Source organism: Pelophylax lessonae, assembly GCF_965119305.1.
Source record: "Pelophylax lessonae genome assembly, chromosome: 4".
Taxonomy (NCBI): domain Eukaryota; kingdom Metazoa; phylum Chordata; class Amphibia; order Anura; family Ranidae; genus Pelophylax; species Pelophylax lessonae.
Genome location: NC_138771.1, coordinates 478,023,183 through 478,167,361, shown reverse-complemented (window position 1 = coordinate 478,167,361; position 144,179 = coordinate 478,023,183). Strand labels below are relative to the sequence as shown.

The window sequence follows — 144,179 nt, the reverse complement described above, 5'->3', positions numbered from 1 at the left end:
AATAACAAAAAGCTGAACTGATGGTCATTGAAGGCAGCAGAAAGAAACATCCAACCAGAGCCTGTGCAGCTAAATGACCTGTGGGAGGGTGGGAAGCTCTTTGGACACTGGTGCACCTGAGAATGCCCCTGTCCTGCTCCTTCCTCAGATCCCATTCACCAATCAGGCAAGAGGACCTTTTTTTTCCAATTCTGTTATTCCTCTAGTTTCCGAATACCCTTTCACTCTGTCATGTGAGCCTTATGCCTATGGCCTTTGTCTTTTGCTTGCTTGGTGGACCTTTGATGAAGTGTCCAGCAAAGTTCATGTTACATAAGTTAAATGGCAATGCTTGTAAAACGCACAAATAACTTACTAAACTTGATGATCTTCTACTAAGTTCTCTTTTACAGGGTAAAATATAAAACTCCCTAGGATTTCATCATGTCTTTAAATGTAGGGAGTGCCTTTCTAATATGGGCAGTACAGCCATGCCAAGTCACTTTTATGAAAACATTCACCTTATGGGTAATCAGTGTGAGACATACAGATGAAGGTGACATAGTACAGGAAGGAATCTGTGGTCTTCTATCCACGCCTGTGTGCCAGGGACCAGCGAGGACCGTGTTCTAATGGACAAGTATGGAGCACCAACAGAACTCCTTCTCCAACATGTGTTTTTTATTAAACCATATCCTGTCTGCTATGTGCACGCTGATGCAATGTACCTAGACCGATCATCTTTCTGTTAACCTTTTACTTACACAGAGGGCAAGAAATTATTAACACAAGCATGTTAAACTCATGTAAAACAGTGAGGGGAATTAGGTGACATTAAAAAGATTTTTTCAGTTACTTTACAAGTCTGTATGATTAAATTACTGTTGTGTCACAATATACTGTAAGTAAATTTATTTCAGTAATTCAATTCAAAAAGTTAAACTCATATATTTTATATAGATGCGTTACACACAGAGTGATACATTTCAAAGCATTTCATTCTTTTAATTTTGATGAATATGACTTACAGCTAGTGAAAATCCAAAATTCAGTATCTCAGAAAGTTTGAATATTACATAAGACCAATAAAAAAATGTATTTCAGTAATTCAATTCAAAAAGTTAAACTCATATATTTTATATAGATGCGTTACACACCGAGTGATACATTTCAAAGCATTTCATTCTTTTAATTTTGATGAATATGACTTACAGCTAGTGAAAATTCAGTATCTCAGAAAGTTTGAATATTACATAAGACCAATAAAAAAACAAGGATTTTTAATACAGAAATGTTGGCTTACTGAAAAGTATGTCCACGTACAGTATAGTATGCACTCAATACAATGGCACTGCTGAGGTGTTATGGAAGCCCAGGTTGCTTTGATAGCGGCCTTAAGCTCATCTGCATTGTTGGGTCTGGTATCTCTCTGTCTTCCTCTTGACAATACCCCACAGATTCTCTATGGAGTTTAGGTCAGACGAGTTTGCTGGGCAATCAAGCACAGTGATACTATGATCATTAAACCAGGTATTGGTATATTTGACAGTGTGGGCAGGTGCCAAGTCCTGCTGGAAAATGAAATCAACATCTCCATAAAGCTGGTCAGCATGAAGTGCTCTAGAATTTCTTGGTAAAGGGCTATGCTGACTTTGGACTTGATAAAACACAGTGGACCAACACCAACAGATGACATGGCTCCCCAAATCATCACTGACTGAGGAAACTTCACACTGGACCTCATGCAACTTGGATTCTGTGCCTCTCCAATTTTCCTCCAGACTCTAGGGCCTTGATTTCCAAATGAAATGCAGGATTTTCCACAGTCCATGATGATTTGGGGAGCCATATCATCTGCTGGTGTTGGTCCACTGTGTATCTATGTAATAATCTCATTTTCTGAGATACTGAATTTTGTGGGTTTTCACTAGCTGTAAGCCATAATCATCAAAATGAAAAGAAATGCTTAAAATATATCACTCTGTGTGTAACGCGTCTATATAAAATATATGAGTTATTGAATTACTGAAATGAACTTTTTGATGATATTCTAATTTTACGAGATGCACCTGTACTTATATAATATTTTTATTACTAAAGTGTATGTAAAGCCTAAAAGTGAACTTATTTTATTTGGTCTCTTTTGGTCTGTTAAATATACCACTGAAAGGATTTGTAATAGCCTAAATAAAGGTCACACAAAATACCAGTTGATCCTGCCAGCAATTCATAACTGTCCTGTTTTGTATGCACTCTGTTGTGTGCCTGTGTTATCACATGTCTTACCCACTGAATACTAAACATAACCTTTAAAAATTATATCTCTGTATACAAGACTCATTCTTTATTTCCCATACTCTGCAACCCAAAATCAGTGTTACCGATAATGAGGGCTGAACACCCTAAATGAATTTTATAATCAACTGGTAGCAGTAATACTTTTACCCTTCCTACCACTTGCTGACTAGGCCTTTACAAGTTTAAATTAGTATTTTTTGCTAGAAAATTACTTAGAATCCCCAAACATTATACATATTTTTTTTTTTTTTTTGCAGAGACCCAAGAGAATCAAATGGTGATCATTGCAATACTTTATGTCACACTGTATTTGAGCAGCGGTCTTTCAAACACAATTTTTGGGGAAAAAATACACTTTAAGGAATTAAAAAAACAATACACAATAGTTACCTCAATTTTTTGTATAGTGTAAAAGATGATGTAACACAGAGTAAATAGATACCTAACATGTCATGCTTTAAAATTTTACAGGTTACCGGTTTACTGTTACAGAGGAGGTCTTGCACTAGAATTATTGCTCTAGCTCTAACAATCATGGCAATACCTCCCCTGTTTGGTTTGAACACCATTTACATATGCAGGTGGGACTACAAATGCTTTCACTTCTGTGCGTGAGCACGGGTGGGGGGGAGGGATGTTGTGCTTTAAAAAAAAAAGAAGAAGAAATTTGTTTATGCACGAGAATCGGAAGTGACGTTAGAGGTCGCTCCAGTCCTCTAAGGGCATAGAGACGAGTGGGGGCCATCTTGCCCCCGCTCGACTTACTGCCTATTGAACGGCCGCATCGGACTGCTCCTGAGTTTACCGATGCCTCCGGTAAGCTCAGAAACGACCGGGGGGGGGGGGGGGGGGGTCACCTCTCGAGCTGCCAATAATTGTGATCCGGCAGCGAATCCGCCTGCGGGACCATTTTTATCTGATGCAGAATCGCCCACATTAAAAAAAGAAGGCCAATCAAGTTCCTCAATCTTAAACTCACTCATCTTTGACTTTATGGACCTTGCTTTGTGCATTAATCCAAATCATTTGGTGGAGGGGGATTATGGTGCGTGGTTGTTTTTCAGGGGTTGGGCTTTGGCCCCTTAGTTCCAGTAACAGGGAACTCTTAAGGCATCAGGATACCAAGATATTTTGGACAATTTCATGCTCCCAACTTTGTTGGAACAGTTTGGGGATGGTCCCTTTCTTTTCTAGCATGGCTGTGCACCAGTGCACACAGCAAGGTGCATAAAGATATGGAAGAGCAAGTTTGAGGTGAAGGAACTTGACTGTCCTGACTTCAACCTGTTAGAACACCTTTGGGGTGAATTACAGCAGAGACTGTGAGCCAAGCCCTCTCGTCCGACATCAGTGCCTGACCTCATCCCAAATGCACTTCTGGAAGAATGGTCAAACATTCCCATATACACACTCCTAAACCTTGTGGACAGCCTTCCTAGAAGAGTTGAAGCTTTTATAGCTGCAAAGGGTGGGCCAACTCAATATTGAACCCTACGGGCTAGAACTGGAATGCCATCAAAGTTCATATGTGTGTAAAGGCAGGTGTCCCAATACTTTTGGTAATATAGTGTATGTGTTTGTGGTGGTCATATTCACATTTATATTTGGTGAGTAGAGTGTATAACTATCATATTCACTATGGATTTAAATACTACAATATGGTCCCCTTTTATTGTTCTGGTATATAAGCTTTGTCTATACAGTGATCTAATGCAACTGTGGCAGAGCCAAAGAGTTGGAGGAGGTGGACAGAAGATGGAATGGGCATTCCAATACACTTGGTAATATAGTGTATTTTGCAATATATACTGAATTTGTGTTAGAGATAGTAACTTTTATTTTGCATCACAATTACTTCTTGTTCAGTTTATTTTTGGGTTGCTGGAAAAACACTATAATAGTTATTGAAAACTGAAGAATCTACATTCCATGTAATATCATGGGCCAGATTTAAAGATAATGTATTCATCTGATGGAACACATCTGTAAAGGTTTGAGATAGTCATTATTCAGATTTCCTGAAAGGAGATACCAACAGGGCAAGTCATGAAAGCAAAATAAAACTGCCCAACAATTGATGAATTCAAGAACGAAAGTAATCATTTGGCAGACAAGTTTTTGGAGAGAGGTTATCCAAACAAAAGTTTGGGGATTCTCATTTAATAAGGAAAGAACAAAACGAGACAATCTCTTTTGAGATTGAAAAGAATCTAAAAGAGAGGAGGAAGAAAAAAAAAAGAGATATTAGGCACATATTCATGACAATCTGGCAAGGATTTTGATATCTTCAGAAAATACTGGTCCATGTTGCTGGAAGAAAACAATTTGAAATATCATGTACTTCAAAAAATGTATTATGTATCAGGGAACAAGGAATAACAAAGATGTTCTCACTCTAAGTCATCAAGGAGTGATTATTTTTTATTACCCTAAAAGGAATTCTAAAGACAGGAAGGTTTTTTTTATCTTAATGCATTCTATGCATTACGTTAAAAAGCCGTCTGTGTGTAGCAGCTAAAGGGTTAATGGTGTTTTCATGCTGTATATTCTTCTCTATTTCACATGTAGCTGTCCTTGATTCATAGTCATAACATCTTGTTTGTTCAGATATGTCTGATTCTGCACAAATAGTTTTAAATGAGAATATAAGTCTGTTATGGGAATGCTCTAATTTGGGTAGTATGCCAAAAAGTATCATGTAATCATGAGTCATACTGAAGCCAAGCCCTTAATGCAAAATTCATTTTTCTGTTGTTCTAAATGTATATATGCTTGGGACATTTCCTGAAATAAATAAACATTCTCTGACTCTACCCTCATGTATGTCTCTGTGTGTTCCCGAATATTCGTAGGGAGTCCATCTAGCCATCCCGTTCAAAAGTCCCTACAGCAGCCTCCTCAGCATCCCTAATACTTACCTGTGCCCCATCTCTGTCCAGCGATGTCCACAAGTACCTCGGCCATCCGGGACTCTTCCTCCTGATTGGCTGAGATACATCTGTGGCGCCATTGGCTCCTGCAGCTGTCAATCAAAGTCAGTGAGCCAATCAGGAGAGAGAGGGGGCGGGGACGAACTGCAGCTCTCTGTCTGAATGGACACATGGAGCTGCCATTCGGCTTGGGTGCCCCCATTGCAAGCTGCTTGTTGTGGGGGCAGTCAATAGGAGGGAGGGGTCAGGAGCAGGAACGAGGGACACAAGAAGACCACAAAAATCAAACCACAGAGGAGATAAGTATAACATGTTTAACAGACATTACAATCACTTTAAGACTTATTGGATAGACGTAATGGGTCTTTATTGGATAGACTCCCACCTAGCGGCAGCCGGTCGCTAGGTGGGAGTCTCGGTAGTTTCCGTGGATTTCCGGATGCTGACGAGCACAAGTGAAGTCCGGTAGGCTCCTTTATAGGTCTGGCGCTGCCACATGAGATATCTGGATTTTATGCTGTTTTTACCTGTTTGTTTTTGTAAGTGCAATTGTGGAGGGGAGTGGGGTTGCAATAAAAAGTGTGCAATAGCAGTACTGCTCTATGTGCTCCTTTGTCTTTCCTCCCATGCACACTGTTGGAGTGCCTCACTTCCAGGTGAACAGCTTTATGCTTTTTTATAAGTGAACTTCTGAGTAGTGTTGAGCGAACACGGACTGTATTATTCGTGTTCGTACCGAATAATTGGATTTTTTTTACCCGAACACGGACACGGACACTTTACTGTATGTTCGGGTAAAAATCCGTGTTCGGTCGTTTTATTTCCGGGTTTTGCATGCTTTGGCGCTCTTTTCATGGCGGGCTTTCAACAGCCAATCAACAATCGTTTAACTGGTGTGCCTTAAGCCATCCCAGCCATGCCTGCAAATGTCTTAGTAGCTGTGATTGGCCGTCTGAAGCATGTGACCAAGTCTTTATAAGTTCGAGGCAGCCGCCGCAGCAGCGTCATTCTGCTGCTTAGCTAAGGGACAGAGCACACATCAATGTGCTGGCTGCTGATTAGGGAAAGATAGGCAGGAAAAAACCATTTGTGTCCGGATAGAATTGAGGGACAGGTCGGAGTGTTTAGGCAGGGCGAGTTGTAGGCATTTTAGGGATAGAGTCTGCTGAATTATAGGGTCAGTGTCTTCTACAAACTACAATCGATATTGCTGTGTGGGGGGTGGGGTGAATCTGCACTCAATCCTGATCTACGATCTCTTCTCAATCCTGTTAGGGACAGAGTCTGCTGAATTTTAGGGAAACTGTGTTCTACAAACTACAATCGATATTGCTGTGTGGTGTGGGATTGGAGATAGGCAGGTGTCAGTGATCCACATCCATTTTTCTGTGTGTGAGCTGCAGTGAACACAATCTTTTTGGGCTGTAGTGAACACAATCTTTTTGGGCTGCAGTGAACACAATCTTTTTGGGCTGCAGTGAACACAATCTTTTTGGGCTGCAGTGAACACAATCTTTTTGGGGTGCAGTGAACAAAATCTTTTTGGGGTGCAGTGAACACAATCCTTTTTGGTGTGCAGTGAACACAATCTTTGTGGGGTGCAGTGAACAAAATCCTTTGTGGGGTGCAGTGAACACAATCTTTTTGGGGTGCAGTGAACAAAATCCTTTTTGGGGTGCAGTGAACAACATCCTTTTTGGGGTGCAGTGAACACAATCTTTTTGGGGTGCAGTGAACAAAATCCTTTGTGGGGTGCAGTGAACACAATCTTTTTGGGGTGCAGTGAACACAATCTTTTTGGGGTGGAGTGAACAACATCCTTTTTGGGGTGCAGTGAACAAAATCCTTTTTGGGGTGCAGTGAACAAAATCATTTTTGGGGTGCAGTGAACACAATCTTTTGGGGTGCAGTGAACACAATCTTTGTGGGGTGCAGTGAACACAATCTTTTTGGGGTGGAGTGAACAACATCCTTTTTGGGGTGCAGTGAACAACATCCTTTTTGGGGTGCAGTGAACACAATCTTTTTGGGGTGCAGTGAACACAATCTTTGTGGGGTACAGTGAACAGAATCTTTGTGGGGTGCAGTGAACACAATCTTTGGGGGGTACAGTGAACACAATCTTTTTGGGGTGCAGTGAACACAATCTTTGTGGGGTGCAGTGAACACAATCTTTTTGGGGTGGAGTGAACAAAATCATTTTTGGGGTGCAGTGAACAACATCCTTTTTGGGGTGCAGTGATCAAAATCCTTTTTGGGGTGCAGTGAACACAATCTTTTTGGGGTGCAGTGAACAAAATCCTTTGTGGGGTGCAGTGAACAGAATCTTTGTGGGGTGCAGTGAACACAATCTTTGGGGGGGTACAGTGAACACAATCTTTTTGGGGTGCAGTGAACACAATCTTTGTGGGGTACAGTGAACAGAATCTTTGTGGGGTGCAGTGAACGCAATCTTTGGGGGGTACAGTGAACACAATCTTTTTGGGGTGCAGTGAACACAATCTTTGGGGGGTACAGTGAACACAATCTTTTTGGGGTGCAGTGAACACAATCTTTGTGGGGTGCAGTGAACACAATCTTTGGGGGGGTACAGTGAACACAATCTTTTTGGGGTGCAGTGAACAACATCCTTTTAGGGTGCAGTGAACACAATCTTTGTGGGGTGCAGTGAACAACATCCTTTTAGGGTGCAGTGAACACAATCTTTGTGGGGTACAGTGAACAGAATCTTTGTGGGGTGCAGTGAACACAATCTTTGGGGGGTACAGTGAACACAATCTTTGTGAGGTGCAGTGAACACAATCTTTGTGGGGTGCAGTGAACACAATCATTGTGGGGTGCAGTGAACTCAATCTTTGTGGGGTACAGTGAACACAATCTCATACTTCTGAAGATTTGAGGGTGCTGCCTGTTCCATACTCCCCCTACTCCTCATCTAGCCTTTTAGGGGTACAAACAATAGTAATTGGGGCCTAGTGTGGTTGTGTACGTGTGATATACATACACTTTTTTTGGATCATATTTTCTATTCCGCTATTTAATCAAAAACCTTTGGGGATCAGTTAAATTGGGGGATAGTCTGTGTTGGTACGTGTGAGAGAGATCCACCTTTCCAAGTTGTTGGGGTTCATCTCATACTTTTGAAGGTTTGAGGGTGCTGCCTGTTCCATACCCCCCCTACTCCTCATCTAGCCTTTTAGGGGTACAAACAATAGTAATTGGGGCCTAGTGTGGTTGTGTACGTGTGATATACATACACTTTTTTTGGATCATATTTTCTATTCCGCTATTTAATCAAAAACCTTTGGGGATCAGTTAAATTGGGGGATAGTCTGTGTTGGTACGTGTGAGAGAGATCCAGCTTTCCAAGTTGTTGGGGTTCATCTCATACTTCTGAAGGTTTGAGGGTGCTGCCTGTTCCATACCCCCCCTACTCCTCATCTAGCCTTTTAGGGGTACAAACAATAGTAATTGGGGCCCAGTGTGGTTGTGTACGTGTGATATACATACACTTTTTTTGGATCATATTTTCTATTCCGCTATTTAATCAAAAACCTTTGGGGATCAGTTAAATTGGGGGATAGTCTGTGTTGGTACGTGTGAGAGAGATCCACCTTTCCAAGTTGTTGGGGTTCATCTCATACTTCTGAAGGTTTGAGGGTGCTGCCTGTTCCATACCCCCCCTACTCCTCATCTAGTCTTTTAGGGGTACAAACAATAGTAATTGGGGCCTAGTGTGGTTGTGTACGTGTGATATACATACACTTTTTTTGGATCATATTTTCTATTCCGCTATTTAATCAAAAACCTTTGGGGATCAGTTAAATTGGGGGATAGTCTGTGTTGGTACGTGTGAGAGAGATCCACCTTTCCAAGTTGTTGGGGTTCATCTCATACTTCTGAAGGTTTGAGGGTGCTGCCTGTTCCATACTCCCCCTACTCCTCATCTAGCCTTTTAGGGGTACAAACAATAGTAATTGGGGCCCAGTGTGGTTGTGTACGTGTGATATACATACACTTTTTTTGGATCATATTTTCTATTCCGCTATTTAATTTAACTGGGCCTCCATGCGAGACCTGTGTGCCTTGTTGCGCTGTTTTGAGTACTCCACCAACATGGCCAGTGGCAATGACGCCGTTCTCAGCTTAACTATCCCACTTCTATGCCTCCTTGAAAAAACAATTCGGGCGATGATGGAAGAGGATGTGGCACAGGATGAGGAGGAGGAGGAGGATGAAGAGGTAACATTTCCAAGGCTTTCAGGGCAGTCATTCGCAAGGGGCTCCGAGGGTGGGTTCCTGCACACGCAAACGCCAGGGACGCAATTGTCCAGCAGGGGCACAGTTCTGGAGGATGAGGAGGATGAGGAGGAGGAGGAGCTGGAGGAGGAGATGGAACCATGTTCACAGCAGGGTGGCACCCAGGCCAGCTCATGGCCATCACTGGTGCGTGGCTGGGGGGATACAGAGGACACGGACGATACACCTCCCACAGAGGACAGCCTTTCGTTGCCTCTGGGCAGCCTGGCACACATGAGCGATTACATGCTGCAGTGTCTCCACAACGACCGCCGAGTTGCCCACATTCTAACTTGTGCTGATTACTGGGTGGCCACGCTGCTGGATCCCCGTTACAAGGACAACGTACCGTCCTTAATTCACTCACTGGAGCGCGATCGCAAGATGCGCGAGTACAAGCGCACGCTGGTAGACGCCATGCTGCTGGCATTCCCATCTGACAGCGGGGCCACAGTGGAAGCACAAGGCAGAGGAGGAGGAGGAGGAGGTCGCCAACGCAACCAGGGCACCGCCAGCACCTCAGAAGGCAGGGTTAGCATGGCCGAAATGTGGAAAAGCTTTGTCAGCACGCCACAACAAACAGCAGCACCAGCAGCTCAGATGGAACGTCTTAGCAGGAGGCAGCATTTTACCAACATGGTGGAGCAGTATGTGTGCACACGCCTACATGTAGTGAATGACGGGTCTGCCCCCTTCAACTTCTGGGTCTCCAAATTGGGCACATGGCCTGAGCTTGCCCTTTACGCCTTGGAGGTGCTGGCGTGCCCTGCAGCCAGTGTATTATCTGAACGGGTATTTAGCACGGCTGGGGGCGTTATAACAGACAAGCGCAGCCGCCTGTCCAGAGACAATGTGGACAAGCTCACGTTCATTAAAATGAACCAGGCATGGATCCCACGGGACTTTTCCGTACCTTATGCAGAATAGCAATGGATACCGACCTTACCCACCCATTGTTCCATTTTTGCTCTTTCTCACTCTTTTGGGGTGTACCCTCATTTAAAATTTTTGAAAAGAAGCAGTGTTGGCTACCTCGTCCTCCTCCTCAGGGCCAGATTAATGTAGGGGCTATTGGAGCTGCAGCTCCAGGCCCCTACCTTTTATATAGGCCCCGGGTTGGCCATATTCACTGTTACCGCTCTTCTGTCACTTGTAAACACAGAAGTCTGGCTTCTATGCTCGCTTCCCCAGGCAGCACCCTCAGAACCTCCCCACACAGCGTGAAGGCCGGACAAGGAGGGACAGTTGGCGATGCATGGATGTGTTTATGGGCTTCAGAGACAGCATCCCATGTTGAATTAGGCATGCATGGCTGCACCCTTCCTCCTCTGGGTGCATGGCAAGGCACGGCCCTTAAGGCCCTTCAAAATCCTCAGCACCAAGCCCATGATGCTGTTAATCCGGCCCTGGTCCTCCTCCACCGCCGCTTCCACCTACACCGCCCATAGGTGTGCGCAGCCTATTGCATTAAGGTGTGCACCCCAAAGTTGAAATACACATGCATGTGTTTGCCAGCAGGGAGAGTAATGTATCGGGGCCATGTACCTGTAGGCAAGGAGAAATAGAGCAGAGCAGGTCCCAGGGAGATCTTTCCCATCTCCTCACTGGCAATGCTATGTGCCCTAGGTGATTAGGGTGTGCCCAGGCACACCCAGCACACCCTGTGCGCACGCCTATGTCACCGCCACATCCACCACCACCTCAACCTCCCTCCTACTCCATATGGGCCTCGTCCTTCAGAGATGAAGAAGAACATTGTTTTATTTTTCTGTTTTTTTTTGTTGTTTTAAGTTATTTCCCTATCCACATTTGTTTGCAGAGCACTTGCCATGCTCTTAATTACGTTTTGCTGCCATTTGCAGCACTCTAGCCCTTTCCTTTGGTGTTTTAGAGCCATTTTAGTGCCTTAAAGTTCGGGTCCCCATTGACTTCAATGGGGTTCGGTGTCCGGGAAAAGTTCGGTAAAAGTCCGGGACACGGACCCGGACTTTTTTTTAAAGTTCGGCCGAACCCGTCGAACACGGACATCTAGGTGTCCGCTCAACCCTACTTCTGAGAGATCATGGTCCGCATTCACTAGAGATTGGGAATTTGCTGTTTGGGTTTACTTATGCCAGATTCTGGTAAGTGCTTTTCCCTGGGGAGAGGATCACACGGTGAGGTGAAGGGACTGATTATTTTCTGAAATTTATTTGATATTTCAAGCTTTTTTAACAAATAAAAAACTAAAAAATTGGGCGTGCAAAATTATTTAGCCCCCTTAAGTTAATACTTTGTAGCACCACCTTTTGCTGCGATTACAGCTGTAAGTCGCTTGGGGTATGTCTCTATCAGTTTTGCACATCGAGAGACTGAAATGTTGCCCATTCCTCCTTGCAAAACAGCTCGAGCTCAGTGAGGTTGGATGGAGAGCGTTTGTGAACAGCAGTTTTCAGTTCTTTCCACAGATTCTCGATTGGATTCAGTTCTGGACTTTGACTTGGCCATTCTAACACCTGGATATGTTTATTTGTGAACCATTCCATTGTAGATTTTGCTTTAAATTTTGGATCTTTGTCTTGTTGGAAGACAAATCTCCGTCCCAGTCTCAGATCTTTTGCAGACTCAGGTTTTCTTCCAGAATGGTCCTATATTTGGCTCCATCCATCTTCCCATCAATTTTAACCATCTTCCCTGTCCATGTTGAAGAAAAGCAGGCCCAAACCATGATGCTACCACCACCATGTTTGACAGTGGGGATGGTGTGTTCAGGGTGATGAGCTGTGTTGCTTTTACGCCAAACATAACGTTTTGCATTGTTGCCAAAAAGTTTGATTTTGGTTTCATCTGACCAGAGCACCTTCTTCCACATGTTTGGTGTGTCTCCCAGGTGGCTTGTGGCAAACTTTAAACAACACTTTTTATGGATATCTTTAAGAAATGTCTTTCTTCTTGCCACTCTTCCATAAAGGCCAGATTTGTGCAGTATACGACTGATTGTTGTCCTATGGACAGAGTCTCCCACCTCAGCTGTAGATCTCTGCAGTTCATCCAGAGTGATCATGGGCCTATTGGCTGCATCTCTGATCAGTCTTCTACTTGTATGAGCTGAAAGTTTAGAGGAGAGGGACGGCCAGGTCTTCGTAGATTTGCAGTGGTCTGATAATCCTTCCATTTCAATATTATCGCTTGCCCAGTGCTCCTTGGGATGTTTAAAGCTTGGGAAATCTTTTTGTATCCAAATCCGTCTTTAAACTTCTCCACAACAGTATCTCGGACCTGCCTGGTGTGTTCCTTGTTCTTCATGATGCTCTCTGCGCTTTAAACGGACCTCTGAGACTATCACAGTGCAGGTGCATTTATACGGAGACTTGATTACAAGCAGGTGGATTCTATTTATCATCATTAGTCATTTAGGTCAACATTGGATCATTCAGAGATCCTCACTGAACTTCTGGAGAGAGTTTGCTGCACTGAAAGTAAAGGGGCTGAATCATTTTGCACGCCCAATTTTTCAGTTTTTTATTTGTTAACAAAGTTTGAAATATCCAATAAATTTCGTTCCACTTCATGATTGTGTCCCACTTGTTGTTGATTCTTCACAAAAAATTACAGTTTTATATCTTTATGTTTGAAGCCTGAAATGTGGCAAAAGGTCGAAAAGTTCAAGGGGGCTGAATACTTTCGCAAGGCACTGTATGTGTATCATGTGATGATGTCTGTAATGTGATTATGTCATCAAGTGGAATATGTGTAGGGAAGCCTACAAATAAAAGGGATCTCCCAGGAAGAGAGACATTTAGCTGTAGTCTGCACCTAAACCCTTTCCCAAATAATAATCTCCTGGCAAAGCCAAATATATGGTGAAACATATTGGCCACATTTATGCAATTTAAATTTGGGTGGAGCACTTCATAATGTTTGTGAAGAGGGCTGTGCAATATGGGAATACATTTTGATAGGAATTAGCAGTGGGGCTGAGAAATAGGCTAGTTATACTAAATAGAATTTTGGAGAGGAGGAATTTATTGATAGAAATAGTAGAAGAGATCTGTGAGCAAGGAGTCGTTTAAGGATAACAGAAAGTATTTTGGGGAGGAAAAATTTTGTGATAAAAAGTGCAGGGTGGATGAGAGAGTAAGAAGAAATAAAGTGGTAGAAAATATAAAGAAAGATACCCAAGTGGTCTTCAGAAGAGAGAAAAAGTAGGACCAGCAATGAAAATTAATGAGAAGCAAATAGTGAATTGATTGTTAATGACTAGCTAAATTAAGAAGAATAAAGGTGCGACCACCAGTTGCTATTCAAACTCATGTAGAATGCACAGCCCTCATTATCGGTAACACTGTTTCTGGGTTGCAGATTGTGGGAAATACTGAATAGATTGAGTCTTGTATATACAGATATAATTTTAATGGTGAAAAAAAGGTTACGTTTTAAAACCTGGATTTCGCTAAGGCGTTTCATACAGTTCCCCACAAGCGCTTATTTTATAACATAAGGTCTGCAGGCATCGACCACAAGGTTTGCTCTTGGATACAGAACTGGCTAAAAGGGCATGTCCAAAGGGTGGTAATAAATAGCGCATACTCAGACTGGTCTGGGGTGGTAAGTGGGGACCCCCAAGGCTCAGTCCTGGGACCAACCTTGTTGAATTTATTCATAAACAGCATTGAGGACGGGATCATTAGTTCTATATCAGTTTTTGCAGATGACACAAAATTGGGAAGGGCAATAACTGCACAGCGTGAAGCAGATATCTTACAAAATGACCTGAACAAAATAACAGAGTGGGCAACGACATGGCAAATGAGGTTTAATGTGGAGAAGTGTAAGGTTTTGCACTTGGAGACTAAAAACATAAAAGCACAATACACTTTAGGGGGGGGAACCTTTGGGGGAATAAAAAATGATGAAAGACCTGGGAGTCTTGGTAGAGGATAGACTAGGCAATAGCATGCAATGTCAAGCGGCAGCTGCCAAAGCCGGCATAATATTAGCATGCATAAAGAAAGGGATGTATTCCAGAGATAAAACTGTAATTCTACCACTTTATAAAACTCTGGTCCGACCGCATCTGGAGTATTCTGTCCAGTTCTGGTCGCCAGTCCTCAGGAGGGATGTGTTGGAGCTGGAGAGAGTCCAGAGAAGGGCAACTAAACTAATTAGGGGATTGGAGGACCTAAATTATGAAGAGCGTCTACAATTGCTTAATTTATTCTCCCTGGAGAAGAGACGACTGAGAGGGGACATGATAGCAATTTAATAATACGTCAATGGTGATCTCAGCATAGAAAAAAAGCTATTCAGTCGCAAGGATTGCATGAGGATGCGAGGACATACAATGCGATTAGAGGAGAAGCGTTTTAACCTCAGGCAACGCAGGGGGTTCTTTACTGTTGGGGCAACAAGATTGCGGATTTCTCTACCACAAGAGGTAGTTTCTGGGGGAAGTATGGCTACTTTCAAAAGACTCTTGGACATACATCTCAGGGATCAGAACATTAAGGGGTATGAGAGATGATTATGGCCACACACACCTACACAGGTTGAAATGGATGGACTATTGTCTTTATTCAACCTCAACTACTATGTAACTATGTAACTATTTCAAATGCAAAGTATATTAAACAGTGCAGTGCAGTGAATAAAGAATAAAAATGACCATGATAAAATTAATCTCAATAATGAGTGTGCAATAAAGAAAAATTATATCATAAAATGTCTATTATGTTTTCACAAATGTTCTGTCCCTCGGTTATCAAAGTGCAACTTTTCAAATCACTGAGTCTGAACATGTCATTAAAAACTAAATAGAGTAAAATAGCTAACAAAGTTGACCCCTTCCTGTTTCTTGATGCTTATCTAAGTAGAATACAATGTCATGAGACATGAAAATTACTGAAACTGTGGCAAAATGGAAACTGCAATTTTAAAGAGTCAAGAAGGTTACAGGAAAGCTTATGAAGAATTTTTGTACATAAAAATGCACAAATAAGACATTAGCCAGTGCTAAGGCACATTTCATGATATAAAATGTAGAAGCTTATGTAAGCTGCATATAGACTCTACTGCAAGTCCACCTAATGATATACTGGAAGGTGACTACTACACACTATAGGACAGATAAGTCTGTCGCAAAGATTTAAATATATATATACAGTGTAAATATGTATGTATATATATATATATATATATATATATATATATATATATGTATATATATATATATATATATACTGTAGATAGACAGATAGATAGATAGATAGATAGATAGATAGATAGATAGATAGATAGATAGATATACAGTAAATATATACACACTGTATCTATTAAACATAGGAGCACTTGCTTATTAATCCATTTTGGCCTGAATTTTGTAGCATGGACAGGACATATGACTGAGACTTTCTCTCTCTCTTTCTGCTTATTTCTTCTGGGGTTTCAAAGTCAGCCTCCCAGAGACAGGAAGTGTTAATACATAATACATAATCTAACACTGTGATACTAGTGGCTAACAGTAGAGGGCAGCCAATCATTTTGTGTAATAATTCTCCATGTAATGGGGTATGGCCTGGGTGTGTCTTTTGCCTACATATTTTTCTTAACAGTTGTCCCTCTTATCCATCTCAGAAACTTGGAAGGTATGGTAATACAGAACTTTATATTTATATCTGACTGGAGTTCAGCTTTAATAGATCTCTCCATAGAAGGAGAACACTCACTAACATTCGTTATTTGCCAGCCAATGTCCTAAAAGGTGATGGTTGCCTGTATATTAGAAAGCATATACTGTACTTCTCCAGATATTTCAGTTGATCGTCCTATACATATACCGATGAGACATAACTTTATGATCACCCACCTAATATTTAGTAGGAGTACGTCCCCTTTTGCCACAAAAACAGCCCTGACCTGTCGAGGCATGGACACCACTAGAAGCAGGGGCATAACTACAGGGGTCACATTGCGACCCGGCTCCATGCTCCAGGGAGACTGTGCAGCTCCCCTCTACACCTGGAAAGGAGGGGCGGCATATAGAAGACCTGATACCCTCCATGTTCCTCCTGCAGCCACTGAATGCCTGCTTCTCCTCCCCTCCCTCCCACAGGCATCCAGCAGCTTCAGAAGGAACATGGAGGGCATTGGATCCTCTATATGCCACCCCCCCTATCCAGCTTCTTCCTGCTGCCTACAGCCCCTCTGCTCTCTTTTGGCCCCCCTGTGATCTTCCCTAGCAACCTCTGTGCTCTCTAGGCCCCCCCTTCTCTGATCCCCATGCTCTTCTTTGGTCCCCCCTTCCCTGTTCTCTGGTCCCCTCTGTTGTCCAGTTCTCCCTAATACCCCCCCCCCCAACTTTTCCCCAGTCCCCATACTCTCTCCAACAACCCCCCCCCCCCCCCAGTCCCGCTGGGTTCCTCTCTCCTGTTAGCTGCTGCAAGAGATGTGTCCAGATGGAAAATGGAAAGGGGCCCTTCCTTGTCTGAAATGAGAGAGTCAGTGATCCATTCCAATCATTCACAACTGAAGCGTAGTAAACTTTGTTTCTGTGCAGTAAACTGTGCTTCAGCTTATGAATGGACAGGAAGCTCTGTACAGAGCTATTCCTGTTTATTCATTCTGTGCAGCTGAGGCTACAGAGATGGAGATTGAGGGCTGTGTCCTCAATCTCCTGTCTCAGCAAGGTCCATAAAGACATGGATGAGTGAGTTTGTGGTGGAGGAACTTGACTGACCTGCAGTGCATAGACTTCTGACCTCAACCCAAAAGAACACAGTTGGGATGAATTAGAGCAGAGACTGCGAGCTCTGCCTTCTTGTCCAACATCAGTGCCTTACCTCATGAATGCGCTTCTGGAAGATTGGTGAAACATTCCCATAGACACACTCCTAAACCTTGTGGAAAGCCTTTCCAGAAGAGTTGAAACTGTTATAGCTGCAAAGGGTGGGCCAACTCAATAGGGGGCTCCCGTGCACGCACGGGAGTGACGTCATTGTGACTCCGGCAACTCACAGCGCCGGAGCCCGCTAACCCAAAAGAAATACGGGGGGAATGTGTCAGCCCCCTCATCGGTGACTGGGGGCTTCATTCTAAGGTAAGTATTTCATAATGTGCTAGCATGCAGTGCATACTACAGGGGAGCCGCACAGGCCCCCTGGAGCATGGGGCCCAGTTGCAATTGCAACCCCTGCAACCCCTGTAGTTACGCCCCTGTGTTATGGTGTTACTGGAGCAATTAAAAGATGATATCTCAGAAGATGTACTAAAGAATGGTGTGATCTATCTGGGAGTGTACATGGCCAATCCCATAGCGCTTATTGATCTTTATTAATTTAGAGGTCTCGGGACTGGCGGTAAGTGCGCATTTTTTGTGGTGGTGGTGGTGGGGCGAGTTAGTGCACTACTGGAAGAACATCTGCCAAATATAAAAAATGTCTTCTCTTGCTGTGGGAATTATTACGCACAATTTATGGACATTAGGTTTTGTATTCTTATAGATATGTGGTTGTGTTAGCGCCATTTTTCTTTTCTTTTTATTTTTATTAAGCCTCGGTTCACACTTATGCGAGTGCGGGAAGGCTGCGAATCCGCAGCCTGTTCCCGCATCGCACACGCACCCCCGGCAGTTCACACTGCCATATGCGATACGCTGGGGGTGTCAATGTAATCTTAAAGACACCCCCAGTTTGATCGCATATCGCAGTGCGATCGTGCAGTTCGCACAGGATCGGATCGCACAAGTGATCCGATCCTGATGCGGCTTCCAAAAAGGGTCCCTGTGCGTGTTTGCTGCGGCTGCGGTGCGAATTTAGCCATACAAAGTGTATGGCTAAACTCGCACCGCACAGCCGATCGCATGTAATGAAGGAGCAGTGCGCTCCGACATTACATGCGAACCCGGCACTCGCACAAGTGTGAACCGGGGCTGAAGGTGGAAATTTTTCACTTTAAAGAGGGTAGCTTTAAATTCACATTAGTCACAATATAAAGACAGGAGCTTTTAATTACATTATTTATTTCTTCATACAGAGTTGTCCTTAACAAGTGTGCTTTGAGCGTTGCCTGTTTAAAGCAGTAGGAAACCCAAAAGTGGATATTTAATAAATTGCAGCTACCTAATTCTGAGATGCGATGGCTGCATTAGTTTTCCTTTTTAGTCTTTTTTCTTTTAATTTTACCTGGTGATCTGGCCAGTAAGTCTGTTGTTTTTCAAATAAACAAGCTCTTTTGCAGATGCAGCAGTTACAGGGTTGAGACAAACCATTTTCCACTGAAAGGATTGCTTATAATGGTCAGCTTTTATTTATTTATTTATGTAAACTTTTTATCCCAAAAGGGAAACTGTTGTTGTAACCACTTAGTGTTAGCTGGAGATTGGCTTCGATTTGTTAGTGTATCTAAATCTGCTAGTGCATCTAACATAATCATCCCCCCAGGCTGCACAATGCTGCTCTCCAAAGGTGTCTCTGTTGCTGCTTCTTTCAGAGGGGAGGCACTCAAATACAGGAGGTGTGGTAATGACCACATCACCAGGTGATAACAGAGGGAAAAAGCCCCCCCAAAAAAAAGAAAACTAAAGCAGCCACAACATCTAATGACTGTAAAGCAAGCAATATATTACATTTTCTGTTTTAGGTTTAATACTGCTTTAAGGACTCTAAAATTGTAATTCTGTGATGATGTACTGTCATAGCAATGGCATGATTAAGAGCCATGCCGATTGGTTTTCTGCTCATTGAAAGCATGGTCTCAATGCCAGGAATGTATGCACAGGTGTGCACTCCAAGTTCTACAAAAACATGTACATTAGCATTCTCTGAGTACAGGACACCATGAACGTTAATGTTGATGGTGCAATGGTTTTAGTATGTAATAGGTCAATATGAGCTGATCAGATCAATAGGAGCAACTCTGTTTTTATTGATATATTTTTAATACACCATGTGTGATTAGGATAATGCATGATCTGCTGAAATACAAATGGAGCAAGTATTGGACAGAAAGAGGACTATACTTTGTGCCAGGTTTCAGACTGATTTACATTTTACATTGTTTGTGCTGTCCCATCTGGAATAGGCACACTTGTTTTAGCTAAAGAGAAAAAAAAATAGGTAAAGTATGGCATGACGTTGAATCGTGCAGTTAAAAGCATCAAAAGAGCTTTATTGCAATGTTTAAAAAATTTAACCAACATAATATATGAATAAAACCCTTATGGGTCCATGGATTGTAACAATCCATCAGACAAAATTGTATTGCATAACAGTGAGTCAATGCTAATGGGTTGTTGCGTTTCCCGGGATTGCCCACTTCCTCAGGGCCAGTTGACCCCTGATGACATCATGAGTAAAATAGGAACTGAAAATATACAAAGACATAATTTAAACACATATAAATGTAAGCAAATAAATAAATAACATGATTACAAAACACTATGCTCCCTAAAAAAAGGCAAGAATGAACACAAAAAAAACCTACATCTAAAAAAATTAAAATCTAGTCACCTCCTGCCTTCTGAAAAAAATCCCCAGACTGTGATCTCACAAGTCCAGAAAGGGCCCAACACCATCAAAGTCCCCATCAGCCCGTGAGGAGGAGAAAGCCCAGACACCAGGGACCAAGCTAGGGAGACATCTTGACAGCAGAATTGTATATCCACTTCCATACCGAGTCATGTAAAATGACGTCGGCAAAGTGGTTGTCTAGATCCGGGCCGCCGTCATATGACGTCGGCCCGTTCTAGCTGCTACTGCGCGCCCCCGGCGGCGCGCAGCGGCGCGATCAGGGATGAGGCTCGTCCCTCGGACATAGCCCATCACTGATCAAGGTAAACAGCCAATAGAAATTGGCTGTTTACCACGTGATCGGCTGTGTCAATCACAGCCGATCACATGAGCGGCTCCTGCACGAGCCGCTCGTTCTCTCTGCAATGCGCGCCCCCGGGGGCGCGCAGAGCAGCGATCGGGGACGAGGCTCGTCCCTCGGACAGAGTCGATCCCCGATCTAGGTAAAGAGCCAATGAAATTACTCTGATGACAGGTACTCGGGTACTCTGACGGGTACTCGGGTACTCTGATGACAGGTACTCGGGTACTCTGATGACGGGTACTCGGGTACTCTGATGACGGGTACTCGGGTACTCTGATGACAGGTACTCGGATACTCTGATGACAGGTACTCGGATACTCTGATGACGGGTACTCGGGTACTCTGACAGGTACTCGGGTACTCTGATGACAGGTACTCGGGTACTCTGATGTCGGGTACTCTGATGACAGGTACTCGGGTACTCTGACAGGTACTCGGGTACTCTGATGACAGGTACTCGGGTACTCTGATGACAGGTACTCGGGTACTCTGATGACAGGTACTCGGGTACTTTGAGTACCTGTCAACGGAGTACCCGTCATCAGAGTACCTGAGTACCTGTCACCTACCCATCAGAGTACCCGAGTACCTTCCACCTGCTCATCGGAGTACCTGACGCCTGAAGTACCCAAGTACTTGCCGCCTGCTCATCAGTACCCATCACTACTCATCAGTACCTATCACGTATCAGTACTGATCATCAGTACCCATCAGTACAGTATCACCTATCACCTATCAGTCAGTGAGTACTACTCATCAGTACCTATCACCTGCCTGTCACCTGCCCATCAGAGTACCCGAGTACCTGTCACCTGCCTATCGGAGTACCCGAGTACCTGCCACCTGCTCATCAGTACCAGAGTACCTGTCACCTGCCCAACAAAGTACCCGAGTACCTGTCACCCTTCATACAGCCACCATGTCCAAGTCCAAAAAGGTTTATATACGTCGTCCGTTTAAACCTAAATACCGGTGTTATGGCAGCAGATAGCTGCCATAACCCTGGTATTTTTTTAAACGGTGGACAGTTGGCTTTCCGATAAGGGTGGTCCCAGCGGCGGATTCGCCGTGGGATCACCCTTCCGGGATGGCGGAAGAGGCGCCCCCCCCCTCCCGACGCGTTCCGGTCCTTTTCCCCGCTTACTGGACCCGCCGGCAGCGGGGAAAACGATCCGGTCCCGAATCCTCACAGACAGGATGTCGAGTGAGGGCAAGCTTGCCCTCACTTGACTCTATGGTCTTGGAGGACCGGAGCTACGGAAAATGTTGTTGCCTAGCAAACGGTTTAAAGGTCCTTTTTTTTTTTTTTTTTCATTTTATATTATAATTATTTTTTTTTTTTTTTTTTTTTCTATCTTTTAGTGTACTTGTGAGATCTGAGGACTTTTTGACCCCAGATCTCACAAAAAAGAGGTCCTGTCGTGCCTATTTCTATTACGAGGAATATTTACATTTCTTTTAATAGAAATAAAAATGATCAATTTTTTTTTTTTTTTTAAACGGTGTAAAAATAAAAAATAATAAATAAAATAAATAGTAAAAAAAAAAAAAAAAAAATTAAAGCGCCCTGTCCCCGTTAGCTCGCGCGCAGAAGCGAATGCATACAGAAACCCCGCCCACATATGTAAACGGTGTTCAAACCACACATGTGAGGTATCGCCGCGATCGTTAGAGCAAGGGGAATAATTTGAGCCCTAGACCTCCTCTGTAACTCAAAGATGGCAATCTGTAGAAATTTTTAAATTGTCGCCTATGGGGATTTTTAAGTACCAAAGTTTGTCACCATTCCGTGAGCGTGCGCAATTTTGAAACATGACATGTTGGATATCTATTTACTCGGCGTAACATTATCTTTCACATTATGGAAAAAAATTGGGCTAACTTTACTGGTTTCTTATTTTTTAATTAAAAAAAGTGAATTTTTTCCAAAAAAATTGCGTTTGGAAGACCGCTACGCAAATACGGTGTGATAAAAAATATTGCAATAATCTCCATTTTATTCTCTAGGGTCTCTGCTAAAAAAAAATATATAATGTTTGGGGGTTCTAAGCAGTTTTCTAGCAAAACAACTGATTTTAGCTTGTAAACACCAAATGTCAAAAATAGGCCTAGGCAAGTGGCTAGGATGCATGATGATGCTCCTTGGATGTTAGGCCCCTCTATATGGCTAGGCTGTGAAAAAGTCTCACACATGCGGTATTGCCATACTCAGGAGGAGTGGCAGAATGTATTTTGGGGTGTCATTTTTGCTGTGTACATGCTATGTGTTAGGAATATCCTATAAATTGACAACTTTGTGTAAAAAAAACCTGTGGAAAAAAATGATATGTTCAAACGACCCATAATGCCTCATAGAATATACGTTGGAGTGTTTGCTTTCCAAAATGGGGTCATTTTGTGGACTTTTCCATTGTATTGGTGCTCTAGGGCCTTGAAAAGTGTGATAGGTAGTAAGAAAGTTTTATGTGTATTTATGCTCCTAGAACACCTGAATGTGCTTCTTGGACGTGGAGTCTCTTTTTGTGGCCAGGCTGTGTAAAAGTCTCACACATGTGGTATCGCCATACTCGGAAGGAGTAGCAGAATGTATTTTTGGGTGTAATTTTTGCTGTGTACATGCTATGTGTTAGAAATAGCTTATAAATTGACAACTTTGTGGGAAAAAAAAGAAAAAAAAAATTTTTCTTCATTTTCCCAAGAATTGTGGGAAAAAATTACAACTTCAAAAAACTCACCATGCCTCTTACTAAATACCTTGGACTGTCTACTTTACAAAAAGGGGTCATTTGGTCGGTATTTGTACTGTCCTGACATTTCAGGGCCTCAAGAAAGGAGATAGGCAGTCAGTACATCTGGTGTGATCAATTTTCAGTAATTGGTACCATAGCTTCTAGACTCAATAACTTTCACACAGACTAAATAATATACACTAATTTGGGTTAATTTTACCAGAGACATGTAGCAGTATACATTTTGGCCCAAATGTATGAAGAAAATTTTATTTTTTGCAAAATTTCATAATTGAAACTAAAAAAAAGTGTTTTTTTTTCAAAATTTTTGCTCTTTTTTTGCATATATCACGAAAAAAAAAAACCCCAGTTGTGATCAAATACCACCAAAAGAAAGCTCTATTTGTGTGAAAAAAATGATAAAAATTTTGTTTGGTTATAGTGTAGCATGACTGAGCAATTGTCATTCAAAGTGTGAGAGTGCTGAAAGCTGAAAATTGGTCTGGGCAGGAAGGGTGTCAAACTGCTCTGTATGGAAGCGGATATTCTGTATATGTATTGAAAAACTATGTTTAAATGATATTAAAGCCAAAAAAGATCTGGTAACTTATACAGGGTTTTTTTTTTAAGAGGTCAATAATGGCAATAGCCAATTGTATGTAAGTACACATATTTTTTTCTGAAACAGCCTGTCAGAAGACAGGATTGAAAATCTTACCCAAAGCTCTTGGAGCCGGTTCACACTGAGGCGACACGACTCCTTATTACTTCGGGGGCGACTTGTGCATTAGCATGCACCACGACTTCGGAGCGACTTGCAGGGACTTCACATAATGGAAGTCTATGCAAGTCGCTCCGAGGTCGCCCCAAAGTAGTACAGGACCCTTTTTCTAAGACGGAGCGACTTGTGTCGCTCCTATTAGAACGAGTCCTGTAGCGGTCAATGGACCGCGAGGGAGCGCGACTTGTCAGGCTGACAAGTCGCGCTAGTGTGAACCGACTCTGAGAGTGTCTGCGCCTGAAGATAATATAAATAATGAAGGGAATCTAAAGTTTTTTTACTTTTAACCAATCCTGCGAAACTCGTTGGCCTATTTTTCATCAACTCGCTGTTATGAGCTACAATTTTGTCTGATGTGTCGAACGTTGGCCCTATAAAGTATGTGAACATGAGATTTTTATTCATATACAGTACTGTACTATGTTGGTTACATTTTTAAACATTGTAATAAAGCTCTTTTGAAGTTTTTAACTGTGTGATGCATCATCTTGAGGCACAACTTAAAGTCCCATTTGTATGTGGTTTGTCTTGCAATATACAGTCCCTTGCGAAAGTATTCGGCCCCCATGAACTTTGCGACCTTTTGACACATTTCAGGCTTCAAACATAAAGATATAAAACTGTAATTTTTTGTGAAGAATCAACAACAAGTGGGACACAATCATGAAGTGGAACGAAATTTATTGGATATTTCAAACTTTGTTAACAAATAAAAAACTGAAAAATTGGGCGTGCAAAATTATTCAGCCCCTTTACTTTCAGTGCAGCAAACTCTCTCCAGAAGTTCAGTGAGGATCTCTGAATGATCCAATGTTGACCTAAATGACTAATGATGATAAATAGAATCCACCTGTGTGTAATCAAGTCTCTGTATAAATGTACCTGCACTGTGATAGTCTCAGAGGTCCATTTAACCACCTCCCACCCGGGCCATAGCACATATACGGCCGGGTGGGAGTCTCGTCCTTCTGAATGGACGTTCCGGAACGTCCTTCAGAAGGAGAGAGATCGCGCCGCCGCGGGCACACGCAGCTGCGCGATCTCGATGTGCCTGTGTCCCTAGGACACAGAGCAACAAGCCTCGGCAGGAGGGCCCTGTGATTGGCCCTCCTGATCACATGACGGCTGTGACCAATCACAGCCGTCATGTAATGTCAATACAGCCGTTGTAACGGCTTCGATCTCTTCTCCTCCTGACAGATCCTGTCAGTGAGGAGAAGATCAGAGGATCGATTCTGCAGCCGGGGTGATCAGTGAGTATTTCTAATTACTCACTGATCACAGGGGGGGTCTGTGCTGGTAATCAGATGATTGATTACCAGTGCAGCCCTGGGGGGAGGGGATGCCACTAGAGCCACTAGGGATGCCCACCCATGACAACCAGGGATGCCCACCATGGCCACCAGGGATGGCAAACAGGGCTCAGAGAGCCTGCCAGTGGTGCCCCCCTATCAGTGCTGCCCACCAATGCCATCTATCAGTGCTGCCCACCAGTGCCCGTTATTGCCATCTATCAGTGCCGCCCACCAGTGCCCATTATTGCCCACCAGTGCTGCCTATCAGTGCCCATCAGTGCCCCCCATCAGTGCCGATCAGTGCTGCCCATCAGTGCCACCCATTAGTGCCTATCAGTGCCGCCTATCAGTGCCCATCAGTGCCCATCAGTGCCGCCGATCAGTGCCCATCAGTGCTGCCTATCAGTGCCCATCAGCGCTGCCTATCAGTGCCCACCAATGCTGCATATCAGTGCTATCTCTCAGTGCCACATATCAGTGCCCATCAGTGCTGCATATCAGTGCTACCTATCAGTGCCCATCAGTGCTGCATATCAGTGCCACCCCTTTAGTGCCACCCCATCAGTGCCACCCCATCAGTGTCTCCTCATCAGTGCCTGTCAGTGCGGCGTCATCAGTGCTCATCAGTGCAGGAAAAAAATTATCTATTTACAAAATTTTATAACCTAAACAAAAAAACTTTTTTTTTTTTTCAAACTTTTCGGTCTTTTTTTATTTGTGCACCAAAAAAGAAAAAACCTGGGGGTGATCAAATACCACCAAAAGAAAGCTCTATTTGTGGGGAAAAAATGACACAAATTTGGTTTAGGTACAGTGTTGCATGACCGCGCAATTGTCATTCAAAATGCAACAGTGCTAAAAGCTGAAAATTGGTCTGGGAAGGAAGGGGGTTTAAGTGCCCAGTATTGAGGTAGTTAAAGTGCAGAGAGCATCATGAAGAACAAGGAACACACCAGGCAGGTCCGAGATACTGTTGTGGAGAAGTTTAAAGCAGGATTTGGATACAAAAAGATTTCCCAAGCTTTAAACATCCCAAGGAGCACTGTGCAAGTGATAATATTGAAATGGAAGGAGTATCAGACCACTGAAAATCTACGAGGACCTGGCCGTCCCTCTAAATGTTCAGCTCATACAAGGAGAAGACTGATCAGAGATGCAGCCAAGAGGCCTATGAGCATTCTGGATGAACTGCAGAGATCTACAGCTGAGGTGGGAGACTCTGTCCATAGGACAACAATCAGTCGTATACTGCACAAATCTGGCCTTTATGGAAGAGTGGCAAGAAGAAAGACATTTCTTAAAGATATCCATAAAAAGTGTAGTTTAAAGTTTGCCACAAGCCACCTGGGAGACACACCAAACATGTGGAAGAAGGTGCTCTGGTCAGATGAAACCAAAATCGAACTTTTTGGCAACAATGCAAAACGTTATGTTTAGCGTAAAAGCAACACAGCTCATCACCCTGAACACACCATCCCAACTGTCAAACATGGTGGTGGCAGCATCATGGTTTGGGCCTGCTTTTCTTCAGCAGGGACAGGGAAGATGGTTAAAATTTATGGGAAAGATGGATGGAGCCAAATACAGGACTATTCTGGAAGAAAACCTGATGGAGTCTGCAAAAGACCTGAGACTGGGACGGAGATTTGTCTTCCCACAAGACAATGATCCAAAACATAAAGCAAAATCTACATTGGAATGGTTCACAAATAAACATATCCAGGTGTTAGAATGGCCAAGTCAAAGTCCAGACCTGAATCCAATCGAGAATCTGCGGAAAGAACTGAAAACTGCTGTTCACAAACGCTCTCCATCCAACCTCACTGAGCTCGAGCTGTTTTGCAAGGAGGAATGGGCAAAAATTTCAGTCTCTCAATGTGCAAAACTGATAGAGACATACCCCAAGCGACTTACAGCTGTAATCGCAGCAAAAGGTGGCGCTACAAAGTATTAACTTAAGGGTGCTGAATAATTTTGCACGCCCAATTTTTCAGTGTTTTTATTTGTTAACAAAGTTTGAAATATCCAATAAATTTCGTTCCACTTCATGATTGTGTCCAACTTGTTGTTGATTCTTCACAAAAAATTACAGTTTTATATCTTTATGTTTGAAGCCTGAAATGTAGCAAAAGGTCGCAAAGTTCAAGGGGGCCGAATACTTTCGCAAGGCACTGTATAATTAAGGGATGGTGCCCTGATGGAGAAAATTATTATTAATCTCACTCCACCTGAACTTTGTAACTTTGAAGTATGGGTATTGCAATTTTTACTTAGTTACATTTTTTCAGCTAGCATCCGTACTCCAGTGATCTCCACTAACTTCTGGGTCCCGTGGTGAGTGGCACCCCAGCTACATTGGTAACACAGAAGAATGCTCGCTTAGTACAGGCATCACTTTGCATTTTCTCCATTAATTTAAAACACTCTTTAATTGGACAAAGTGATGTCACAATCTCCATCCTGTCCAATCAGAGAACACATCTTATTCTATGAGGAAATGTAAAGTGTTCCCTGAATGGTGCTCGTACTCAGTGAGCATCCTTCTGTGTTCACAATGCTGGAAGCTATTTTACAAATGGTGTCCCAACGTGGAGCTTCAGGTGTTCGTCTGCCGAAAAGCCGCGTAGGAGGTTTGGCGACTGGATGAGACAGACCAAGAGGGACTTGCGCACCCCTGAGAGTACGGTAGGTACTTTTACCTTACCACTGTACGACTTGTTTCTGTCTTATCTTAATTGCAGATCTCAGGTGCTTTTCGAAAGATGTTTCAAAAGGTGGGTAATCCTCACCTGGGGCTGTTTTTATTACCCCGCCGTAAGATTTCTGCTGCCTGTATATTGTTTGTTCAGTGTCTGCCATCCTGAGTGAAGTGTGTCTCTGCAGGCTGGAAGGTTGCATTTGTGTGTTACCAAGTGAGCTGTTTTGCCCTTGGATTCAAGTGAGCTGTTTTGCCCTTGAATAAGACGGATATTTGCAACGGGATACTCAGAGGGTTGACTGATACGAAGGATCCTCTGAGGGGAAAGCCCAGCTGCAGGTGGATGCCCGACACTAGGGGAGGCAGGAGTAATGTCTTCAGTGTCTGTCGTTTTGCTTGAAGTTGTAAGCGTGCCTTGGATTCAAGTGAGCTGTCTGCCCTTGAAAAGATGGACCTTACAACATACGTCCTACAGGACGGGTAGGAGGTTGACTGATTCGAAGGATCTCCTAAGGGTTAAGCTCAGTTGTTGAGGTCACATGACAAGAGAGAGACGACAGGAGTTATGTTTTGTTCTGTGTGTGTTGTGAAATGAAAGTACATTGTTACACAGATTAATCCAGTCAGGTTTGAGGTTGCTACGGGCAACAGAGAGAGAGAGAGACAGAGAGAGGAAGGGGTTACGTTTTGAGTTTGCCTTTTTTTTCAGTTTAACCCCCCTCCTTCTCTTCTGTGCGTCCCTGAAAGTTTTTTTTCCTCTTCTCTCTGAGACTAGCACTGTTGGTACACCCCCACGCACGCAGCTGGCATACTTTTGTTTCCCTCGTGAGAAAGAGGGAGGGGGTCACTCCTTGCGCGGAGTTTGGTGGACAATAAGCCTCAGCATTACTACATATATGCAATTATTACTTTTTTGTATGGAATTTTTGGAGTTTTGCCATTTAAACATTTGTGTATAAAGTGTAGACACCGTTGAGAACTTACATTTTGCAAATAGGTCCTCTATGTAAAAGGCAGCTCTGGGACAAAATTTTGAAAATTGGCTACTTACCAAGGGGGGGTTCAACTGTGAATATTTTTTGTTCCTGAAATAGTTATAGAATTTATTTTTGGACAGAAAGGGTTACTGCAATTAGTGTGACCATTGAACCCTATTGGCACTGAGCCAAAAGTTTCAAATTAGATTAACTCTATATCTGCTTATAATATTTGAGAGATATTTAGGGGGCATCCTTTATTCCAGGAGGGGAACCTCTGATCAGCTCTGGTCATCCCTGGTCTGAGTTTTGAAAATTGGCACACAGCCAAAAGTTTTAAATCACGTTAAGCGATTGGTTACCAGTACTGACCCCTCCGGCCGTCAGCTGAGACAGCGGCAGGAGAACAGAAAAGAGTAAGAGACCTTGCATTTGAGCTGGGTGGCCCAGAGAGAGGGGGGAGAGGAATATGGGTCAGCATATTAGCAAGCCGGAGAAGGGAATGTTTGCATATGATATTGTGAAGCGTAGGGAAGGGAGTGAGGCTGTTAAACATTTATCCAAGATTGCAAAAGTCTGCAAATTAGAAGATCCCGTGGAAAGGCTTCAACCAGAATTCTGGCATGTACTAATCAAGGATTAAAAAGGAATTTTGTGTGATAAGGGCTTGTTGACTGTGGCAACAGCCTGGTATAAAACCGCGAAAGCTTTGCATTCTGAAGGATTGCTTGAAGAGACAATCAAGGTTGGAAACTCTATGATGTATGTATATCATAAAGTAGATCGTAAAGACAATAAGCCCCTGCCCTATAATGGCGTCTGGAGACCTAAAGGGGAGGGTTCTTACTCTGCGCCTGCCGCCCATTATCTTCACACCACTCCTACTCAAATGCAACCCACAGGGACAGTTCCTGCGGACGGCCATCTTGGTGCAGCCAAGTCTTCACTTCCTGCCACGCCCAGTACAGTTCCTGCAGACGGCCATCTTGGTATACCCGGAAGGCCTAACAAAGGTCTATATCCAATTCTCCCTGTTCTAACACTCCCATCCTCCCTGGATTACAGGTCCAATATACTAGTGATGAAGACACATCCGACTGGGACGACCAAACGCAGGTGACAAGCGCACCCGATGATCTAACCCCATCACAAACAGCGAACTTAATGACAAGTCTGCCTGACCCAGAAACACAGCCAATGCCCCTATACCATAGGATAGTACAGCTACAAGAAATGTACTTAGTCCTCTTACTGAGCCAATCCAAGTGGGGACATTTCCTGATTTGCTTGCCAGATTTGTGGTGTCTTCTACGTGCCCCTTGCATCTGCTAGGAGCTGATTCGCTGTCCGGACTACAGGCCTCAATCATTTTCACACCAGAAGGAGGAGTGAAGCTACATACTCCCCTATCCTTAGAAAACTCATCTGCCTTATGTTCTCTACCGCTCATGTTGACACTCCATGAAGCGACAACACCAAGTTCAATCCCACAGGAAGTACTTGAAAGGATCCCTGCATGCCTATGGTCCACTGAACCGGAAGACATCGATCACTTTAAAGTACCGCCAGTCATGGTGCAACTAAAACCTGGGGCACTCCTACCTAGAAAACCACGCCTCCAGAGAGACTGGACCCGTTGAAGCTAGCTCAATCCGAAGCTATCTCAAAACAGGTTAAGACCCTTGTGTTTAATGGCGCTTTGATACCCTGTACTTCTGAATGCAACACACCTTTGTTCTCAGTGAAGAAACAGATCCCAAAAGGTGAACCAGAGAAATACAGAATGGTCCAAGATTTCCAAGCCAATTTGCCAAAGCCATAACCTCTGTTCCTGATACCTGGCAACAGGAACAACCTACAGTGACTCTTCTCCTCTATGCAGATGACTACCCTGCTGCTGAAGAAAATTCAGAAAGTCTACTATGCTATCTTGCAGAACAAGGCTGTAAGGCCTCCAAAGAGAAAATACAGTGGTGTTCCAAGACTGTCACCTTTTTAGGACACTGTATTTCTAAAGGCACAAGACATATCACATTAGACCGAGTGGCTGCAATCCAGGATATTCTTCCACCAAAAGCAGCTAAACAACTGCATGCCTTTCTTGGACTCATATCTTACTGCAGGGCATGGATCCCTGATGCATCCATCCTCATGCAACCACTCTATGATGCTCTCAAGTCCGTGCCATTTACCCTGTCAAACGAGGCCCTGGACAATTTTATTCTGCTGAAGCAAGCAATATCCACAGCTCCTGCTTTGGGCCTTCCAGATTATGAGAAACTCTTCAAACTGTTTGTGTCGGAGAAGAATGGCCACGCCACAGGGGTCCTGGCTCAGGAACATGGAGGATGGACTAGACCCATTGGTTACTACTCTTGCCGTCTAGACCCCGTGGCTAGAGGTGGTCCTTCCTGTCTAAGGGCTGTCTTTGCTGCCCAAGCACTCCTAGACAAAACTTCAGATCTTGTCTTAGCACACCCCCTGCTTCTTCTGGCACCACATGACATTGCTGCCATCTTAAATCAGGTGCAACTCCGACACCTGTCCACGGCCAGACATCTACGGCTGCAAATCTCCCTCCTACTTCCGGACAACGTAACCCTCCAAAGGTGTCTCACTCTCAACCCGGCCACCCTTCTGCCGTTTTTCGAGGGGGGGAGAAGGTGAAGAAGGAGACTCCTATGACACTCCACATGACTGCCTTGAAATGATGCGCTTGGGAACCTCATATCTCCCTACAGTGAGTGAAATTCCTCTGGAAAACCCTGACTACATGCTTTTTGTGGATGGCTCTAGATATGCAGATGAAGGAGGCAAGTACCACACAGGTTATGTTGTGACTTCTGAATTTGAAATCCTACAAGCAGAAGCATTATCACCAACTGTATCTGCCCAGGAAGCAGAGCTTCAAGCCCTCACTGCAGCGTGCAAGATAGCAGAAGGCAAAAGAGCCAACATTTACACAGACTCAAGATACGCCCTTGGAGTAGCTCATGATTTTGGTATCATCTGGAGAGCTAGAGGGTTCCTGACTGCGGCCGGAACACCGGTGAAACATGGTCCTGCCATCAAGGATTTAATGGATGCACTACTTCTACCGGAACAAGTGGCTGTCTTGAAGGTTAAAGCACAAGGTGGCAAGCTGAATTCTCAAGAGGCCAGGGGAAACCACTTGGCGGACAAAGCGGCTAAACAAGCAGCAACAAACCAACGAAAAACGGCCGAAGCGGCTAAAGAGCAGAGTGAATCCCCAGTGCAGATGCCTTTGGCAGTGCATGTGCCATCTGACAGACTATACCTAGCTTCTATGCAAGGGCGTCTCACACAGATGAAAAGCTGGAATGGATCGACAAAGGAGAAGAATACGAAAGACAAGGAGGACAGAAAAGACACAGCAGAAACATTTGGAAAAACCCTTACACAGTCACAAACATGACAACTAAAACCACGGCTAAAAAGAAAAAACTACTTAGTGAGATAGTACGTAGATTTGGGGTTCAAGAGGTGATAGAGAGCGATCAGGGCCTAGCTTTCACAGCAACCCTAACAAAAGAGATTTGGGCAGCACTGGGAGTTCAGTTGGCTTTACGCACCCCATACCACCCTCAAAGTAGTGGGAAGGTAGAAAGGATGAATGGGATTCTAAAGAACAGGATGTTAAAGATGGCCCAAGAGACTAACATGAGTTGACCAGACAGTTTGCCTATTGCCCTGTTTAGTGTCAGACACACCCATTTTGGTTGGTTCAGGCCCCAGACTTGGCTGTTACTCCCCACAGCAGTCGCAATTACAATCTGATATGTTAACTTGTTATGTTACATATTTGTCTAAAGCCTTAATAATATCCATTCTCGAGTATTTTCCTCCATTCCAGATCCAGAAACAGACTCGGGAACCCACAGTCTTCAGCCAGGAGATTGGGTGTTAGTGAAGAAATTCACAAGGAAAAATTCACTTGATCCCCGATACGAAGCACCTGGATACACGCCTTTCACTGCAAGAAAGCCCAATCTCCTGAAGACAAGATCCTGCTGGCAGCACAATGATTGTGCTGTATATCCTTTTTTTCTTACAAGTTTGATAAAAGCTCAGCAGGTGATTATCACCAAAACAGGTACTCAACAGGCGGCCATCACTAAGACAAATGGTGTCGCTACATGCAAAAAATAAAAAAGGCACAGATAAGAGATAAGAGATTTATCAAATACGAAAGGTTTGCTCCAGCAACCTTTCGTATTTGATAATTTTGTACAAATCTGTCTACTCTATTGATTTTTGTAGATGTATTGATGTGTATCTTTTTTACATTATATGTTTAAATAAAATTTATATCATTTTTTACAATTTCTGTGTGTGATACCTACAGGTATATGCATATATACTAGTTAGTTTCTAGAGGCACACTCAAATCCCCCTTTGAAGGGCACAGCTCTGCTGACTTTGGTGGGCTTATCTGTGCCTTTTTTATTTTTTGCACACTTTCTACATATGGGGGAAGGTGCCACTATATCCTTTGTATCAATAGGCCCATAACTCCCCTTCCACAATCTTTGGTGTCGCTACATTTTGGTACAATTCATCCAGCACATAAGTGGTTACGTTTATTTATTTATTTATTTTTTATTTTTTGATCTTTGTAGTATAATACCCCTGATAAATACACTGACTCAGCACCCAACCACAGGAGGAAGCGAGCAGCTCCCTCTGGAAGCTTTGATCCTCATGTGTAGATGCCATAGGGGTCCCAAGGGGGGTCCCAGATGAATTCCAAGCTAGGGATCAGATTAAAGCTGGTTTTGAGTCTTTGCTCCCCATAATAACCTTCCTGACAACACTGGTCCAAATGGTAAGGTTACTCTAGCTATAAAGAAATTGGAAGATCTGTCATTTGAGTTGAAGAAGAACTCCGGTATTACAGACCCTTGGGATCAATATTTTAGCTGGATGAGTGGGTGGCAGAAGGCGCTCGCCCAGATAGGAGTAACAGTACTGATAATCCTAGTTCTTTTAGCCCTGATTGTATGCTGTATTCTACCATTTGTAAAGAAGCTAATGAGCAAAGCTGTAGACAATAGCACACCTACATTTCTCCACCAAGAAGAAGAAGACCGCCTTATGATGGAAGAGGACAAACCCTTCACCCCTCTACAGTCACTCCCTGTTCATAATTTCACAGTTCTATAGGGTTGTAGGGATAGATAGCACCTGACTGCCCTCTCCAGGCTGTATCGAGGGGGGTAGTGAACTAGTTACTGCTCTTCTCTATTTACAGCCCTAAAAAAGTTCCGGAGGAGTTTGGGTCAGGTGAGTAGACACTTTAGTATGAGGGACAGAAGAAAAATAGCCATTTTAGGGGGGCTTGTGAAGGAATGTGATGAACACTTGTGAATTAAGCAAAATGTCTATTTTTCTATGTGTATTCTTCTCTACATGTATATATATTTTTCCTCTGTCGTCCTTACTCAAAATGGCCGTTACTAGATACCTACTCGCCCCCCCGCCCACCGAGATGGAACGTGAAAAGAAAGATGGAGCCTTGGCACAGTGCCTTCAAAAGAAGATAACATTCATGAACTCGAAAGGGACCACCTTATAACGGACCTGACTAATCAGAAAGCTGCAAATAATCAGTATTATGCTAATATTATGCTTATGACGTACTAACATATGACACCGCCTACTAACTATATAATATACTGTCCATTAGAAATAAAAGTAGTATCATTTACCTGAACAATGTGTGTCAGTCTATGATATCCCCGTGCATGGACTATAATTACCTATTTAATCAGATCCAAGAAATCTATTTTGAACCTGATTGAGGTTCCGTAACCATTACAAGACCACTGAAGAGATGGTGCATACTGCAGTGATTTGTAGCTTCCTCAAAGATCGGCCAGGTATAGCACATACATACTTACAAGCTGGACCAATGTAGCTATATAGAAACTGCCATACCTAAACTTTAGCTTTAATCATAAGGTCATAAATAGAATTTTCCATAAATACATATGATTCCATCTCCCATTTTTCGGCCACAAGATTACAAGCCTATCCTCCTTGGCGAGGTAGACTCTTCTAGGACAGGACCTACTCCAAACTACTCTGAGATAACCTCTTATTTTAACCTTCTATTGACAGTTGGATGTATGTTGGTAGGAACATCATTCCCCCCCCCTCTCTCTCTCTCATCCCCCTCTCTCCACCCAATCTCTCTCATCCCCCCTCTCTCTTTCATCCCCTCTCTCTCTCACTCTTTGATTTTCCCCTCTCTCTCTCTCACCCCCTATCTCTCTCTCCCCCCTCTCTTTCATCCTCCCTCACCCCCTCTCTCTCTCTCTCTCTCATCCCCCCTCTCTCTCCCTCCCTCACCCACCCCCTCTCTCTCTCACTCACCCTTCTCTCTCTCCCACCCCCTCTTGTGAGATCTCAGGGGTTCATGCTGGGACTTGTAGTCCTTCAATTTTGGAGGAGCCACATCCGTTAAAAAAGGACTGGGGCAAATTTACATAGGAGGGGGGGGGGCACCCAATTTTAGTCTTGCCTAGGGCAGCACAAAACCAAAATACACCACTGGGTAGGAGACCTCATCTCATACCACTGTGTGTGTGATAACCCTACGTTAATTGGGTTGTCTGGCTATGTGCTTCCTGCTAGTGTTTATGTCTGTCTGTTGTGGTATGTCTGGACATCCATCTGTCTTTTTGGAAGTCAATGAATGCCAATCAGAGTACGCAAACCAATGTTTGTCAATTCATATACATTATGTGTAAGACAGGGGTCCCATGCTAACCTGTGATTTCAGGCATGGAGGAGATTTTGCTGATTAGCGATGTCAGGGGTGGGGCTACTCATTGACCAGCGATATTAGGGGAAGAGGCCCCTTGCTGACCTGCAAGAGAGGGAAATTTCACATCACTCCCCTCACTATGCAGAGAATCTGTCACCCTTGCAGGTAACATACTCCCGCTGTCTGGCTGCCATATCATTCCCTTGTGTTGGTTACTCTTAGAAACTATATGTCCATGTGTGCAAAACAGGCCCTGTTCTTCTGATATGCCATGTACCACCATGCACCCCTTTGCAGTAACTTCAGATCAGGCATGAAATGGTTATTCGAACTTTACAGAGCATTCTCGACAGTACGGTCTAACAGTGCACCTAACTAACTAAATATAGGCTGCCAAATGCATACCTTCCAAGGTAAGAGTCCATAGTGTGGAAGAGTCCTGGTTCCAGGGGGATCTTCCCAAAAGGTGCTTAGAATGTTGCTGATGGTTACATCTTTCTGCTGTGCCTCTCCTCTCCTTTCCATGCAGGCTAAGGCTTAGAGCTCAGGAGGGCAGAGCCCAGAAAGCCTGGGACAACCTGACTTACCCCTTTCCACCTGGTCAGCCTAACTGCTTAGTGCAATCACTGTATGGACATTAACACAGGAGCTTTGCAGTGCAAGCAGGGCTTAAAATACACATAGGCACCATAAAAGCACCTGCTTACAAGCTGACCAGTAATATCAGAGGCAGGAGCCCCTTGCAGATCACAGATGTCAGTGGTGGGGAGACTCACTGACCAGTGATTTAAGTAGTAGGGGCTCCTTGCAGGGCCGGTGCAAGGATTTCTGCCTACACAAGCGAAGCTCCATTTTGGCGCCCCCCCCCCCCCCAACGGCCACCCACCTCCCTTGCAAAAATGGTTCTTTCAATAATTTTTTTATATAAAAAAACACACTAATTTGTGCTTTTAAGTGCATTTTTATTAACGGTTTAACAAAAAAAGTTATACAGCTATAATACAAATTTTTTACCAATAAGTGCAAACAGACTTGTAAAAGTGCAGGAAATAGTAGTGCACACAAACAGTACAACACTAAAACGGCCTATTCAAGGCAAAATATTACCATTAAATTAACATGACCATTTACCAAAGAGTAAAAATGCAGGAAATAGTGCAAACAGACTTGTAGAAGTGCAGGAAATAGTAGTGCACACAAACAGTACAACACTAAAACGGCCTATTCAAGGCAAAACATTACCATTATTGGTTAAAAGAAGAGCAATAAGTGCATATAAACATATTTTCAAACTATAATATCAGAACATCAGTTTTTTGAGAACATGAGATTTTTAGGACCTTCAGTCCTATTCAACACCAAAGATAACACACACTGATAACGTACAGATAATGTACTACGAGGCCATACTAGTCGGCAGCCAAGCCATGCCAAGAACATAAGTTTCCAGAGAGTTAACTGAATGCAATTTAACTAAAGTGCTAGATAATGTAAACATTCAAAGTGAGCACTATAAAAATCTAACCTTTCTTGCTTTTTACCCCCCTGCTTCCATTATCCATCCCCCCTGTTCCTTCTTCCATTATCCCCCCTGCTTCCATTATCCATCCCCCCCTGCTCCTTCTTCCATTATCCTCCATTGCTTCCATTAACCCCCCCCCCACTCCTTCTTCCTTCAGGGCCCTGCTCTGCTTCCGCTATCCATCCCCCGTGCTTCCCCCACTCCTTCTTCCATTATGCCCTCCTGCTTTCATTATCCACCCCGTCTCCATTAACCCCCCTTGCTCCTTCTTCCATTATCCATCCCCCTGCTTCCATTATCCATCCCCCTGCTTCCTTTATCCATCCCCCTGCTTCTATTATCCATCCCCCTGCTTCTATTATCCATCCCCCCTGCTTCCATTATCCATCCACCCTGCTTCTATTATCCATCCCCCCTGCTTCCATTATCCATCCCCCCTGCTTCCATTATCCATCCCCCTGCTTCTATTATCCATCCCCCCTGCTTCTATTATCCATCCCCCTGCTTCCATTATCCATCCCCCTGCTTCTATTATCCATCCCCCCTGCTTCTATTATCCACCCCCCCTGCTTCCATTATCCATCCCCCTGCTTCCATTATCCATCCCCCCTGTTTCTATTATCTATCCCCCTGCTTCCATTATCCATCCCCCTGCTTCCATTATCCATCCCCCTGCTTCTATTATCCATCCCCCCTGCTTCTATTATCCACCCCCCCTGCTTCCATTATCCATCCCCCCTGCTTCCATTATCCATCCCCCTGCTTCTATTATCCATCCCCCGCTTCCATTATCCATCCCCCTGCTTCCATTATCCATCCCCCTGCTTCTATTATCCATCCCCCCTGCTTCTATTATCCATCCCCCCTGCTTCCATTATCCATCCCCCCTGCTTCCATTATCCATCCCCCTGCTTCTATTATCCATCCCCCGCTTCCATTATCCATCCCCCCTGCTTCTATTATCCATCCCCCCTGCTTCCATTATCCATCCCCCCTGCTTCCATTATCCATCCCCCTGCTTCTATTATCCATCCCCCGCTTCCATTATCCATCCCCCTGCTTCCATTATCCATCCCCCTGCTTCTATTATCCATCCCCCCTGCTTCTATTATCCATCCCCCCTGCTTCCATTATCCATCCCCCCTACTTCCATTATCCATCCCCCTGCTTCTATTATCCATCCCCCGCTTCCATTATCCATCCCCCCTGCTTCCATTATCCACCCCCGTTTCAATTACCCCCCTGCTTCCATTATCCATCCCCCCTGCCCCCCCCACTCCTTCTTCCATTATGCCCTCCTGCTTTCATTATCCACCCCGTCTCCATGAACCCCCCTTGCTCCTTCTTCCATCATCCATCCCCCCTGGGTCCTGCTCTGCTTCCGCTATCCATCCCCCGTGCTTCCATTAACCCCCCCCACTCCTTCTTCCATTATGCCCTCCTGCTTTCATTAATTATTCACCCCGTCTCCATTAACCCCCCTTGCTCCTTCTTTCATCATCCATCCCCCCTGGGCCCTGCTTCCGCCATTCCTCCCCCCCCCCACTCCTTCTTCCAGTTCCATTATGCCATCCTGCTTTATTAATTATCCACCCGACCCTGTCTCCATTAAACCCCCTTGCTCCTTCTTCCATCATCCATTCTTCTTCCCCACGCTCACCTGTGCCTGTGCGATGTTCTCCAATCTTCCGGCGCCGCGGCGTGAGACTGGGTACTGTACTACTGCTGCAGCCTCTGTGGCGCCAGCAGCGAAGGGCCGCCCCTTCAGTGTCGTCAGACGTCCTCCTGCGCGGAGGAGGACGTCATCACTGAAGTGCCGTACAGGCCCGGACCCGGCGTCATCCATCACTGTATAACAGGGGTACTCAAATGTAAACTTGAAAGGTCCACTTACAAATTTTCCATTCAGTCCGAGGTCCGGAAAAGTGACCGTCAAATTCGAAATACAGAACGCCAACAACAAAAAAAGGCATTCCCCAAAACTTGCCCCCATGCAATGCAGAGCGACCATTGTGCGTGCCCCCATTAATGCAGAGTGACCATGTGCGTGCCCCCATTAATGCAGAGCGACCAGTGTGCGTGCCCCCATTATTGCAGAGCGACCATGTGCGTGCCCCTATTAATGCAGAGCATGTCCCCATTAATGCAGAGCGACCATGTGCGTGCCCCCATTAATGCAGATTGACCAGTGTGCGTGCCCCCATTAATGCAGATTGACCAGTGTGCGTGCCCACATTAATGCAGATTGACCAGTGTGCGTGCCCCCATTAATGCAGAGCGACCATTGTGCGTGCCCCCATTTAATGCAGAGCGACCATTGTGCGTGCCCCCATTAATGCAGAGCGACCATGTGCGTGCCCCCATTAATGCAGATTGACCAGTGTGCGTGCCCCCATTAATGCAGAGCGACCATGTGCGTGCCCCCATTAATGCAGAGCGACCATGTGCGTGCCCCCATTTATGCAGATTGACCAGTGTGTGTGCCCCCAATAATGCAGAGTGACCAATGTGCATGCCCCCATTAATGCAGAGCGACCATGTGCCTGCCCCTATTAATGCAGAGCGACCATGTGCGTGCCCCCATTAATGCAGAGCGACCATGTGCGTGCCCCCATTAATGCAGATTGACCAGTGTGCGTGCCCCCATTAATGCAGAGTGACCAGTGTGCGTGCCCCCATTAATGTAGAGTGACCAGTGTGTGCCCCCATTAATGCAGAGCGACCATGTGCGTGCCCCCATTAATGCAGAGTGACCAGTGTGTGTGCCCCCATTAATGCAGAGCTACCATGTGCGTGCCCCCATTAATGCAGAGCGACCATGTGCGTGCCCCCATTAATACAGATTGATCAGTGTGCGTGCCCCCATTAATGCAGAGTGACCAGTGTGCGTGCCCCCATTAATGCAGAGTGACCAGTGTGTGTGCCCCCATTAATGCAGAGTGACCAGTGTGCGTGCCCCCATTAATGCAGAGTGACCAGTGTGCGTGCCCCCATTAATGCAGAGTGACCAGTGTGGGTGCCCCCATTAATGCAGAGTGACCAGTGTGCGTGCCCCCATTAATGCAGAGTGACCAGTGTGCGTGCCCCCATTAATGCAGAGTGGCCAGTGTGCGTGCCCCCATTAATGCAGAGTGACCAGTGTGTGTGCCCCCAATAATGCAGAGTGACCAGTGTGTGTGCCCCCAATAATCCAGAGTGACCAGTGTGTGTGCCCCCAATAATGCAGAGTGACCAGTGTGTGTGCCCCCATTAATCTGGACCCCCGAAGCGGTCTGCTTCCTTCTGTCATCAGCGGGGGGGGGGTTAGAATTGAGAGGATCGGGAGGATTGGAGTGGCTGTGTCTTACACTTACAGCGCTGCATGATTTCAAAAAGTTCTGCGGCGGAGAGGATGTCCTACAAAGTCCCACCTCCTGGACACTGGCTCCTATGATAGACGTCACCAGTGTTCTGTCTATCATAGGTAAGAGCCGGCCCAGGTGGCGGGACTTTGTAGGACATCCTCTCCGCCGCAGAAGAACTCGGCTTTTTGAAATCATGCAGCGCTGTAAGTGTAAGACACAGCCACTCCGATCCTCCCGATCCTATCAATTCTGCCCCCCGCTGAGACAGAAGGAAGCAGACCGCTTCGGCGGTCCAGATTTAAGTCCGGATAATAAAGTATTTAAAAAAAAAAAAAAAAGGTTCATTTTTCCGCCCCATTCCCGGCTGCGGACCTGCCCGCCCCAAGCGGCCGCTTGGTCCGCCTCGTGGTTGCGCCGGCCCTGGCTCCTTGCTGACCCCCAATGTCAGTAATAAGGGCCCTTGGCTGACCAGCAATGTTAGGGGTGGAAGTAGGAACTCAAGGGCAGAAGTGGTCCTCTGGGGTGGTGGTTGCAGGGAGACTGAAGTTGGCTTTATGAAATCAGCCCACCAGGCTCCATATCTAACTAGAAAAAAACTTTCAGTGGACTGAACCTTTAAACTAGGGTGACCAGTCCCTGGTTTCCGGGGACAGTCCCCGGATTGAGGACACTGACCCAAACCAAGTCTGTCCCCGTTTTGTCCCTGGATTCAGGGCTGGATTAATGTAGACAAGGCATCCCATCAGTGGCGGCCCGTGCATAGGGGGCGCCAGGGCGCCGCCCCCCTACCCCTAAAAAAAAGAAAAAAAATACAAAACGAACAAATAAAGTTGTGAAAAAAAAATTGGGTTCGCCGACCTCTGTGATGGCACTGGTGGCTAGGGGGGGGGGGGGGTGGGGTTTACGTCCCAGAAGAGGCGCCGATTGGCTGCCTTCTGGGGGCGTAACCTGGGCGCAAGTCATTGCGCTTGGACACCCCCACTTTCCTGATATCCTGGCTGTGATTGGTCCAGTCTACAGCCTGGACCAATCATCATCCAGGACATCCCATGGCCCCATACTGACCCCGCTGACGTCACGTCGCATGCGGCAGTCACGCTGCCGCACCGAGTCCGACTGGAGTGGACAGACGGTAGCGGCGGGAGACGGGAGTGACGGCGGCACCAGCAGAGAGCGGAGAGGAGACCGGAGTCACCGGACCGGAATCGGATCCATCCGTCCAGACCACCACCGGTAAGTGACTGCTGATACACTCTCCCTGAGTATAGAAGGATAAGGAGGGGCACAGATGCCTGTGGTAGTGAAGGTCCTGGTCAGATGCCAGTCTGGGTAATGATGAGATGCTGTAGATGCAGGACTGAAACTCGTGTGGAATGCTTTGACACAGGTGGGGCACAAGAACTCGCAGATGCAGGAGTCGGAACCTTAGTTATCGTGTTAAACATTGCAAATAAGTGACCAAGGCGCTGGACCATGAATTCTAAAAGTTCATTTATTAAACATTAGCTAAAACTTACATGGATGTCCTGCACCACAGTGGAGGAGGTGAGTGGGAATCCACAGACTTTCATAACACAGATCAGGGGGAGACAGCAAGCTGGGTGGTGGTGAGATGGAGCAAGATGCATGCAAGCAAGCAAGCCGCCTGACGGCCAGTGTGGGATGTGATTAATCACACACGAAAAGCCTGATTTATGACAAAGATGTAATGTGGAAGCCTGCAGATGATGGCCAAAAAAGCACTGGACAGCAGAGGTGGCCAAGATCTCGATGACCAACACAGATGGGAGGGTGAAAGCCAGGGGTATGAACCAATAGAGAACTTGTTCCTCAAGCCGCGGCTGCGGTGTATCCACTGTGCGTTCCTGTGTAGACCTTGTGCAAGGAATATCAGTGGGTAGGTGTACGTGTTTCAGGCTCCTGCCCCTTTTTAAACGTCACACCATTGCAAGTGCAGATCAGTCTTATAAGCAATAAGGGAACAGGAAAAAAAAAGGTCTAATGGCACTTTTGTGTCATGTTAATCATGCATTGTTGTTTTCTTGCCTTTAAATCATTTTGTCGCTTCCTCACTCTAAAGCTAGGAGATGCTCTGTACAGCTAGTTACACCCTCTCGTCAGTGTGTTTTTTGTTTGTGTTCAGTAGTAATGGCTTTTCCTATAAGGGACTGGAAGAGGAACTTAAAGGGGTAACTATGAATGCTTTTTCAAGGCACTCTTCCTTGATTACTCATGGCCCCTTTAACACTTGTGTGGCATCAAAGTCAGGCAATTTTTTTACCGCGTTTTTTGCCGCAAATTTTTCTTTTTGCGCCCCCCCCAAAAATTTGGAGCACCAGCCGCCACTGCATCCCATGCTGGCTGAGAAACTGCCTGGTGGCTCAGATGCAGACGCACCCTGCTGGACGATAATACCTTCCTGTATATTATGTAGTCGTGTGCCAAGCACTCTGTGTATTATGCAGTCCTGTGCCCAGGCTCTGTGTATTATGTAGTTCTGTGCCCATCGTTCTGTGTATTATGCAGTCCTGTGGCCAGCGCTCTGTGTATTATACAGTCCTGTGCTCTGCTTATTATGCAGTCCTGTGCCCAGCGCTCTGTGTATTATGCAGTCCTGTGCTCTGTGTATTATGCAGTCCTGTGCCCAGCGCTCTGTGTATTATGCAGTCCTGTGCTCTGTGTATTATGCAGTCCTGTGCCCAGCACTCTGTGTATTATGCAGTCCTGTGCTGTGTATTATGCAGTCCTGTGCCCAGCGCTCTGTGTATTATGCAGTTCTGTTGCCAGGCTCTGTGTATTATGTAGTCCTGTGCCCAGCGCTCTGTGTATTATGCAGTCCTGTGCCCAGTGCTCTGTGTATTATGCATTTCTGTTGCCAGGCTCTGTGTATTATGTAGTCCTGTACCCAGCGCTCTGTGTATTATACAGTCCTGTGCCCAGCGCTCTGTGTATTATGTAGTTCTGTGCCCATCGTTCTGTGTATTATGCAGTCCTGTGCCCACCGCTCTGTGTATTTTGCAGTCCTGTGCTCTGTGTATTATGCAGTCCTGTGCCCAGCGCTCTGTCTATTATGCAGTCCTGTGCTGTGTATTATGCAGTCCTGTGCCCAGCGCTCTGTGTATTATGCAGTTCTGTTGCCAGGCTCTGTGTATTATGTAGTCCTGTGCCCAGCGCTCTGTGTATTATGCAGTCCTGTGCCCAGCGCTCTGTGTATTATACAGTCCTGTGCCCAGCGCTCTGTGTATTATTCAGTCCTGTGCCCAGCGCTCTGTGTATTATGCAGTCCTGTGCCCAGCTCTCTGTGTATTATGCAGTCCTGTGCCCAGCTCTCTGTGTATTATGCAGTCCTGTGCCATTTGGCAATAAAACAAAAAATGTCCCCGGATTTCATTTTAAAAATCTGTTCACCTTACTTTAAACATGGTGCTTTTTTTTAGACTGCGGTTTACAAGTTTATGTTTAAAAATGCCTTTGTTTACTTGAAATATCAGAAAGAACCTACGTATGCACTTTTTGTCCTGCAAACAATTCTTAATCCAGCTGTGACTCGAACGCTGGTTTACTCCAGCACCCCCACCCATTGCTCTGCAGCAATCAGCCAAATCTTAGGTCATTGGGTAGCAGAGGGAATGAAAAAAAGGGTCTGTTTCATAACTGCCTGGTATGTTTGCATATTAGCAGCTCAGTTTGATGCATGAGGCTGCAGATTTCAGATGATGGGTTAAGGAAGACTGATGTGCTGGATGTTTGCTGCATGCCGTACAGGGTGACATGTGCTGGAGGAGTGCAGGGGGAGTGACCAGCTGTGAGTCTATTGTATCATATAAGTGGTCAGTCCCTACAGAGGACGCCAACACACTCCAGCAGTCAGGATGATGTACAGATGCTCCAGGGAGACTCTGACAATCGCCTTCCTTCTGCTTTCCGCAGGTAAGCACCAAAACTTTCTTAAAGGATTTAACACAGAGAATTGCCTTTGCAGGAAATAATTTAATAGCTGCAGTTGCAAATACTTTTTGCAGGGGAAAATGTTCATTGAATTTTTTATGAGCAGTCTGTTGAATTGTAACTGTTTGTAATTGTATGGTTTATATTGACTTGGTTTTATTGGGCAACTTGATTTACATAAAAAATACTGATTTCCAAGATTTTAATTATTCAAAAGGAGGGTGGTAAAAGCAGGCAGTTAAGCTGCAATTTTACTGCCCCCGCCTAAACAAAGCAATGCAGTCACTCAAGGTTGTACCCATGGTGCAGACGCAATGCTTTGCAGACATGGCAGAAGGTAAATGGCATGTTATATTCAGCATGTTATATTCAGCAGTACCACTGCTGAATGCAACCTATTCAAGTGAATGGGGTGACACCGCAGCTGCCCTGAAACCACATGTGCTGCATAGGGGTTACGGCACAGTACCGCACAATTTTGTGGGCTAAAGGAGGCACTGAGGAAGTGACATATCACCTTCTCACTGCCTGTCAAGCACCCTGTGAAAAGCAATCTACCACAGAGTGCTTTTCAGAGCAGCAGCAGTATAGCCACACATGTAAACAAACCCTTAGGCTCCATTCACACCAAAGTGTTTTGAATTGCGGACAGAAGCTCTGCCATGCTGCCGCCATTCTAATTCGCAGCAAAATGCAGGACTTCTTAATGGCACCCCAATTGCGGTGCGATTTTGCCACGATAAATCTGGCTGCAATTGCGGAAAATCGCAACACGTGACGCTGATGCTCAGAAGAATCTCCTGCTCCCTTTTGAGCAACAAGCTTAGCGCATTGCGATTGCAGCTCATTTTATCGTAGCAAAATTACACCATGCCATTAAAAAGTAACGGCATCGCAAACATGTCCCGCGTTTTGCTGTGATTTAAAATAGTGGGCAGAATCGCGACATTCCGCATGCGCTTCAACTCGTCTAGGTGTGAATGGAGCCTTAAAATTTTAAAATTGTAAAATAATAATAAAATATATTTATTGGAACTGCTGTGCATAAAAAGAATGTGTGTACACACATGCATTTACAAGCAGCTGTTGGGAACATTTGGAGCAGTAGAGAAAAACTTTTATAAATATAAAATACTCCAGCGCTTATTTTTCTAAATAGAATTTAAAGTGTATCTAAACCTAAGGCTCTGTTCACATCTAGGCAAAAATGCATTATATTGCAGCCTACCGTTCTTAGATGTGGTGGCTGCATTTGTTACCTTTTCTTTGGCTTTTTCCCTCTGTATTCACCTGGTGATCTGGCCAGTAACACACCAATGTATTACACAAACACCACTCTGGATGAATGAGCACAGGAGGCAAAGCAGGCAGCAGCATTGTCAGTCTGGGGGGGAGGGTAGTGTTTTATATTAACAAATAGAAGCTGATTGTTGTAATCACCCCTGCCGTTGTTAAGTGGTTTTTCTCATCCATGTAAATTGATGTATTCTGTTGGAAAGCTGAGCTTTTGAAAAGCAGCAGACTTGCTGGCTGGATCACCAAATGAAAATAGAAGAATGAAAACCTAAAAAAGGAAGCTAATGCAGCCATCACATCTAAAACTGGTAAGCTGCAATATAATAAAGGTTTGCCTTTGGGTTTAATACTGCTTTAAATCTCCTGAGCATTTTGTAGCTTGCAGCACCAAAATGCTCTAGTCCACACCCAAAATCCCATAATTTTCAGTGGTACATTTTAATACCTGCATGTAGTGTTGCTTGAAGCTTAAAGTGGTTATTCTTCTTACCTGAGCCTGATCCGTTCCAGCGACAATGTACAATAAATTATAAAATAAAAGTGTCCACATGTAATAACAACCTCGTAAATAATAAATATGTAGTATTAAACAACACTAGTATATCATTCAATGACACATAAGTAAAGTGACCAATGTGTATACAACTTAGGCAAAAGGAATCTAACCCCACACTAATTTGATTGTAATTGGTAAACTAGCGACCATCAAAAATTGTGCATTATGGCAGTGAAACAAAAATATGGTGACTAGTGTAAAGTGACACAGTGCATCATTGTAATAATCTAGAAAAGAAACACAAAAGTGACTAAGTGCTAGTATAAAAAATATATATCAATATAAGTGTGCATACACATATATCAAAATAGAAAAAATAATAAAAAAAAATAAATAAACAAAAATAAAAAAATAATAAAAATATAATAAAATAATAAAAGGTGATCAAGTGCAAGATCTAGGAACCAGTCACATATAAATGTGACTCAGTGCTTATATAAAAAGTCCATATAGGTGCATATATAAAAAGTCCTTATTAATCTCCAAATGTGGCTGGTGTAAGTGATGAATCACTCGTGCTCCCCTCACTCCCAAGATTGCACTCACCAGCCAACAGGGGTAGTAGGCTTTCTGTAGTTAGAGGATGTGGCTCATATAAACCTCTGCTGATGGCTCCCAAATCCTATAGGTAACCACTGAAGGACCCGTATACCATAGCCAGTGTGCATAAAAAAATGCTCAGGATATTTCTGAAGAAGAGAAGGGCTCACATGGGGAAGTAACATTTTAAATTCCACAAAGGTTTATTAAAATCATACTCATATTATAAAAGTCAAATACAGGCAATGAAGGTAAAACGGTATCTCCGCTTTGCAGGTAGACAGAGAGCGCTTCCGGAACGCGATGCGTTCCAAGTTCCGGAAGAGCATTCCACAAGGGCGGAAATGACGCAATGACGCTCTACGCATTTCGTCGATGTGACGTCATCAGGAGCAGCCATCAATGCACATCCCTAACTTAACCATTAACTAGCTTTCCATTGGCTAAAATAATTTAAAAAAGTTTAAGACACCTAAAAAAAAGTACAAGTGTGAATTCAGCCAAACACAAGGATAAGGATCTCTAATTTAGCCATGTGACCTGGTTTCCTAAATCTTATTGGACTCAAAAAAACCTAAAAAAAACTGTCAGTTGTTTTAAAATAAATACTCGTATGTTAATGTATTAGCTTTGTGAACTGAGCCTGCAGTCTCTGAGCATATATTCAAACAATAAAAGTGTGTCTGTAAAGTCACTGATATACTACACAATATGATTACAAGTTTGTAGACACCTGCACCATGGAACCTATATGAATTTGTTGGGCTTTCCATTCCAAAACCTTGGCCGTTAATATGCTTTTCTTTTTTTTTTTTTTTGACGGCATGCTGTTCTGGTTTTCAGTATGGTGACATAGCTGGTGTGTTACTAATGCCAAAATCTGTTAAACCAATTAGGAAGATTATGGACATTAGTTCCAGGTATCAAGTGACAAAACCAACATAGTGACAACCCATGGATTTACAATGGTCCCATCCATGCCTGAACAAAAGTTGAAATTGGCACAATAAAATTGAGTGATCATAAACTGTATCAAACACCAAGTCACCCAGACATCCCTTTGCAAGACCAATTTTTGGGCCCACGCTTCTGGCCAGGTAAATAGACTTGTGTCTCAATGAACAAGTAGATAGGAGTAAGCCGTGTCCAAGTCCAAGTGGAGGGGCCCCAGCACCCATCTGACTCACATCTAGTATAAAATAGGCCCCTTAGTCCCAGAGGGCCCCTGCCCAGCTACACAGTCTGCACAAATGATATGTCCACCCTTGTTATAATGACTAGAAACCAGCATAATGGTGGTCATCCTTACTGTTCATCTCAGCCCTTAGCACCACTTCATAATCATGTTTAGTATTGTGAAGTGATTGCATTTTTAACTGAGTTCTGGGTTTTATTTCCATCAGGGACATTATCTGTATGAAGTTTGTATGTTGTTTTTTTTTTTTTTTTTTTATTGAGGGGTGCAGTTTTTTTTTTTTTTTTTTTTTTTACAATACTGATAGGTTAATTAGCTTCCACCCAAAACTGACCTAAAAAAGGACGGATGGTGATGCCAAGATTTCAGCCTTGTCTAATCGGAGAATGTCTTGCATTCATTGACAAAATACAGTGTTCTGTGAATAGTGGTGGTGCCAAGCGAGAGACCCCTGTGGTCAGTGTGCAGAGGGGCAGTTGCTTGACATCGGACCTAGAAGATTGCAGCTATCACTGTAGTAGCGGTGACTACTTCTGTGATTGATATGTATCATGGGCGTAACTACAGGGGTTGCAGGGGTTGCAATTGCAACCGGGCCCCATGCTCCAGGGGGCCTGTGCGGCTCCCCTGTACACTTGGATTGGTGGTGGGGGCAGCAAGTAGAGAAATCACTGTCCTTTTCCTCATAGTCAGTGACATTGTAAAAAAATAAAATGATAAAAAATAATACAATTAAAGTACCAAAAAATAAAAACTACTGACACCAGTGGGTGAACTTCCAGGATCGCAAAGGTCACACTTGCAACCGGGCCCTGGCATTCCACCACCGTAGGGAGGCCCCAAGATGGCAGGAAGGGGCCCACCGCAGAACTTGTGAAAGGGCCCCACTGCGGGACTGTAATAAAGGGCCCAGGATCAGGGGGAAGGGCCCCAGGCTTGAAGGGAAGGGCCCCGGCCAGGGGTCCAGGGGGCCCTTAATGGTTTCTTGCACCGGGGCCCTGAAGGTTATAGTTACACCTCTGATATGTATACTTATGTTGCTCCAAGCTGGACCAATGCAACTATGCAAATAAGATCATACCTGGGGTTCAGCTTTAAGTGCCGAAAATTTAAATCCCATAAGATATAGGGTTTGTAAAAAAAGATATCAGCACCTAACTAACCAATAACTTTATGTAATTAAAATCTACACCATTCACTCTTTGCTTAAAGGCGTATTTTACCTTTTGTAAAAAAAATTAATAAAAAAAATGTGCATGTATTTTTTTTTTGCACTGAAACCTGCAGAGCATTGCAACTTGCAATCAGTGGATTCCAGGTCTAATGCTTGGGCTTCTGCAGAGTGTTTCTCCAGTCCCAGATCTGTGTAGAGGTACAGACCTTCAATTATGGAACTGAAGGGACTAATCAATATACTACGTGTGTGGCGATGTGAACACATGCTGTGTTGAGCACTAGGAGTCCCTCTGAAAACAGTGGAAGATGGGACTTGTAGTCTTTCACTCACAGATCTGTGTGAATGGGTCTGTAAATGAATAATCGGATGGAATAAGGAAGTCAATGGAGGCCTGTGGGGAGAAGCACCCTGAGATTCATGTAAGAAAGGAGGGTGGGGGGGGGGGGCAGTTTGAGGATGAAGGGCTATGAAATAGCACCATGCTTTATGTTACATTCAAATTATGCTTGTTCCATGAAACAATGTCAGAAAAGTGAAATTAGCCTTTAATTTATCTCATATTAAAAAAAAATGCCTCCCCATCATCCTGCCAGTAACAGCATTTCCTGTTGCAAGCTGACCACACTAACCAGCTACCAAGTAGCAGCAGTGTTGTCAGCCTGTTGTGTGTCCTCTTTTAGGTGGCTTCTGCACTGCCTGTTAGGGCTGCACATGCTTCTAGCAGACTTCATAGACAGCTGAATGGCACAGGCGAGGCTGACAATGTTTCTCCTGCGTTTGAGGCAATGGCTTAGGCTGGCCATATATTATACAATTCTCTTGTACAATTTTCCTTTACACTTACCAAAACAATAGAATATGAGGTCAAACCTAAACCCTTTCAATTTGTATGCAATCAGGCAGGCCCTTGCACTACATAGTTGAAGGTAAATCTAAGGCCCCTTTCACACAGCCCGTCCGTCGGACGGACTCCGTCTATCTCAGCGGGGGATCGATCCGCCGATTCCCCGCTGAGCAGGAGGATGACAGCTGTTCTCCAGACTGTGTGTGGAGGCACAGCTGTCAGTTCCCCATACATCTCTATGGGGGAATCGGATGGGAACGGACCGTCGGTCTGTTCTCATCCGATCCCATCCGATCCGATCCGCTGGACGGATGGAAAATAGGGTTTCCATCCGTCCAGATTTGACAGATCGGATCGGATGTCAGCAGACATGTCTCCGCTGACATCTGATGCCCCATAGAGATGCATGGGGTGACCGTTCAGATCCGCCAAAAAAACAGACAGGTGGATCAGAAAGAGCCCTAAAGGAAATTGAATAAAAAAATTGTATAATGAATGGCCAGCCTTAGAATTGTCATCCTGGAACAGGAAGTGCTGTTACTGGCAGGATCTCTACCAACAGATGAGCAAAAAATGATTTCCCTAATAAAAACTACATACTGTGAGACACCCTGCCAAACATACCTAAAAATAAGATCTTGGGTTTGCATGCACTTTAAGCTTTTTTTTTAGCACATAGGAAAAAGAGCAGTGCGGGATTTGCTAGTCGAGGACTGAAAGGGATTTTCCTGCATACCTCCCAACTTTTTGAGATGAGAATGAAGGACATCTATTAGAAAAAAGTATGTAGGCATAGGACACACCCATTGCCACGCCCCCTTAAAGGAGGATTATATTTATTATTATTATTATTATACAGGATTTATATAGCGCTGACAGTTTACGCAGCGCTTTACAATATGAGGGAAGACAATACAGTTACAATACAATTCAATACAGGAGCAATTAGAGGGCCCTGCTCGTTAGAGCTTACAATCTAGAAGGAGGGGATTATACAAAAAAAAGATTAGGTAAAGCCACAAGTGCTTTTTTTTTTTACTAATACTATTCATTTATATTGGCTTCGGAAGTTTACAAATGCAGCAATTTAGAAATTAGATGAAAGGTTTAGCCAGGCCTTTTTTTCTCAGAGAATAGGTGCAGGAACTCCCTCTTTCGGAGTTACCCCTTGTCACCGCCCCCTACCTACCTCCGAGCACCGTTCCTAGGTTCCACCCCCTACCAACCTCACAGTGTTGCCCCTTTTAGAGAATACAGAATCAAGTATCATTTGTGGTACTAAATAATTTGTATAGGATTTGTTAATGATAACAAGAAAAGCAGTAAAACAACAACAAAGGACCCCCCAGAAACAGTAGATCCCACCAGCAACAATGGACCAGCCACAACAAAATACCCACCAGACAACAATAGACCCTCAGCAGCAACAGCAGATCTCCCCACAGACAGCATCAATAGACCCTCCAGCAGCCATTTACAATAGACGGTTCCCTCAACAGTAGATCCCACTCAGCAACAACTGACCCCCCCAAGCAACATAAGACCAACCACAGCAACAATAGACCCCCTCTGTAAAAATAGATCCCTTCCAGAGACAATAGGTCCCCCAGGAGCAACAGTAGACCTCCCCAGCAACAATAAACCCCCCGCAAAAATATATCACCTCCAGCAACAATAGATCCCCCACCAGCCAGCATCAAAAGACACCCATAGCAAAGCCCAGCACCCCTTGCCATTACATACATTCAGTGCTGGAGGTGCCGGAACTGCGTTCCCCCGCGTTCCCGCTGAAAAAAAGCCCTGGGTTTAGCACTGGGAAACACTTTTTGAAAGATAAAAAGTGCATTTTATATAAAACAATATAGATCAGAACAAAATTAGGGACAAATGAGGAGGAAAGAGGGACAGAGGGACTTTGTTCCGAATCAGGGACAGTCCCTCGAAATCAGGGACAGTCCCTCGAAATCAGGGACAGTTGGAAACGTTGTTACTATACTGAGAATGAAATGGAATCTGTCATGTGTGACTTTATTCACATACTGAAGAATTCATCCGAAACGCATTCCTTTATCTGATTTGTGAACTGCTGCACATGCCAGTGCTCTTTTTACCAATCTGATTACAGTCAGGCACCCAAATGAAAGCAGCTTTTGCAGGGGGTCTGCAAAGGAATGTTTTTCTGTTTCCTTTGCAGAGAGTGAGGGGGCCTAATACGAAGGGAGGGGGTCTCATTCTCTATGTACAGTGATCCTGTTACAGCTGAACCTTGTCACTGTGTCATAGTAATGGAATGTACTGCAGACTTACTGGGAGCCCAGAGGTTAACGTGTCACGGCTGTGAGCAGACACACATGGTCTATATTCCATGTTACACACATCTTGTTCTAATGACTTCCTATTACTCTTCTTCTCTAAGCTCCAGCATATAACACAGCAATTTACAGCCAACAATACATTCAAATGAAGTGCTTGTGCAGCAATCTACCTTTTTATTAAAAGGAATGTATTGTGGTCTCATACATCATTTCTTAAAACCGATCTCTAGGCACAAATCTTAATATTTAAAGCTGAACTTTGGGGAACTGAAAAATTTCCCTTGCAGTGGGGCTTGTTGCCCATTGCTAATTTTTTTCCTAAAAAGGAGTTTTTACTTACGTTAACCCTTGTTCCTTCAGGCTCCTCCTTCCGTGCTATTGGTCCCCAAAAATGTCTTCTCTTTGGTGCTCCAGCTAACGAGCAAAGCTGTGACGTCATCAAGTATGCTGCAGGACCAACAGTCCCACATTGCATCTGTTTCTATATGCCCAGAGCTCAATTGCTTCTAATAAACCTCAACTAAATGTGCTGTACCTAAAATGTTTTTTTACATATAAATGTAATAATTGCTCAAAATATTATATACAACATAGTTCCCAACTGTCCCTGATTTCAAGGGACTGTCCCTCACATGGAACAAAGTTGGTTTGATCTATATAGCTGTATATAAAATTGCTGTATTTGTAAACTCTAAAAGCCAATATAAAGGAATAGTAGTGGTAAAAAAAGCACTTGTGGGTAGTGTTGAGCGAACACGGACTGTATTATTCGTGTTCGTACCGAATAATTGGATTTTTTTACCCGAACACGGACACGGACACGGACACTTTACTGTATGTTCGGGTAAAAATCCGTGTTCGGTCGTTTTATTTCCGGGTTTTGCATGCTTTGGCGCTCTTTTCATGGCGGGCTTTCAACAGCCAATCAACAATCGTTTAACTGGTGTGCCTTAAGCCATCCCAGCCATGCCTGCAAATGTCTTAGTAGCTGTGATTGGCCGTCTGAAGCATGTGACCAAGTCTTTATAAGTTCGAGGCAGCCGCCGCAGCAGCGTCATTCTGCTGCTTAGCTAAGGGACAGAGCACACATCAATGTGCTGGCTGCTGATTAGGGAAAGATAGGCAGGAAAAAACCATTTGTGTCCGGATAGAATTGAGGGACAGGTCGGAGTGTTTAGGCAGGGCGAGTTGTAGGCATTTTAGGGATAGAGTCTGCTGAATTATAGGGTCAGTGTCTTCTACAAACTACAATCGATATTGCTGTGTGGGGGGTGGGGTGAATCTGCACTCAATCCTGATCTACGATCTCTTCTCAATCCTGTTAGGGACAGAGTCTGCTGAATTTTAGGGAAACTGTGTTCTACAAACTACAATCGATATTGCTGTGTGGTGTGGGATTGGAGATAGGCAGGTGTCAGTGATCCACATCCATTTTTCTGTGTGTGAGCTGCAGTGAACACAATCTTTTTGGGCTGCAGTGAACACAATCTTTTTGGGCTGCAGTGAACACAATCTTTTTGGGCTGCAGTGAACACAATCTTTTTGGGGTGCAGTGAACAAAATCTTTTTGGGGTGCAGTGAACACAATCCTTTTTGGTGTGCAGTGAACACAATCTTTGTGGGGTGCAGTGAACAAAATCCTTTGTGGGGTGCAGTGAACACAATCTTTTTGGGGTGCAGTGAACAAAATCCTTTTTGGGGTGCAGTGAACAACATCCTTTTTGGGGTGCAGTGAACACAATCTTTTTGGGGTGCAGTGAACAAAATCCTTTGTGGGGTGCAGTGAACACAATCTTTTTGGGGTGCAGTGAACACAATCTTTTTGGGGTGGAGTGAACAACATCCTTTTTGGGGTGCAGTGAACAAAATCCTTTTTGGGGTGCAGTGAACAAAATCATTTTTGGGGTGCAGTGAACACAATCTTTTTGGGGTGCAGTGAACACAATCTTTGTGGGGTGCAGTGAACACAATCTTTTTGGGGTGGAGTGAACAACATCCTTTTTGGGGTGCAGTGAACAACATCCTTTTTGGGGTGCAGTGAACACAATCTTTTTGGGGTGCAGTGAACACAATCTTTGTGGGGTACAGTGAACAGAATCTTTGTGGGGTGCAGTGAACACAATCTTTGGGGGGTACAGTGAACACAATCTTTTTGGGGTGCAGTGAACACAATCTTTGTGGGGTGCAGTGAACACAATCTTTTTGGGGTGGAGTGAACAAAATCATTTTTGGGGTGCAGTGAACAACATCCTTTTTGGGGTGCAGTGATCAAAATCCTTTTTGGGGTGCAGTGAACACAATCTTTTTGGGGTGCAGTGAACAAAATCCTTTGTGGGGTGCAGTGAACAGAATCTTTGTGGGGTGCAGTGAACACAATCTTTGGGGGGGGGGTACAGTGAACACAATCTTTTTGGGGTGCAGTGAACACAATCTTTGTGGGGTACAGTGAACAGAATCTTTGTGGGGTGCAGTGAACACAATCTTTGGGGGGTACAGTGAACACAATCTTTTTGGGGTGCAGTGAACACAATCTTTGGGGGGTACAGTGAACACAATCTTTTTGGGGTGCAGTGAACACAATCTTTGTGGGGTGCAGTGAACACAATCTTTGGGGGGGTACAGTGAACACAATCTTTTTGGGGTGCAGTGAACAACATCCTTTTAGGGTGCAGTGAACACAATCTTTGTGGGGTGCAGTGAACAACATCCTTTTAGGGTGCAGTGAACACAATCTTTGTGGGGTACAGTGAACAGAATCTTTGTGGGGTGCAGTGAACACAATCTTTGGGGGGTACAGTGAACACAATCTTTGTGAGGTGCAGTGAACACAATCTTTGTGGGGTGCAGTGAACACAATCATTGTGGGGTGCAGTGAACTCAATCTTTGTGGGGTACAGTGAACACAATCTCATACTTCTGAAGATTTGAGGGTGCTGCCTGTTCCATACTCCCCCTACTCCTCATCTAGCCTTTTAGGGGTACAAACAATAGTAATTGGGGCCTAGTGTGGTTGTGTACGTGTGATATACATACACTTTTTTTGGATCATATTTTCTATTCCGCTATTTAATCAAAAACCTTTGGGGATCAGTTAAATTGGGGGATAGTCTGTGTTGGTACGTGTGAGAGAGATCCACCTTTCCAAGTTGTTGGGGTTCATCTCATACTTCTGAAGGTTTGAGGGTGCTGCCTGTTCCATACTCCCCCTACTCCTAGCCTTTTAGGGGTACAAACAATAGTAATTGGGGCCTAGTGTGGTTGTGTACGTGTGATATACATACACTTTTTTTGGATCATATTTTCTATTCCGCTATTTAATCAAAAACCTTTGGGGATCAGTTAAATTGGGGGATAGTCTGTGTTGGTACGTGTGAGAGAGATCCACCTTTCCAAGTTGTTGGGGTTCATCTCATACTTCTGAAGGTTTGAGGGTGCTGCCTGTTCCATACCCCCCCTACTCCTCATCTAGCCTTTTAGGGGTACAAACAATAGTAATTGGGGCCTAGTGTGGTTGTGTACGTGTGATATACATACACTTTTTTTGGATCATATTTTCTATTCCGCTATTTAATCAAAAACCTTTGGGGATCAGTTAAATTGGGGGATAGTCTGTGTTGGTACGTGTGAGAGAGATCCACCTTTCCAAGTTGTTGGGGTTCATCTCATACTTCTGAAGGTTTGAGGGTGCTGCCTGTTCCATACCCCCCCTACTCCTCATCTAGCCTTTTAGGGGTACAAACAATAGTAATTGGGGCCTAGTGTGGTTGTGTACGTGTGATATACATACACTTTTTTGGGATCATATTTTCTATTCCGCTATTTAATCAAAAACCTTTGGGGATCAGTTAAATTGGGGGATAGTCTGTGTTGGTACGTGTGAGAGAGATCCACCTTTCCAAGTTTTTGGGGTTCATCTCATACTTCTGAAGATTTGAGGGTGCTGCCTGTTCCATACCCCCCCTACTCCTCATCTAGCCTTTTAGGGGTACAAACAATAGTAATTGGGGCCTAGTGTGGTTGTGTACGTGTGATATACATACACTTTTTTTGGATCATATTTTCTATTCCGCTATTTAATCAAAAACCTTTGGGGATCAGTTAAATTGGGGGATAGTCTGTGTTGGTACGTGTGAGAGAGATCCACCTTTCCAAGTTGTTGGGGTTCATCTCATACTTCTGAAGGTTTGAGGGTGCTGCCTGTTCCATACTCCCCCTACTCCTCATCTAGCCTTTTAGGGGTACAAACAATAGTAATTGGGGCCTAGTGTGGTTGTGTACGTGTGATATACATACACTTTTTTTGGATCATATTTTCTATTCCGCTATTTAATCAAAAACCTTTGGGGATCAGTTAAATTGGGGGATAGTCTGTGTTGGTACGTGTGAGAGAGATCCACCTTTCCAAGTTGTTGGGGTTCATCTCATACTTCTGAAGGTTTGAGGGTGCTGCCTGTTCCATACTCCCCCTACTCCTCATCTAGCCTTTTAGGGGTACAAACAATAGTAATTGGGGCCTAGTGTGGTTGTGTACGTGTGATATACATACACTTTTTTTGGATCATATTTTCTATTCCGCTATTTAATCAAAAACCTTTGGGGATCAGTTAAATTGGGGGATAGTCTGTGTTGGTACGTGTGAGAGAGATCCACCTTTCCAAGTTGTTGGGGTTCATCTCATACTTCTGAAGGTTTGAGGGTGCTGCCTGTTCCATACTCCCCCTACTCCTAGCCTTTTAGGGGTACAAACAATAGTAATTGGGGCCTAGTGTGGTTGTGTACGTGTGATATACATACACTTTTTTTGGATCATATTTTCTATTCCGCTATTTAATCAAAAACCTTTGGGGATCAGTTAAATTGGGGGATAGTCTGTGTTGGTACGTGTGAGAGAGATCCACCTTTCCAAGTTGTTGGGGTTCATCTCATACTTCTGAAGGTTTGAGGGTGCTGCCTGTTCCATACCCCCCCTACTCCTCATCTAGCCTTTTAGGGGTACAAACAATAGTAATTGGGGCCTAGTGTGGTTGTGTACGTGTGATATACATACACTTTTTTTGGATCATATTTTCTATTCCGCTATTTAATCAAAAACCTTTGGGGATCAGTTAAATTGGGGGATAGTCTGTGTTGGTACGTGTGAGAGAGATCCACCTTTCCAAGTTGTTGGGGTTCATCTCATACTTCTGAAGGTTTGAGGGTGCTGCCTGTTCCATACTCCCCCTACTCCTCATCTAGCCTTTTAGGGGTACAAACAATAGTAATTGGGGCCCAGTGTGGTTGTGTACGTGTGATATACATACACTTTTTTTGGATCATATTTTCTATTCCGCTATTTAATCAAAAACCTTTGGGGATCAGTTAAATTGGGGGATAGTCTGTGTTGGTACGTGTGAGAGAGATCCACCTTTCCAAGTTGTTGGGGTTCATCTCATACTTCTGAAGGTTTGAGGGTGCTGCCTGTTCCATACTCCCCCTACTCCTCATCTAGCCTTTTAGGGGTACAAACAATAGTAATTGGGGCCTAGTGTGGTTGTGTACGTGTGATATACATACACTTTTTTTGGATCATATTTTCTATTCCGCTATTTAATCAAAAACCTTTGGGGATCAGTTAAATTGGGGGATAGTCTGTGTTGGTACGTGTGAGAGAGATCCACCTTTCCAAGTTTTTGGGGTTCATCTCATACTTCTGAAGATTTGAGGGTGCTGCCTGTTCCATACCCCCCCTACTCCTCATCTAGCCTTTTAGGGGTACAAACAATAGTAATTGGGGCCTAGTGTGGTTGTGTACGTGTGATATACATACACTTTTTTTGGATCATATTTTCTATTCCGCTATTTAATCAAAAACCTTTGGGGATCAGTTAAATTGGGGGATAGTCTGTGTTGGTACATGTGAGAGAGATCCACCTTTCCAAGTTGTTGGGGTTCATCTCATACTTCTGAAGGTTTGAGGGTGCTGCCTGTTCCATACTCCCCCTACTCCTAGCCTTTTAGGGGTACAAACAATAGTAATTGGGGCCTAGTGTGGTTGTGTACGTGTGATATACATACACTTTTTTTGGATCATATTTTCTATTCCGCTATTTAATCAAAAACCTTTGGGGATCAGTTAAATTGGGGGATAGTCTGTGTTGGTACGTGTGAGAGAGATCGACCTTTCCAAGTTGTTGGGGTTCATCTCATACTTCTGAAGGTTTGAGGGTGCTGCCTGTTCCAAACCCCCCCTACTCCTCATCTAGCCTTTTAGGGGTACAAACAATAGTAATTGGGGCCTAGTGTGGTTGTGTACGTGTGATATACATACACTTTTTTTGGATCATATTTTCTATTCCGCTATTTAATCAAAAACCTTTGGGGATCAGTTAAATTGGGGGATAGTCTGTGTTGGTACGTGTGAGAGAGATCCACCTTTCCAAGTTGTTGGGGTTCATCTCATACTTCTGAAGGTTTGAGGGTGCTGCCTGTTCCATACCCCCCCTACTCCTCATCTAGCCTTTTAGGGGTACAAACAATAGTAATTGGGGCCTAGTGTGGTTGTGTACGTGTGATATACATACACTTTTTTTGGATCATATTTTCTATTCCGCTATTTAATCAAAAACCTTTGGGGATCAGTTAAATTGGGGGATAGTCTGTGTTGGTACGTGTGAGAGAGATCCACCTTTCCAAGTTGTTGGGGTTCATCTCATACTTCTGAAGGTTTGAGGGTGCTGCCTGTTCCATACTCCCCCTACTCCTCATCTAGCCTTTTAGGGGTACAAACAATAGTAATTGGGGCCTAGTGTGGTTGTGTACGTGTGATATACATACACTTTTTTTGGATCATATTTTCTATTCCGCTATTTAATCAAAAACCTTTGGGGATCAGTTAAATTGGGGGATAGTCTGTGTTGGTACGTGTGAGAGAGATCCACCTTTCCAAGTTGTTGGGGTTCATCTCATACTTCTGAAGGTTTGAGGGTGCTGCCTGTTCCATACTCCCCCTACTCCTAGCCTTTTAGGGGTACAAACAATAGTAATTGGGGCCTAGTGTGGTTGTGTACGTGTGATATACATACACTTTTTTTGGATCATATTTTCTATTCCGCTATTTAATCAAAAACCTTTGGGGATCAGTTAAATTGGGGGATAGTCTGTGTTGGTACGTGTGAGAGAGATCCACCTTTCCAAGTTGTTGGGGTTCATCTCATACTTCTGAAGGTTTGAGGGTGCTGCCTGTTCCATACCCCCCCTACTCCTCATCTAGCCTTTTAGGGGTACAAACAATAGTAATTGGGGCCTAGTGTGGTTGTGTACGTGTGATATACATACACTTTTTTTGGATCATATTTTCTATTCCGCTATTTAATCAAAAACCTTTGGGGATCAGTTAAATTGGGGGATAGTCTGTGTTGGTACGTGTGAGAGAGATCCACCTTTCCAAGTTGTTGGGGTTCATCTCATACTTCTGAAGGTTTGAGGGTGCTGCCTGTTCCATACTCCCCCTACTCCTCATCTAGCCTTTTAGGGGTACAAACAATAGTAATTGGGGCCCAGTGTGGTTGTGTACGTGTGATATACATACACTTTTTTTGGATCATATTTTCTATTCCGCTATTTAATCAAAAACCTTTGGGGATCAGTTAAATTGGGGGATAGTCTGTGTTGGTACGTGTGAGAGAGATCCACCTTTCCAAGTTGTTGGGGTTCATCTCATACTTCTGAAGGTTTGAGGGTGCTGCCTGTTCCATACTCCCCCTACTCCTCATCTAGCCTTTTAGGGGTACAAACAATAGTAATTGGGGCCTAGTGTGGTTGTGTACGTGTGATATACATACACTTTTTTTGGATCATATTTTCTATTCCGCTATTTAATCAAAAACCTTTGGGGATCAGTTAAATTGGGGGATAGTCTGTGTTGGTACGTGTGAGAGAGATCCACCTTTCCAAGTTTTTGGGGTTCATCTCATACTTCTGAAGATTTGAGGGTGCTGCCTGTTCCATACCCCCCCTACTCCTCATCTAGCCTTTTAGGGGTACAAACAATAGTAATTGGGGCCTAGTGTGGTTGTGTACGTGTGATATACATACACTTTTTTTGGATCATATTTTCTATTCCGCTATTTAATCAAAAACCTTTGGGGATCAGTTAAATTGGGAGATAGTCTGTGTTGGTACGTGTGAGAGAGATCCACCTTTCCAAGTTGTTGGGGTTCATCTCATACTTCTGAAGGTTTGAGGGTGCTGCCTGTTCCATACTCCCCCTACTCCTAGCCTTTTAGGGGTACAAACAATAGTAATTGGGGCCTAGTGTGGTTGTGTACGTGTGATATACATACACTTTTTTTGGATCATATTTTCTATTCCGCTATTTAATCAAAAACCTTTGGGGATCAGTTAAATTGGGGGATAGTCTGTGTTGGTACGTGTGAGAGAGATCCACCTTTCCAAGTTGTTGGGGTTCATCTCATACTTCTGAAGGTTTGAGGGTGCTGCCTGTTCCATACCCCCCCTACTCCTCATCTAGCCTTTTAGGGGTACAAACAATAGTAATTGGGGCCTAGTGTGGTTGTGTACGTGTGATATACATACACTTTTTGTTGGATCATATTTTCTATTCCGCTATTTAATCAAAAACCTTTGGGGATCAGTTAAATTGGGGGATAGTCTGTGTTGGTACGTGTGAGAGAGATCCACCTTTCCAAGTTGTTGGGGTTCATCTCATACTTCTGAAGGTTTGAGGGTGCTGCCTGTTCCATACCCCCCCTACTCCTCATCTAGCCTTTTAGGGGTACAAACAATAGTAATTGGGGCCTAGTGTGGTTGTGTACGTGTGATATACATACACTTTTTTTGGATCATATTTTCTATTCCGCTATTTAATCAAAAACCTTTGGGGATCAGTTAAATTGGGGGATAGTCTGTGTTGGTACGTGTGAGAGAGATCCACCTTTCCAAGTTTTTGGGGTTCATCTCATACTTCTGAAGATTTGAGGGTGCTGCCTGTTCCATACCCCCCCTACTCCTCATCTAGCCTTTTAGGGGTACAAACAATAGTAATTGGGGCCTAGTGTGGTTGTGTACGTGTGATATACATACACTTTTTTTGGATCATATTTTCTATTCCGCTATTTAATCAAAAACCTTTGGGGATCAGTTAAATTGGGGGATAGTCTGTGTTGGTACGTGTGAGAGAGATCCACCTTTCCAAGTTGTTGGGGTTCATCTCATACTTCTGAAGGTTTGAGGGTGCTGCCTGTTCCATACTCCCCCTACTCCTAGCCTTTTAGGGGTACAAACAATAGTAATTGGGGCCTAGTGTGGTTGTGTACGTGTGATATACATACACTTTTTTTGGATCATATTTTCTATTCCGCTATTTAATCAAAAACCTTTGGGGATCAGTTAAATTGGGGGATAGTCTGTGTTGGTACGTGTGAGAGAGATCCACCTTTCCAAGTTGTTGGGGTTCATCTCATACTTCTGAAGGTTTGAGGGTGCTGCCTGTTCCATACCCCCCCTACTCCTCATCTAGCCTTTTAGGGGTACAAACAATAGTAATTGGGGCCTAGTGTGGTTGTGTACGTGTGATATACATACACTTTTTTTGGATCATATTTTCTATTCCGCTATTTAATCAAAAACCTTTGGGGATCAGTTAAATTGGGGGATAGTCTGTGTTGGTACGTGTGAGAGAGATCCACCTTTCCAAGTTGTTGGGGTTCATCTCATACTTCTGAAGGTTTGAGGGTGCTGCCTGTTCCATACTCCCCCTACTCCTCATCTAGCCTTTTAGGGGTACAAACAATAGTAATTGGGGCCCAGTGTGGTTGTGTACGTGTGATATACATACACTTTTTTTGGATCATATTTTCTATTCCGCTATTTAATCAAAAACCTTTGGGGATCAGTTAAATTGGGGGATAGTCTGTGTTGGTACGTGTGAGAGAGATCCACCTTTCCAAGTTGTTGGGGTTCATCTCATACTTCTGAAGGTTTGAGGGTGCTGCCTGTTCCATACCCCCCCTACTCCTCATCTAGCCTTTTAGGGGTACAAACAATAGTAATTGGGGCCTAGTGTGGTTGTGTACGTGTGATATACATACACTTTTTTTGGATCATATTTTCTATTCCGCTATTTAATCAAAAACCTTTGGGGATCAGTTAAATTGGGGGATAGTCTGTGTTGGTACGTGTGAGAGAGATCCACCTTTCCAAGTTTTTGGGGTTCATCTCATACTTCTGAAGATTTGAGGGTGCTGCCTGTTCCATACTCCTCCTCCTACTGCTCAACCATCCTTTTAGGGGTACAAACAATAGTAGTTGGGGCCTAGTGTGGTGGTGTACGTGCGAGATACATACACTTTCTTTTTGATCATATTTTCTATTCCGCTATTCAATTAAAACCTTTGGGGATCAATTCAATTGCGAGATAGTCTGTGTCGGTACGTGTGAGATCCACCTTTCCAAGTTGTTGGGGTTCATCTCATACTTCTGAAGATTTGAGGGTGCTGCCTGTTCCATACTCCTGCTCCTACTGCTCAACCATCCTTTTAGGGGTACAAACAATAGTAATTGGGGCCTAGTGTGGTTGTGTACGTGCGAGATACATACACTTTTTTTGATCATATTTCCTATTCCGCTATTCAATAAAAACCTTTGAGGATCAATTGAATTGCGGGATAGTCTGTGTCGGTACGTGTGAGATCCACCTTTCCAAGTTTTTGGGGTTCATCTCATACTTCTGAAGATTTGAGGGTGCTGCCTGTTCCATACTCCTCCTCCTACTCCTCATCCATCCTTTTAGGGGTACAAACAATAGTAATTGGGGCCTAGTGTGGTTGTGTACGTGCGAGATACATACACTTTTTTTGATCATATTTCCTATTCCGCTATTCAATAAAAACCTTTGAGGATCAATTGAATTGCGGGATAGTCTGTGTCGGTACGTGTGAGATCCACCTTTCCAAGTTTTTGGGGTTCATCTCATACTTCTGAAGATTTGAGGGTGCTGTCTGTTCCATACTCCTCCTACTCCTCATCCATCCTTTTAGGGGTAGAAACAATAGTAATTGGGGCCTAGTGTGGTTTTGTACGTGCGAGATACATACACTTTTTTGGATCATATTTCCTATTCCGCTATTCAATAAAAACCTTTCTAGGGCAAGATCTTAAATTACAGAAATATGAGGAGACCGTCAAATAAGGGCCGTGGCCTGGGTCGTGGTGCTGCTGGTAGAGCTCCTGTTGCAAGGAGAGGACGTGGTCGATCTGTGCCAGCTACACGCACAAGTGAAACACCTTCCTCAAGTGTGAGTAGGCGACAGAACCTGCATCAGTATTTGGTAGGGCATCAAACGCCCCTAGAAGTGATGAGGCCAGAACAAGTTGAGGCGATAGTAGATTGGTTTGCTGCTGACAGTGCCTCCAGTTCCTTCACATTGTCTCCCACCCAGTCTACTGCAGAAAGGTCAGAGTTGGCACCTGCAGCCAATGTCCAACCGTCTTTCACCTCACCCCCTTGCAAATCAGGCCAGCAGTCTGAGCCCCAAGCCATACAGCAGTCTCTTATTCTTTTTGAGGACTCTGTCAGCAGGGTTTCCCAGGGCCATCCACCTAGCCCTGCCCCAGAAGTGGAAGAGATTGAGTGCAGCGATGCCCAACCACTTATTTCTCAAGATGAGTACATGCAAGGATCATCGCAGCACGTCTCCGATGATGACGAAACGCAGGTGCCAACTGCTGCGGCGTTCAGCATTGTGGAGACCGACAAGGAGGGCAGGGGTGAAGACTGGGTGGAAGATGATGTGGAGGACGATGAGGTCCTCGACCCCACATGGAATGAACGTCATGCAGGTGACCTGAGTAGTTTGGAGGAAGAGGCGGTGGTCGCACAGAGCCACCAGCACAGCAGAAGAGGGAGCAGGGTGCAGAAGCGGAGCGGCCGTGCCCTAGACACTACGCCCGCTACTGCCCAACGCAGCAAGGGAACGAGCGCACCAAAGTCAGCTCAAAGGAGTTCTCTAGCGTGGAAGTTCTTTAGAAAATGTGCTGATGACAGGACACGAGTGGTTTGCACCCTGTGCAATCAGAGCTTGAAGCGAGGCATAAACCTTCTCAACCTGAGCACAACCTGCATGATCAGGCATCTAAGTGCAAAGCACGAGCTGCAGTGGAGTACACACCTTCAAAACCAAGAAACGTCTCTGGCTCATCCTGCTTCCTCTTCTGCTGCAGTCTCGGCCGCTCCAGCCACATCTGTAGTGATACCGGCACCTGCCACCCCGCAAACAGACGATCTGTCAGCAACACCACCACCTGGGTCACCAACAACCATCTCCACAATGTCCCGTGGAAGCGTTCAGCTTTCCATCTCCCAAACACTTGAGAGGAAGAGGAAGTACCCCCCTACCCACCCGCGATCCCTGGCCCTGAATGCCAGCATTTCAAAATTATTGGCCTTTGAAATGCTGTCATTCCGTCTGGTGGAGACGCACAGTTTTAAAAACCTTATGTCGGTGGCTGTCCCACAGTACGTCGTGCCCAGCCGCCACTACTTTTCCAGGCAAGCCATCCCTTCCCTGCACAACCAAGTGGGGGAAAATATCAGGTGTGCACTGCGCAACGCCATCTGTGCCAAGGTCCACCTAACTACGGATACGTGGACCAGTAAGCACGGTCAGGGGCGTTATATCTCCCTAACGGCACACTGGGTAAATGCAGTGGCGGATGGGCCTGAGGCGGATAGCAATTTGGCGCATGTCCTTCCACCACCGAGGATTGCAGGGCGCTTCAGTTTGCCTCCTGTTCCTAACTCCTCCTACTCCGCTTCCTCATCCTCTACCGCCTCCTCATCCGGACAGCGTAACACCTTCACCACCAACTTCAGCACGGCCAGGGGTAAACGACAGCAGGCAGTTTTACAACTTGCCTGTTTGGGGGACAAACCACACACCGCGCAGGAGTTGTGGAGGAGCATGGAACAGCAGACAAATGAGTGGTTGCTGCCAGCGAGCCTCAAGCCCGGCCTGGTGGTGTGCGATAACGGGCGAAATCTCATAGCAGCTCTGGGCCTAGCCGGTTTGACGCACATCCCTTGCCTGGCGCATGTGCTGAATTTGGTGGTGCAGAGGTTCCTTAAAAACTACCCCGATATGTCAGAGCTGCTGCAGAAAGTGCGGGCCGTTTGTGCGCACTTTCGGCGTTCTCACCCTGCTGCTGCTCGCCTGGCAGCGCTGCAGCGTAACTTCGGCCTTCCCGCTCACCGCCTCATATGTGACGTGCCCACAAGGTGGAACTCCACCTTGCACATGCTGGAAAGACTGTGCGAGCAGCAGCAGGCCATAGTGGAGTTTCAGCTGCAGCACGCACGCGTGAGTCGCTCTGCGGAACAGCACCACTTCACCACCAATAACTGGGCCTCCATGCGAGACCTGTGTGCCTTGTTGCGCTGTTTTGAGTACTCCACCAACATGGCCAGTGGCAATGACGCCGTTCTCAGCTTAACTATCCCACTTCTATGCCTCCTTGAAAAAACAATTCGGGCGATGATGGAAGAGGATGTGGCACAGGATGAGGAGGAGGAGGAGGATGAAGAGGTAACATTTCCAAGGCTTTCAGGGCAGTCATTCGCAAGGGGCTCCGAGGGTGGGTTCCTGCACACGCAAACACCAGGGACGCAATTGTCCAGCAGGGGCACAGTTCTGGAGGATGAGGAGGATGAGGAGGAGGAGGAGCTGGAGGAGGAGATGGAACCATGTTCACAGCAGGGTGGCACCCAGGCCAGCTCATGGCCATCACTGGTGCGTGGCTGGGGGGATACAGAGGACACGGACGATACACCTCCCACAGAGGACAGCCTTTCGTCGCCTCTGGGCAGCCTGGCACACATGAGCGATTACATGCTGCAGTGTCTCCACAACGACCGCCGAGTTGCCCACATTCTAACTTGTGCTGATTACTGGGTGGCCACGCTGCTGGATCCCCATTACAAGGACAACGTACCGTCCTTAATTCACTCACTGGAGCGCGATCGCAAGATGCGCGAGTACAAGCGCACGCTGGTAGACGCCATGCTGCTGGCATTCCCATCTGACAGCGGGGCCACAGTGGAAGCACAAGGCAGAGGAGGAGGAGGAGGAGGTCGCCAACGCAACCAGGGCACCGCCAGCACCTCAGAAGGCAGGGTTAGCATGGCCGAAATGTGGAAAAGCTTTGTCAGCACGCCACAACAAACAGCAGCACCAGCAGCTCAGATGGAACGTCTTAGCAGGAGGCAGCATTTTACCAACATGGTGGAGCAGTATGTGTGCACACGCCTACATGTAGTGAATGACGGGTCTGCCCCCTTCAACTTCTGGGTCTCCAAATTGGGCACATGGCCTGAGCTTGCCCTTTACGCCTTGGAGGTGCTGGCGTGCCCTGCAGCCAGTGTATTATCTGAACGGGTATTTAGCACGGCTGGGGGCGTTATAACAGACAAGCGCAGCCGCCTGTCCAGAGACAATGTGGACAAGCTCACGTTCATTAAAATGAACCAGGCATGGATCCCACGGGACTTTTCCGTACCTTATGCAGAATAGCAATGGATACCGACCTTACCCAGCCATTGTTCCATTTTTGCTCTTTCTCACTCTTTTGGGGTGTACCCTCATTTAAAATTTTTGAAAAGAAGCAGTGTTGGCTACCTCGTCCTCCTCCTCAGGGCCAGATTAATGTAGGGGCTATTGGAGCTGCAGCTCCAGGCCCCTACCTTTTATATAGGCCCCGGGTTGGCCATATTCACTGTTACCGCTCTTCTGTCACTTGTAAACACAGAAGTCTGGCTTCTATGCTCGCTTCCCCAGGCAGCACCCTCAGAACCTCCCCACACAGCGTGAAGGCCGGACAAGGAGGGACAGTTGGCGATGCATGGATGTGTTTATGGGCTTCAGAGACAGCATCCCATGTTGAATTAGGCATGCATGGCTGCACCCTTCCTCCTCTGGGTGCATGGCAAGGCACGGCCCTTAAGGCCCTTCAAAATCCTCAGCACCAAGCCCATGATGCTGTTAATCCGGCCCTGGTCCTCCTCCACCGCCGCTTCCACCTACACCGCCCATAGGTGTGCGCAGCCTATTGCATTAAGGTGTGCACCCCAAAGTTGAAATACACATGCATGTGTTTGCCAGCAGGGAGAGTAATGTATCGGGGCCATGTACCTGTAGGCAAGGAGAAATAGAGCAGAGCAGGTCCCAGGGAGATCTTTCCCATCTCCTCACTGGCAATGCTATGTGCCCTAGGTGATTAGGGTGTGCCCAGGCACACCCAGCACACCCTGTGCGCACGCCTATGTCACCGCCACATCCACCACCACCTCAACCTCCCTCCTACTCCATATGGGCCTCGTCCTTCAGAGATGAAGAAGAACATTGTTTTATTTTTCTGTTTTTTTTTGTTGTTTTAAGTTATTTCCCTATCCACATTTGTTTGCAGAGCACTTGCCATGCTCTTAATTACGTTTTGCTGCCATTTGCAGCACTCTAGCCCTTTCCTTTGGTGTTTTAGAGCCATTTTAGTGCCTTAAAGTTCGGGTCCCCATTGACTTCAATGGGGTTCGGTGTCCGGGAAAAGTTCGGTAAAAGTCCGGGACACGGACCCGGACTTTTTTTTAAAGTTCGGCCGAACCCGTCGAACACGGACATCTAGGTGTCCGCTCAACCCTACTTGTGGGTTTAAAAATTCATTTTAACAATTACATTTTTTGTACAATTCTCCTTTAGGGGTTGTGGCAGGGGTGTGTCCTATGTCTACATAGTTTTGCTAATAGGTGTCCCTCATTCCCATCTCAGAATGTTGGGAGGTACAGTATCTCACAAAAGTAAGTACCCCACCCCTTTTTCTAAATATTTTATTATATCTTCATGTGACAACACTGAAGAAATTACATTTTGCTACAATGTAAAGTAGTGAGTGTACAGCTTGTATAACAGTGTAAATTTGCTGTCCCTTCAAAATAACTCAACACACAGCCATTAATGTCTAAACCACTGGCAACAAAAGTGAGTACACCCCTAAGTGAAAATGTCAAAATTGGGCCCAAAGTGTCAACATTTTGTGTGACCAGCATTATTTTCAAGCACTGCCTTAACTCTCTTGGGCATGGAGGTCACCAGAGCTTCACAGGTTGCCACTGGAGTCCTCTTCCCCTCCTCCATGACTGCTTCACGGAGCTGGTGGATGTAGAGACCTTGCGCTCCTCCACCTTCCTTTTGAGGATGCCCCACAAATGCTCAATAGGGTTTAGGTCTGGAGACATGCTTGGCCAGTCCATCACCTTTACCCTTCGCTTCTTTAGCAAGGCAGTGGTTGGAATACTGCCCTGCTGCCCAGTCTCCAAAGGGAGGGGATCATGCTCTGCTTCAGTATGTCACAGTACATGTTGGCATTCATGGTTCCCTCAAGGAACTGTAGCTCCCCAGTGCCGGCAGCACTCATGCAGCCCCAGATGATGACACTCCCACCACCATGCGTGACTGTAGGCAAGACACACTTGTCTTTATACTTCTCACCTGGTTGCCGCCACACACGCTTGACACCATCTGATCCAAATATGTTTATCTTGGTGTCATCAGACCACAGGACATGGTTCCAGTAATCCATGTCCTTAGTCTGCTTGTCTTCAGCAAATTGTTTGCGGGCTTTCATGTGCATTATCTTTAGAAGAGGCTTCCTTCTGGGACGACGGCCATGCAGACCAATTTGATGCAGTGTGCGGCATACGGTGTATGGTCTGAACACAGAAAGGCTGAACCCCCCAACCCCTTCAACCTCTGCAGCAATTCTGGCAGCACTCATAGGTCTATTTCCCAAAGACAACTTCTGGATAAGACGTTGAGCATGTGCACTCAACTGCTTTGGTCGACCATGGTGAGGACTGTTCTGTGTGGAATCTGTCCTGTTAAACTGCTGTATGGTCTTGACCACCGTGCTGCAGCTCAGTTTCAGGGTCTTGGCAAATGGCAATCTTCTTATAGCCTAGGCCACCTTTATGTAGAGCAGCAAATTCTTTTTTTTCAGATCCTCAGAGAGTTCTTTGCCATGAGTGAGAGCGATAAGACCAAATTTAACACACCTGATCCCCATTCATACTTGAGACCTTGTAACGCTAACAAGTCACATGACAGCGGCGAGGGAAAATGGCTAATTGGGCCTAACTTGGACATTTTAACTTATGGGTGTACTCACTTTTGTTGCCAGCAGTTTAGGCATTAATGGCTGTGTATTGGGTTATTTTGAGGGGACAGCACATTTACACTGTTATACAAGCTGTACAATCACCAATTTACATTTTAGCAAAGTGTCATTTCTTCAGTATTGTCACTTGAAAAGATATAATAAAATATTTACAAAAATGTGAGGGGTGTGCTCACTTTTGTGAGATACTGTATGTATACAATATTATATAGTGAGATATACAATAGTGCAAATGATATATACAGTACAATGTCATATGAACTGTGAATTGTACAGAGAGCACACTGGCATAGTATACGAATCTCAATAAAACTTTAATATAATAACATACGGTATATATTGTGCTCACAAAAGGTACTTGTAAAACACATTGCTTACAACACTTTTGTAAATAGAAGTCTGTTTAACCAATGGATAGAAGTCTCTTTACCAATGGATACAGTTGTCCATCTGTCAGTGCTTCACTGCAGGCAATAACTTGACCAAAGTTTAGTATCCTGGCTTATGCATTTCGAGGGAACACCCTCTTCATTAGAGTTTTATTGAGGAAATTACACTATGTTCAATTTGCAGTGCATCTAAAGGATTCCTTGTCTGGAGACACATGCAAGGTGGTGGATTCTATTCAGTTGCGAAGAAAGACACTTTAGAATCAATCTTTTGAAGATACTTTATATATATATATTTTTTTTATTCATTATATTCTTTTCCACTTGAGCGATGGTAATTGTTTTTGACACAGTGGCATATAATGAATTGATTCCAAATGATAAATGACACAATAGGAGTCCTCCCTCTTAGGAAAATTAGACCCCCAGAGTCCTCTTGTGTTGAGAAACAAAAATCCCTTCCTCCGTGCCAGAAAACAATAGATCACCTCTGTGCCACCTCTTCTATAAGGCTCACTCTCCCAAATATGTTGACCCCTTATAGAAAAAGTAAGGTCAAAATGCACCCATTATAATATCATCTAAGGGTCTCAGCCATCCATATCCATCACCTTCTCAATCCTCCTTTGTCCCCAGTATAACCATTCTTGTTGAACAGTCCTCTTGGAGTATCTCTACATTGCTTTTATACTCAAATGCATAAAAGGAAAAAAATCTGTATAACATGAAATACAATCTGTATTGCTAAAACCAATAAAAAGATTTACATTGCATGGTGCTATGCCCAGCACCAGTATATTAGTACTGTATACAGTATATGTTTAGCAAAAAAACTCCCTGGCTTCTGGAGCCACAGTCAACATGACTTCATTATGCCCAATCTCAAAAGGTTTTCTCACAATGACTTCCTTAGAAGAAGCATTTTTCCGGGGGGGGAGAATTATTTTTGTATAAAAGGAAATGTTATTGGGTATGGCGCTGCTTGTGCTGGGTATTTTGCAATATTCAGTGTATTGCTAAAACAATAATGTGTGGCTCATAATAAAATGCGTGCTATAAAATATGAAACATATACCAATGATCAAAAGCAAATCACAAAATTCAATACATAAAAACAAGTGATTTTAACCAATAATGGTGACTCAGTAAAAAATGACATGTGCATACAACCAATATAATAAAACTTTCAGTTGGAACCAATAATAGTGACACAAAAGTGACAGTGCAAAAGTGTCGTGTGCATGCATACAATGTAGTAAAAATTCCTTCACTGGGGTGACCTGTCAGGCGACCTGGTCGCCTGACAGGTCGCCTGCCATAGAGAAGCTGTGGACCCGTTCTAATAGGAGCGACACAAGTCGCTCTGACTTAGAAAAAGGGTCCGGAGCTTCTTTGGGGTGACCGGAGCGACCTGCATAGACTTCAATGTTATGAAGTCCGTGCCGGCCGTTCCGAGGTCGCGGTGCGAGCAGCGCACTGCGACTGGTGAGGTCGCCCCGGCAAGTCGGATCGCTCTAATGTGAACCGGCTCTAAGTTTAGTATTGCACAAAAAAACCTAAAACTCAGAAAGATCAAAAAATGTGCAATCACAAATTCTCTAATATTCACGCCGGTGTCTTCACTCCCCCTCCCCCTTGTGAACCGCACTCCCTGGAAAACTCTCCCTACCAGGGGGTATTCAGCATTCTCAGCACCAATGGCTGTAAATTATCTCCTCTATGCAATAGATGGCTGACAATCTATGTCCTCATGCTCCAGTTACCCCCAATATCTCATACATGTATGGGAAATGAAACATCCATAGCTTAATTCTGTTGTTTAAATTTTAATAAGAAACTCTGGTAGTGTTCTTACATGTATCTATAAAAAGCCAAGCAGTGTAAAATCAAAGAATCAGGAAGTCCGGGACGCCGATGCGCTCCATGGACTCAAAACCGGATGTGACGCAATGATGCTGGGGCTCTGCAGGTTGCAACTCTTGACACAGGCCATATATATACCTTTTCTTCCCCTATTAGTTGTAGCCATCTATTGCACAGAGGAGATAATATACAGCCATTGGTGCTGTGAATGTTAAATACAAGGAAAGATCTAGTGCTCTCTGTATATTTTAATAAAAACTTTAATAGATTGCACTTACAAAATATAAGCCAGAAAATTGTAAGTGCAATCTATTCTATTAAGCTTTTTTTAAAATATAAAAGAGAGCACTAGATCTTTCCTTTCTCTCTTCCTGCATGTTACTTGTGAAAATGACAACTAACTAAATCCTGGATAAAGTGATATTTAAAGAGGAAAGGAGATGAGGACTGGAGCTGGTTCGTTTGGAGCCTGATTATATGCTGTTTGACCCTGCAGGGTCTAAGTTTGGAGGTAAGAGGCAGATAATGCCTGGGTGATGGGAGTTCTGCTGCACTAAAGAAGTCACCACTTTTCAGCACTTCTTTTCATCCATATTTTCATCCACGGTGGATTCCCACTACACTCCTATTTCTTTAAAAAACGTTGGAACTTTCTTATCATTTATAAAAACTGTAAACTTTGAGCTACACATTGGACTTGATTTATTGGCTCTTATGCTTATAGCAGGTTTTCCAGGCATGGGGCCAGAGGTGGGTCTGCCATTGTTACCGGTAACACTCCCAGCCCATTTGAGCTGAAACTCCAGGTGTGAGAACTGAGACAATGACAATTCCGGCATCTTTGGTTTGTGTGTTTTATTATATTTAGGGAATAGGAGAAGGGAATGAGTGGGATACTCCTCTGGCTCAACTAGGTACAATTTCGGGACTCTTCTAGCACAAATGCCTGTCAGCACTGTCTTGACGCCAGCCAACGCTAGCCAACGCTTCCTGGCGCTTGGATATACCGTAACTCTGAAAACTGTGCTGGAACCTCGACCTTGATCCAGAAGATCCAGGACTGTAGAACACTTGACTCCTGACACTCCTTTGCTCAAAAGTCACTGAATAGCTCCCTCCAGCCCTGCGCTGGCTTGAGGTAGCTCTTTGTAAATTCCTGTGCTGCTGCACCTCTCAACTGGTACACTCCACACTGTACAATGAATCTTCAGGGCCCAAACTGCAGGTACCCCCTCTAATACTTCAGGGTCCTCAACCTAGGTACCCCCTCTAACACTTCAGGGTCCTCCGACCAGGCACACCCTTTGCAGCTAGCTGACTCTTGGATCCCAGAACATTCTCCAGAGCGGTCCCCTCTGACACTAGGTAGCCCCCCCCCAGGGGCAATCCGCAGTACTCACGACCTTTGCAGACATCCACTTCCTCTGACAGGAGGAGAGACAGCCGTACTCTCCCTCCTGGGACTCTGCTTCCCGCCAAAGACGCTGCGTCATACACTCCCCTCAAACGTATACCCACTCCTAGAATCATCTGCGGCAGAATCTGCCTTCTGGGGATAGTTACAAGCCTGAATGTGTCCCTGATTGGGTTTCCTCCACTGCCCTATGAGAAGCCTCTCACAGAGCCAGTGGGGAAACTCCCCTCTCAGCAGACACACCTGAGAGCAATGACACCCTGACCAAAAAGAAATCATGGCCTTGCTGTTAGGCAAACAAGGCCCACTATGCATTTACCTAGCATCTGCCTGTAGGGAGCTACACTTATACTTACAAGATTATGCTTATATATGGGTCACTATTTTAGCATTTTAATAATAGTTTCTATATATTTGATTGGGCTGCACTTTTTGTATTTTTACAATAAAAGAGTGTACAAAATAATATCCTTGAATATTTTCAGTAGATATATATATATAAAAAGTAAGTATGCAAATTAGTCAAAGAATTATTGTAAAGTGTACCCTCACGTGCCTGTGCTGCTAATTTGGGTCTGGGTGTTCAGGCATCCGTGACCGTGACTTCTGGTCATGAAGGGGATATACAACATAAATACTAAGAGCCAAAAGATTTTCAAGTGACCAAAGTTCAAAAGCACTTACATTTTTCCAGGACAAAATTTGTAGGAGTGTCATTTTCCCACTTAGGCACAGTGTGATGGCTGGTTCTACAAGCTATGGTGTCCTTGTAAGGATTGGAGGACTGGATTAAGTGTTTGATTCGGATAGTTGGACTCATTTCTATTTCTTTCTTTCGTTTTTTTTTTTTCACATTTTACAAAGAAGAATGAAATAAATAAATAAAAAGAATCCAGAACAATATACCATGAGTATCAGAAATTGCAGTATAATGTTGTACAGGTGACAGATTTAAGAGTACTACTTCTCACTTAATGAAATTAACAATTGGGGGTGACCTCCTCCAAAGCCACAGAGGGAAGCCTAAAGCAGACCATCACATATTAAAACATGCCAAAGTAAAATGGAACCAAAAGAAGTAAAATAAATAAATAAATTATATCACTACAATTGCAGGTACATGGTACATATGAGAAGTAAAATATTGCAAGAACATTGAAGAATAGATAAAGGAGATGGGTCATAAAACCCTAAAGAGGAAGGAAGAAACTCATTTCTATTTCTGATCTAGGCTGTGTAATGCCAGCCATGTAGCTATAGCAGCAGCATCACAACAATTGACACTTCTGTTTTAAAACTGTATTTGTATATTCAGTTTCTATTTATTATAATTGTATTGCTAACATAATAAGGGTCCTTTCACATGGGCTTTCCACCCGGCGGACCTCGTTTTGCTCAGCGGGGATCATTCAGCCAATCCCCGCTGGGCAGGCGGATGACAGGTTCATCCCTGCTTACTTTGCAGAGAAAGACCTGTCAGATCCCCGCTCCCCTCTATTGGAGATCAGATGAAAAAGGACCGCCTGTCCTGTTTTCTTCCGATCCTATCTGATCCTCCAGACGGATCGAAAATAGGGTTTCCATCCGTCTGGATTTCACGGACAGGACCGGACATGTCATTGCTGACATCCGCTGCTCCATAGGGGTGCATGGAGCATCCTCTCAGGTGTGCCTGAAAAACTGACAGGTGGACCTGATTGGAAAGCCTGTGTGAAAGGGCGCTAAAGGTTCTCACCACAGGTCCCAGAATCTAAATAGTGTAGAACAGGGGTGTTAAAATAATTTTCATTGCGGGCCGCAACAGCAATATGACTGCCCTCAAAGGGCCTGTTATATCTGTAACTAGATGTCCAGAGCACCCCCCGCCTTATATCAGATTTCAAGAGCCCCACACTATCAGAAGTCAGGAGTCTCCCACCCCCCTTACTTCACAGTGCACCCCTTTACCTTGTTCTGCTGCCAGGAAGAAACCGGGGGTGAAGCAGAAAAGCAGACAGTGTAGGGTCTGGAAAAGAAACAAAGGAGGGCTGGAGTCAGCTGCCAGAGTCTGCTGAATGCTGAGACAAGTCGAGGTGAAAGATCTGTAGGAGGAGTTCTGTCTTCCTCGCTGCTGCCGAGCTGAGACAAGGTGGGGGTGGAGACAAGGGGGGTGCTGCAGCTGCAGGGGCTGTGCAAGAGCCACATGATAAAGCCTGGAGGGCTGGATTCGGCCCACTGACCTTGCATTTGACACATGTGGTGTAGATCCTTTGCCTCTATAAAATATAGATGGAGGACCATATTTACAGGAAGCCTTAATCTATATTTAGAATTTAATAAATAAATATATCTATTTTTTTAACATCAACAAGTGTTTCTTCCTTTAGTCACTATGATAACTACCAATTAGTTTCCCTGTATAGGAGTTGAAAATGTTGTAATACTGTAGAGCTTTGTAGAGCCCAGCCTGTGTCCTCTGGGTTTATATCTTTGTCACTGTCCTATGTTTTCTGCTGTTCATCCCATTTTTTAGTTTTTTTTCCTCTAATATTTTTAATAGGTCTTGCTGTGAGATATGGTACAAGTAATTTTCTGTAGGGACCACAAATGTTGAAGAATTTCCTGAAACCTGACTGCAGTCGTTGGTCATCTCTTGTAGCATGGCCATAGTTTATGACCATCTCTTGTAGTATGTCCATGGTCTCCAACCAACTCTTGTAGCATGCCAGTGTTAATTTCAAATATTTTAAAAATTTCTGTTAAAAATTTCGTCAATGGCCTTTTTACAGTGACGAAATACCACATTTCCGTTCCGTCCTCAGATGACCAACCAGAGCAGCACTGTGCATTACAGGCCTCCAGAGAAGAGTCCCACTCTCAACGGTCCAGAGCAGAAAGCATTCTAAGTGTGTACATTAAAATTACAGGCCTCCCCTCAGTCCACTGTCTGTCCAGAGCACTGTGTGGGCATTACAGGCCTTCTCTGACTAGCAGCATCCAGAGCACTGTGCATTACAGGCCATCCCTCAGACCTAAGACCACCATCCAGAGCACTGTGCAGCATTATGGGCCTCCTCAGACCACTGTCCAGAGCACTGTGTAGCATTACAGGCCTCCTCAGACCACTGTTTAGAGCACTGTGTAGCATTAAAAGGCCTCCTCAGACCACTGTCCAGAGCACTGTGTAGCATTACAGGCCTCCTCCGACCACTTTCCAGAGCACTGTGCAGCCGGTACTGGAGATTTAAGTTGACTAAATACAACTAAAACTAAAATAATTGTAGATGATGTAAATGGGACTAAAACTAAAATTGAAATGTTAGTCAAAAAAATATTACTAAAAATAAATTGAAATTTGCTGCCAAAATTAACACTGTAGCATTCCCAAAAGCTCTGACCGTCTCTTGTAGCATGCCCAAAGGCTCTGAACATCTCTTGTAGCATATCCAGAGGCTCTGACCATCTCTTGAGCATGCCCAAAGGCTGTGAACATCTCTTGCAGCATGCCCAAAAGCTCTGACCATCGCTTGTAGCATGCCCAAAAGCTCTGACCATCTCTTGTAGCATGCCCAAAGGCTCTGAACATCGCTTGTAGCATGCCTAAAGGCTGTGAACATCTCTTGCAGCATGCCCAAAAGCTCTGACCATCTCTTGCAGCATGCCCAAAAGCTCTGAACATCTCTTGTAGCATGCCCAAAAGCTCTGACCATCTCTTGTAGCATGCCCAAAAGCTCTGAACACCTCTTGTAGCATGCCTGTTGTCCCTTACCTTCTGCTGCATGTCCACAGTTTCTAAAAGCTTTCTGTAGCATTTCATTCTCTGAATATTATGTGGAGCCCTTTGGTGATATCCGAGGCTGCACTTGAGGCCCCCTATATCAAGTAAGTTGAATTCCACTACTGTAGAGAATATCAGGGACAGATAATATGTAAATCTACCAGGTCTACATACTTCTAATGGATGGTACTGAGGACCGTTACATTTCTGCAAATTAGAACCATCATACCCTCTAACACAGAGAACAGACATCTTATACAATATGCCCAAGCTGTTCTTTTTTTTTTTTTTCCTTTAGGGCAAGTGCCAGGTTGACACTTGAGGTTTTGTGGCTTGTGTCACTTTTTATTTTGTGTGAAACTGCTGATAAGATATGAGGAAGTTAATGTGCTGATGTGTATGTTTCTATTCTCCCTGAACCACTCCAGGAAGAAGCACCATGTGGACAGCTTGTCTGGAGGTTGTCAAGATTTTCCCTTGAAATGATCATTCAGCACAATATGATGTCTGGCTCTACAAGCCATGGTGTCTTTGTAAGGATTAAAGGATTGGATTCAGTGTTTGATTGGGACAGATTAACTAATTTTTATTCCTAATTTAGGCTGTGTAATGCCAGCTTTATAGCTAAAAAGCAGCATCATAGCAGCAGTTAACTCCCCTGTGTCCCTGAATCTTCCAATGGTTTAGACTCTTTGGCTAATCAAAATGTAAGAACTATAAAGTCATTGAAGTTGGTAAAAAACTGTAGAGCACCGTTGGCCCTTTCGCACTTTTTGTGCAGCCCTTTGTGTTAATTGTTTTTCGCACGCATTGGTGTGCGCAGCCTGTTGCATTAGGGTGTGCACCCCAGAGCACAAACACACATGCGTGTGTATATGAGCAGAACAGTGGACGGTGTCAGTAGAGCAGAGATGTGTCAGTAGGTTTTATTTACCATTTTTATTTTTTAATGATTTTTTACAATATTATTTTTTTTTTACTATTTCTTTTAGGCGCCCCATTGGGGGTGCTTTGGTGAAATATCCAGGGTCCAAACCAGCCTTTTCTTTTAACCAAGGTGCCCAAACAGGTTTTTTGAGGGGTGCCTTTGCAAAATGCCTACAAATTGCCAAAACATTTTATACAAGCTGGCATGTGGCTGAAGCCTGCCTTTAAGTTACACAAAGCCACAGCTTTTCATTGTGCACCATTACAACCTTCTAGCTGCCGGCATCCTAATGACCAATGGCATCACCAGTTGATTTGGAGGATGTCAGTCGCCTGCATAGCATCCTTGTTTGACCCTCCCCTGCCCCTCTCCATCAGCTTTGGGGTGACATTAGCTAAGCTGAGTGATGGAGAAGTCAGTACCAGTTTGGAAAAGTGTATTTGCTTTCGAAGAATAAATCACCTCTAGCATTAGGTGTCCTACAGTACTTGTGTGGATGTTGCTGCATTATGTAAAATAGTTTTTACATTTAGAATGGAGTCCCTCAAGACTGTCCATAATTTTTAAAGGGTGCCTTGACTGAGAAAAGGTTGAGAAGCACAGGTCTAAACAGATCCCTGATGTAATTTTTGAGACAGAGAAAGGGACTGAGGACAAAGCTGCACTGGGCGGTGAACTAATGGGAAGTACTCTGTGCTAAGCAGCTTCCTGTTCATTCACAAACTGAAGCATTATAAACACAGTTTACAATGCTTCAGTTAAGAATGAACACAGGGGCAACCGGTACAGATCACTCACTGTGTTCATTCAAAAAATGAACGGGCCGGTAAATTAAATATTTACTGGCCCCTTCCCCTGCTCTCCATCCTGAAACATCCTGCTGGCAGCACTGCAGGGGGAAGACAGGGGGTGCTAGGAAGCAGGGGAAATCAGTACTGCACAGGGTGATTAGAGTGTGCCCAGGCACATCCCGACACACCCCGTGCACATGCCTATGTTCACACTACTTTTCTCTGAGCTGTCTATCCTATGTTTTTTCCCATGATCTTTTATATTGTATTTTGTTGAGAGATGTAGCAAAAGTAAGAAATATGGGGTCGTTAGGGACCACAAATGTGAAAAAAAATTCCTGAAGCATGTCTGCAGAGCTTGACCATCTCTTATAGCAGGCCCCAACATTCTGAGTAACTCTTGAAGCATGCTGTAGTCTTTCACCATCTCTTTTAGTATAGTCATTGACCATCTTTTTTAGCATGCCTATTGACTTTGACCATCTCTTGTAGTATGCTCATAAACTATGATGCTTGTAGACCCTGACCATCTATCTGATACAACAGATGTAACAAAGCTTTCTGTAGCATTACATTCACTGAATAATATGTGTGGCCCATTGGCATGTCAGGGTTTGAGACCTCAGTTATCAAGTAAGTTGACCATCACTGCTGAAGACAATGTCAGGTACAGTTTATATTGAAATCTAGGTATTGTGGTACATGACTGACCAGATTTAAGCAATGGAAGATGCTAAGGATGGCTGCACTTCTGAAAATTATAACCGTTGTACCCTCTTACAGAGAGAAGGCATCTATACAGGACATGTCCCAGCTGTTGACACTTTTAGTTCTAGGTCAAGTGCCATGGTGACACTTGAGGTTGTGTGGCTTGTTTCACTTTTTAAATTTTGAAGCTGCTGATAAGATATGAGGAAGTTAATATGCTGATGTGCAAGTTTCTATTCTCCCAAGGTGCCAGGATTCTGAATATCGTCTCCCATTTCGTCATACATGTTGGTTTCCTGTTATTTAGAAACTTTCTTTGTTTAGTTATGTGATAAAACTGTCAATTATTAGGACATTTCTATATTTGTTATTGCATGCTTTATCTCTTTCTATTTAAAAACTTGTGGGCTGTGCTGAAAACTACAAGCAGAGATGGGTTTAAGAGACTCTGTAGCCAGACCTTTCACTTCAAGAAAGATTTCCCCATAAGATATGTGAATTTATTGGGTTTTATACATGTGATTAAATTGTAAAAAGCTTCCCTTGTGTGTAGAAATTCATGAGACTGCTGCTGGAGACCACCCTCTTCCATGTGATTTAAAAAAATAAATTGGGAAGGCTAGCACTGGAAACCTATGATTATACTAATGTTATATAGGGAATAGAACACAGAACAGAAGTAAAACCTGTACGGTGAATGGGATCAACCGATCCTGTTGAATCGGTAAAGCACTATGACTGTACCAAAGCGGTAAATATAACCGGGAACCTCAGGCAACCAGGACAATTGGGCAAAAAAGGGGGAGAAGTGAGAGGCAAAAGAACCTCTCAGAAAGGTTGCATAAACCGGGCTCACAAGGTATCAAGTGCAAAAATACTTTATTGGTAGTGCAAAACAAACAATTACAGAAAAGTCATAAAAACTACACATGCTGTCGTGTAGAGGACATGATGTGGTATAGACCCCTGGTGCCTATGTGGGTAATTATATGCCCCAGGTGGCCCATATAGCAAGTACCTTGATGTTATTCTAGCAAGCTATATATGATTCAGTCACAACTGAGGCACTTTAGACACCTTGACCCCCGGGGATAGATGGAGTGACCGCATTTTCACAGTAACAGATCACTCTCTACCTTTAAAGTCGGTGCTGGCAGGGTTCCTGGGAGAGGTGGAGCCTTGGTCAGTGTAGTGTTCCCACATAGCACAGGTTACCCACATAGGCACCAGGGGTCTATACCACATCATGTCCACTACATGACAGCATGTGTAGTTTTTATTACTTTTCTGTAATTGTTTGTTTTGCACTACCAATAAAGTATTTTTGCACTTGATACCTTGTGAGCCCGGTTTATGCAACCTTTCTGAGAGGGTCTTTTCCCTCTCACACCCCCCCCCCCTTTTTTGCCCTATATAGGGAATAGGTCTGGATTCTTTGGGCTGGTAGCTTCTCTACACCATAGGACCTTCACTGTCTTCTTGGTTTGTAACTGAGGAATTGTGAGATTGAAGCTCCACACCAATATGTATTCATCCAGACACAGATTTATTCCAAAGTAAGATAAGATAAACCTTATCACAAGGTCAGTGACTTTTATTTTTAGAACTGAACCCCCCTTTTCAAGGCCTAAATGCTAAAAAAGCAAAGTCCATCAGCTGCTGGTTTGAGCTGCTCTACTCAGCTGCTGATGGACATTTCTTTCTAACAATTTGGCTAAAATCTGTGATTCGTTGTAACCATTGTCCAGCATCTCTGTGAATTCATTGCCAGCATTTAAACCGTGATGAAGGTGAGGGGGTGTTGAGTATCCGAAACACACTTAATTTTTGACAACACTAATTAGTGAGCGATTCTGATATGTACAGCAGGGAGCTACATGATTGGCTTCCCATTATTTTAGAATAAAGGCTATGATCAACACCAGTTGCAGTGTTGTGATTCTGCCTCCTCCTGTATTGCTCCACTCACAAAGCATAGTAGCATTGTCTTATAGGGTTGTGCTTTCTGAACAGCATAGCAGAGGAAGAGGGTTCTCTTCTGCTCTAATTCATCCCAAAGGTGCTCTATTGGGTTGAGGTCAGGACTTTGTGCAGGTCGGTCAAGTTCCTCCGCCCCAAACTCGCTCATCCATGTTCTTTTGGGCTTTGCTGTGTCCAAACCATTTGGTGGAGGGGATTATGGTGTGGGGTTGTTTTTCAGGAGTTGGCCTTGGCCCCTTAGCTCCAGTAAAGGGAACTCTTACGGTGTCAGCATACCATTCGTGCTCCCAACTTTGTGGGAACAGTTTGGGGGATGTCCCCTTCCTGTTCCAAAATGACTTTGCACCAGTGCACAGACAAGGTCAATAAAGACATGGATGAGAGAATTTGGGGTGGAGGAATTTGACTGGCCTGCACAGAGCCCTGACCTCAACTCCATAGAACATCTTTGGGATGAATTAAGAGCGGAGACTGCGAGCCAGGCCTTCTCTTCAACATCAGTGCCTGACCTCACAAATGCGCTTCTGGAAGAATGGTCAAACATTCCCATAGACACACTCCTAAACCTTGTGGACAGCCTTCCCAGAAGAGTTGTAGCTGGTATAGCTGCAAAAGGTGGGCCAACTCAATATTGAACCCTATAGACTAGACTGGGTTACCATTGAAGTTCATGTGCGCGTAAAAGTAGGCGTCCCAATACTTTTGGTAATATAGTGTACCAGAATCGCTCAGCAGAGGTTAGAGAGTGCCTAAAGTAGTAAAAAATTAAAGCGTTTATGAGTGAAATAAAGATACAAAAATCTAATTTGCATATACTTTAAGGGGAAACTTTAGTAGCTGTGGGCTATTTTAGTTTTATCCTTACAGAATAAGTGCACTTTCATACAAAGTGCACTTATTCCCTGACCTAACAGATCCCATCCTCCGACTTCATAGATGTATTCTTACCGAGATTCAACAGCTGTGACCTCCAGGCATTGTTTACATTCAGACTGGCATGACACGATTTGCTGGGGCGACATGTGAAGTCACGGTGCACAGCGTGCACCGAGACCTCGGCGCGACTTGCAGGGACTTCATAATTGAAGTCAATGCAAGTCGTCTCCAGGTCGCCCCAAAGTAGTACAGGACCCTTTTTCTAAGTCTGAGCGACTTGTGTCGCTCCTATTAGAACGGGTCCTGTACTATTCAATGGCGAGCGAGCGACCGCGACTTGTCAGGCGACCAAGTCGCGCTAGTGTGAATGGACCCTACAAGTTCTCTCTCTCCTGATTGCAGATGAGAAGTAGAGCCCCATAGATATTTAGGGGGCTTGTCTACCTCCATCACCCAAATGGAAGACACAGGGAGATAAACTCCATAGACTTTTATGGAGCTCTGCTGCGTAGGTGCAGCCAGAAGAGATAAAGAACTTACAGAGCTGGATGTCAAGAAACATAACAACAAACATGGGGGTCATGACTGCCGGATCTTAGTAAGTATGCATCTGTGGAGTTGAAAGATGTAGTCTGTTAGTTCAGGGAAGGGGGGCAAAAAGAAATTGCGCACTTTGTAAAAAATACACTTGTTCTTTAAAGTATATTAAACATCTAAACCAAGTTGCCCAATGAGACCTGGAGGCTTGCGCTTTGGTCCAAGTCAAACTAGCAATCCTGTCACTGGTGGCAACAGAATCTCTAATTGGAACACTCACCTGCTCCTATGGCTTTGGCCAAGAGGTTGCATTGGAGAGGTTACAGCTAAATGGTGCATCCAGAGAGAGAACAATACTGTAAAAACAAAAAAAGTGACTGGGTTCTTTCTCTCTCGAGATCTTGTTCCTGGTAGGTTGCCACCCACCACAGGATCATTAGTCTAACTTGAAACTTTTAGTGTAACCTCTAGCTGGAAGGGAAGCCCAGGAATAGACTATTTGTATTTCTGGACTGAGCATTGGATTGCTTTTGTTGCTGACAGCTGTCTAATTTATACATTTCTAATAAATCTTTTGTCATCCCTCTTTTTTTAGCATTTCCTCTGATATGTGGCCAAACTGTGAGAGGGATAGAAGGCCAGTCTATCACTCTGCCTTGTTTCTATAACGTCAAAAAAACCAGCGACATTACCTCCATGTGCTGGGGACGCGGAAGCTGCCCCAACTCCAAGTGTAATGAGGTTCTTATTTGGACTGATGGATACCAAGTGACACATAGGTCATCTGACCGCTACCAGCTCAATGACAACATTGCACGGGGCCAGATCTCTCTAACTATTAGCCAGGCAAGCATGAGTGACTCCGGGACATACTGTTGCCGTATAGAACATCACGGGTGGTTCAACGATGAAAAGAAAAACATCCAACTGGACATGAAAAAAGGTGACGTGGAAAGACTGAAGCCTTAGCAAATGAGCTTAATCTTAATGATCTTTTTCAATAAAGCAGTTCAAAGTGAAGTGACTATATGCAAAGAGCAGTAACCAGATAAATTGGGAAGAATCTTTTCCTGCAATAGGATGAAATGGCAGTAAACTTCACATGACTGGGCAACATGTTTACTGTCCATTGCTTGGAAGGACATGCTACAAGAAATGAGGGTGATAACTTTATAAATAGGGAACTGTCCTCCAGAAAGTGGGACACCTGCCAGCTATACAGAAAACATCTTGTAAATAAAAAATATTTTGTCACCACAGGTTACTGCACTTTGTACATGGCCACAGGTTACTGCACTTTGCACATGGTCACAGGTTACTGCACTTTGCACATGGCCACAGGTTACTGCACTTTGCACATGCTTACTTTTATCGCTACTTTATCAAATAAGCTTGTTAGTGCATAACATAAAGATTCTGAAGTTTATACTCAATATATAGACAAATATTTATACAGCGCTATATAAAATCAAATAAAGTGACAATGTGCATCATATAAATCAATAAACTCGCTTACAGTGCAATATATATTCCTCTTAGGTGCAATATATAATCTCTGTTCTGCTTCGTGTTATTGAACTGTTGTATAACACTAGTCAGACAGCTTAACAATAATTCAGAAGTCAAGAAACGTGAGACATCGGATCTGTATGTATTCTTTTTTCTGAATAACTTTGTAAAACTACAACATAAGCATAAACAAAACATATGTGTCAGTACATTAAACATTATACAGCAGCCTCACTCCATCAGTGGATGTACTTACAGACAATTCCCTCATTAGTCCTGGAATAGATAAGAGCTCTTCTGAATGCTGTCAGGAATAGTTATGAAATGGAGGAAATACAGTTCCAGGTTAAAGGTTACAGCCATTCCCTCTGAGGGGAATACCTTTTCCTGTCAAGCTTTAGCAAATACACTTCCAGGTTAAAGGTTACAAGCTCTTCCTCTATGTTCTGGCAAATTAATAACTATAATAACAAACTCTGACCACTAGATGGCAGCAACATCATTGCAGTATAATCTGCAACAGCACTGACCAATATGGGCAGAACACTCCCTGTCTGGCATAATTTATTATGTCACTACCCAAACAATTACTGCTATGCAGAAAAAACATAAACAGGTAAATGGAATCCTACTTAGTCTGAGATCAAAACTATAATGTCAGTTATAGGTCTGAGATAAATTCTGGCAGTCTCATTTTTTACAATCTTGACCTCTACCTTTCTAACCTTGCAATCCCTGCTTGGTAGAACATTGACAATAAGTCCTATGGGCCACTCGTTTCTGCTCTCTTGGCTGTCCTTCAACAGAACAACATCACCCACTTTTACATTTGGGCGATCCTCAGTCCATTTCCTGCGGCGTTGCAGGTTTGACAGATACTCTCTCTTCCATCTTTTCCAAAAGGTGTCTGCCAAGCATTGTACTTGCTTCCATTGTTTCGCATGGACTTGGGTTGTACTTATGGTTCCAGATGGAGCAGACAAAGAGTTCACCTTTTGAGTCAATAACATTGCTGGGGTAAGGACCATAGGTGTATCTGGGTCCGAGGACACAGGAACTATAGGCCTGGCATTCATAATAGCTGTCACTTCTGCCATAAAGGTGCTTAAAGTCTCATGGGTCAAGTTAGCAGGTTTGGTTTGTAGCAACATAGCGTCCAAGATTCGCCTGGCAATACCTATAAGTCTCTCCCAGACACCACCCATGTGTGAGGAGTGTGGAGGATTAAAGACCCATGTACATCCTCTGTCTTGGAGAAAGTCTTGCAATTGTGATTCACTGTCACAAATGTTAAGTTCTTTGCAGGCTCCCACAAAGTTTGTTCCTCTGTCAGAACGGAGCAGTTTAGCTGGGCCACGAATTGAGAAGAATCTCCTCAAGGCATTAATAAAGCTTGATGTTGACATGGCTTCAAGTAGCTCTATGTGTACAGCTCGGGTAGACAAACAAGTGAAAAGGACTGCCCATGGTTTACTGTCCGCGCTGCCTCCTCTAGTGCGACGGGTTAAAACAGACCACGGACCAAATACATCTAAGCCCACACTGGTGAATGGTGGTTGAGCAATTACTCTGTCTTCTGGCAGCTCTGCCATCTTTTGACTTTGTAATCTTCCTCGCAGCTTGCGACAGATGACACATTTGTGTATAACAGCTGATACCAAGCGTTTGCCACCAAGAATCCAGAAACCTGCGGATCTAATTGCACCTTCTGTGATGTGTCGCCCTTGGTGAACTACTTGTTCATGATAGTACCTAACAAGCAGTGTTGCAATGTGGTGATCATAAGGTATAATGACAGGCTGTTTCTCTTCCTCTGAAAGTTCAGCAAGAGACAAACGTCTACCTACTCTCAACAACCCATTCTTGTCTAAAAAGGGGCTAAGCCTCCCAAGACGGCTTTGTTTTGGGAATGTCTTTTGTTTTTTGATGCAGTCAATTTCCTTCTGGAAATGCTTGTATTGAACAGAAGAAATTATAACAGACTTTGCCTGAGCAAGTTCTACTAGATTGACCTGCTCATGGAAACCTTCCCACCTTCTGACCTGATAGCTATTGGTTTCTCTCCGGAAGGATTTAGCGACATGGATGAGTCTGGCTAGGGTCTTAACTAATATCTTCCAGCAAGAAAATCTCTCAAAACAATGTGAGTGAAGTGTGGTTTCAGAAGCTTTGGTACTGAAACTCGTAATTTCCGATCTGATTTCAGGGTCAGCTTCGGGCTCTATGAGTGGATAAATATTAGCAGTGTCTATCTGCTCACAGTGTGGTTGGTACAGAAAGGATGGACCTGAGAACCATATAGAGTTCTGAAGGCATGCTGCTTGAGTAGGTCTAGTGGCATAATCTGCAGGGTTTTGCTCTGTAGATACAAAGAACCACTGATCTGGGTGTGTAGATTGCCTGATTCTATTCACTCTGTTGGAGACATACAGATAGAACCTCCTAGTGGTGTTGCAAATGTACCCTAGGACAGTCTTGCTATCGGTGAAGAATTTCACAGCATCAAAGTCAGTGTCTAGTTCATCTGTGATTAGCTCAGACATTTCGACTGCAAGTACAGCAGCACACAACTCTAAACGAGGAATAGTGTGGGCTGGTTTAGGGCTTAATTTGGACTTTCCCATGACAAATCCAACATGACACACATTTTCTGTATCAACTACTTTCAAGTAAGCTACTGCACCTATAGCTGTGGTGGATGCGTCTGAAAAGATACACAGTTCCTTCCTGCAAGCTGATGATAGAGATACGGGCACATAGCATCTGGCTATCTTTAGGTGCTCTAACGTTTGCAAGGATTCTGTCCATTGAACCCACTCACTTAGTCTCTCCTGTGGAAGCAATGCATCCCATTCACTTTTCCCAGATGACAGTTCCCGAACTAGGGCCTTACCTCTTATTGTCACAGGCGATACAAACCCTAGGGGATCATAGAGGCTATTTACAGTAGATAGAATGCCTCTACGTGTAAAAGGCTTTTCCTCTGAGGAAACTCTGAAAACAAAACTATCTGATTCTAGATCCCAACTTAGGCCTAGGCTTTTCTGCAGGGGAAGAGTGTCTGTACCCAGGCAAAGATCTTTAAGGTCCTTAGCTCTGTCTGCTACAGGGAAGGCTTCCATTACTTTTTGGCTGTTGGAAGCAATTTTATGAAGACACAGGTTGGATTCTGCCAGCATTTGCTTTGCTTTACTGAGGATGGAAATTGCATCTTCAGGTATGCTAGCAGAAGCGAGTCCATCATCTACATAGAAATGTCTCAATACAAAGTGTTTGGCTTCTTGTCCATAGCGCTCTGCATCTTTCTGGGCAGCTTTTTGCATGCAGTATATAGCGACAGAAGGAGATGGGCTATTGCCAAATACGTGCACTTTCATTCTGTACTCGACAATTTCTTTGTCTATATCATTGTCTTTGTACCAGAGAAAACGTAGAAAGTCTCTGTGGTCTTCTCTGACAAAAAAACAATAAAACATTTGTCGCACATCTGCTGTGAAAGCAACGGTCTCTTTTCTGAAGCGCATGAGTACACCTAGCAAAGTATTGTTTAGGTCAGGGCCACTCAAAAGTACGTCATTTAAAGAGACTCCTTTATACTCTGCACTGGAATCAAAAACTATTCTGATTTGGTTAGGTTTGTGTGGATGGTAGACACCAAACATTGATAGATACCAGTGTTCCCTGTCTGTCTCAAGTGGTTCTGCAACTTCAGCGTGATCGTTGTCTAGCATCCCTTTAATGAATTCAATGAAATCTCTTTTCACCTCTGGCTTTCTCTGCAGTGTTTTGCTGAGTGAATGCAAACGCTTCATGGCTTGTTCCCTGTTACTAGGCAAAACACGTCTGGGTGTGCGAAAGGGGAGAGGGGCCACCCAACTGTGATTGTCTTCTTGGTAAGCCTCTCTATCCATAATCTGCAAGAAGGTCTGATCCTCTATAGAGAGGGCCTGTTTGTCATCATCTTTAGTTTTCTGGAACACTGTAATCCCTAGATTGTCTGTTTCAATGTTGGAATTGACTTCTTCTTTACCATATAGTGTAAAAGAGTCACAGTGTTGTGTAGGCCTGCCAAAGCTTTCCTTGACAACGAAGCTGTTGTGACAGGGACTGAGAAGGGATGTGCGCCCATTTGTTAACACAGACGTCTTCAGAGTGCTAATGTTGTCAGGCTGGTGCACTGTCCCCAGGCAAACTTCTCCTACAATGACCCACCCCAGGTCCAGTCTCTGTGCATAGGGGGCATTATAAGGTCCATTTATTTGCTGGCGCACCTTGTGTACCTGAAGGATGTCTCTCCCAAGAAGTAGAAGGATAGAAACATCTGGCTCAACCGCTGGGATAAGGTGAGCAATTGAGCGGAGGTGAGGGTGGTGATGGGCTACTTCTGGAGAGGGAATCTCAGTTTTGTCGTCAGGTATCATGCCACACTCTATTAGGGTAGGAAGCGGGAACTGCACTTTCTTATTGAAGGATTCAATGGTAAAGTCAGTAGCTCTTCTCCCTGTGGTTTCAATTGTCCCCGCACATGTCCTTAGAGTGTATGGAACTGCACTTGCCTTGAGGTTAAAGATATCAAAGAAATCTGACTTTGCAAGGGATCTGTTGCTCTGTTCATCTAGCACTGCATACATCTTCACTGCTCTTTCTCTCTTGCCAGTGGGATACACGGTCACTAAACAGATTTTTGAGCATGATCGTGCACTCTTGCCTTGTCCACATACTTCAGTGCAGTTAGACATTACTGAGGAGAGTGGGGTCTCTTGTTGCTCTCTGCCCTGATCTTTCCTGGGTTCTACAGTCTCTAGTGGAGCAGGAGCAGGGCCAGGGCGTAAAGCTGCAATATGTCTCTCACTGCCACATTCTGTACATTCTACTGGTATTTTGCAGTCTTTGGCAATGTGATAAGTAGATCCACAGCACTTGAAACAGATGCCGTTTTGTTTAAGGAAGGACATCCGCTCTGCAATGGGTTTGCTTCTAAAGCCTTTGCATTTCTTTAGTGGATGTGGTTTTTTGTGTATTGGGCAATGTCTATCAGGGTTTTCTATGGTGTGTACCTTGTGGGTGCTTTGGTAGTCTGTGACTTCTGAAGGTACAGCTGTTTTGTGTGTGGATACAGAGGTCCTACCGTGAGGTCTGTGAGGTCTCTCAGGTCTGTGTGGTTGATTGCCGCTGGTGGTGAAGGCGAAACTGGGATCACTTCGGATTTTCGCTTGCTGTCGGACAAACCTAGAAAACACAGAGAAAGGGGGAAAGGCAACTCCATAATCTTCTTTGAATTTACCTCCCACAGACATCCACTTGTCTTGCAGATTTGAGGGCAGTTTCTCTACTATGGGATTAGTGCCTCTAGCTGTATCTAGATATGAAAGTCCTGGTAAGTAGCCATCCTCTTTGGCATATTCTATCTCTAGTAGAAGATCACTTAGTTCTTGTAGCCGCACGTTGTCTCTGTAGCCCACCTTGGGAAAGACTTCAAGTTTTCTCAACAGTGCTCCTTCTATTACCTCTGGGGATCCATACGTTTCTTCTAGCCTTTTCCAGGTCATGTTGAGTCCTGCTTCAGGATTGAACAGGTTTGCTCTTCTCATCCTCTTCGCATGCTCTACTGACTCGGTACCAAGCCATTTTATCATTAAATTAAGCATTTCTGCTGGTGATAAGTTCAGGCCTTCAGTGGCATTCAAAAAGGAAGATTTCCATGCCCAATAGTTTTCAGGACAGTCATCGAATTGGAGAAAGCCTGAGCTAACCATTTCTTTGCGGATGAGATATTTGGTGACGTCCACTGCGCATTGTTGTTCGCGCATGTAATCTATAGGTTGAGGCGATGGGAACACTTGTTTTTTGTTCTTAGGGGTTTCTGGTGCTTCATTCTTGATTTGCTGGCAGCCGCTGACCTCATGTGGTTGATTGGGCCTGCTCAGGGGGTCTGTTGATCTCGGCCTGACTTCCTTTGCTTCAGGTTTAAGAGACTGTTCCTTTGTGTGTGCATCAGTAAGGTTCTGGATGTACTCACTTGTACGATCTGCAGAGAATAGAGGTTTTTCTGGAACTTCTGCACCTTTATATGATTTTTCACTTTCTGATCGACTTGTTCCCATGTAGGCATCGGCCTCTGCTTGAGCAACTGCAGCTGCAGTCTGTCGCTGCAGGATGAGCAATTCTGCTTCTTCTTGTGCTATGACAGCTTTCTTTGCTGATAACTCCTGCATCATCTTGGCTTCTTTTTCTGCGTACTGTAGCTGGACACGGGCAGCTTCTGCCTTGGCACGAGCTCTATCCGCTGAGGAACTTGCTGAGGACATCTTGCTAGCCCGTGAAGATCTGGATGCATGCGATTGTGCATCGTCTTGCTGGGCGCCGGGAATGTTCTCCCTGCCTTGCTGTGTCGGCGGTGGCGTGACATCAGCCTTGTACTTTGTTCCTGATCTTAGACTCATGCTGCAGTAATGGCGTCTGTTTATTCCAGACCGGACGTGGTTGTCTTTTTACTGTTCTGCTTCCTGTTATTGAACTGTTGTATAACACTAGTCAGACAGCTTAACAATAATTCAGAAGTCAAGAAACGTGAGACATCGGATCTGTATGTATTCTTTTTTCTGAATAACTTTGTAAAACTACAACATAAGCATAAACAAAACATATGTGTCAGTACATTAAACATTATACAGCAGCCTCACTCCATCAGTGGATGTACTTACAGACAATTCCCTCATTAGTCCTGGAATAGATAAGAGCTCTTCTGAATGCTGTCAGGAATAGTTATGAAATGGAGGAAATACAGTTCCAGGTTAAAGGTTACAGCCCTTCCCTCTGAGGGGAATACCTTTTCCTGTCAAGCTTTAGCAAATACACTTCCAGGTTAAAGGTTACAAGCTCTTCCTCTATGTTCTGGCAAATTAATAACTATAATAACAAACTCTGACCACTAGATGGCAGCAACATCAACAACATTGCAGTATAATCTGCAACAGCACTGACCAATATGGGCAGAACAATCTCAATAAAGTGCATTCAAAGTAAAGTGCATAAAAGTCCACTGAAAATATAAATATAACCGTGGTTTAAAATTCAATAAAGTGCTTGACAGATGTTTCCATATAAAAGTGAAAGTGACACCACCACCGTTTAGCCACCAGATGGCCTCTCACCTCACTGAAGCATTAAACCAGCATTGAATCCTCAAAAAATGCCACTTCCTGGATTGATCTCACTGAAGCATTAAACCAGCATTAAATCCTCAAAAAATGCCACTTCCTGGATCGATCTCTCACCATTCCATGGACATGATATGTGAATAAAGATAATGAGGCATCTAAGTGTACACTGCTATTATCCTTAGAGATATGAAAAAAAAAAAAAAAAAATATATATATATATATATATATATATATATATATATAAAAATATAGATATATTTTTTCATATCTCTTCAGTGCAGCATCTATCTGGTCTTTGTAATGCCCTGATGAAGCTTTAATTGCGAAACGCGTTGGCTTTCCCAGGGACCGTTAGACTGCATGCACATTGAGATCCGTCGGTGTGGTACTCTGTTATCAATTTCAGTCAATCTTTACACACTCGGATCCGTGTACTTTCTTATCCTTTATTTGTTTGTTGTTATGTGATGTCACAATTGTTTTTATCTTGTGCAAAATAAAATGAATATGTTTTCCATTAATTGAAAACCCTAAATTATGCTCAATCCTTTCTATTTTTGTGAGGTCAAGGGGAGTCAGGGGTCATTTTAAATCAAGAACAAAGTAGTTTCTTTGAAAATAGTACCAAACTCCTGAGCATTTGCCCGGGTCATAGACAATCAGCTTACCTTACCAGCTTGATTTGAGTGGCTGATCTTTATGGCTGGCTTTTTTTTTACCACTACCATTCCTTTATACTGCCTTTTGAAATTTACAAATGCAGCAATTTAGAAACTGGATGAAAGGTTTAGCACTGGGAATGGGAAACACTTTTTCAAAGATAAATAGAGAATTTTATATAAAACTATATAAATCAACCAAAATTAGGAACAAATTAGGAGAAAAGAGGGACAAGCACCTCCCCCACAGTTAGTAAACACTCCCTAGGTACACATTTAACCCTTTGATCTCCTCTTCCCTGCCAGTGTCATTAGTATGGTGACAGTGCATATTTTTAGCACTGATCACTGTATCAGTGTCACTGGTCCCCAAAAAAAGCACAGAAGGTTTTACACCTTAATACATAGAATGCATTAGGCCCCTTTCACCCAGGCGGACCGGTCAGATCCGCCTGTCAGTTTTTTTGGCGGATCTGAACTGTCCCCCCATGCATCTCTATGGGGTATCGGATGGCAGCGGAGACATGTTCGCTGACATCCGATCCATCAAATCTGGACGGATGGAAACCCTATTTTACATCCGTCCAGCAGATCGGATGGAATCGGATGAGAACGGACAGACGGTCCATTCCCATCCGATTTCCCCATAGAGATGCATAGGGAACTGACAGCTGTGTCTCCACACACTGCATGGAGAACAGCATACTTGCCTACTGTCCCTTTTTTCCTGGGACAGTCCCTGCAAATAGGAGCCTGTCCCAGGTAATTTATATTGTCCCTGGAAGCACCTGTTAATCGGGCTGCCCATAAATGTTACGCAGAAGTAGTACAGCTGAATGGGAGACTTATTCCAACTCTGCTACTGTGGCCTTAAATTTGAAATTCCCTTTTTAATTTCCTGTAATTCTCTGAGTAGACTCTATAATCTGATAAATAGGTGAGATTAATTAGGCAGAGTGGGCGGAGCTTCAGGGAAGCGGGTGTGGCAATTGATAGCTGTGCTGCAAAGTGTCCCTGGAAATTTTTTTTACATGTTGGCAACTATGGAACAGCTGTCATCTTCCTGCTCAGCGGGGGATCACGTATACTACTTCCTTATTCTGCTATATGTATTCTGCTGCTTCTGCCAATAAATGTATATTGATTGGTTTGTGAAAAAGTTACTATGTGATATTTGCATGGCATTTTTCTTTATTTTATTTTTTTACTAGTAATGGCAGTGATCAGCGATTTTTAGTGGAACTGCAACATTGCTGCGGACAAAACAGGCACCTAGCTGACACTTTTTTGAGAACCAGTGACATTATTACAGTGATCAGTGCTAAAAAATATGCACTGTTACTGTACTAATGACACTGGCAGGGAAGAGGTTAACATCAGGGGCTATCAAAGGATTAACTGTGTGCCTAGCCCGTGCCTGCCAACTGTGTGGGGGCTGCTTTGACTGGATGAAGACAGAGATCGGTGTTCCTGCTTAGCAGGAACACAAAATCTCCATCTTCTCCCCTGTCAGAACGGCGATCTGCCTTGTTTACATAGGCAGATCATCGTTCTACCTCTCTAGGGAACGATCGCGCGTGGTCGGCTGACTTTGGCTCCACCGGACCCACTGATTGGCATCCCCTGTGTCCAATCAGCGCACGATCGTGCCTCTGGTGGTAGGTGCACGCCCCCCAGTGTTTATTGCACGAAATGACAAACAGGTACGTCGTTTCGCACAATAGAGCCGACCTGCTACAGTAAAGGTTCAGTAGGTGGTCGGCAAGAAAATAAAAGGTATGAGTTGATTGGTTACTATACTCAGCCTTTGTATCCCCAATTTGATAAATTCTCACACAGGTCACTTTACTGAGTACAACCAAAATTAACCTCTCTGTCACACTTACCCCTAATGCAGGTGGCCAGACACTATAGCTGGCTTCTGTGCTTTTCACTCACAGCGGCCCCCTTTCCTACCGGTACCCAGTTGCCCCAGAACTTATACACAATACAATAGTGTCTGGCTACCACACTGGGCCATGCGCAAACTGAGGAAAGCAAGCATGTACTGCGGTTGGCAGACAGGCACGGTTTAGAATAGTTAAGGTCAATATCCAAAGTCAAAAGGCTGGGAGAGTTCAGAGAAGAGTCAATAACCGATCCAATCTAGCAGAGCACACCAACAGGACGCTTGATCAGGTATTAACAGATGGACAAGGAGTATGCCAAAATCAGGATTCTGGAATGAGGTGCAGTAGCGTAATACGCTCCTAACATTCTCTTCCTAGAACAAATCAACCCTCCACACACACACAGTACATATGTCCCCTAACATCCCTAAATCCCCCTCCCAGCCTACCCACACTACCCACATAATACAGACCCCCCACAACACAAACCCCTTAGTACAGTACAGACCCCCCCAGCACAGACTGACCATCCCAGCAAAGACCCCTCAATGCCTATGACCCCTCAGTACAAACTCTTTTAGTACAGATGCCCCCCATCCATCACAAGCTGATCACCTGTAGAACAGGCTGACCTCCTCCCAGCACAGGCTGACCCCTATCATAGACCCCTCAGTAAAGACAGACCCCCCCAATATATAAATACCCCCCAGCACAGACTCCCTCAGTACAGACTGACCTTCTAACATTCCCACACCCTACCCCTCAGTAAAGGCACCTTAGTAGACACCCTTACCCCCCTACTAGTACAGACACCCCTTCCCCCAGAGCAACCCCCACACTAGTATACACCCCACAGCACAGAAACCCCTGCCCCCTCTCTAGTACAGGCTGCTCACTCCAGTATATACCTCACAATACAGAAACCCTTGCCCCCTCCAATACAGACACCACCTTCTCCAGTATACACCCCACAGTACAGCAGCCCCCCCCCTCTTCAGTACAGAAACCCTCCTTTTCCAGTATACACCCCACAATACAGAAACCTTTGCCCCCCCCCCCCCACAGTACAAACATACCCATCCCCCCCGGAACAGATACCCTTTTTTCTTGTATAGACCTCACAATACATAAAATGTTTTCCCCTCTCTCCAGTATTCACTCAGAATTGCTCATCCCCCCCAAACTCACTTACTATCATATATACACTAGTCAAGTATAGAGAGAGCTTAGAGGGGAAGTCCGGAGAAGAAGAGGAAAGTGATGGGTAGAGCAGGGGAGGTTACATGCTCACACTTTAGGCTCCCGTTGTAATTGAAGATGCAGGTATGGACTCACTGGGGGTGCCACAACTGCTTGGTGTTTTTCTTTTGCATTGCACCGTGCTATGCGGCAGCGCATTGCAACACAAAAAGATTAGTGTCGGGCGGCCACAGACCCCCCCTGCAGTACACCACTGTTATATCAATCTACAAACAGATATTTATAGATAATTGCGGGCCTCTTTTTAATTGCATGCCTTATTTTTTAAATCTTCCCTGTTCTTCTTACAGTGGTCATTTTTACTAAGGGCAGATTAATCCATCTTCCATTACTTCCTGGAACTCTGGGTCTGCCTCCTGGGACAGTACCAGTGCACACCATCAGAGGGAAAAGACACTGGTGATGTAGCTTCCCAGGATGCATCTGTGTGACCCAGGTTTTATCACCAGCACCACACCTAACAAGGAAATGGAAAAATAGTAATAGTAAATAAAAGCAAAACATGTAAGATGAATGTAAGATGGTTTCATATCAGTACGTAGAGCTGCCTGCTGATGCGATTTTTAGTAACAGGGAGAAAGGTCTGTTTTAATTCAATTCATTTAAAAAAAAGAAAAAGCCTGTCCTAATTAAAAAGACAGTGAAAAGACCACATGCAAGCAGTCCAGATTCTTACTTGAGGTATTAAAGCGATAGTAAAGTTCCAAAAAGAAAGTCATAATGTGCTAGTATAAATCGCATATTAGCACACCACGCCAGACTTACCCTAAAATGAAGCCCTCCAGCGGCACACTGTCACTGCTGTTGGTGCTTCCATCTTTAACCATCTTTTTTCCTTTCAGGTTTGGCTGTTTGAATGGTCGAGGCACGATGATGTCACTCCCACGCATCCCTGCCAAAGCCACGATCACGGCACAGTGCTCTTAATGGAGTATGCCATGATGTCACCAGCCTCTACAAATATGAATATCTCCTAAATGGTACACCTTTAGAAGATATTCACTGCACCTACAGGCCAAGAAAACCAGAAAGAAACTAGCAGCTGTGCTGATCAAAAAGGAGTTTCCCTGGCTGGCTGGTAATTGTAGTTCTTTAACCACTTGCCGCCCTGGGCAAAATGACGTATGGGTACGTCACTCGCCCACGAGCCAATAGGGGGCGAGCGCTCCTGCCCCCGCTCGTTCACTGCCATCCCATCGCGAGTGACCGGCAGCTCTGATGTCCACCAGCCACTCGCGATCTCCCGCTGGAGAGGGAGAAAGGCAGGCGGCTAATGTAAACAAAGCCGCCTGTCATTCTCCCTGGTGTAACTGCAGAGATCATACGATCCTGCTTTGTAGGATTGTATGTCTCTGTGGTTACATCAATAGCCACGCCCCTTTACAGTTAGAAGCAAGCCCTTAGGGACACACTTAACCCCTGGATGTCTAATAAAGTTAACCCCTTCCCTGCCAGTGTAATTTTTACAGTAACAGTGCATATGTATAGCACTGATTACTGCAGTAATGTCACTGGTACCTCCAAAAGTGTCGAAAATGTCAGTCAAGGGTCCGATCTGTCCGCCGCAATGTCGCAGTCCTGCAAAAAAATCGCAGATCACTGCCATTACTAGTTAAAAAAAAAACAATAAAAATGACATAAATCTTTCCCTTAGTTAGTAAACGTAAAAACTTTTGCGCAAACCAATCAAAATACGCTTATTGCAATTTTTTTAACCAAAAATATGTAGCAGAAAACAAATTGGCCTAAAATGTTAAAAAATTTTGATTTTTTTGGGGGGAAATTTCATATAAAAAATGTGAAAAATATTGTTATTTTTTCAAAACTGTTGCTCTTTTTTTGTTTATAGCGCAAAAAGTAAAAATCGCACAGGTGATCAAATACCACCAAAAGAAATCTCTGTTTGAAGGAAAAATAGGACATCAATTTAATTCGGGTACAGCGTCGCATGACCGCACAATTGTCCGTTAAAATCTTGCAGTGCCGAATCGCAAAATAGGCCCTGGTCTTTGAGCAGCCAAATCCTCTGGGGCTTAAAGAGGAAGTAAACCCTCCTCTACAACTTGTACCTATAGGCAAGCCTATGATAAGGCTTACCTATAGGTACTGTAAATATCTCCTAAACATGTACCGTTTAGGAGATATTTACCTTACATGTCGCCAGTGACGTCACTGGCGCATGCGCTCTGAAGGAACGGCCGATCGTGCCGTTCCTTCAGAGCCCCGTGCTGTGACTGTCGGCTCCCGCGCGCGTGCGCGGGAGTGACGTCACCGCGGCTCCGGCCAATCAGATGGCCGGATGCCGCGATCCCGGAAGACGGGCGACTAGACATGTCGCCCGTCATAGAGGTGAGTGAGCGGCACGGCGGGGGCTCGTTCTGAGGTAAGTATTGCATAATGAGCTAATATGCGATGCATACTAGCTCATTATGTCTTTCTTTTGCAGGGTTTAAAAAAAAAAAAAAAAAAATCAAACGAGTTTACAACCTCTTTAAGTGGTTAAGAGTAATAAATCACAAGCCGATAGGGTGCTGCAGCTCTCTAAGATTCCACTGGGTGGCAGGAATGTATCTAAGCAAAAACAAGAAAGGAGGGAGCCCACATCCTCCCTAATCTAATTCAGCTTGAAATTCAATAAAAACTCTCTAACTATTGCGCTCACATTTACCAGACGATAAATTCAGCACATAAATGTAATCCTTGGCTACTCTCCTGTGTCACCTGCTGTAAGATCCCAACAGGGGAGGAAGACTGCAAGTTCAAAGACTGGATCCTGAAAGCAAGTCCTCAGCCGCCCGTGACACAAACACAGCGTGCATTCTGTAGCCTAGTGTGCATGCACCTGGTCTAGCCAGCACCGTGATCTGTCACAGAAAACCAACACGAGGAGGAGACAGGAGGAGAAAACAAATGCAAGACTGTTGACGCGCCATAATGACGCGTTTCAGAGGCGTGGCCTCCTTTTTTAAATCACCTGACAAGTGACTAGATAATGGAGGCCACGCCTCAGTTTGTTCTCTCCTCCTGATTTTCCTCTGCTGCCGTTAAGGTACACTTACAGGTCTTGTCCCTTTCCCAGCCTGTGACTGGACAGAAGAAGTAGCAGAGTGATGCTCTCTTCTACTACTATCAGCATACTCCTTGCACTGCAGAACAGCTAATTGGCTCCTTGTGCTGCTTCTCTTTCTCCATGTCTAAGCTCTGCTGTTATGCAGGGACTGCAGAAAGCTAATACCAAGTCAAATTCAGGTACTTACACTGCTTGTATTGAAAAAAAAAAAAGTTTAATAATAAATACAGAACTAAATGAATGTGTGGTTTTTTTATATCTGCCTAGACTTCAGCTTTAACCAGTTGCCGACCACCGCAAGACTATATACGGTGGCGGTCAGCCCCGACCAGGCAAAGTGACGTATAGTATACGTCACTAGCCTGTCACTTGCTTGGGAGCCAATAGCGGGCGGCGCGGAGGCGTGCTCCTGCCCCGGCTTGTTCCCTAGCAAGTCCATGCGTGTGACCAGCGGACCCGATGTCCGCCGGTCACTCGGCGATCGTCGGTGCAGAGGGAGAAAGGCAGGCAGCTAATGTAAACAAGCCGCCTGTCATTCTCCCCTGTGTAGGAATGGTGATCATATGGTTCTACTATGTAGGACCATTGATCACTGTTCCTACACCAGTAGCCATGTCCAATCACAGTTAGAAGCACGCCCCTAGGGACACACTTAATCCCTCCTTTCCCAATAAAGTTAACCCCTTCCCTGCCAGTGTCATTTTGCAGTAACAGTGCATATGTATAGCACTGATTACTGCAGAAATGTCACTGGTAACCCCAAAAGTGTCAAAAATGTCAGTCAAGAGTCCGATCTGTCCACTGCAATGTCGCAGTACCGCAAAAAAATCGCAGATCGCCGCCATTACGCGTTAAAAAAAAACACCAAAAATGACAGAAATCTTTCCCTTAGTTAGTAAATGCAATAACTTTTGCGCAAACCAATCAAAATACACTTTTTGCAATTCTTTTTTACCAAACATATGTAGCAGAAAACAAATTGGCCAAAAATGTTAAAAAATTTTGATTTTTACATTTTTTTTTTTTTTGGGGAATTTCATATAAAAAAATGTGAAAAATATTGTTATTTTTGCAAAATTTACGCTTTTTTTTTGTTTATAGCGCATGATCAAAAAATTGCACAGGTGATCAAATACCACCAAAAGAAAGCTCTGTTTGTGGGAAAAAAGGACATCAAATTCGTTTAGGTACAGCGTTGCACGACCGCGCAATTGTCCGTTAAAGTCACGCAGTAAAAAATCGCAAAAAACCCCCTGGTCAGGAAGGGGGTAAAATCTTCCGAGGCTTAAGTGGTTAACTACAAACTTATAAAGCAATAAAGAGCATCTATACCCAATTTTTGCCTATAGTTCTGCTTTATGTATGTTCCCAACCACTTATGTCAATTGAAAGGCCGTTTTGGAAATTGTATGCGGTAGTATAATAATGTGTCTACAGTAATTTCATTGGCTTACAATATCTTCTATAACGTGTAAACTTTAGAGCTATATACTTAAAATCTGCATAGCTCCATTTGTTAAAATAGCATGTTTTACCTATCTAGCTCCGCCAACGACTCCACCGACAACCACAAGGAGGACAACGCCCCAAAGGATCCGCCCACCTGTCAGGAAAACTACTCAGCCTCCTACAACAGCAAAGGCCACCACACTACCAGTTACATCTGTAAAAGCTACAACTCTGCTACCGATAACCAAAATCATTTCCACGCCCTCACCTACACCTGCCAGAACCACCATAGTAGTACCTACAGGTGAGGAATCTATAGAAACTGCCACAGTACCTGCAGGTGAGGAAACAATGGAAACTACCACAGTACCTCCAGCCAAAAGAACTACAACTCCACAGCCCGCACCCACAGGATCTACTCCAGCACCAGCTGTTATAACTACAGAAATATCACCAGAACCATCAAGCCCACCCTACACTATCACCACTGATGAGACTACCACTGAAGCAAAGCCTCTGAGCACAGGTACAAATCTTTGTCTTCAATTTATATTTCCAAAAAAAAATTAAAAAATTGCAGTCTGTAGTAGCTAGTAGGTACCTGATTATATGAGGAGCATATTCAGTTTCCAGGTTGGTGCTTTTTCCTTTATTATGACTATAGTAATACACTTCATAGACATACAGATTTATTTAAGGTATAGCTAAGCCCAAAAACTAAAAAGTAATATTTGGTCCTTTTTGGTTTGTTAAATATGCAACTGAAAGTGTTTTTTTCCTAAATGTTCGATAAGTTAAAAAAAAAAAAAAAGTTGATTTTGGCACAAATATCGTAAGCTGATAACTTCCTATGCACTCTGCCTGTGCTGACTGTTATCAATTACATTGTCCCCAGTTATCTCTGAGGACTACAGAACCACACACCACTTTGTTATGTAGGATCGGAGAGGGGCCGAGTTCTGTATTCTTATTTCGTTTCTGAGGTCCTTATATAGTACCATAAGTGAATGTTGTTACACTAGGACAGGAAATACACTATATTGCCAAAAGTATTGGGATACCTACCTTTACACGCACATGAATGGTGATGGCTTCCCAGTCTTAGTCCGTAGGGTTCAATATTTAGTTGGCTCACCCTTTGTACCTATAACAGTTTCAACTCTTCTAGGAAGGCTGTCCACAAGGTTTAGGAGTGTGTCTATGGGAATGTTTGACCATTCTTCCAGAAGCGCATTTGTAAGGTCTGGCACTGATGTGGACAAAAAGGCCTGGCTCGCAGTCTCAACCCGATAGAAAAGTGTTCTATCGGGTTGAGGTGTGGGCCAATCAAGTTCCTCCACCCCAAACTCACTCATTTATGTCTTAATGGATCTTGCTTTGTGCACTGGTCCAAATAATTTGGTGAAGGGGGGAGTCTGGTGTGGTTCAGTAGTTGGGCTTGGCCGCTTAGTTCCAGTGCAGGGAACTCCTAAGGCGTCAGCATACCAAGACATTTTGGACAATTTCATGCTCCCAACTTTGTGGGAACAGTTTGGGGATGGCCCCTTCCTGTTCAAACATGACTGCATATCATGCGCATTAATATAAAAATTTGAGGAAGCTGAGTTTACCCTATTATGACAGTATAATCTCCTAATCTGTAAAAAACTCTTAAACAACAACTATGCAAAACCTATTAGTACATTAAAATAATTGTTGAACCCCTTGTGTATTTGCCTAGGAAAGTCAATACAGCTTTAAGGCCCCATTCACACTAGTGCGACTTATCCCGCGATTTTGGACCGCAAAATTGCATGACAAGTCGTTTTCCATTATTTTCAATGAGCCCCATTCATATCAGTGCGTTTTGAAGTCGCACCGACTTCAAAGTAGTTCCTGCACTACTTTGCCAGGATTTTAATGTGTTTTGAGGCATATAGCCTTGCCATTGCTTTCAAAATCGAGTCAAAATCGCGGCAAAATCGCGCTGTAAAATCGCGCTGTAAAATTGCGTCGCATTAGTGTGAATGGGGCCTGAAATCGAGTCAAAATCGCGGCAAAGTCGCGGCAAAATCGTGCTGTAAAATTGCGTCGCATTAGTGTGAATGGGGCCTGAATCATAGACTATCTGTATAGGTATTTTGTCCACCTAGGACCGTTATTTGGCTGGTTTCTCTATATATCAATTAAAGGAAGCCAGAAAATAGCATAGATAGCATAAAACCGTTTATTTAAAATTCCCCCCAAAAAATATAAAAAATGCCACTCACAAATATAGTGCCTCACCTGGCACCAGGAATGATCTGCCAAAAGGTTTATGAGCCACCGCCATTCCAATCCTCGTGGGAGCCAGGGAGCGTTCCAAAGAATGGATGTGATGCAGTTGGAAATCCAGCTGCTACACCTTCGTCACATCATGGGATGTTATCAGGAGGCGACTTTACCAAAAATAAATGCTGGATATTGACCCTCTAGGGGCTAGAGGGACTGATTCTCTGCTAGAGCCCCAACAGCCAAAAATAGAATTTCTTCTGGGTACAGGGGACTACATTGGCACAGACCCTGATTCTTGAAATTGAATGGCCAATTGCCAGAACTATCAATGGATGCTGCCTGATGGGAACAAAGAGAAAACTTAGTACAGCGATGAGCTCATCAGTGTGGTCTGATACATCTTCATGAATCAAAGCTGGGGATTGGTGGGTTGGCATACCAGAGGCCAACCTGTAGCAGTAAACTGCAGGGGAGAAAAGTGAGGTCATTGACCTGGGTATGCTGGCTGGCAGAAGAGTCTGGGTCTCAAGAATGGATGAAGGGAATCACACATTTTTTGAAAAGCAAATACAGTATATCTCAGCTATGCCTATCTCTGTTTGCCTGGAGCTGAGCTTTAAAGTGGAACTTTACCCATAACTTAATTTTCCAACTAAATTCTGCTTTGAGAACACACAGAAGAATTCAAGTTCTCCTTTAATGATGGAATAAATGACTAAACTATAAAACCTGGGTGGTGTTGCTGTGAATCTGGGTGGTGATTGAGCGTGTAAGACATCAGTTTTCCCTTTGAGTGTTGAGCTCCACCAAATGATGCAAACCATTTCCTGCAAAATAGATATTAAAATAATCATTAGAGTATTCATAGCTGGACTTTAGGCAGATACATGATACACTACCACACTAATGCAACCCTCTAACTATTATTACATCATTAAATGTTTTTTTTATTTTTTAAATTTCACGCAGTACAAGTAACCCTAATTTGACTAAATGTCAGCCTCTTGTACCATCTTTACAGCAGAGATCGATAAGATGTTGGGGGGAAACAGTCCAATTGGGTGTGCTGCAAAGCATAGAGTGTGCTGATAGGAGGAGAGAGTAGAGTGACAGAGAGATGAGCTAATTTTTCAGGCTCCAGTCACAGGGTGGAAAAGAGACTTGTAAGTGAAAGCGAAATTGCAGCAGGCAAATATCAGGTCCCCTTCCCTGCCAGGGTCACCTAGAGCCCAGGGTTAGCATGCCAAACCCCCCCCCCCACCCCCCCCCCTCCAGATGTATAAGCATTAGGTGCTCTCCTCACAAAAACACTGAGCACTAATCAGCATGCTAATCCCCTAAGCATAAATTCCACCTCCTCCTAGTACAAATCCACCCCCTCCTTCTGAAATACCCCCTCTTAGCACAAATTTTGCTACCCCATCTCAAATGCCCACTCTCCCAAAAAAAAAAAGAAGAAAAAAAAAACCCATTGGCAGAAATCCCCTACCTACTGTATGACATAAAATATTGCAATGATCGCCATTTTATTCTCTAGGGTTTCTGCAAAAAAAAAAAATATATATATATATGTTACATTTTTTCCTTTAGAAATGTCAGTATTGCTGCAACAGGCTCCATACATCGTACATATGCGCCACTTTACAGGCACATTAAGGGGACCCCCCAGTCACGATATTTAACCACTTAAGCCCCGGAGGATTTGGCTGCTAAAGGACCAGACCCCTTTTTTCAACTTGGCACTTCGTGACTTTAACTGATAATTGCTCGGTCATGCAATGCTGTACCTAAACGAAATTTACGTCCTTTTTTTCCCACAAACAGAGCTTTCTTTTGGTGGCATTTGATCACCTCTGCGCTTTTTATTTTTTGCGATATTAATAAAAAAAGAGCGAAAATTTTGCAAAAAAATGACATTTTCAACTTTGTCTTTTAAAAAATATCCAATATACTCAATTTATGTCATTTTTTTTGGCCAAAATATATTTAGCTACATGTCTTTGACAAAAAAAAAATCAATGAGCGTATTTTTATTGGTTTGCGCAAAAGTTATAGCGTCTACAAACTATGGTGTAAATACTGAAATTTACGAAGCTTTAATTTCTGACTGCCTATCTCATTTCATGAAGTGCTAAAATGGCGGGGCAGTACAAAACCCCCCCAAACTACCACTTTTTGGAAAGTAGACATCCTAAGGAATGTTCTGAGAGGCATGTTGAGCTCATTGAATATTTTATTTTTTTGTCACAGGTGTTTGAAAAATGACTAAAAAAATTTTTTTTTTTTACACAAAGTTGTCATTGAAATGATATATTGCTCACACATGCCATGGGTATATGTGTAATTACACCCCAAAATATATTCTGCTGCTTCTCCTGAGTACAGGGATACCACATATGTGAGACTTTTTGGGAGCGTAGCTGTGTACGGGAGCCGGAAACCAAATCACCACCATCAGAATTTCAAAGGGCGTACATTTTTCATTGCATTTTCTCACTACCTATAACGGTTTAGGAGGCCCTGAAATGTCAAGATACCACAAAACCCCCCCAAATGACCCCATTTTGGAAAGTAGACACCCCAAGCTGTTTGCTGAGAGGCATGGTGAGTCCATGGAATATTTTATATTTTGCCACAAGTTTCGGGAAAATTACAATTTTTTTTTTTAATTTTTTTTTTTTACACAACGTTGTCACTAAAAGATAAATTTCTCACACATGACATGGGTATATGTGGAATGACACCCCAAAATACATTCTGCCGCTTCTCCTGAGTATGGGGATGCCCCATGTGTGAGACTTTTTGGGAGCCTAGCTGTGTACAGGACCGCGAAAACCAATCAACACTCTCAGGTTTTCTAATGGCGTAAATTGTTCATGTCACCTCTGCACTACCTGTCGCAGTTTCGGAGGCCCTAAAATTCCAAGATAGCACAAAACCCCCCCAAATGACCCCATTTTGGAAAGTAGACACCCCAAGCTATTTGCTGAGAGGCATGGTGAGTCCATGGAATATTTTATATTTTGCCACAAGTTCCGGGAAATATATATATATATATATTTTTTTTTTTTACACAAAGCTGTCAGTAAATGATATATTGCTCACACATGCCATGGGTATATGTGAAATGACACCCCAAAATACATTCTGCTGCTTCTCCTGAGTACAGGGATACCCCATGTGTGAGACTTTTTTGCAGTCTAGCCGAGTACAGGACCCCGAAAACCAACCTCCACTTTCAGGCTTTCCAAAGGCGTAAATTGTTGATTTCACTCCTGACTACCTATCACAGTTTCGGAGGCCCTAAAATTCCAAGATAGCACAAAACCCCCCCAAATGACCCCATTTTGGAAAGTAGACACCCCAAGCTGTTTGCTGAGAGGCATGGTGAGTCCATGGAATATTTTATATTTTGCCACAAGTTCCGGGAAATATATATATATATATTTTTTTTTTTTTTACACAAAGCTGTCAGTAAATGATATATTGCTCACACATGCCATGTGTATATGTGAAATGACACCCCAAAATACATTCTGCTGCTTCTCCTGAGTACAGGGATACCCCATGTGTGAGACTTTTTTGCAGTCTAGCCGAGTACAGGACCCCGAAAACCAACCTCCACTTTCAGGCTTTCCAAAGGCGTAAATTGTTGATTTCACTCCTGACTACCTATCACAGTTTCGGAGGCCCTAAAATTCCAAGATAGCACAAAACCCCCCCAAATGACCCCATTTTGGAAAGTAGACACCCTGAGCTATTTGCAGAGAGGCATGTTGAGTGTTTTGCAGATCTCACTTTTTGTCACAAAGTTTTGGAAATTGAAAAAAGAGGAAAAAAAATGCATTTTCCTGTTTTTTCTTCATTTTCCAAAAAAAATGAGAGCTGCAAAATACTCACCATGCCTCTCAGCAAATAGATTGGAGTGTCTACTTTGCAAAATTGGGTCATTTGGGGGGGTTTTGTGCTATCTTGGAATTTTAGGGCCTCCGAAACTGTGATAGGTAGTCAGGAGTGAAATCAACAATTTACGCCCTTGGAAAGCCTGAAAGTGGAGGTTGGTTTTCGGGGTCCTGTACTCGGCTAGACTGCAAAAAAGTCTCACACATGGGGTATCCCTGTACTCAGGAGAAGCAGCAGAATGTATTTTGGGGTGTCATTTCACATATACCCATGGCATGCGTGAGCATTATATCATTTACTGACAACTTTGTGTTAAAAAAAAAAAAAAAATTATTTTCCCGAAACTTGTGGCAAAATATAAACTATTCCATGGACTCACCATGCTTCTCAGCCAATAGCTTGGAGTGTCTACTTTGCAAAATGGGGTCATTTGGGGGGGTTTTGTGCTATCTTGAAATTTCAGGGCCTCTGAAACTGTGACAGGTAGTCAGGGGTAAAATCAGCAATTTACGCCATTAGAAAACCTGAAGATGTGGATTGGTTTTCGGGGGCGCGTACACAGCTACGCTGCCAAAAAGTCTCACACATGGGGTATCCCTGTACTCAGGAGAAGCAGCAGAATGTATTTTGGGGTGTCATTTTACATATACACATGGCATGTGTGAGCAATATATCATTTAGTGACAACTTTCTGTAAAAAAACAACAAAAAAAAAAGAAATAATAATTTTCCCGACACTTGTAGCAAAATATAAAATATTCCATGGACTCACCATGCCTCTCAGCAAATAGCTTTGGGTGTCTACTTTTCAAAAAGGGGTCATTTGGGGGTGTTTGAACTGTCCCGGCATTTTATGCTCAATCTTATCCACACATCACCCACTCTTCTAACCACTTGAAAACCAAGCCTTTTCTGTGCCTTTTTGTTTACATGAAAAAATATTTTTTTTTTACTAGAAAATTACTTTGAACCCCCAAACATTATATATTTCTTTAAAGCAGAGGCCCTATAGAATAAAATGGGGGATGTTGCAAATTTTTTTGTCACACGGTATTTGCGCACAGATTTTCCAAACGCAATTTTTGCGAAAAAAATACATTTTTTTTAAATTTATTGCACAAATACACTATATAATTCCAATTTTTTTGGTAAAATTTAAAAGATGATCTTATGCCGAGTTCATAGACACCTGACATGACATGCTTTAAAAATTGCGCACGCCTGCGCAGCGGCAACAACGTACGTACATTTTTAAAAACTTTAAAAGTCTGTTATTTTGACACCTTTCCTTTAATTTTTTTTTTTAAATCATTTTTATTGTTATCACAGTGAATTTAGATATCCCCTATGATAGCAATCGGTAGTGACAGGTACTCTTTTTTAAAAAAATTGGGGTCTTTTATACTCTAGATCTCTCCTCTGACCTTAATGTATCTGACCACGCCAGAATTGGTGTGATAAAATACTTTCCCAATTTCCCAATGGCCCTGTTTATTTCTGGCGAAAAAGAAGTCATGAAATGCTCGTAGCCTCCGGCATCTTAGGCCATAGAGATGATTGGAGCCATTCTAATCTTCAATTAGCTCTATGGTTAGATAACTGAACCACCGGCTGCACTCTCGGGTTAACCGGTGGGACAGGAGAGCCCAAGAAAAACCACGGAAGGCTGCGGAAGGCGGCGGTGGGGGGGGGGGAGACCCCTCCCACTGCATGTAAAAGCAGTCTAGCGGCCAATTACCTGCTAGGATTGCTTTTACATGTTAGCCGACCGCTGGCTGTAAAAAACGATACCAAGATGATGCCTAAATCTGCAGGCATCATCCTGGTACAACCACTCAAAGTCCAGCAACGTACCAGTACATTGCTGGTCCTTGTTTGGCATATAGGTTTTTTTTTTTCATGCAGCCTGTGGGCTGAACGGAAAAAAAGAGAACCTATCAGAAATCAGCACAGGAATAATGCGTAGTATTACTCATCATTAACCGCCCAAACAACCACCCACTGAATTTAATGATGGGTATACACGACACTATCCACGTATACCAAAATAGGATTTTAACTGCAGTGCTGAAATCAGAAAATCACCACAGCTGCTATCAGCAAAGGTATCCATATATGCTGAGCGCAAACACTGTTTGTGTCAGAATATATAAAATCAATGCGTGGTAGCCGACGAGTACCTGCAAGAGAAACAGGTCACAAAAGAATGAAAAAACAAACAAAGTACATTAAAAAAAAGTACATTAGGAAGAGTAGGACATATAAAATGACTGACACAACAAAAGTTTTTGGATTCTCATCATTAACCGCCCAAACAACCACCCACTGAATTTAATGATGGGTATACACGGCGCTATCCACGTATACCAAAATAGGATTTTAACTGCAGTGCTGAAATCAGAAAATCACCACAGCTGCTATCAGCAAAGGTATCCATATATGCTGAGCGCAAACGCTGTTTGTGTCAGAATATATAAAATCAATGCGTGGTAGCCGACAATTACCTGCAAGAGAAACAGGTCACAAAAGAATGAAAAAACAAACAAAGTACATTAAAAAAAAGTACATTAGGAAGAGTAGGACATATAAAATGACTGACACAACAAAAGTTTTTGGATTCTCATCATTAACCGCCCAAACAACCACCCACTGAATTTAATGATGGGTATACACGGCACTATCCACGTATACCAAAATAAGATTTTAACTGCAGTGCTGAAATCAGAAAATCACCACAGCTGCTATCAGCAAAGGTATCCATATATGCTGAGCGCAAACGCTGTTTGTGTCAGAATATATAAAATCAATGCGTGGTAGCCGACAATTACCTGCAAGAGAAACAGGTCACAAAAGAATGAAAAAACAAACAAAGGACATTGAAAAAGTATAGTAGGAAGGAGTAGAAGGACATATAAAATTACTGACACCACAACAGTTTTTGGATCCTTTTATTTTACTTTCTAACTGTTCCTTTATTTCTTGATTTGGGAGGGAGTGCGATCTTCTGCGATCTTCTCTTCCAGCTTGGGTCTCTCAAAATGTCGATGGACATCCAACATCCTTCGAGACCCTGTGTTTGTGTGCCCTACACTGTGTCGTGCTGTACCCTACACTAATACTCCACTAGTGTATGGTAGCGCTCAAAACATTCCCCGATGCAGAGACCAGGTTGGTCAGGACATTTGGGACAATAATAACGGGTGTCACGCCTAAATCCGCGCCTGCTACAGACACGACATCGTCTTTGGGGTCGTATTTGGGTAGGGGTACTCGGGAGGGCATAAGGAAAATGCCTCTCATGCAGCCGGCTCACTGCATCTGGAAGGGGAAGTTGGGCAGGCATGCCTCCTGGGTACAGGTAGGCAAGGATGACCGCTTCCTGGAATTCCCGGAAGGGTCCAGTTCGTCCTGACGCCCTGTATAGGACAAAGGCGTTCAGCATAGCCAATTGGAAAAGGTAAACAGACACTTTTTTGTACCAGCGTCTGGCTTTACGGGCAACTAAATACGGCGCCAAAAGCTGGTCGTTAAGGTCCACCCCTCCCATGTTAAGGTTATATTCGTGGACACAGAGGGGTTTCTCCATAACGCCAGTTGCCGTAGGGATTTGGACTGTCGTGTCTGCGTGAAGGGAGGACAGAACATAAAAATCCCGTGTATCCTTCCACTTCACCGCAAGCAATTTGTCCGTTTTCAAGCAGGCTCTCGCCCCCCGACTAAGACGGGAATTTACAAGCCGTTGGGGGAAGCCCCGGCGATTAGGTCGCACGGTGCCACATGTGCCAATTTGTAAATCAAGCAGGTGACTAAATAGTGGCACGCTTGTGTAAAAATTGTCCACGTACAAATGGTACCCCTTTCCGGATAAGGGTGACACCAAGTCCCAAACAATCTTACCGCTGCTCCCTATGTAGTCTGGGCAGTTGGGGGGCTCCACAGTGCTATCTTTTCCCTCATAGACACGGAAATTAAATGTATAGCCTGTGGCCCTGTCACAGAGCTTATACAACTTGACCCCGTATCTGGCACGCTTGCTGGGGAGGTACTGTTTGATAGCAAGACGGCCAGTAAATTTAATCAGGGACTCGTCAATGCAGACAACTTGTTCGGGGGTAAACAAGGCTGCAAACCGCTGATTGAAGTGGTCTATGAGGGGCCGAATTTTGTGGAGCCGATCGTATGCAGGGTCTCCCCGAGGACGACAGATTTCATTGTCGCTGAAATGCATAAATCGCAGAATTTGCTCGTATCTCCCCCTGGACATGGAGGCAGAGTACATGCGCATATGGTGAGCTGGGCTAGTGGACCAATATAGCCGCAATTCACTTTGTTTAGTTATGCCCATGTGGAGGGAAAGGCCCAGAAAGATCTTAAATTCGGAAACCGTTATAGGATTCCAGCCGAATCGTCTGGCAAGGTGCGAATTTGGGTTGGCGGCGATAAATTGTTGAGCATATAAATTTGATTGATCCACAATAGATCTGAAAAGATCTTCCGTGAAGAACAGCTCAAAAAAGTTCAGGGGCGTAAAACCAGCTGTCTCCACGTGGATTCCAGGTTGGGCGGTGAATGGGGGAAGTACTGGCGCTGTAGAATCAGTGGGTTGCCAATTGGGATATGCCAGCGCATCAGGGAGGGCACTATGGGCTCTACGGGCCTGTCTTCGAATACGCGGTGGCTGCGGGCCACTACTTGTGCTAGCCACCGCACCAGCTTCAACTGCACTTAGGGGACTCGCCACGTCACCAGGTCTTACTGCAGTGCTGGTTGTACTAGGTCCAGGTTGTACTAGGCCGCTGGCGCTTGCCAGGTCGCCAGAAAAATGAGCGGCACTAGTACCCACACTCTGCTCCATACGAGCACCCTGCGATTCCTGCATTTCAACAACACCAGAATGGGGTCGGGTACGCCTGGGTCTAACAGGGACCCATCTGTCGTCGGAGCTGTCTGTCAGGGAGCCGCTGCTGTCATCTGGTTCGTATACTGACCCTGATTCTGCCGGTGAGGCTTCCCCATCGCTCTCACCTGACATGGTCATTATACTGTAAATAGCTTCATCACTGTACGAACGTTTAGACATTTTGGTAACTAAATTTACCCGTACAGTGATGCGACTCACAGGTAATAAAAGCACCTGGTTGTCGAAGACTATTTCAAGCGCTACCAAAAAAACTGCTAATGCTAGCAGGGATCAGGCCTGACTCTGCTAACACAGCGGTTTTGTGTCTTGTGTTTTTTGTAAGTGACAGTAATCTATTGATTACTACACTTACCTGGGTGAAAGGGTTAAACGCAGGTGCTGGCCGGAATCAGTGCTGATCAGCAAACACCGCGTTTTGGGAACCCTAAACTATGGGGGCGCTAGTATAGCTCTGATCAGATCAGATATTGATCTGTTCAAACACTATACTAGAAATGGAAGTGTAGGTGCGTGCGTGCGTGTGTGGTAATCAAGGGGTTACTTCTAAACTATGCGCCGGGGATCTGGGGGGGGGGTGGCGGGGACCCTAAACCTCCTTTGGGAAAGAAACTAGCTAGCTAGAGCAACCTCAAGTCACAATGACACTAATACAAAATACAGTAAAAACAGTATATTATGTGTGTATTAGTGCTAATGTGACAGAGGGTGTAGGGGTTAACGGGATGTGATCAGGGGGGGATCAGGGGTTTAAATCTTTATTGGAAGGGACTGGCGGGTATCCTAAGGATAAAAGGAACGGTGGCAAGCGCTAAACCTGGTCACAAGTCACACTTATACGGGTATATAGAAAATGCTATATACTGTATACAGTGTGCGTTGTGGCAGGGGGTGTAGGGGTGATCAGGGGGGGATCAGGGGATTAAATCTTTATTGGGCGGGTGGCGGGGACCCTAAACCTCCTTGGGACACAAACTTAGTCGCCTGTGCTAATTCTGATCACAATCACACTAATACAAAAATACAAAAACACAGTATATTACGTTTGTATTAGTGCTGATGTGACAGAGGGTGTAGGGGTTAACTAGCGGTGATCAGGGGGGGGTCAGGGGAGATCAGGGGCTCAAATCTTTATTAGGGGGGGGTGGCGGGTAATTCAAGTGGAAAAAAGGGGGTCGCAAGCGCTAGACCTGACCACAAATCACACTTATACGGGTATATAGCAAAATGCTATATACTGTATACGGTGTGTGTTATGGCAGGGGGTGTAGGGGTGATCAGGGGGGGGGTCAGGGGCTTAAATCTTTATTGGGCGGGTGGCGGGGACCCTAAACCTTCTTGGGACAGAAACTTAGTCGCCTGCGCTAATTCTGATCACAATGACACTAATACAAAAATACAATAACACCGTATATTGCGTTTGTATTAGTGCTGATGTGACAGAGGGTGTAGGGGTTAACGGCGGTGATCAGGGGGGGGGGTCAGGGGAGATCAGTGGGTTAAATCTTTATTAGGGGGGGGTGGGGGGTAATTTGAGTGGAAAAGGGGGGGTCGCAAGGGCTACACCTGTTCACAAATCACACTTATACAGGTATATAGGTATATGCTATATGCTGTATATAGTGTGTGTTGTGTCAGGTGCTGTAGGGGTTAATTGGGGGGGCGATCGGGGGTGAAATGTGCCTATCTAAGTGTGTATGTACGTGCTTGGTGCTGTACTTACAATTAGATGTGCTCTCCTCTCACGCTGGATCCAAAAAGACCGTTGGGAGGGGAGGGCACATCTCCTCTAAGCCTGTGTTTACATTTCACAGGCTTAGAGGGAGATCTGATTGGGCAGGACCGATCAACAGGTCCAGACCAAAAATGATTGGCCTGGACCTGATGACTGATCGGTTCTGACCCCAATCGAGTCATCGGCGGGACCGCGGGTGCGCGCGCACCAGAGCGGCGAAGGCTAGTGACGTACCGCTACATCACTCTGCCTGGCCGGGGTTGACCGCCGCAGTATATAGTCGTGCGGCGGTCGGCAACCGGTTAAAGGATTTTTTTTGCTTCACTGTCAGCATCATTAAAATCCCTGCTCCTGTAAAAACAATTGTTTAAAAAAATTTTTTTTTGCATTGATACATGTCCCCCAGGGTAGTACCCAGGGTCCCTGTACACTTTTTATGGCAATAACTTGCATATAAGCCTTTAAAATGAGGACTTTTGATTTTTCATGTTCCTGCCCCATAGACGTTAATAGAGTTTGCATGTTCGCTAGAACTTTTTCCCTGTTTGAGATGTTTCTGGTGCGAACCGAACAGGGGGATGTTCGGCTCATCACTAGTGACAAAACCTCATTACATTTGGGAGACAGGGACGGCATGTTGCCACCCTAATCAGGAAATAACCGATCAAGGATTATTATGGCTAAATCCCCAGGTATTCGTTTTTAACCACTTGCATACCGCTGCAGGCAGATTTACTGCGGCAGGGCGGCTCACGTAGATCTACGTGAATATGTGCACGCGGTTTTGGCCTGCCGGAGCTGCATTCCCACTGTGATTAGACACAGTGGGAGGCAGACCACGGGAGAAGCGAGCTCGATCGCCGCCGGCCTACGGCGATCTTCGGCAATACTGACAGGAGAGCCGCCTGGTATGTAAACAATGCAAGACGGCTCTCCTGTCAGAGAGGCAGGGAAAGATTGCGTGATTCAGCTAAGCTGAATCACCAATCTCTCTCTGCCTCTGTTTAATCCTTCCCTCCCACAGTTAGTAAGCACAAATAGGGAACATATTTAACCCCTTGATCACCCCCAGTGTTAGCCCCTTCCCTACCAGTGTCATTTATACAGTAACAGTGCATATTATTTAGCACTGGTCACTGTATTAATGTCACTGGTCCCCAAAAAGTGTCACTTAGTGTCAGATTTGTCCGCCGCAATGTCACAGTCCTGATAAAAATCGCTGATAGCCGCCATTACTAATAAAAAAAATAAATAAATAAAAAGTCGAGAAATCTATCCCGTAGTTTGTAAACACTATAACCTTTGCGCAAACCAATTATTATACGCTTTTTGGGATTTTTTTTACCACAAATATGCAGCAGAATGCAAATTGGCCTAAACTGATAAAATAAATTAGATTTTTTAAGTTTTTTTTATTGGGAATGTTTTATAGTAGAAAGTAGAAAATATTGGTGTTTTTTTCAAAATTTACGCTCTTTTTTTGTTTATAGCACAAAAACGAAAAACCGCAGAGGTGATCAGATAATACCAAAATAAAGCTCTATTTGTGGATAAAAAAAGGACATCAATTGTATGGTGTCCCACAACCACGCATTTGGCAGTTAAAGCAACACAGTGCCCAATCGCAAAAAAATAGCCTGGTCATTAAGGGGGTAAAACCTTCCGGGGCTGAAGTGGTTATTTAAAGCTGCAGATTTTAAAATACTGAAATTTTATTTTGAAATTACATTAAAATATTAAAAAACTTTGATGAGATATTAGTGATTGGACTCACATCTACTTTAACTGGTCGTAAAAGCCTGTGTACATTATCCATTAAAGTGAACTGAAGGTCTGCTTGAGGTGAATTAGAGGGTCATATTATATGTCTAGGAGAAACACTTTCTGTAAAGTGTCATTTATTGTTGTGTTACTTCTGTATAGTTGGATAATATTGGTGATTCCATTTTAGAACCATTCGTGATTTGTGATTTTTCTGAAGAAATGATTCACTCCCATGAAGCATTTGACCATCATAACCCTAGAAGCATGCTTCCTTCACAGCCTGCGCCCCATTCCAGCGAAAATGGTAATTGGTGTATTGATTGTGTTGTTTGTGGGTAGGGGATATTTTCAAAGCATCCACTAGATGGCAGTGCATGATTAAAAGAACTTGTATAAGTACAGATACACGGATTCTGCATTTCACCTATAGAGAGAGAATGTTCATGTTTTTATTATTGTGTGTCCCCTCTGGGGAGATTCACCTCTCTATTTGTATTAGGCTGGTCATACATGGGTCGAATTTCTAAAGAATTTTCTTTCTCAAATCTTATCTAAGAATTTTCGTTTGAATTTTGCATCATTAGTGGGTCGCAGCAACAGCCGATTTTCGTGCAGTCATCGAATTTGAGTGATCGAGCATGTTGGAAATTTTTTGAAAAACAAACGATTTTCTAATCAATGATGGGAGAATCGTGCGAGAAATATAATTGAAAAAGAAATGCGCATGAGTGCAAGAAAAGAAAATTCCCGGAAAGAAAAGAAGATTCCCAGCCACAAAAATGCTTTTCTGTAGCAACATGAGTTGAAATTGAAGGCATGGTTGGTTGAATTTTGAAATCAATGGTGGCATCGAATCACAAAACGCACAAAATTTCTGATTTTCGAAAGAATATTCTTTCGAAATTCGACCCATGTATGGCCAGCCTTAGGGACACCTGTTCCAATGACAACTATCTATTGGAGAAATTACCCTCACTTTTTAGAGATTTCCCTTCACTTCCTGTTGCATCTCAGGATGACAGGAAGTAAAGAAAAATCTTCCTGTAAAAAAAGACTATACTGTCTACTGTTGTAGACTTTGTTCCAGTTTAATGCGCTTAATATGCAGTCAATTCTAATGTGTGTATATGTATGTATTTATTTATTTATATATATATATATATATATATATATATATATATATATATATATATATATATGTATATATATATATATATATATATATATATAATATTTATTTATTTATTTTTTTATTTTTTTTAGGTAACTCAGACCTCCTCTCAGGGAATATGACAACAGTGGTGAAAAAGGTAATCAATGAGTAGTTATTAAAGTGGACCAATCTTTTTTTCATCTTTATATTAAAGTAACTGGCATGAAAAAAAAATCCTCCTACAAAATTTGAACCTGTTTATCTGCAGCCATCTCTTCTCCAGATCTGTTCAAAGTACAGAATATACACAGCTTTTCTAAGCTTCCAGATGCAGGGGGTGGAGATCTGATGTCACACACTGCACAGCTGAGAGAGGAGAAATCTGTATAACTTCAGAGCTGAGTGCACTGAAGGGACACACCCTCTCCACACAGCATGCAGGGAAACATGCACAACCGAGGCTATCAATCACAGGCTGTGTACTGCAGGCCTCTCCCCATCCCCCCATATCTTGGAGCCAGAAAAAAACGTTTAGCAGTGATTCACGCATATAGCAAAGGAATTAGACAACAGAGAGAAATGACACTTAGTGCATTGGATTGAGGCAAGTACATGCTACAGAAGGATGTGTTTTGTTCATTTTTTATGTCAGGGATTTACAACCACTTTAAGTGTGACATGCTGAGTAATGTGTAAGTGTAACACTTACAGAAATTACGGTACTTCCCTAGGCAATGCCTTCATCTGTTTTTTCTCTCCAGAACAGTGACATAGGGGTTTATTTACTAAAGCTGGAGAGTGCACAATTAGTCACAATTCTGCAGAGAAACCAATCAGCTCCCAGGTTTTATTGCTAAAGCCTAATTGAACAAGTTGAGGTTGGAAGCTGATTGGCTTCTGTGCTGTATTGTGACTAATTTTGCCCCCTTTAGCTTTAGTAAATAAACCCCATTGTGAGATATCAAAAAGGTATTTATTAGGGCTGAAGTGATACAATACAGGTATGTATTACTCTTACTCGTGCAAATACTCCAGATACTTTTGTGGTGCGATTAGAGCCCATACAAAAGCAATAGGCTCAAATCATACTGCAAGGAATTGCATGCAGTTGGAACAGGAATGGGGAGCAATTCCTGTCCGAATCGCATGCGATCTCCTCCACTGCTGCTGTATGTGAGTATAGAAAGGAAAGCGCCATCTATTGCAGCAATGGGAAGTTTATTACAAATGTTATAATAACGCACATTAAAGTACATATCTCGTGAAATCCAAATCTGCATAGTGTCTCTGTCAGCGGCAGAACTACCAGGGTTGCAGCAGTCGCACTCGCAACTGGGCCCTGGAGTTCCACCACTGAAGGGGGGCCTGCCTGCCCCGTTCTCCCACCGTGAGGGGTCCACCCGCCCGTTCTGGCTTTTAGGGGCTCGCCTGTCCGTTCGATTCACTGTGCTGGGGGGGGGGGGGGCGGCCGCCGCTGAGGGGAGGCTGAGCTGAGCACCAAATCACTGGAGCCTGGACCGCCCTGCCTATCCTCCGAAAAGAGAGAGAAGCCAAACTATGCACGGAGACGGAGGTGGACACTGACACAGAGTCAGCTGACCAGCTGACACCAATAGAGTGAAAGGGGGAGGATCTCTCCCCTCTGCAAGGAGACCCCTTGAGGCACATGAACACTGAGTCGGAATCGCCTTGATGACCAAATAAGTGAAAACTTGCATTGCAACTGATCCAAACCTCCACCACCTCTGCATCTTACTGATCATACGCCCCCCCCCTCCCCCTCACCACCACAGATCTAATCCCCATTGCCCCTACAGCAGAGGTGATGGGGGATAGAGATGAGATCTGTGATGGTGGTGGTGGTGAGGGGGGGATGGAGCCACCACTGCCACTAATCCCAACCCCCTCACCACCACCACCGGTGCCACTAATCCCAACCCCCTCACCACCACCACCGGTGCCACTAATCGCCCCGCCCCCCCCCACCACCACCACTGCCACTAATCCCACCCCCTTCAACACCACCACCGCTGCCAATAATCGGCCCCCACCACCACCCCTGCTGCCACTAAACCCACCCCCTTCATCACCTCCACCGCTGCCACTAATCACCCCCCTCACCACCACCACTGCTGCCACAAATTCCACCACCACCACTGCTGCCACTAACCACCCCCTCACCACCACCGCTGACACTGATCCCACTCCCTTCACCACCACTGCTGCCACTGATCCCACCCCCCCTCACCACCACCACCGCTGCAACTAATCACCCCCCTCACCACCACCACCGCTCCTACTAATTACCCCCCTCAACACCACCACCGCTGCCACTAATCCCACCCCCTTCACCACCACCGCTGCCACTAATCACCCCCTCACCACCACCACTGCCATTGATCCCACCCCCTTACCACCGCTGCCAGTGATCCTCCTCCCTTCACCACCACCACTGCCAGTGATCCCACCTCCTTCACCACTGCCACTGATCCCACCCCCCTCACCACCACTGCCACTGATCCTACTCCCTTCACCACCACCACTGATCCCACTCCCTTCACCACCACCGCTGCCATTGATCCCACCCCCCTCACCACCACCACCGCTGCCAAGGATCACCCCCCTCACCACCACTGATCCCACCCTCTTCGCCACCAATATTGCCACTAATCCCACCTCTTTTCCCCACCACCACTGCCACTCATCCCACCCCCTTCACCACCACTGCTACTCATTCCATCCCACAGCTGCTGCCACCAATCCCATCCCACCACTGCCGGCAATCATCCCATCACTGCTGGCAGTCATCTCATCCCACCACCGTTGCCACTCATCTCATCCCATCCCACCACCACTGACACTCATCCCATCCCATCCCACCAACCCTGACACTCACTTGATCCCATCACTGCTGCCACACATCCTATCCCATCCCACCACCACTGACACTCATCCTATCCCATCCCATTCCACCACCGCTGCAACTAATTCCATCCCATCACTGCTGCCACTTATCCCATCCCACCACAGCTGCCACTGATCTCACCCCCCCCCACAACCACCACCGCTGCCACTGATCCCATTCCATCCCACATCACTACCACCACCGCTGCCACTCATTCCAACCCCATGCTCTAGGGGGCCAGTGGAAACATACCTCGGGCTTGCCATATGCAGGAGGAATTTTTTGTTTCAATATCATATTCATTCTAGGACAATTTAACAAAGACAGCACTTATCGTATTATTCATTAAAATTATTTATTTTTTTACATTTCCATGAAGTAACATGTAGGGAAATACACTTTCAACATCTGCTGAAATAATTGCCCAGAAGATTGATGAATTTCCCCTTAGCAGATGGCTTGAGAAAGATGCCATTGATGCCTTCAATCCAGTGATGAGGGGGTATACAAGAATAATTACAATAGAAATAATCAGTGTGTGTTCTTACAAATATGTTTTTAAGTGTTAAATAAAGCTTTATATATATATAGTTATATATATATACCTTCCAATGTTCCATGTTTTTTACCCGGAGGTTACCTTCATGTGGGGATAATGGGACCTTGAGCCATAATTAGACATTATGCCCTTCACAGGCCTAGGCTATGTGTTTTGCCCCATTGGTTCAGACGGGTGACAGCACCATAAGAGAAGGTTGTGTTACATTTTAGCAGGTTTGTTGCAAATGAGTTTCTAGTGTGCCTTAGTATGCCTTTGTATTCTTGTAGCAACTCAAAGTCGTTATGTTCCCAAAACCATTCTAATTTTGGCTGCACTATTCTGACATATCTTTATCTCACAGGAAAGTGGTTTGGCTGTCCATTTGATCATCACTGCAGTTTGTATATCAATAATCATACTAGTTGTGGTTTCCCTGCTCATTCTAAAGTTCAGAGGTAAGTGCTACCATAGCTCTTCAAGAGTACCAATACTTTATACATTGCAAAGGCCATCAGTTTTTGAGTGCTATAAACATATAGCTGTTTTTCTAATTCATTATTGAGTGAAGGCTTATTTAATGAGAACCTGTCTACTAGTAGGTGCACTTTCTGCCCCTACAGGTCAACTGTATTATGCCACCACCTCCTTTTCCCCAAAAATCTCAGTCAACTGGCGAATTTTAGTATCACATTTATAAAATCAGACCAGTGGTATACAAAGTCAACCTGTGGCCCCTGTGCAAGAAGAATTGTGAGTCCCTGACTGGCCAGCTACAAACTCCTATTCACTGTGCATAGAATAGGTAGATCCACAGGGTAAAGCCCCTGAATTGAGTGAAAAAAAGCAGTTAAGCAATGGCAAACAAGGCTTATTCAGATAGGTAGCATGGTAAGACCAAGGACTATTTCATGGCTCTAGTAGGCAGATGGTTTACTGCCAGTGAATATTCCTGTCACTTCCAATCCAAATAGCATCAAGAAGAAATGGTTGAAGTAGTCTGAATGTATCAGGTCTGGTTAGGCCCAACACAACTTCAATTTTAATAACCAGAAGGACAGTTAGAACAATGAAAAATGCACCCCAATTTCCTGCCCTAGGAATGTGCAGTGACTAGGTCCACATAAAGGTCTCAAAATCACATCTAGTATAACAGGGCCTTTAACCTCCCTGGCAGTCTTATTATGTCAGAATTTTTGTGCTAAAAGCGGTACATTGTTTTGCATGGAAATCTGTTGTTTTAAATATTAGGCCTGTAATTCTTAGAAATAACTCACTTAAATCTGTCCAAACAAGAGTCTAGTAGACATCCCGGGTATGATAAAGTTTGAAACATGAAACATAAATTATAATATAATATTAATAAATGGCATCAAATTCTTCATTTTTCAGTTTTTGAAGTAGAGATATTTCATTATCAGGGAGAATCTGTACTCTGACATGACCAAGCCAAAGAATGGAGTGGCAAGTAATGTATTGGTTGTCCAATACCACTTCTGCAGGGGTTTCCCCACCACTCCCTGAAGAATTATTAGGCCCAGAAATTTCCAAATGTCATCTTTGGTCACTGGTTCCCACTTTCTGCATCTTGCAAACTTCCGATGTGTAGCGCATTGTTGCTCTTTGTACAAGTTTGTCTCCGTAACTATTTTTTAAATAACCTCATCGGTCAGAAATAATTGTAGGTATGCCAAGGGGTTGTCATGGTCAACGTCAACTTTCATATCAGGTGCTCCAGTAAATGGGAATCTTGGGGGCACTGCCTAATCCGTACCGCAGTCAATAGAGCACAAGTTTGCACATCACTGAGCTCATTCACAGAATTGTCGCTGTCGTCACTTTTAGTACCTGATGACGAATTTTCCAATGAATCACTATCGCTCAGTTCTTCAAATAATTCTGATTTACCATAGCTGTTTTCCAGTTTGTCCAAAAGCGATTTTGAGCTAAAAGAATGCTTTTTGGACGCCATGGACATTCTCAATTTTCCAGGCACAAAGAACCGCAAAAAGTACAGACAGGGCACTGGAAAAGCCTATAGGTGAAAACCTGTGGTGAAGAGATTACACTGTATCATGTCATTGGTTTTATTTATTTTTTAATCTCCCACCGGTTCCACCCCCTGCATTGCGTAGCTCACAGGGAAGGGAACCGGAAGACAGGTGACGGCATCGGCCGAGCACACAGCGGGAGGATGACTGGAGGGCGACGGGGGAGGATGGTGGGGGATCGCAGTGGAAGGTAAGTTTGATTGTGGGGTAATCCCGAGTGTGGCTCTGGGTTACCACTTTTGGCACTGTATATTAACCCCGAGCCAAACTCTGGAATACCGCCAGGGAGGTTAAACTCCAGAGGGCCCTTGTGCAGCCGCACAGTCTGTACAAATAGGTTGTCTACCCCTGGATCAGATGTCCTAACTAGGGATGAGCTGAATGTACTGTACCTGAGTTCAGTTTGTGGTGGGTTCAGTGAACATTTTTAACTTTGTGCATTGCATCCAAAGCCAATGGCACCCGAATGTTAAAAAAACGTAGTGCCCATTTTTTAGGCTAATAGGCAGGGGAGGACTGGGCCAGGGGGCAGGGGGGCAATTGCCCCCTGGGCTGCTCTGATACCCCATAAAAAGGCTGCACCACTTCTACCACAGACATGTCTAAAGGATTCCTGGTGAAGAGAAGTAAAAAAAGTCCCTGCTGCTGACCTACTAAGTGCAGGTTGAAGACAAGGACAAAGCGCAGTCCTCAACCACCCCAGCATGGATGGTGTAAACTGCGTCTGAGCAGAGGCTGGTTCCATGCCCCACTGTGGACTCTTCCTGCCTGGCCAGCTCCAACTGAGCTGTCCCAGCTCCCCCCAACCTCCCCCTGCTGGCCAGGTCAGGAACCCGGATTCAACCAGTAAGTAGAGAGTACCTGGAGTAGGACTTCAGTTTGGAATGGGAGTCAGGAGGAGGATTGGAAGAGTGGGAGGGGAGCCGAGTAGCTGCACCATGGGCCTCTGGCTTGTACTTGTCCCCTGGGCTGAAAGTTGCCAGTCTGCCCCTGCTAAAAGGCAATAGATTGTCAAACAAATGAGATGGGGGCAGGGCACTGCCATGAGAAACATGTACCAAAGCAAAAATACAAATGTCATTGAGTTTGGCAGGGAACATCATTTTTATTTAATGGTCAACATTAAATTGCACAATTTTGTAAATAACAATCCCAAGGATGCTCTTAACTGGCCTGCAAATTGGCACATCTGTATGCCTGTACAATCTGTACATTGTATACATCCTACTATAGAAAATCTGACATTTACAAGAAGGAAAGTAAGAAAGCCATTTAAATTACTGGTAAATGACAGTTTCAAGCCTCTTACTTTGGTTTGTAAACAAAGGGGTTTTCCATCATCTTTATAAGACCCTTAGCCTAGATCAAGCTCTAATATACAGTAGATTGCTATAGGGGACCTCACACAAAAAAATAAATAAAACAGCATGGGGCTCCCCCTAAAAATACATACTAGACCCTAGACCCTTATACCTGATGAGGGTCTGAACTGGATGGCAGGGCGGACCTCATTTAAAATGATAAAAAAAAAAAAATTATGGCTTGGAGCACCCAAATTCCACAGGAGCTAAACGTCATAAATAGTAGGTTTTTTCTATCATTTCATTATATGCGTTCGGCTGGTACTGAAAAAGCTCAAAGTCTGGTATATTGGAAACGTTTTACTGACAGTTATTAATATAATGTGTAGTTAGAAGTGGTGATCGACCGATATCGGTTTTTCGTTGCCGATACCGATACTGTTATTTTGGCCATTGCCTATCGGTATCGGCCGATATTGGCCAATGTTTTTATACATTTAAACATTTTTTTTTTTTAATTGACAGGTACTCTTGTGGAGGGATCTGGGGGTCTAAAAGACCTCAAACCCCTCCTCTGCATTTAAAAGCATTCAAAACGCCAAGTTTGGCTGTTTTGAATGCTTTCATTTTTTTTAACCACCTCAATACTGGGCACTTAAACCCCCTTCCTTCCCAGACCAATTTTCAGCTTTCGGTGCTCTCGCACTTTGAATCACAATTACTCAGTCATGCTACATTGTACCCAAATGAATTTTTTATCATTTTGTTCCCACAAATAGAGCTTTCTTTTGGTGGTATTTATTCACCGCTGGATTTTTTATTTTTTGTGATATAAGCGAAAAAATAGCGAAAAAAAAAAATATATATATTTTCTATTGTCTGTTTTAAAAGAAATCCAATAAAATCAAATTTTGTCATAAATTTAGGCCAAAATGTATTCTGCTACATGTCTTTGGTAAAAAAAATCCTGATAAGTGTATGAAAATAGGTTTTTGTGAAAGTTAGAGCGCCCTCAAGCTAGGCTACGTATCATTGAAAATTTAACAGTCCTGATGTACTGACTACCTATCTCATTTCTTCAGGCCCTAAAATGTCAGGAGAGTACAAATACCCCCCAAATTACCACTTTTTGTAAAGAGGACAGTCCAAGGTATTTAGTAAGAGGCATAGTGAGTTTTTTGAAGTTGCAATTTTTTGGCCACAATAGTTTTGGTAATGAAGATTTTTTTTTTTTTCCCACAAAATTGTTAAATTAACAAGGTATTTCTCACACATGACATACATAAACTTGCAAATACACCCCAAAATATATTCTGCTACTCGTTCTGAGTATGGCGATACCACATGTGTGAGACTTTTCCACAGCCTGGCCACATACAGAAGCCCAACATTCAAGTAGCACGGTCAGGCGTTCGAAAGCCATAAATTACACATTTCATTTCCTAACAACCTATCACATTTTTGAAGGCCCTGGAGCACCAGAACAATGGAATTACCCACAAAATGACCCCATTTTGGAAAGAAAACACCCCAATGTATATTCTATGAGGCATAATAAGTCTTTTGAAGATGTAATTTTTTTCCACAAGTTTTTGGAAAATGTGGGAAAAAATAAAAACGTATTTTGTTTTACACAAAGTTGTCAATTTATAAGATATTTCTAATACATAGCATGTACATAGCAAAAATTACACCCCAAAATGCATTCTGCTACTCGTCCTGAGTATGGCGATACCACATGTGTGAGACTTTTCCACAGCCTGGCCACATACAGAAGCCCGACATTCAAGTAGCACGGTCAGGCGTTCGAAAGCCATAAATTACACATTTCATTTCCTAACAACCTATCACATTTTTGAAGGCCCTGGAGCACCAGAACAATGGAATTACCCACAAAATGACCCCATTTTGGAAATAAAACACCCCAATGTATATTCTATGAGGCATAATAAGTCTTTTGAAGATGTAATTTTTTTCCACAAGTTTTTGGAAAATGTGGGAAAAATAAAAACGTATTTTTTTTTTTACACAAAGTTGTCCATTTCTAAGATATTTCTAATACAAAGCATGTACATAGCAAAAATTACACCCCAAAATGCATTCTGCTACTCGTCCTGAGTATGGCGATACCACATGTGTGACACTTTTCCACAGCCTGGCCACATACAGAGGCCCAACATCCAAGTAGCACAGTCAGGCTTCTAACACATAGCATGTACAGATCAAGAATTACAACCCAAAATACATTCTGCTGAGCAAAGGGTAAAAAATAATGATTACCTGTGGTTTTAGCAGGCACGAATACGGTCCCAGCACAGGAAAAGCATTGGTCCAGGCAGCCAATGGAGATGTTCAGGAATTTTCCAGGCAGCAGGCAGGGATATTCCAAAGTATTGGTCCTGGCAGTAGTTCAGTTAGCAGGCATAGTCATGGCCAGTTCAGGTGGCAGGCATAGGCATGGCCAGTTCAGGTGGCAGCAGGCAGCACTATAAGGCTTGGGGGCCTTGGTCAGGTAAGACCTGAGGACAGGGGTAGAGGCTTCTCCCACCCAAATCTCTTTGAAGCCTCCGAGATCCAGACCCTAATCCGAGAAAACAAAAACCTGGAGAAAAAAAAGTTTTCTCCACTCGGAATTTCTATTCTGGATCCCCTCACCTGTGTGAGACCCCTGTGTTGAATAGTACAGTGGCAGAGCAAATAATCAGTTCCAGGAGGCAGGCAAAAAGAATGGTCATTCAACAGTCCGGGTCATACACAAAAACAGCAGAAACTGGAAAAATATCTTCATATCATAGTCGATAAACAGTCCGGGTCATACACAGAAATAGCAGATAGTGGAAACTGGGAAAATGTCTTTACTAATAGTGTACTGAAGTGTGATAAACACGATAGCACCCTACAATACAGAGGCCTGGCTGGGAGGGACATTGGGGACAGTAGTATCTGGTGTCGCGGCGAATTCCTCTACTTGAACATACACAACATTTTTTTTGGTGTCTGCGGCCTGTGCGGGTAGGAGGGAGGATATCCGGGAAGTGCCTTTCATGAAGTCTGGCTAATGCATCAGAGCGAATTTGTTCGGGGGGGTGGCCATGGGGATAGAGAAGGGCCATGATAACGTCCTCTTGATATTTTAAATAGGTTAGGGATCCTTGGGTACACTTGGAAAAAATGACATAGGAATTGAACAGGGCTAGCTGAATGATATAAATGGCTACTTTTTTATACCAGAACAGTGATCTCCTGGTGGCCAAGTAGGGCTGCATCAGCTGGTCGCTCATATCCACCCCCCCCATGAATAGGTTATAGTCATGGATGCATTTTGGCTTCTGGATGGGACCTCGTCTTGTCTGAAGTTCCACCAGGGTGTCCTCATGTATTGTGGAAAGGATGTAGACGTCCCTTTTATCTTTCCACTTCAGAGCTAGTACCTCTTCATTGCGCATACTGGCTTTTTCCCCCCGATTTAATCTTTGGCTGATCAATCTCTGTGGGAAGCCCTTGCGGTTGGACCGTGCTGTCCCACAGGCCACAGTGTTTTTTAGGTATAGATGGCGGAAAAGTGGGAGACTTGTATAAAAATTGTCAACATATAGGTGGTAACCCTTCCCAAGCAGTGGTTCAATCAGCTGCCAGACAATTTTGCCACTTGTCCCGATATAGGTAGGGCACCCAGGGGGGTTTATCTGACTGTCCTTTCCCTCATAAATTTTGAAATCAAAAATGTAGCCCGTGGCCCTGTCGCATACTTTGTAAAACTTTACCCCATATCTGGCACGTTTACTTGGGAGGTATTGTTTTATCCCAAGTCTTCCGGTGAAGTGGACTAGGGATTCATCCACACAAATGTTTTTATCAGGGGTAAACATTTGCTTGAAGCTGGAGCAAAGAAAATTGATTAGGGGCCGAATTTTGAATAATTTATCATAATCTGGATGATTTCGGGGGAGGCACTGGGCATTGTCGTTGAAATGTAAAAATCGCATTATCATTTCATAACGGTGTCTGGGCATCAAAGAGGAGTAGACTGGCATATGATGGCAAGGTACGGTAGACCAGTAGGAGTGGAGTTCATTTTTTTTTGTCAGACCCATGTTGAGGGTCAGTCCAAGGAAAAGTTTAAATTCTTCCACGGTGAGGGGTTTCCAAACAAAGGGGCGGGCATAGGATGAATCCGGATTGCTGGCAATATGTTGGCTGGCGTACAGATTACACTGCTCCACGATGTAGTTCAGCAGATCATTCGTGAAAAACAAATTAAAATAATAAAGTGGGGTTACATTATCCGATTGGATTTGAGGGCCTGGCTGTGCTGTAAAAGGGGGAATTACAGGTTCTGCTGAAGTATCGGGCAGCCATGTCGGATATAACAGAACATCCGGAAGGCTAGTATGGGCCCTGCCTCGTTGTGGGTGGGACGCCCCGTTACCAGCAGCTGGCCTGTCATGCAGGGATGATGCCCTGTTTGCGTGGAGTGCTGCACTGCTGGTGGATGCCTGCGGAGTTGTTGCGCGGCTGGTGGATGCCTGCGGAGTTGTTGCGCGGCTGGTGGATGCCTGCGGAGTTGTTGCGCGGCTAGTGGATGCCTACGGAGTGGTTGCGCGGCTGGTGGATGCCTGCGGAGTTGTTGCGCGGCTGGTGGATGCCTGCGGAGTTGTTGCGCTGCTGGTGGAAGCCTGCGCCTGCTCAAATCTCCTGATCCTCTTTGTAAGGATTCTGTCATCCTCCGTTTCCATTTCTGAGCCACTGCTTTCTACTGGCTCATACTCGCTATCCGAGTCTGACGGAGAGAGTTCCCCGGTACTCTCATCCGACATACTCTGAATAATTTGGACAGCCTCTTCGCCGCTATAAAATTTTTTCGCCATGTGGACAGATGATTTCTGGGACAGGTGTTGAAGTGAGATGCGGCAGATGTTCACTGGGACAGGTGCGTCAGATCACGGACAGGTGTAGCAGATCAGGTGACGATGTGCGCGGGATGATCCACGGACAGATGTGTCAGATCAGACAGGTGTAGCAGATCAGGTGACGGTGTGCGCGGGATGATCCACGGACAGATGTGCGCCTGATGATTTTTATATTGGTGTTTTGGGGACACTGTGTTTTGGGGACACTGTGTTTGGGGACACTGTGTTTGGGGACACTAACAGGGTGATCAGTGTGTAAATAGCAAAGAAATGCTTAAAACTCACTGATCCACTGGCTGCAGCACAGATTGTCTCTTCTTCTCCTCACTGACAGGATCTGTGTGAGGAAAAGAAGAGATCAAAGCCGTTACAACGGCTGTGTTTACATTACATGACAGCTGTGATTGGCCACAGCTGTCATGTGATCAGGAGGGCCAATCACAGGGCCCTCCTGCCGAATGTTGTTGCCGTGTGTCCGAGCGACACAGGCACATCGAGATCGCGCCGCTGCGCGTGCCCGCGGCGGCGCGATCTCTCTCCTTCTGAAGGACGTTCCGGAACGTCCATTCAGAAGGACGAGACTCCCGCCCGGCCGTATATGTACTATGGCCGGGTGGGAGGTGGTTAATCTGGTGCCAGTACCCGGAAGTGATGTCATGACATCACTTCATTGCTTATATCTTTAATTTGTACATATGTGAGTGGCATATTCAAAAACATTTGTAAATGGAATTATGCTGTGAAATAATTTTACCTTTACATGAGCAATATTTGGAATATCGGCAATATCGACCAGTTTCGGGGCCAATACAGATAAATCGGCAAAAGTCAATATCGGCCTTGCCGATAATCGGTCGATCCCTAGTTAGAAGTATGCTGCCTCCAGATAAACTGCTGCCCTAGGCCAATGCCTATATTGGTTATTTAGAATTCTGGCCCTTGTCAGACCTGAGATATACATACTTTAATGCCTACTTGGTTTCTAAATCACCACAGTTGTCATCCACATCTTAGTCTCACTACTTAATGAGTTACTGAGCTGGAAGATGTACAGTATGTGGTCAGAGGCTTCTGCGTATTTGAAACCACCAAGAGTTATTCTAGCAGAGCTGCCCATTATAAATATCATGCTATATTTTAAACATGTGCTAAATCTCCTTTAACCATGATGTCACAGCTGTTTTAGAAAATACCCACTGGGCCAGTGTGAAAATGATTGTTCGTACTTCTTCATGATAGGTACTTACATTTTCCTCAGTGGCTTTAAAATGCTAGCAAAATGATACATCTAAATGTTCACCTATTCCTGTTTCCTAATCCAGGTAAAGAAAGAGGGCGCTATCTGTTTGGCTTTGATCCCAAGTAAGTTCAAAGTTATTAGTTATAATTTTCAATAAAACTACATTACATAAAACATAGGTGTAGCGCTATACCTTAAAAACTAAGCATAAACCATGTGTAAAACCAAATAAACCTATCATTTGTTTGTGTTATTATTTCATACTTAAAATATAATAAAATAACATTAACCTTCTATCCTTGCTGTTTCTTTAATTTCTGTGCTAAATCATCCCACTGTGCAAAACCACAGATTATTGATCCATGCTATCTGCAGAGTATTTCCCCTCAATCCTTAATGTATCTTTATTTCTGTGTAAAACCATACAATGTGTAAGGTAAAGTCTACAGACCTGGAAAAATCAGTTTGCAAATGGATAGCAAACTGGCTAAAAGACCGAATTCAGAGAGTAGCAGTTAATGATTCTTACTCTGAATGGTCTAAGGTTATCAGTGGTATACCCCAAGGTTCAGTGTTGGGACCCTTACTTTTTAATATAGGTATAAATGATATAGAAAAAATTGATCAAAGATCCGCGCAAGAAATAAATAGTTCAGCTGCTGGCAATAAAGGTAAACAATCCTCCTCAGAACATAAATTAGAAATTGCAGCGCTCATATATATATATACATAAAGTCCATGAAACTAGTCCTAGAAACCGGAGTCTGTACATGTAAGTTCTGACATGTGGATTGTGTCAAAGTTCATAAAAAATCCTCAATAATAGAGCCGTGGGGAACCATAAAAAGGAAAAATAAAGATCTCATGGTGAAGTACGTTCAGTGATATAATGCAACATACATGGGGGGGGGGGGGGGGGGTGTGCACCCATGATGGAATCTCATAAAGATAAAGTGCTCTTCACCCTTCACCCCGCATGCAATGCAAACTCATCAGAATTCCACTCAATAACACTCCAAGATCTCTCAACGATTAATCCCCATGGGTAAAGGCAGGTGAAGGCAAGCAAAGAAGTCACTGTATCAGTGTGCGATATCATCCATTAACAATCCTCCTTCCACTCCCACAATAGGCAGATCAGTGTTTAAAATAAACATTTATTGTAAACAAGGTAAATACACCATAATAAAAATCGTAGCCACTCACATCTGAAACCGCTATAAGTGGTGAATACAGTTGTGACGTCAGCGTGAGTGGCTCCGCCCAATGCGTTTCCAGTAAATGCTATTCTTCTGGGGCTCATAAATTAATAAATGATATAGAGTCTGGGATTAAAAGTAGCATTTCTGTCTTTGCAGATGACACCAAGCTTTGCAGTGCAATAACTTCCTTACAGGATGTCTCCAATTTACAAGCTAACCTCAATGCACTGTTTCATTGGGCAACAATGTGGCAAATGAGGTTTAATGTTGATAAATGTAAAGTTATGCACTTGGGGGCTAAGAATATGCATGCACCATACATACTAGAGGGAGTAGAACTGGGGGAATCAATGGTGGAGATAGATCTGGGGGTTTTGGTAGATCACAAGCTTTGTAATAGCATGCATTTTCAAGCTGTGGTTTCCAAAGCGAGTAAAGTCCTTTCTTGTATTAACAGAGGCATGGACTCCAGAGAGAGAGATATAATTTTGCCCCTGTACAAATCATTAGTAAGGCCTCATCTGGAATATGCAGTTCAGTTTTGGGCACCAGTTCTCAAAAAGGATATGGGGGAACTGGAGAAAGTGCAGAGACAGGCAACCAAACTGAGAAGAGGCATGGAGGAGCTCAGCTATGAGGAAAGATTAGACGAACTGAATTCATTCTCTCTTGAAAAGAGGAGATTAAGGGGGGATATGAGCCACATCTATAAATACATATGTGGTCAATATAGTGAACTTGGTGTTGAGTTATTCACTTAAAGGTCTTCACAGAGGACAAGGGGGTACTCTTTACATCTGGAGGAAAGGAGAGATTTAATCTCCAAATATGGAAAGGTTTATTCACAGTAAGAGCTGTGAAAATGTGGAATAGACTCCTTCCAGAGGTGGTTCTGTCCAGCTCAGTAGATTGCTTTAAAAAGGCCTGGATTCTTTCCTAAATGTAAATAATTTAACCGGATACTAACATTTAAAGGTAAAGTTGATCCAGGGATCATCTGAATGCCTCTTGGGGGATAAAGAAGGAATTGTTTTCCTCTGCTGGAGCAAATTGGGTCATGCTTTGCTGGGGTTTTTTGCTTTCCTCTGAATTAACTGAGGGTATAGGATTGTGTATATAGGATTGTAAAAAAACATTTTTGCTTTGTTTTCCCCTTTTTATTGGTTGACCTGAATGGACTTTGTGTCTGTGTCTTTTTTCAACCAGACTAACTATGTAACTATGTAAATGTGCAAAATGAATTTTAGATCCATTTCCCTGAAGATGTCCTGATGACGAAATGCATTGGGTGGGGCTTCATTTGTGATGTCACTTCCACTCTGTAAACCACTCGGCCGTCTTAAAAACTAGGAAATGTATGTTTAATAGTCAGAAAGGCAACCCTTTGGTGATTTTATTTGAGTACATATAGTGAAGTGTGCTGGAGATATTAAATAAAAAAGATTTTACGCAATATGCAGATATTGTTTACTTTTTATGGTGCTCAATATGGTAGACTAGAGCTGAAAGGTTCTTCTTTTTAATATAAGGGGTCTTATTATCTGGTGCACATTGGGGCATGTTGAGACTGAGAGGAACTTTTTGGCATGTTTGCTTGTTGCACAACAATGGTATGAATGAGCATTTGGAACACAAGAGTAATATTATGCAGATCCCACGGAGGAATACTCTGAAGTTTGTAAAAATTGTTTATGTGCACAAACTGAGGACACATGGTATTGTTTGAATGCACATTAATAATTTATAATTTTTGGAAGGTTTTATGGAGCAATAATCTGCAGTTTTTGTATGACAGAATATTGGAAACATAAGAGCAATATTCTGCAGGTCAATATTTTGCAGTTTGCACAACTCATAATTATTTGCACATAGGATACAGCATTGTTTTAAATACACCTTATTATAAGTTTTTTGTTTATTAATACGTTAATTCAGTTTCAATTTCAAAGGAAAATGTAAACACAAAACAGAGCCTAGTGGGCATACCCAGGCCCAATGTAATACATACATAAATAAACCCGATATCTTATCTAATAACAGCTACTGTAAAAGGTGTATACCACCTACTATTTAATCAACATTAATAATTAAATACCTTTATTTTATCTTACATGGAGACTTGATAGATTCGCTCAGGCCTGCTGCAGCGGTAACTGGCCACTTCAAGAGGCCGTGTAGAAGCCAACTACACATCCATGCCTTCGCCAGCCACGATTTCTAGATGTAGTGCATTCTTCTCTACTTAAGGCCACTTTTACACGGGCGCACCACCTGACGGGGTCCGTTCTGCTCAGCGGGGGATCGATCCGCCAATCCCCACAGAGCAGGCTGATGACCGCTTCGTCTCCGCTCTGTGTGCAGAGACAGAGCTGTCAAATCCCCACTGTCCTCTATGGGGGACCGCCTGTCTGTTCTCATCTGACCCCTCCAAACCGATCCTCCAGATGGATGGAAAATAGGGTTTCCATCCATCTGGATTTCACAGACAGGATCGGAATCAGATAGCAGTGGGTGTCAGCAGAGATGTCTCCGCTGACACCCGCTGCCCCATAGGGATACATGGAGCATCCGATCAGGTCTGCCTGATCGGATCGGGTTGCCCATGTGAAAGGGGCCTAATTCTTCCCTTTTTTTTTTTTCTCCTCTCATTTAAAACTAAAAAAACAAAAGTTTAGCCCTTTCCCTTTACATCCTTCTCCTCCCCCTTATTATAAGTTTAGGAATAATACTCTGCAGGTAGTATGGAGCAATCACCTGCGGTTTTGTACAGAGGTTGAAGACAGTATGGATTGAAGGTTATTTTTAATTTATATTTTGTTTGTTTGCACAGATGACACAGTATTGTTTAAATACATCTTAATATCAGTTTAAGAGTAAGACTCTACAGAGAGCATGGAGCAATAATCTGTGGTTTTGCACAGTTGTATGATTTTACACAGAAATTGAAGACACAGTAAGGACTGAAGAGCAAAACTCTGCAGGTAGCATGGAGCAATAATCTGTGGTTTTGCACAGTGGTATGGTTTAGCACAAACATTGAAAACACAGTAAGGATTGAAGGTTTACTGTATTTTATTTAAGTATTAAATGATAACACAAACACATTATGTGTATAGTGCAGCACCTTTTTTACCTTTCATTGCACCTGTCTGGTCTACAAAATTGTGTGCAGCTGCTGATCATATGATTGATTTTCCCTCTAAGTGCAGAGACAAAAAGAACATAAAATACTGTTACATGGAAAATAAACAATGTTTTGTGTTCCGGGGTATTTCCAAATAACATACTACTTCAATGTCAGCAGTCTCTACAGTTTTACATTACAGTCAGGTCCATAAATATTGGGACATCGACACAATTCTAATCGTTTTGGCTCTATACACCACCACAATAGATTTGAAATGAAACAAACAAGATGTGCCTTATCTGCAGACTTTCAACTTTAATTTGAGGGTATTAACATCCAAATCAGGTGAACGGTGTAGGAATTATAACAGTTTGTATATATGCCTCCCACTTTTTAAGGGACCAAAAGTAATGGGACAGATTAACAATCATAAATCAAACTTTCACTTTTTAATACTTGGTTGCAAATCCTTTGCAGTCAATTACAGCCTGAAGTCTGGAACGCATAGACATCACCAGACGCTGGGTTTCATCCCTGGTGATGCTCTGCCAGGCCTCCACTGCAACTGTCTTCAGTTTCTGCTTGTTCTTGGGGCATTTTCCCTTCAGTTTTGTCTTCAGCAAGTGAAATGCATGCGCAATCGGATTCAGGTCAGGTGATTGACTTGACCATTGCATAACATTCCACTTCTTTCCCTTGAAAACTCTTTGGTTGCTTTCGCAGTATGCTTCGGGTCATTGTCCATCTGCACTGTGAAGCGCCTTCCAATGAGTTCTGAAGCATTTGGCTGAATATGAGCAGATAATATTGCCCGAAACACTTCAGAATTTATCCTGCTACTTTTGTCAGCAGTCACATTATCAATAAATACAAGAGAACCAGTTCCATTGGCAGCCATACATGCCCACGCCATGACACTACCACCACCATGCTTCACTGATGAGGTGGTTTGCTTTGGATCATGAGCAGTTCCTTTCCTTCTCCATACTCTTCTCTTCCCATCACTCTGGTACAAGTTGATCTTGGTCTCATCTGTCCATAGGATGTTGTTCCAAAACTGTGAAGGCTTTTTTAGATGTTGTTTGGCAAACTCTAATCTGGCCTTCCTGTTTTTGAGGCTCACCAATGGTTTACATCTTGTGGTGAACCCTCTGTATTCACTCTGGTGAAGTCTTCTCTTGATTGTTGACTTTGACACACATATATACCTACCTCCTGGAGAGTGTTCTTGATCTGGCCAACTGTTGCGAAGAGTGTTTTCTTCACCATGGAAAGAATTCTTCGGTCATCCACCACAGTTGTTTTACGTGGTCTTCCGAGTCTTTTGGTGTTGCTGAGTTCATTGGTGCGTTCTTTCTTTTTAAGGGTGTTCCAAACCGTTGATTTGGCCACACCTAATGTTTTTGCTATCACTCTGATGGGTTTGTTTTGTTTTTTTCAGCCTAATGATGGCTTGCTTCACTGATAGTGACAGCTCTTTGGATCTCATATTGAGAGTTGACAGGAAAAGATTCCAAATGCAAATAGCCCACTTGAAATAAACTCTGGACCTTTTATCTGCTCCTTGTAAATGGGATAATGAGGGAATAACACACACCTGGCCATGGAACAGCTGAGCAGCCAATTGTCCCATTACTTTTGGTCCCTTAAAAAGTTGGAGGCACATATCCAAACTGTTGTAATTCCTACACCTTTCACCTGATTTGGATGTAAATATCCTCAAATTAAAGCTGGAAGTCTTCAGTTAAAGCACATCTTGTTTGTTTCATTTCAAATCCATTGTGGTGGTGTATAGAGCCAAAAAGATTAGAATTGTGTTGATGTCTCAATATTTACGGACCTGACTGTATATGCTATATTTTTTTCAATGATTTGGCCATTACAGGTGCTGTTATCCATGACTAATCATTTGTGTTGTTGTCAGGGTGAAGGTGGCCAATCAGGTAGTTGTCTTATTGACAAAATGCAACTATAGTTAGGCCTCAGGGACACTGGATGTTATAAAAACGTCAGTAGAAAGCTGTAGAAGGGATTTTTAAGCCTTTTTGCAGTAGCATTTTTTTTTAGTGTTTTTAGCTTTTTTCAGCTGTAGCGTTTTTTAGCTTTTTTTTAGCAAAACTATACTTCAACAAAAGCTTATGGCTCAAAAACATTGATAAATGCCAAATAGCCACATTTGTCAGTGTTTTTAAGCTTTTATTAGAGTTAGAGCGTTTTTACAGGTGAAAAAACGCCTCTTAAAACCCACTAGTTCTGGGGGGGGGGGGGGGTTTCCAGCCAGAAAACGCCCCTGCCAAAAACTGCTGATAACAGCCTTTGTGTGCATGGATACATAGGATAACATGCTGCTGAGTTTACTGGCTGCAAAAAAAAAACGTCTGACACCAATAACAGCAGCTGTAAAAATGTCAAGTGTGCATGAGGCCTAAGGTCTTTGGAACCAGCCTGGATGTAGCTAGCAACATAACTAGTTAGTGAAAGTGGTATATGGGTATTGAAATGAAAAAGCAGAGATTGGCCTGATCATAAAGAGATTTTCTGGAAAATCTATATGGACAATAACAAGTGCTTCTGGCAGCGGAGAATCAGCTGAGTTTCTGAACATCTAAACTCTAGCCTTAGAAAAAAACATTAAAGAACTATTTATTTAAACAAAAATCTTCTGGGAGATTATACAGTATGTATGTATTTTATGCATGTTCTTTACCTTTGTAACACTGCCCCCTTGAGCGTTGCTGGTAAATGTATGTTTTTCTGTGCCGCTTTGACCCTGTGAACCGTCCAGCCCTCCTAACACTCTAGGTTCAGACATGTTGTATGTACCTTTAAATGACACACTGACACAATGCAATAGGTTTTAACTCTTTAGCTTAGCTTTACTCAAGGTAAAGTTTTGAAGAGTATTAGTCAACTAGACCCTGGATAAACAGCCAGAGCTCAGTTAAACTAACGCTTAGAAACAGTGATAAAACAAGTTAAAATTACAGGCAAGTACACCAAATATACACAGTATCTAGCAGTATGGGAACCAATCTGTCAGAAAGCTATAAATTATTACAGAAAAGCACTCTGGCTAAAGAGGAACCCAGACCGGCCTATAATACCTGTATCCTAATGAGAGATTAGGTCATTTAGATACCAGAAATGTGTCCCCTTTAAGAGCAATAATATAACAATCTTCTACCTGCAAGGCCTTGCTAAGATCTTCACCGGCAGTTGGAGCTCATGAAAGAAAATGATTCCCAATGTGGCAGAATGTGTAAAAAGTAAGGTAGAATAGCTGATTCTGATTGTAAAAGATACTGTAACTGATCCAACTGTAAAGTGCCTGTGTTCAGTGTATCAAAGAACTGCAATGACTGCTGTCTGAACTCTGGGCAGGTGCCCTCTCACCAATTCCTGATGTCCAGCAATGATAGTCCTGGAAGAACTGGCGACAGCAATCCTCCACACTATGAGACACTGAGATGGCTGCACTCTGCTGTATCAGTGAGTCCCACTGACCCCACTCGATCAGCGATGCTGCAGGAATGTCTGCGATGCGGCTGCCTGGGCTGAGTCTGCAGGCAGCTGGGTGGTGTGCAGTAGCCCACAGTCCGCTCCTTCTTCGGCAGACTGATATGCACAGGATGGATCCCGGGAAGCAAGAGGGCGTGGGCCTGTTCAGCAGATCCCTGGAGCCCATGGCTTGCTGGGAAGTACAGTTCTTAAACAGTTCAGCAGTGCAGTAATATCCTTGTAGAAGACTATGGTTCCCACAATGCCTTTCTTCCAGTCTCAGCAGTATAATGCATGAAACCTGAAACCAACACTAGGGGAGTATAAAGACAGTCTGAGAGAGCAGAAAGTAAGTCTGCAGTGTCAGATAATGGTGATCTTCTCTGGGCTACACCTTAAAAAGCTTTCCTTGTGTAAACAGCCAAAAGCCCGCAAACTGTAGTTGGACACCTCCATCTTGGGTGTGATGTCAGCACATCCAGCAAACTCAGAGCTGTCAATCAAAAGACACTTTATAGTATTCTTCTTCGACCCCGCCAGTGGCAGCTACATAAAAGGTTATGTAGGGAGGTGAGGGGAGAAGCTGGTCCAGCACAGACAGTTATTAGAAACTCCCAGAAGGGGGGAAGAGCTATGAAGTGCATTGAGGGAGAAGGATTTCCTAGGGAATTGACTTGTTCTGAACTAGTTAAATATGGAGGCAAGTTCAGAGACACATTACTAATAAACGAATATAACTTATGAAAAGGAAAACAGTGCAAGTCATTTTTTAAATACCTCATTTTGCATTTGCCTTTATCTCCTCAGTTTGGAACTGGTCAGTCATGCTGAAGCTCCATTGTCAGAAACAGATGCTGAAATTTCACAAACAGTCACACTTGAAGTGGATAAAGTGGAGGCTGACAAACCTACATTATAAAAGGGAAGGACCACTAACAAAAAGATGAATTTCTGCATTTCAAGCTTTTCAGCCAAGGAGAACATTTTTTTAAGCTAATTGTACAATTTACAGCCAAGTGTGAAAATAAAAGACTATTTCCAATTGATAGCAGTGCCCATCACAACCAGATTCCAGCTGCCTGTCCTCTAGTGCTAGAAAATAAATGAAGCATAAATTGGTCCCAACTGATGATGGAAGCTGGTCTTCACAGCCACTCAAGGAGTGGTCTTCAAAAATATCTTCATCTTTCTTGTCTTTTACAATTAGTCATCTTTAGGCTCTGCTCTTGGTAAAAGATTTTTATTGGGTTGGCTAATTGATTGGGTTTTTCCTTAAAGCTGGAGTCTAGGTAGATCATTATTACATAGTCACATTGTTCCAGCTTGGGCCAATGTAAGTATGGATATACAATACCTGTTGATCTGCTGGGAAAGCTGACAATCACTGTAGAAGTTGCTGCTACTACAGTGATCGCTGCAATCTGCTGGGTCCTGTTAAAGCGGCTTCCCTTCTGCATGGTGATCACAGGGAGTCACTCGCTGGGCACTGCCCTACCATTCACAAAATGCCTTGTATTTGTCTTAAAGGGTATAGTATTCAAGTGATGATTGTTCATATACAATTTCATTGACAGTCAGAAGTGACATCGCTATTATCCAGATTAAGGTTATCTCTAAATGTCCAACTCTGGGTCTCCTCATCCCTATCACTTCTCCCCCTGTCCTTTACCCCCAAAACTCCCCACATGTATATTAGGCTTCATTTTTTTATGTACAATACGTTTTCCAGATGCTTTCAGACCAGTCACATGACACACTGGGTCTTTTCTCCCTCTTTTCATCAATGGGGCCAGGCTCTACAATATTATATTGTCAATGCAGGAGTGCCAGTTCCTTTAAAAACTAGGTCCATGACACCCCACACTCACAGTACATCCTCAGTCTTCAAGGTTGAATGGAACTGGCAGTCATTAAACCCAGTAGACATGGCGGAAAAAAATTACTGTAGTGGAACAAGTCTTGCAGGTCTTTTTTTTTTTTTTTCAGAAAAACTACTGGGGGTTGGGCTTTAATGATGAGAATTTATTGCTCTCTAAATATTAGTCACAACTCACCTTATACAGTATACCGATAATAATAGTGTACTCCCTAAAGTAGATTGTAAAATATATTGGAAGTCAGCAAGAAAACCCCAATAATCCTCTCCATTCCCCAAAGGTCTGTAAAAAACTATTTTGCCATGCTACAGTGTTGCTTATTGGTAAGGTGTGTGAATCATAAAGGATCTTTTGCATTTAGAGAGGATCACAAGATTTACACCTATCTGGGCAAATGATGTGGTAATTGAGCTTGCTACAGTTCAAGGCTCCCAAATTTGGAGGTCCTTCAGAATTCTAAAGCTGGCTATTGACGGTTGCAAACAGATTTCCACAAAAGCAAGGGCTGTGGAGGAATCCCTTAAGGCTGGAATATTTCATTCTGACAGCGGCTCCTGCTACTGTCAGGTTACACTGATCAGTGCTTCAGCCGATTGGTAACAAGCTGCTGATCGACGGAAGGATCAAAGGAAGTTTTCCAACAGAAGTCAAACAGGGAGGGCCACACACGGATTGAAATTCAGCCAGTTCAGCAAGGTCTATGCTCAACTTTACGGTTTACCAGCTATATACTGGTAGACATTTTAAAGTGATTGTGAAGTCTCGTTTTTTTTTTTTTAATAACAAACATATTATACTTACCTCCTCTGTGCAGTTGGTTTTGCACAGAGCAGCCCCGATCTTCTTTTCTTGGGTCCCTCATTGCTGCTCCTAGCCCTCCCTCCTATCGAGTGCCCCCACAGAAAGCAGCTTGCTATGGGTGCACCCAAGCTCGCCTGCAGCTCCCTGTGTCCATTCAGAGCTAACGTTTGGCCCTGCCACTCTCTCTCCTGATTGGCTAACTGACTTTGATTGACAGCCGCGGAAGCCAATGGCGTCGCGGCTGTGTCTCAGCCAATCAGGAGGGAGATTCCCGTGCGGCCAAGGGACTCCTCGTAGACACAGCTGGACAGAGATGGGTCTCAGGTAAGTATTAGGGGGCGCTTGGGAGGCTGCTACACGCAGAAGGTTTTTTATCTTAATGCATAGAATGCATAGAATGCATTACGACTCCTTTAAGTACTTTCAACAACTAGGAGGAAGTATGGCAAGCTTTATCTCAAGTCTGTATCTCTATTCTGTAGGTTGACCCAGTTTTTTTGTTCTACGTGGGTGTTACTCCTAGGTTTCTGCACAGAATAGGGAAGTGAGACACCCCATTCCACACGAAAGGGGGTTCATATAAGGGTGACCTAACACACTTACAGTATTATTAAGATGTCTCAATCTGGGGAGGTATTTGGGTGGGGTTATCATCATCATAAATTGAGTCTTTTGTACACATCTCTCTAATATTACCCTCTTGGGTACCTGGATGCAGCTGATATTGTTACTCACACTACCCTTGCAGTTGCCAGATCTTTATTTGCAGCATGCAGGATGATTGTCCTGAGATGGGTTTTAAATACACCACCCTCTGTCAGAGACTGGGCCGATGCACCCAGTAAGCTTATCTCCTATAAACAATTACCTATAAAAAAATTATTTGAAATTTTGTCTACATGGGTTGATTAAGTGGATGGAGGATTCGGGAGTAGTGGTTTTTCTTGCTCCAACCTCCTTGGAGATTAGGATATGGAGCAGGAGGAAGATAGATGGGGAGGAAATAATATGTAACTCATTGGCTTTCATTTTTACTTTGCATTAGAGACTTTTATATGTGGAGCATTGTACATTGCTTACCATGTGTAGGTACACTGCTGTCTTGTTTTTCTTTTTATTATGCTTTGAATTGCAAAAAAAAACTGTTTAAAAGAAAGGAAATCAGCAAGGAGCTCTGTGATCATATATGTTATCCTCCTTATTGCCCCCTTGTATTCCTTTAAGGGACTGTTGGTGGTTCATTATTCTGAATTTTAGAAGATGTCATTTGTTATGTCTCTTCCCCATCTGTCAGCTGAATGTTTGCAGTTCTCTAAAAGGCTACAGTGAATCCGGAAAGTATTCACAGCACTTCACTTTTTCCACATTTTGTTATCTTACAGCCTTTTTCCAAAATGGATTACTTTTCTCAACATTCTACAAACAATACCCCATAATGACAATGTGAAAGAAGTTTGTTTGAAATTTTTGCAAATTTATTAAAAATAAAGAACGAATAAAATCACATGTACATAAGTATTCACAGCGTTTGCCATGCCACTCAAAATTGTACTCAGGTGCATCCTGATTCCCCTGATTATCTTTGAGATGTTTCTACAACTTGATTGGAGTCCCCTTGTAGTAAACTCAGTTGATTGGACATGATTTGGAAAGGCACACACCTGTCTATATAATGTCCCATGGTTAACAGGGCTTTTGAGAGCTAAAACCAAGCCATGAAGTCCAAGGAATTGTCTGTAGACCCTTGAGACTGGATTACATGGAGGCACCGATCTGGGGAAGGGTAAAGAAACATATCTGCAGCCTTGAAGGTCCCAATGAGTACAGTGGCCTCCATCATCCATAAATGAGAGAAGTTTGCAACCAGCAGGACTCTTGCTAGAGTGGGCCGCCAAATTGAGCGATCAGAGGAAAAGGGCCTTAGTCAGGGAGATGACCAAGAACCCAATGGTCACTCTGACAGAGCTTCAGCTTTTCTCTTTTTTTCTTTTCTCTGTGGAGAGAGGAGAACCTTCCAGAAGAACAACCATCTCTGCAGTACTCCACCAATCAGGCCTGTATGGTAGAGTGGCCAGACGGAAACTACTGCTCAGTAAAAGGCACATGGCAGCCCATCTGGAGTTTGCCAAAAGGCACCTGAAGGACCCTTAGACCATGAGAAACAAAATTCTCCGGTCTGATGAAACAAAGATTGATCCTTTTGGCCTAAATGGCAAGCGTCATGCTTGGAGGAAACCAGGCACCACTCATCATGCAATCCCTACAGTGGCGCATGGCGGTGGAAGCATCATGCTGTGGGGATGTTTTTCAGTGGCAGGAACAGGGAGACTAGTCAGGATGGAGGGAATAATGAATGCAGCAATGTACAGAGACATCCTTGACGAGAACCTGCCCCACAGCGCTCTGGACCTCAGACTGGGGCGAAAGATTCATCTTTTAACAGGACAATGACCCTAAGCACACAGCCAAGATAACAAAGGGGTAGCTACAGGACAATTCTGTGAATGACTTTGAGGGGTCCAGCCAGATCCCAGATTTGAACCAAATTGCATATCTCTGGAGAGATCTGAAAATGGCTGTGCACGGATGCTCCCCATCTAACCTGATGGAGCTTGAGAGGTCTTGCAAAGAGGAATGGGAGAAACTGCCCAAAAATAGGTGTGCCATGCTTGTGGTTCATACTGAAAAAGACTTGAGGCTGTAATACTTATGTACATGTGATTTTTTCATTTTTTCATTTTTAATTTTTTTATAAATTTGCAAAGATTTAAAACAAACTTCTTTTAGGTTGTCGTTATGGGGTATTGTTTGTAGAATTTTGAGGAAAATAATTAATTAAATTCATTTTGGTATAAAGCTGTAACAGCAAAATGTGGAAAAAGTGAAGCACTGTGAATACTTTCTAGACTCACTGTATATATTGAGCTGTCTTATGTTTGTTACATTTCTGAAGTGATGTAGCAGTGTCAGATTTATAACAAAGTAATTTGCTGTTTCTTTCACTCAGTTTACAACAGCCTGTGCAGACATATTATAGACCATTTTACCTTACAGTCAATAAGTATTATGGAAGTTTTCTAACCTGATAGTGTTGGGCACTGCCATCACAATGTGTCACCCCTCAGCCCGGCTCTATGGTACTTCATCTTACCCACATTCCAGTTTATAGGTTGCTCCAGCAATGTCTACTGATGTACATATTGTTGCTAACTTTTTTCATTTGATTTTGTATTTGTGATAATGAACTAACTCCTAAAATAAAATAAACTTGTTTTCAAATTATCTTCTGTCACACATTTGGTATTATTTATTGTGAAAATATTTTACAACACTATATTGCATGGCTCATCATCTAGTCTGGATTTGTGAAATGATTACATAGGCCACAACATTTTACAGCTACATTTCGAGGATCAGCAGACATCTCCTTGTGCCCCTTTTTTTTTAATGCAACATTTAATCGGCTCATATTTTGCCTTTCCCTGGATCCAACCCCCCACCCCTTACCCATCAACACACTACACAATTTTTTTATAAAACCATCACATTTTTGTTACATTGCTTACTTTAGACCCAGTGATGTTATCCATGTGTCTCTGTTCTTCTATGTATTGCAGGCAAATCATGGCTGGTGGGAAGGGTGGGTAGGGTGCTATACATAACTTTCTGAAAACATCACAACACCTTGCCTCAGTACCCCTCTCAAGAGCCCTCAGCCCTAATATAAGCAGTGGAATGACTCTTGGGAGAAATTATTCAAATATTAAAATGCCTTGATGGCTGATTGTCAGTCCATAGGATTGGGCAGACTGCATTTTGCATAGAGACTACCCTAGGTAACGGCCACATCTGATGTCAGCCTTCACTGATGAAAGAACTTAAAGAAGAAACAGTCAAAACTCGTTTGGCTGTACTTCTCCTGTGGATCACAGGGTTGCAGTTTATTCTGCACTCCTGTGACCAGTTTTCTTTTGGTGGTATTTGATCACCTCTGCGATTTTTATTTTTTGCACGATTAACAAAAATAGAGCAACATACTGCTATATAACATTCCCCAAAAAAATTTTGGTAAAAAAAATCGCAATAAAGGTAAGTGACTGGCTTGCGCAAAAGTTATCGTGTCTACTAACTGCGGGAAAGATTTATGTCATTTTTATTGTTTTTTTTTTTTTTTTTTTTACTAGTAATAGTGGCACTGCGACATTGCGGCGGACAGATCAGACTCCTAACTGACATTTTTGACACTTTTGGAGGGACCAGTGACATTACTACAGTAATCAGTGCTAAAAACATGCACTGTTACTGTAATAATAACACTGGCAGGGAAGGGGTCAACACAGTGGGTGATCAAGGGGTTAAATGTGTACCTAGGAGAGTGTTTCTAACTGTATGGGGGTTGGACTTTTGAAATGATCACAGAGACCTTTGATCCTACATAGAAGGATCACAGGTCCTCTGTGGTCATTCCAGAGAGAATGGTCAGCTGTGTGGCAGACGGCATTCGGAGCCACCTGCCCCATGCATCGGAGTCCCCGCTGCCAAGTACGCACGCTCGCCTCCTAGCTGCAGGCGCGCGACCGACGTAGATCTACGCTGGTTCGCGCAGGAGGAGTAAAACTGGAGTAAAACTGCGGCGGGCAGGAAGTAGTTAACCATGATGCCACAGCTGGTGTAGAAAATATCCATTTGGCCAATGTGATAATTATTGTTCCTATGTCTTCATGATAGGATTAACAGTACTTACATTTTTTTCAATGGCTTTAAATGCTAACAGAATTATACATATAAATGTTCACCTATTCCCGTTTCCTAATTCAGGTAAAGAAAGAGGACACTATATTTTTGGCCTTGATCTCAAGTAGGTATAAAGTTATTAGTTATATTTTAAATAAAACTACATTACGTGAAACATAGGTGTAGCGCTATATCTTAGAAACTAAGTATAAACCATGTGTAAAACAGAAGAAAACTTTTTAGAAAACCTTTGATTTGTTTGTGTTATTATTTCATTCTTAAACTATAATAAAATAAAATTAACCTTCAATCCTTGCTGTTTCTTTCATTTCTGTGCTAAACCATACAACTGTGCAAAACCACAGATTATTGCTCCATGCTATCTGTAGAGTATTGCTCTTCGATCCTTAATGTGCGATCAATTTCTGTGCAAAACCATACAACTGTGC

The 144,179-nt window shown here is 43.7% G+C and overlaps 1 protein-coding gene across 1 annotated transcript; it reads left to right on the top strand.

Annotated features, from left to right (window-relative positions):
• Positions 1-44,166: 44,166 nt before the first annotated feature.
• On the top strand, positions 44,167-137,330 carry LOC309553263 (uncharacterized protein). The gene is made up of 8 exons (XM_082254262.1): positions 44,167-44,420; positions 83,417-83,764; positions 99,915-100,346; positions 114,581-114,697; positions 115,657-115,703; positions 119,354-119,447; positions 128,574-128,613; positions 137,126-137,330. Exons 1-8 carry the CDS (start codon positions 44,363-44,365, stop codon positions 137,235-137,237), a joined length of 1,248 nt encoding a protein of 415 aa, XP_082110388.1. The 5' UTR covers positions 44,167-44,362; the 3' UTR covers positions 137,238-137,330.
• The last annotated feature ends 6,849 nt before the right edge of the window (positions 137,331-144,179 follow it).

Excerpts from the sequence above, each read along its gene's own strand:
- LOC309553263 (XM_082254262.1), top strand. The coding sequence starts at position 44,363 with ATGATGTACAGATGCTCCAGGGAGACTCTGACAATCGCCTTCCTTCTG. Across the intron at positions 83,765-99,914 it reads CCAACTGGACATGAAAAAAG|CTCCGCCAACGACTCCACCG; the intron begins GTGACGTGGAAA and ends TTACCTATCTAG. Across the intron at positions 100,347-114,580 it reads AGCAAAGCCTCTGAGCACAG|AACCATTCGTGATTTGTGAT; the intron begins GTACAAATCTTT and ends ATTCCATTTTAG.